The 104,625-nt window shown below is 37.2% G+C and overlaps 1 protein-coding gene and 1 long non-coding RNA gene across 4 annotated transcripts; one reads left to right on the top strand and one right to left on the bottom strand.

The window, feature by feature from the left end:
* Positions 1–15,217: 15,217 nt before the first annotated feature.
* LOC128143193 (uncharacterized) lies at positions 15,218–25,559 on the bottom strand. Of its 2 annotated transcripts, XR_008235675.1 has the most exons (3): positions 25,452–25,559; positions 17,221–17,302; positions 15,218–15,889 (listed from the first exon to the last, which is right to left on the bottom strand). It is a non-coding gene; the product is annotated as an uncharacterized LOC128143193 (long non-coding RNA). The 2 variants fall into 2 exon arrangements; XR_008235674.1 differs by lacking the exon at positions 25,452–25,559 and having other exon boundaries at positions 17,221–18,125.
* HGF (hepatocyte growth factor) lies at positions 25,474–85,965 on the top strand. Of its 2 annotated transcripts, none has more exons than XM_052790177.1 (18): positions 25,474–25,706; positions 37,365–37,530; positions 42,281–42,393; positions 42,994–43,108; positions 47,884–48,011; positions 49,685–49,805; positions 54,651–54,769; positions 64,613–64,787; positions 66,801–66,928; positions 68,411–68,513; positions 70,499–70,638; positions 72,718–72,756; positions 73,227–73,323; positions 76,051–76,125; positions 76,715–76,861; positions 77,554–77,660; positions 79,496–79,641; positions 81,845–85,965. In XM_052790177.1, the coding sequence occupies exons 1-18, from the start codon at positions 25,631–25,633 to the stop codon at positions 82,013–82,015; spliced, it is 2,166 nt and encodes a 721-aa protein (XP_052646137.1). In that variant the 5' UTR covers positions 25,474–25,630; the 3' UTR covers positions 82,016–85,965. The 2 variants fall into 2 exon arrangements, with proteins under 2 accessions (XP_052646137.1, XP_052646136.1); XM_052790176.1 differs by having other exon boundaries at positions 47,869–48,011.
* Positions 85,966–104,625: the final 18,660 nt, after the last annotated feature.

Here is a 104,625-nt window from a genome sequence, read left to right as displayed (position 1 = left end):
AAAATATTTTTAAAGCTCTGAAAACTTTAAACTGTAGTGTGTTTTCTCCTCCCTGTTCCCAACAATGCTGGAGTTGCTAATTTTACAGCACAAATGAGAAACTGATGACAATTTCTAGTAATGTAGGTTCCATTTATTTTGGCAGATGCCAATGGCAGCACTATAGGATAACACTTTCAACTGCTTTATCTGTAGCACTTTTTAGGTGCTTCAGTGTATACCTGTAAGATACACTATGTCTCTGCTCCAACTATAAGATATCTACCTTTTCCCGATCGCTTAGGTATGATCATCTCATGTTTGTATAAAACATATTTCTGTGCCTATAATTGACCACACTATGACAATAATTTATAGAATACTTTTACTTGTTGTCATCCTTAAAGACGACATCCTTACTGATGATTCAGACATGGAAAGTTTTGCAATATGAAAACTGAAACACAAACACTGCAAAGCAAGAATTGGGCATGATAGGGTTTATTAACATACAAAATATGGCTCTTTATTTTGTGTATGTATATGTTCCATCTACGTTGACTTATTTTCCATAAGAAGAAGATTAGATATGGAAAGGATTTATCTGATGACTCTCTGACCACTACCTTTAGGGACTAGAGCAGAACCAAGAACATTGTTGGTCCACATATGGAGGGTCCTTGCATGGAAGAAGGCCTTTAGGAAAATTACGGCTGTTCTTTGGAGGAGTAGGATAAGGATCACTCTTTTCTTTGAAAATTATGCTACTCATCTTCTGTTTAATGGTCAGAGATTTGAGGACAGATTTCCTTTTTCCCTGCAGGAGGTGGTGTCAGAGGTGCTCACATTACAGTTTTTTAATTTCACTTGGTGCATCAACATGAGAGTCTGGACAGTCAGAGGCCTTGTTTCCTACTTGGGTGATTTGTTCCCTGAGCCAAGCAGCCTACTTAGAGTACAGCTACCCTTTATGGGAAAGAAGCACAAGGAAAGAAAATTTGTGCTCCCTTATTTCAGTGGTTGGTTATTTTCAAATGTGTTGGTGAAGTTGTCTATGGCTGAAGGGTTTCATTTGTGGAGGTGCAGAAGACAGGTAATCTCTGATCATCATGCCCAACGCACAACACTGGATTCCATTTTAGACTGCGAGAATAATTTTAGAAAATTTGCCTTCAACAGCTGGCAAAGGTAAAATAACAAGAGTATGAAAAAGACTTTTTCCTTGCAGTGTGCCTAGAGGTCATGTTGTCATCTGAGCTCTCCAGAGTCTCAAATTTTTCTTTTATAAAGTACACTTACTGCCATTCAGTATCAATGTTAAATTTGAGTCATCCTGTTAAGCTAACTTTTTACTGGATTTTTAACCAACCAAAATTCTGCCAGACATTTCTCTAAATAAAGGACAGCACCGGGCTGGTGCATTTTAGCTGGATCTGCTTTTGGATACTGTAAGTTTGTTTCCAGGATTTTAAAAGTCTCTTAATAGATAGAGTGTATCCCTTCCTATCCACCTATCAATTCTGCATATATAACATGCTTAGAAAATGTGCTGCACTAGTCCACTTTACCTTTTGCCTGGCAATACTCCTGAAGCATCTGTTCTCAGATCAAGGGAACATTGAAAGGCCTTAAATCTGATCTCTCAGACAGCTGCGCTAATTTAACTAAAGGGGCTACAAGAGGGGATGGAGAGAAATCTATAAAATATTTGGCTGACATTTGAAAAAAGAGATAGGATGTTTTCTTGTTAACCTTTAGAACAGCCCATTACATAAATTGTGACAATGTTCTCAGATTAAATGAGACTGTATTCTGGCTTAGCTCTAGATTTATCACTCCAGCAAATGAATTCTACTGTAAAGTCTGGCAATATATCTTTTAAAGAATGCTGTTTATCTCACTGGGGAAGCAGAGTGCTGATAAATAAGGCGCACAGCCTTTTGGATGAAACATGGTAAAGATGGATTGGAAAGAGGATTCAATAGCATAGCTTTCCTTCTTCAGTGTAGGAATGTTCAATGGTATATATCTGATTAAAATTAGAGATTTCTCATAGCACTTCTGTTTTAACATGATAAACAAAAGTATGTAAGAAATGTTGCATTCTCATAACATTTGATTGTGTGAATTCTAGTTACATATGAAAAGCATTTGCGCAGAATTCAATTATGAACAGTTATTCAGTAGTAGCTTCAATTCCTAGTTATGTTTCCATTCACTCTGAATTAATAAATTCACCAATTTATGTCTACAAGAGAAGGCTGGGCACTGACATTTTAAATAATTTGATTTTAAGCTCTCCTAAAATTAAAACAACTTCAATGGATTTTTTTGATTTCTCAGAAAACTAAATCCTGCACTAATTTCTAAGCAGTGACAATTTCTTTGTATTTATTCAAACTCTGAGTAAGATGAGAAGCTGAAATATAGAGCTCTTACAGAAATCTAAAAAGCTTATGTGCATCTTTAGGAAAAGAGTAGAAAAAAGTTAAAAAAATTATTTTAGATTAACATATGAAAATACTATGTAACAGTATGAAATATTATCAGAGGCAGTCAGTTTATTAAAAACTGATTTCTGGAAATTAATTATTCAATTTCTGTAAAAAAATATTTTAAAAGATCAAGAAATTAGCTATTAAAAAGCCAAGGGTAATGAACACGAACCTTGATTCCAATAGGATGAATTTTTGAAACCTAGAAAAAAAACATTTTCAATGTTAGTTCCTAAACTGCACTGAGGAAGCTGTTGTGAGTTGCTTAAACTTTGAGAGGCAAGAGGTTACACACATTGTAGTGTTCAAAAAGAAAGACCCTGATTATTCAATGGGTAAAATATCAGAATTTTTATAAAGACTGTAAGTTTCAAACTGTAATTGTGTGATTCATGAAGGTAAAGCCTACTTGCCTGAATAAAGCAAAGGATGGCTCTTCCTTACAGGGTAAAATTTATTTTCAGTAGGGTTTGTGTTCTGGGGGAATTGAACATAGCTGACCAGAAAGCAGAAGTATATAATCCTACCAGTCCTCCACGCTAATTTTGTTGAAGGTTGCAGTGTTTCTTTATTTTATCTTTATTTACTAAAGAAAGTTTGTTGGGTGATGGTGACTAATAGCTGAACATCTGGAAGCAGTGACCTTTAAAAGCCTTTAGTCATTACTGTGCCCAATTAAACTCAATATCAACAGAAGTGCTTGCATTTTGACTGGACTAGTATAAATCACTTTGCGAATACATTGTGCAAACAGGGGGAAGTATTACCATCCTGGGCTCATTCCCCTCTAAATGACTTCAGCAGGATGGGTCAGGAGCTAAGAATTTGTTTTGTTTTTTGTTTCCAAAGTACAAACTTCAACAATTAAGAAAATTAATTAATGAAGTTAACTGGACTAAATAGCTCAAAAACTTCAATGGGGAACAAGACTGGAATTTATCTAAGTGAAACGTACAAAAATTATCTGGACTCGCATCTCATCCAGAGAGAAAAAAAACTTCTAAGCAAGCTATTTAAAGGCTTGACTGGATAAACAACCATCTCATAAAAAGGATATTAGAAGTAAACAGGGAGCCTATCTGGAATGGGAAAAGGACTGATCATTAAAGGAACCTACACTTTAGAGGTCAAAAAGTGCAAGCATAAAGTGACAATTTTGAAAAGTCAAGCTCGGTTTGCCTTTACAAAGGAAAATAAAAGAAATGAGAAAAAGGCTCTTCTAATACTGCCTAAAACTTGTAAGTCTGACTCCTGTTCAGGGAAGGGTAGAGATAAAAGACAATCTAATGTGGCACCAAACCCCGACATTTAACAGAGTAACTGCTGGAATGAGGAGATAGATAGAAGCACCACGTCTGCAATGGAAGTAAAGCCCGGATCCAAAGTCGGTCAGGGCACTGCGTGGGCCAGGGCCAGTCGTTCCCTGGGCCGGGGACTGGGGGTGTCAGGGTCTCCCCAGGGCAGCAGGGCCGGGGCCTGGCAGCCGGGGCCTGTCCCTCACAGCCAGGGCAGGGCAGGGCAGGGCAGCGTGGCAGCTGAGGCAGCCCCAGCCCCAGGCTTTGGGCACCTCCTCAGGGATGGTGACAGGCCAAGGCCGGGCAGGGACTTTGGCCTGCAGGTGGGGGTCAGGATCGAGGCCAATGAGGGGAACCAGGGTCAGACCCAGTCCGGAATGGCCAGGCAGGGTCGTGGGGACAGGGATGGGTCAAGGCCAGGCCGGGACATCGGCCAGTGGCGTGGGCCCAGCTCAGCAGGGCCCATGGCGGGGCAGGACGGGGCTGTGGTGGGGCTGGAGACGGCATCCTATGGCCTCTCTGGGGCAGGCACTGACGGCCCCGGGGTCTGGCATGGGGTCCTGGGCCACGGGCAGGGCCAGGCGAGCCCCAGGGGTGGGCAGGGACGTTAGGGTCCATGAGTGCACTCAGGGCCCTGGCGGAGTTTCCGAAGTCTGGTTTTCCTGAGCTTCTTTAAAATCAATGGAAAAAAAGCCTCTATAAACAGCAATTCAAACTCCCTAAGCTCTAAATTGGTGTCTGAAAATTCCTGTCTCTCCATTGACGAGTAGGAGGTCTTTGGGCAGTGCCTACATTTGTGTGTTGTGAAGTTACATGCTGAATTTGGGAGGGCCGGTAAGCATTCATCAAGTTGAAGATTGTCTTTTATAGCTAGAAGCTATACAATTCAGAATTTGTATTTAAAAGAAGAAAAATGAGATCTTGGGTGGCTGAGGAACAATTGTTTAACCTTTGTAATATGGAACACCTGGAGGAAAGAGTAATTGAAGATTTCACAATAAACAGAAAATGACATAATACACAATGAGTTTATCAAAATTAATCATGCCGTGCCAATAGGAACCTTTTGATATCACTGTTTTCTAGACAGTGCATATATCCAAAAAGCATTTTGTATTATGTCACATAGAAAACTATTCATTTTACTACAATAAAATAAATTAAGAATTTGTGAAGGCGAGATAACAATAGATTGTGATGAAAGTAATTATCAGGGTAAAGACAGTGCAATTCTTTGGAGCTAATGTTGTTTAGTATTTCTAATTAGTGGCTACAGAATAAAAAGTAGACATGTTTCTGTAGAGCTTGTTAATTGTAGCATGTTAGGAGGTTTTGGGTGTATTTAGACTGGTTGTCACATTATACTACATAGCTACCAAAAGTCCCAGTTCTTGAATTGTTTGCACTGATGACCTACCTGGAACATATCGCAGTTCCCTTCTGGTCCAGATGTCTGAGTATCTTTCTTCTGTAAATTGAAGCTTGGCAGAGGGGAGGCTGCTGTGTGCCTGGATCTTGCCCTGAGGTAGGGTTAGGAGAACTCTTAACATTAAGCAGGTTAAATAAAAACATTGTCATTGTAAGAATGATGGCTTAGAGGACTGAAGTGCTAGGAATAAAATGAAATTCAACAGTACAATGTGCCCAGACTGACATGTGGATATTATAACAGAGAATTATCCTGTAGTTCATCAGTCATAAATGCAGAAGCAAAGGAAGATCAGGTACCTAATTTAGGCTCTGTGAATACTGCTTAAAAGAACTCAGTCCATTTGTCCTGGTAAAAGACAGAGAGATATTACTGTTCTCTGGTAATGCATCTCTATTAATAGCAGGAAGGCAGAAAAGTATTTTAAGATAAGCTGCATTTTAAGCACAAAAAAATTGGCCAGGAACACCCTTAGCATGAAAACAAAACACTAACAATATAAAGATTTCTAAGCATCAGAACAATACAATTTCGGAAAGTCTTTCCAATTGGACAATCATAAGGTGAAGATTTATTTATTTATCAATCTATTTCTTTATATATTTTTAATACTATCATTTTTTCATCATTCTTATATTAAAAGATATTCAGATGTGACTTCCTAAGAACTTTAAGAGCACAGAGTTTCCGTAAGTTCCTATAGTGATGAGGTTCATAGAGAGATGCCCTTCCTTCAACCACTTTTTCTCTACATTGAAATGGGTCCCCTCAGGATATGCCAAAGGAACCCTCTTATTTCTTCATTGTGCAGGTCACTTCTCTGAAGAGAATTATGTCCTTTGCATTGTCATTCCTTACTATGCTTTTGATATGAAAAGATCATGTAAAGGTAGATTATCTGAAGATGAAAACTAGATTGTTTCAGTCTTTAGGGAGAAGAAGAAACCCATAGCAGATATATATAGGTAGATTGTTTAGTATTTATGCATGATAAATCCTGGTGAATCTCATATGATTCTTTTAATCTACTTGCAGTATTTAGTAGTATTAATGGAAGTGAAAATAATCATGCATTCAGTCTGCTGTCTTTGGAAGCAGTTAACAGGGTGAAAGAATTCAGATGGAAAATGCCTAAAAAGATTAAATTACTAAAGAAGAGAGCAGGAATTAAAAATGTGCAAACTGGCAAAATAAAAAGTGATTTGGAGTCATTGACTTCAAGTTGGAAACTTCATAAGGGAGAATTATTATTTAAAAGGATACAAAGGCTTTACAATAAAAAGTCCTGTTATTCAAAATTGAAGCCTGACTTTCTTACAAGCCCAACAGTGAGGCAACGTGTAGCCGAGTAGCTAGATATCTGATTAGTCCTAATACTGATAATGTAAATCTGAGCCACATTTTGCATTTCAGTCTTAGTTTCTGCCCCCTGTTCTTCTGAGAAAAATGTATTAAACCTACCCATGGTAAGTGTTCTGTCCTATCATGAGCTAACACAGCTTTTCTGTGCCATGTGTTAATGACTGGCATTTATATCTCATTTCTTCTCTTCTTCCCTCCCCCTTCTCTTTACAGTATTGGCAGGTGACAGTGAATGGTTATAGCAGACTCACAGGTTGTGTCTAAACTGATCTGTAGGCATGAATGCAATGTAAGTCAAAATCTCAATTCCTGGTAATTCAGATTAGGGAGCAGGGCTGGACAGTTGCTCTGATCTGATCCAGTTTCCTGGGTGTTATTGTCTGCAAACCAGGAGCTGAGGGAAGAAGGGAATATGATTTGTACCTGTCATGAAATGAATGCTAATTGAACTGAAGCAAGCAAGTGCTTCATTATTTGGGCAGCACCTAGTTTTGTGAATTGTCTGAGAGTCTTATTTTCCCTGTGAGTTTTCCCCTCCGTTTCATTAAAAAATACACAAAGAACATTGTGTTTATTTCTGATTTCTAAAATATTTGTATGATTTGTATTTGAAAAGTAAGAAAACTTTTTAAGAGTAATTTTTAATGTCTTTTTTAAAAATACTGTAATGTGTTTATTGTGTAACATGCAATACACCAAACTTTTGCTACCATTTCTCATAATGAAAATTTAATGTTTACAGAGAAACTCAACTCTAGATCCAGATACCTAAATTTAGTTGTCTGTGTATGAGCTAGATGTGTAAAATCCCATTACCACCACTGGAGGTCTGCTTTCACATCGCTCAAATGCAGACGCTAAATTTGGTTAGCTGACTAGGTTCTTTTGACCCTGTTGACTGTACTATCAGAGGACTTGATTCAACTGCATACACATAGATGACTAGTGCAATCTGAGATGCTGTGGAGTGTCCAAGACTGTTGCACAGGATTAGAAGATATCACAAGAGGTTTACGGGAGATCCATACTCTAATATATCAGCAGTGGGAGGTCAGGTATCTTACCCTGGGTAATCTCAACAAATGTTGATATCTACCTGTATTTAGAAACATTATGTAATTTGTCCCCTACATCTGCAGAGATTTTAATGGATTTAGTCTCATGTAGATACTTGCAAGTAGACACAAAAATTCATGTGTCTAAATGTCTTGTCTAAATCTGGATTGGAATCCCACTCCGCCCAGCTGGATAGCAGCTTTGCCAAAAAAGACCTGAGGGTCCTGCTGGACACCTAGATGAACATGAGCCAGCAATGGGCCCTTGTGGCAAAAAAGGCAAAAGGTATCCTGGGCTGCGTTAGGAATAGTGTTACCAGCAGGTTAAGGAGGTGATCCTTCCCCTCTGCTCAGCACTGGTGAGTCCACATCTGGAGTACTTTGTCCAGTTCTGGGTTCCTCAATACAAGAGAGACATGGAGGTACTGGAGAGAGTCCAACAAAGGGCCACAAAGATGATTAAAGGACTGGAGCATCCCTCATATAAGGAAAGGCTGAGAGAGTTGGGACTGTTTAGCCTGGAGAAGGGAAGGCTCAGGGGAGATCTTATCAATCTATATAAATATGAAGAAGAAGAAGACAGAGCCAGGCTCTTTTCAGTGCTGCCCAGTGACAGGAAAAGAAGCAATAGACACAAACTGAAGCACAGGAGGTTCTGTCAGAACTTAAGGAAACACTTTTTAACTGTCAGTGTCACTGAGCACTGGCACAGGTTGCCCAGAGAAGTTGTGGAGTCTCCATCCTTGGAGATATTCAAAAGCCATCTGAACATAGTCCTGGGCAACATGGTCTAGGTGGCCCTGCTTAAGCAGGTGTGTTGGACCAGATGACCTCCAGAGGTCCCTTTCAACCTCAACCATTCTGTGTGATTCTGTGATTCTGTAAAAATGACAATTTTCAGTCTCATAACCTCTTTGGCATAGTTTCTTCCTTTACAGACTAGTAACCAGAAGAACTAACTAAAAATTTTTGAGGCCCAAATAATGTTTATAAAAGAGACTGAAAAAATACATGAACTCACAATGTTATATGTTGTGTATTTAAAATTAATGATTTGGGGTTTTTTTCAATATTCTTGAGAATATGGGTTTCAGAACTCCTTAATGCAGGTGACTAATTTTACTTTTTATTTAAGAACATTAATTGAGACTTTTAACAATAAGTACCTTCTAGAATTTACATTGAATAGACTATAAGTAAGCCAATCAAATCCCCCCTCCCCGCAAAAAATCCCAAACCAAACCCCACCTTAAACATTTTCAAACCATATGGCTTCCATTCACAATCAAGTACTATTTAAATAATAAATATTTCACAATTTTACCTGATGTATTTCACTTCTAAAGAAAACAATTCTCAGGGAAATCTCTGAAGCAGAGGATAAGAAGATAGGGATTACTTTTCTGAAAACAAGACAAGTCCTGAATTTCAAAGTTAAGCTTTCTGGATTTCTTCAAGAACTACATTCCACCTCAAGTAGCTAAATTTAGGGACTTTGATGGAGGAGATAAATGATCTAGTGCCACAATTTAAGCGACCATAGGAACATATATATAAAAAAATCCCTTAATCACTGGTGAGTGGTTCCAATCAAGAAGAAAAGACTGAGAGAAACAAAAATGTAATTAAGAAAGTAGTAATAAAAAAAGACATGGAACAACATCGTCTCGCAACGGACAAAAATTACAAGCACTTACAGAGTGTCAGATTTCCTTTTAAATTTAAGCCTTCATAAAATGTTAATGTATGTTAGGTTAAAAATTAGTCTTCAGATTTAAATCTGATTGAAGAATGAAAGATAAAGGAATAATTTCAAGCACTTAATTCATGAAGTTAGACCTGTAAGCAAAACTAAATAGGCATCTAACTTGACTTTTAAATATGCTTTACAAATATGTACATTAAAATTAAATATAATTAATTTTATCCCCTTACCTTGTCTTTCTTATAAAAAGTACCAGAAAGAAAACGTACTGGAATGCTTACTAATCTAACTATGTAAGTACCCATATAGCAGCCATTTTCTTGGACTTTGCCTTGCTCAAACTAGAACTGGTAAGTATTCTTCTCCACTGCCTTCCAATGGACCATCTAGCCTCATTCTTCTTCCTTTTTTCTCCCTCCTTTAGTTTTCATGGTCTTATTCCAGAGACAATTTGGCAGTAAATATCTTATTTCTTTCTCACCCAGTCTGTGACTTCCCCACTTCAGATGCTCCCAGCACACTTGTGGAAATAAAAGAAAGAATGTGCCATTATTGAATTTTATAATGAACTCTGTAAGTGATCTTAAGTTGATGGAAAAAATTGTGCATCAAACTAATATATAAGACAAAATATGAGAAGGACATACAAATCAGACCGGTTTCTGTTTTCAAATGATGTTGCTTCATATGCTACAGTGAAGTGACCATATTTATACCCTCCTGAGAACCAGTTTCCATGTGAATCCTATCTCTGCAAAGGGTATGTCTCTATATAAGTTTATATAAGTTACATAAGTAAGGCATAACATAAATCTGTGTTGTGGAGGACACTCAAAAGCAGAGTCCTGAGACAAGACCTGCAGCCCGTTGGCTTGGAGTCATGATTTCAGATATGGCTAGAAGGTGTCTCAGTGTAGAACTCAAAGCCTCCTGCCTCAGGAAGCCCCACAATTTAACATGCTGCTGGACATGTCCAGATAGACCATCTATGAGGCAGCTTTGTGGATGGTAAGACATATGACATGCCTTTCCCATGGAAAGGAAGTGCTCTTTAAGAAATTTGTGAACATCACTATAGACTCAGAAAGCAATTTAGGGTTTCAAACGAAAGAAAAAGCCACAGGCAGTGAAACAGCATGGACCTCACCTCACTCTAAGTTGTTAAAGGTGGGATTTTTAATAATCCTTGCAACTGTTCATAATAAAATCAATTGGCAGGTTTTCCCCTAGATACGTTGAGGCAGAAGCAGGTTAGCACTGAGTGGCTGTGATAACATCATAGAACAAAAATGAATCTCTCTGGAATGGCCCTCTGTACAAACCCTGGATTATCACACATTCCTGATAATATCTGTGGTAATTTGCTATGACTACGAGGAAGTGTGTTCCCATTTACCGCATGTTTCAGCAACAGCGACTACTCAGACACTGTATTTTGTGTATTTGTCATCTCCTGCCTTGTAGGCTACTCTCAAAGAAAGAAACAGCACGTCATAAGAGACTATGCATTATCAGTGGTGAAAATAGCAAATAAAAACTGCAAGGTGCTATGATGTATTTACCTTTGACTGCAAGACACTGTTTGGATTTAACAAATTAGCTTCTCAGAAATTTGCTCATCTGAACAGCAGCTGTTTGCCATATGGATCAAAACTGCATTTGGCAAATGGAATAATTTCCTCATGCCCATCTGATTTTCATGTACAGTCCTATATTTGAATGTTTAAGGGAGTAGTTTGCTAGTATGCTGAGGGTCGTTCAGCTGAGAAGTGTTTATTTTGAATCCCAGTTTTCTTTTGCTTTTTTTTTCTTTTTCCCAGAAGGTTTTTCTTCTGAAGAAAACTTAAAACAAAACAAAACAAAAACCCCTAAACCCAAAACTTAAATAAAGTAATCTGAGGGAAACGAAAGGCAATGGAAAAGTGAGGGAGAAATATTTTTTAATCCTAACAAAATAAGCCAGCTAAAATATTTTGGGTGAAATTCTGGCTCCAAGGAAATAAGAGACACTGTATTTCCTATATCTTCTAAATATTTGATTACTATCAATAAAATCAATAATTTAATTGAAGAATAAATGATGATGATGACTGCCAGTTATAATATTAGTGCAAGAAACATTAATAGTTGTAATACTTAAAAATGTTGACAAGGAAGCTCCCAATTTACCTAATTATGGTTTAAGTCTATTAAACAGGATTATGCAAATATAAAGAAGAAATACCCTTTCTCTGTATGGGTTATAATCCTATGAGGACATAATTTTTTTTTGGTTACTGATTTCTAACACTGCTCATGCAAAGCTGTCACAGCAGATTTCATGCTTTAATGAATGAATGGAGCATCACAACACCTTCTGGATATTATGGGTAAGAATTGTTGCAACCAGTAACTAAAGCAAGTGAGATTAAGAAATTTGTTCATGGACATAATGCATATCCAGATTTACATATTATGTTCACATGTTCCCATATGGATTCCTACACTAACACCACAAATCACAGAACATCAGAGAGATAATAAATACACAAAAGTTAGGTAAAGTATAATTGCAGATTCATTTATAACTTCAGTGTGCTGTCCACATGACCAGAATGCTGGTTTCATTGACCTCTTGAGGTCTTGACTCATGACTTCTCTAATCAGAACCGTAGCATAGGAAATTACTTTTTATTATCAAAAGAAAGTTGGTTTGGGGTTGTTTTTTTTTTTTCTTTTCTAGGTTTTTCCTGTATTTGATGAAATGTCAAAATCTGATATTTTGGGGAATATTAAAAATTTATTGAATTGCAGCAATTAAAATGGTTCATTCTAATTTAATTCTATTCTATTTTATAGTTCTTTCTGTTACACATTAATTCTGATTTTAGTTTAAAATATCTAGAAACGTCTTCAAACTGGAAAATGTAATTTTAAATTCTGATATCTGTCAAAAAGTTCAGATTGTTTTGTAATTTCAGAGCTCCTTAAAAATAGAATAAAGAAACTTGTAGAATGTACCTTTTCTTCAGTTTTGGTTTTCATTGCATTCTGATATTGAAATATCTGACCTGCAAATTCCCAGTCAGTTTTAATTAATGTTCAGGATTCTGTAAGTAAATACTTTGGTGTAACTTCTATATACACTATGTATATTAGCAATACAGATAATTTCTTTATTGGTCATGTTCTGAATGTTAATGCATTCAACATAACATTCTCAATTAATCATATAAATATTTAAAATCTCCTAATAGATTCTATCATTCTCTTTTTGGAGCTCCATTCACCTCTCTTGTCATCAGTTGTGATAAATTCAACAAAGAATGTAAAAGACAAGTACTGTAAGTTTTTTTAAAACTAGGAAACTAGTACCCTAAAAGGAATCTATAACCCAGCGCTGGATGCCTGAGCTACTTAGACAAATTTTAAAAGTTGCATCATATTCCAAATTGCAGATATTCCCTTAGCTACCTTTGATCATGTTGGTACATTCACATAACAGAGTAGGACAATTCAGAGGTACTGCCTTTGGTTCCTGAACATATATATGCATGCTAACATGGCGCTAAGCCTAACAAACTTAACTTAATCTCAGAAAGTGTAATTAGCTCAAATCCAACACAGGAATGCTATGCCTCTCCTCTTTCTAGAAACTGATAGGTGCAGTCTTGGAGATATCTTTGCATATGTCAATAAAATTATATTGAACCTGGATGCTAAACCAAGAAGCAAACTGGAAAAGCTTAAGTATTAATCCATGTTTTCTCCAGAGTTAAATTCTTGATTCATGGTTTCTTTTTAGGGTCAGGGAATTAGAACCCTTAGGTGAAACAATAGATGTTTAAAACAAATATTGAAATACTGCAGCTAAGGTCCTTCTTTTCTTTTGCTGTGGTGTTCATGGAAGAACACTCAGGAAATGTGAGTTTACAGTTCATTGTCCCCCAAAATTGTTACTGACAATTTAAGACTTAAGAAATCTTAATTTCAGCTTGATGAGTTGCAGGCTGGACTCAAGCCCAAGCGCTATACTGAACCATTGTGTTATCTGTCTTTCAAACCAAAATCTGAAGTCCGTGGTAAATTTTCTACAAATTCCTGAGGATTCTGTATTACATCATAAACTTATGAACATGGCAGCTTCATGTGAGTCCACTGGTTTCAGGATGGTTTTCTAATTCATTAGAACACTTCTGGTGCACTAGAACAACATAATTTCTGCCCTTTACTTACTTTTTGCCTCATTGGATGCATTTCCTTAATTCTTAGCATTTTTTGCTGTTCTCCTCATCTGTTAATTTCATTATCTTCTTGCAGTCTAAAACAATGAACAAATTTCAGCTGAAAGGCGTTATGTTGAAGACACTCAGAAAGGTAGGCATCTAACTGAGAAGAAGTAAATACTTCCAGGATACTTTGAGGGCAAACTAAAAGTTGCCCTGAAAGTTTATTCTATCCAGTCAGATTAATTGTGCCCCAAAATGCCTATTTATTTCTAATAATACTACAATGAAAACTAAGTGATTACCTCAGACATAATTGCCCAAAACATAGATATCTAGCATTAGATGAAATGAATACTACCCAAAATTAATAGCTAGGTAGAAGTGAGTGGCCCACGTAAACATTTTCCATTTAGTGTGGAGTCATTATATATTTTATTAAGTTTGTTTGTGACCAGTCAATATGTGTAGACCATGTTACATGGCAAAATGGAGTGTGTGCTTCTCGGAGTTCACCACTGAACCCACTGCCTCCAGCCCAGCTGGTTGCTGTGGGATGTGGCAGGTAGCTGAAGACAGCACAGGGACAAACAGGTCTATTCTCAGGAGGGGGCATGTGGACCCAGGAAGCTGGGATTCCTTTGATAAGGCTGGAGGACTACAAGACAGAAATATGTAGGAAATATGGGGTATAACATGGCAGAAATATAGTGTGGCTCAAGCAGAAATATATGTTTTCCCATCTATTTATGATACAATTGTAGGTGTCAATGATTTGCCTCCCTTCTTGTAATATTTTTACAGACTTCCTGGGCTCTAGAATGTATCTGAAAGCTTTCTTAAGTTCCTTATTTTCACTTTTGGTTCCACAGTGTGTACATAAAAATGCCTTTTAAAATGGATTTGTGGGTAGGCAACCTTCCATTCCAAACACAGATGGTACATCTGCATTTATTATTTAGACATGCTAAGTGGAACACTTTTTTACAACCTATTGTAACTATACTTTGTTCTCACTGACTTATTAAATTTAGATATGATACAGTGACTCTTTTACTTAAAGTAGAACTTTTGTGCTCTATTACCTAGTTAAAAAAAATGAATAAACAAACTACTTTATACCTTCACTGCAGTTGCTGTTCCACAGCCTTCTCGTCTGCACAGATTTTACCTACAGAGAAGGTTGTGTCATTGCCTTGTTCATCAAGTATGTGATCAGTCTTGGCTTAAACAGTGTGATGCACTGCTGAAAAATGCTTTTCCTTCCTGTTGCAGTTATGGCATGTTTGACTGAATACTCATTTCACCATGGTTGCTCCTTCACTGGAATTTTTGCTGGCCAGATGACCTATGATTCTCAGTCTGAATGTGTATTTTTCTGTCCTGACATCCTCTTCTTTGAATTACATCACAAAAGGTAGATATTCATTCAGACTTGATTTTAAAAGGCTGAGATTTGTATTTAATCAATTTTCTTCTGTTTGGCTCAGAATAAAATTAAATGGGTTCTCCATTTCACTCTGTGAGTTTTTGATCAATAGTTTGTAAGTTATTTTGGAGTCAAAGTCCTTTGACGTACCTTCTCCATTTTCATAAAAATACTCCCGTATGACTAGACCCAAGGAAGTTCTTTTGAATACATGTCTACAAACATGAGTAGTCCTGTAGATATAAATGGGAAATAGCCAAGGATTTAAATGTGTGAGCATGTTTTATTACCTTTTTAAATGTGTCACACAGAAAAACAACTAGTTTATATTATTGATGATGAAGAATGAAGTTTAGGGCAAACCTAAACTCACTTGTGTTATACATTTTCTAAAACATAGTGGAATGAACATTCATGAGAATTAGGATGTCAAGTAGACTTTTACATGTTTTTCTGAATCAAAGCTTCTATATAAAAGACAGAATGGCTATAAGCAAAATTTAGAAATCTTTGGAGTTACAACAATTTATACAACAATTACTGCTTTTTGGCCTGCAGGATGTTACAGAGCTTGTACAATATCATAGGCTAGGGGGCATATTCCTGATGTGTCCCTCTGTAATGCCTGCTCCCAAGTGTAACACCTTCAGATGTGATCTCTGTGATCTGTATAAAAGCTGGTCTCCGTTGTTAACCTTCACCTTTTTTAACTTCCTTGTAACAGGTGTGCCTTGGAAATAAAGATTTAATAGGCTGCTGTTTATTGTGCCAATGCTTTGCCTGTACTAGATGGATACACTGATGTAAGTGATAGAACATTTCAAGCTGTTATTCCTTTACGTCCTTAAAAATTTTCTTTGAAAATCTATTGCACTTTGAAGAAGTATTTTCTCTGGTTCTGTTGTAACTTCATATTTCAGCAGTCATTCTGGTGTCTGCAAAGTCAGGAAAGAAGACAATTAACAAAATGGTTAGCATATCTTATTATGCCACCTAAAATGCCTGCTAGCTGGAGTTGTAGTTGCTAAATTTTGCCCCCAATTGCTAAATTTTTCATAATACTTAGTAAACTTTTCTACTTTGTTTTGTAGGCCAAAACCTAATTCATAGATCTTAGTCCGTATAACTGTATTTTTAAATTGACAATATACAGGAAGACTTCTGTAATTATGTGGGGTTTTAATAAAACTTTTAGAAGAGAGAAAGAGAAAAAGAAGGAAGGAAAAAAAAGCAGAAAAACAGACAGTAAGTTAAAGGGAGGGGCTGATAGAGAGAGAGAGAAAAGGAGAAAACGAGAGAAAAAACAGAAATAGAGAAAAAAGAGGAAGAGGAAGGGAGAGAAAGAGAACAAGAGAAAAAGAGAGAGAATGAGAAAAAGAAAGTGAAAGAAAGGGAAAGAAAGAGAAAAAGAAAGAAAGAAAAAGAAAGAAAAGGAAAAAGTTTAAAATCCATATGCACTGTCAGCTACTGGCAATGAGGCATATAAGTGGTTTACCAGAGTAATTAGTGCTCAAAGTTTTTTTTAAATGTTATATACAACACTCAAAATTTTGGTTAATTATGTCTCCCATTAAAAATTGGAAGATTATTTCCAGATACAGAGTCAGCTTTCTACACCAGTCCTTTCAATGGGAGTATATCAGACATCCTTGTCATAAAATACAGATTAATTGTAAATAGTGTGCTTGCTATTTTAATCTTGGGAAACAAATACCAGATCTTTTTTTTTTTCCTGGAGAAACTATAAGAAAAGTAGTTTAAATGTTGTTCATCTCAAGCTGAGTGACATAGCCCTCTGTTTCCTGTGGGTGCTCAATGCACATTCTCAGTGGTTTATTTGAAGTGCTTCCATAACTGAAGGACATGTGCATAAAATAATCTCAGGCAAAAATAAAGACAGTTTGTTGCCATTGCTCTTTAGTATATGAATTGAAACCACATTGGTTTATCTACTGGGAATAAATGAAGAAATCATTGGAATGGTAAAAAAATAGCTAATCAGATATGTGGCATGTAAATCTACATATATTCATAACTGATGGGTTTATTTTCTTATTAAAAATTATTTGTTCAAGTGTTTACATGAAAATCAAGTAAAAAACAGAGACATTCCTGGGTTTTGTTTTGCTTTGTTTTGTTTTTCTTAAGGAAAAGTAATAAAATTGTAACACTGAACATTTATTGTTCCATAGTATATAAAAAAGCTATTATTTTTTCAGGTTTTTATATGTAAAACATTTTGTACTAGAAGTAAAAAGCAACTTACAAAACAGTATATTTGAAAATTCCTTATCCAGCTGATTTATTTCATTTTTTAGTTTAGCTGTTTACATCGGAACCTTGGTAGGCTACATGAAGAGAGAAAAAAGTAATAAATCACTCTGAAGATAATTAATTTCATAGCACCAAAAATTGGATGACCATCAAATGTTGGCATGTTGGAAAACATTCTAAGGAAGTCTTGCTGCAAACTTGTTCTGTTTTTAATACTTTTCCCTAGACAACCTTCATTGATTACTGTCAGATACAATTTCTTGTCTAGGTGGACTTGTCCTTCAACCCAATCTGTAGATTCTTAAATTAAAAAACAGTGTTACTGATCTGGGGAGTTAAATATACAATGAGTATTAATCTGTATATCGCTATTTTAAGAAAACCTTCAGAAAAACTCGCAGTAATAATATAAAGTCAAAAATAATGTGTTTCAGTTTAGGATAGACCACAACTGCTATTCAGCAGAAAAAAAATACTGTTCCATAAAGTTTTTTCTATGCCACTATTGTAAATGCATTTGTTGCTTTATGTCTAGTCATATCAATCTGATTTTATTAAGAAGATAATTTTATTTAATAATCTGATAAAAACTATTGAAATAGGCCATCATACCAGCTTGCTTAGCAGTAGTGTTCCAAATTCAAAAACTTATTCTTTGATAAGTTTCATTTTGGATGTGAAGAATGGGATCAAAACTTTGGGAAAGTTGAGCAAAGCTGATGCACGTGAACAAGCAGACAGCTTTAGAATTGTAACTTCAGCCCATAGATATCTAAATTCTGCTTCAAACTTGTTTTTGCTGCAGAAGTTGGTAGCAAAATCCTCAGCAGAAGAATACGCTGAAGCAGGAATATACTCTGTCACTCTAATATGCAGTGAGGCCTAATCATCCATGCTCAAATTTCACCTATAAGAAAAAAGGTTGGCAACAATTAATCTCTATGAAAAGTGAGGATTGGGTACTTCATAAAAATAGACATCATAGTGTTGCGGTATGGAATACTAAAAATAGCATAGAGAAAAAGTGTATATATTTTATTGGCAGAGCAAATGTAGGGCAATCACACTGTTATCAGTGTCATTTCAGTATCAGCATTGTAATACCTGTGGTAAGATCTTTAAGGGAGAAAACTGTACTGAAAAAGGTTTCTCTTTAGTATATAAAGAAATGGAAACAACAGAGAAATTTAACAGTTTGCCCTAGTCTTCCTTTGAGAGTTCCTGTCCTGATTCTGCAGCCACATGTCCCTTTTCCCTACTTGACTATTTTCCAGTAGCTGCATTACAAAGCTCATATCCCAAACAAGGAGACTTTGATTCAAATAAAGTACCCAAAGCTTGTTCTTGAAAAGAAGTCAAGCTGAGATTCCTCTTCTGATAACATCTTTTCTGATGTCTTGGCAAGCTTTCTGTCTCTGGAGTTACAAACCTTAAACCAGGAAAGATCAGTGCTTTATGGCCATGAACTGTGAGTTCTTTTTTGTTGTTTGTTTTTTCTCTGAGCTGCTATTAATACATCTTCATGTCTGAGAGATTGCTAGGAAACTGATTAATCCCCATTTAGGTTTCTTTCTAAAAATCTTTAACAGCACCCTAGGTAGAAATTCTCCTCTTTGATATGAAATCCTAGAGAATTTACTCTTGACAAGCAAGTTCTGGAAGTCTTCATCCTCTGGAATTCAAAGGGCTAATGCTTTTGTCTCTGGATTTTCGAATTGCTGAAGTTATTCCATAATGTATAATTCACAGTCAAAGACCAGCATAATTTTATTCTTTGTTACTCTAACCATATTGAAAATACATTTTAAAATGTCTACCAGTCTGAGACATATTAGTATTTTTATAGCAATACCTCATTTTTTTAAACCTCTGTACATTAATTTTTTGTAGCTGGTCTTTCAGTATCAGTTTTGCTGGGGTCTTCTCAGTGTATCTCTCAATGATGTTTCTTTTACAGAAGTATCATATTAGAAGATAAGGACCCTTTTCTGTCTGCCAACCATTTTACCTCTTCTAGAGGTAAAATGTATACTACAGAGAACCTGTTTTAAACTTTTCCCAACTTAAAAGCATGCATTTAAGTTAAATAAAACAATACATGGGCTTGCATTAACATCTCTGCATTGTTTTTGTCAAAATTTTCCTGGAAATCCTTTTTGTTTGTTTATTTGTTTGTTTGGATTTTTTTTTGTACACTAAATTTTTTTTAAATTATAAGTAAAAATTATGTCCTGATTTGAAATCCTTCAAAGGTTTATTTTATTTTTAAAAGAAGAGCAATTAGTGAAAATAAAAAATGCTCTAGGAAATCAAAAAATTGTTGTCCGCTTTGGGATTTAACACATAAAAAGATCTTAGAAAAAACTGCCCTAATTTTTATGGTTTAGCCAGCTAAATGAAAAAATATTCAGCCAGGTATGTTCAGTGGTTTCACTTAAGTGCACTCTTGCTTTTCACTGACTTAAAAAATGCAGAGGGAAATGTCAATTATCTGCACATATAAAAGTTTCAGAGTAAGCATTACTGTATTGTCAAAATCACACATATACACACCTTAGCTCAGGCACTAAAACCATTAAACTGCTTTAAAAAGCAGGTGATTTTAATATCAATGTGATTTGGAGATTTCCTTAGTGGTTGAATATTTTGGGCTGATATTTTCAAGCTTTTCAACAATAAAAAAGATGAAATGCACTTAAAAATATATATACAAATGTAGATTTCCCTGATCATGATTAAGCTTTGTAGTTTACCTAAATATGCTAAGGAATGAAGGCTCTCTGAATCAAAAAAGAACAGCTGGAAAAAGGGAGATCTGAAGACTGGGTGATAACCACACATGAATTGGGCCAAATCTTTGATTTTCAGACTACTTTGTCCTAGAGAATCTATCTTCTAATAAGCATGAAAAACCACTTCTTTATTTGATAGAAGTGTAACACTTATGGAGAAGCACAAATGGATGCGTATTTGAATGGTTAAATAATATAGAGAGTAACTACCCTTAGAGAAGTAACTCAGTAACTATGGCATGTAAATTAAGGGCTTCTGGGGCTGTTGCTTCATATCAAATGTATTCAGCTTCTGTTTGTTTTTCCAATGGCCAGTACCACAACTTGATTTTAGTAGACTAAGGTCAAAGAGAGGTTAATTTTTTCTTACACTCTTGCACAAAAAAATATCTATTGTAAGGGTTTTGCAGATCAGATTAGGCCCTGAGTAATACAAAGTACATTAGAATTCACTTAACAGTACTCCCAGTGACATTTATCCTTTCTAGACTTTCTTGGTGCTGCAGAGACTAATAGAAGAGGAAACAGACAAAATTAAACAAAAAGCTTAACATCCTCGTCAATATAGCTAAACTCTGAGCATTTGCAAGGAACAATTCTTCTGAGTAGAGTGAAGGATTTTTTTGCGTTCCTAAAAGTCTATAGCCACAATGCAGCACATTTCCAAAAAGTTCAAATGGATATTATTGGGAATTTTTATGAAAATAATAATTTTGCATGCACATTTGTTTGCAAAATTTATCTCCTTGTAGATAAAGCTTTTAGGTGTGGAAATACCTAATTTTGATCTGGTCAAATTTGACATTTCCTACTAATAGCTATGTGCTGTATATAGATTCTTGCATTTTTCTTTTAGTATTTTTTCCCAAAATATTGGGAACAGTAATTTCCAAACTGATCCTGAAGGGCTGTATTATCGTCATCTGCCGTTGGGCACCATGCCATAAATGGCTTAAATGGCTTTCATATTAGAACTTAAAAATTAAGCCCTAACTATTCTTAGTTAGCATATAACATATATGTAAAAAGCAGTTGCAATATGTCTTGCACAGGACAACCGTAAAGGATTTATGTTATTAACTGACTGCAGGGATGAATGCTGGATTACCTGACTAGGGTTTAGGACCCAGACCCGAGCATCTGGGAGTCTGGGTGTGGGGAGAGTTGTGAATTTTGTATATTTGAATATTATGAATATTATATATGTGAATTATAATGGATGGAACAAAGCACAACCAAGTCACTTTGGAGCTCATGTTCCTTTTTAACCTCAGCAACTTCAAACCCATACTTTTCATTCCCCAGGAGCATACATCTGTGTGTAAAATGATAATCTAGACTGTTTTGTATTTTGCACACGCCCTGCATTATTTTGCATGTTTGTGCCATGAAAGTGCTCAGTCAAGGTGTGAAGCTGCTTGCACAAGTCTGTTTTAGGGTAGAGGAAAGTGCAACTGTATAGTTTCAAGCCAAATCATACCATACCTTGTGCCTACAAAGCCAGGTAATAGCCCCTAACTAATTTTTATTCATAAGTTCTGATATGGGCTGAAGAAATAAGAAGCTTTTTAAAGCTAGATAGTTTACTTTATTAAATACACATGGAACTTTACCTGCGAATGCCATGTTTGCAGAGGTGACCTCCTCAGGATTGTAAGTTAGTGCCTACGTTGCAGAGGGAGGTGCGGCTCTTGTCTTCATCCTTGGGTTTCCCTGGTGGCTAATCAACAAGAAGTCTCATCTGAGGTGCCACGCCCTCCTGCTTCACTGCATGGAGCTCTAAACACTTGACTGGTGTGGTGAATTTGCCCTCTGGACTAGCAGTTCAGATCTGCAGCATTTAGTATGATGACATGCAAAATCCTTTTGGCTGAATCTAAAATAGTGGACTGGGGAGTTTCTGAGCTGCTGCTTTCAACTACACATTAATCCCTGTGCTTGGATCTTGTTATCCCCTTCTTCTCCCTCTTCCTTTCAGCCTTCCCACCCTATTTGCCTCTTTCTGTCTGTGTGAAGAAGGCTTGGGGGTTAGGCTGGAAGGTGCCGTGTGTCCAGCTGGGGCTCTGCCTGAGGTGCCTCAGCGAGTATTGACACCTGGCATGTGCTGTAGCTCTGCTTAAACTTTGCCTTTCCCAGCAGTGTCAAATCTCGCAGTCATACCTCAGACTTTTCCCTTCCTAGTCTCAAGCTCAGTTCATAAAAAAAGACAATAAAAATTTATCCTGCTTGAAATGTGAAGCACAATTGCTTGGTTTAAACTTCTCAGGCAGCCTGTGACTTTTTTATCAATCAACTCAGAGTTGAACAATGATCACTACATGCACTTGTTATTTTATTGGGCTTATTATCCAATAGGACCTTAACAGTGATACCTATACGAGATAAATCAAGAAGTAAAAAGCTTTATTTCAAACACAAGAGGGGATTCATATGACAGATGCTGGTTCATTGAGAAAAGCTTTCTTTAAAGCTAATTGTGACTTGGTATTACTCTGTGTGTGTGTGTGTGTGTGTGTGAAGATTCCTGCCAAAACTGTGAATATCTAGCATTTCTGAATAGCAAGTTACATCTGAAAAACAGATCCAGCTGTGGTTATGGTCAGAAAAGGGAATATAAAAATAGCAGTTTCTATGTATTTGGTCATGTCTGCTTACTTTTCCAACCAAAATAAAGTTTTTCAAACTTTTTTTTTTTTCATGTAGGCAGTCCAGAGCAAATACATCTTTGGTAAAGTGTGCAGTTACTCTTTTCTTTTTAGATATCTTCTACAGAAATATGCTACTTTCCTAATGCAGAGCTACACTGATTTGAAAGTCAGGTTATCAGGGAAAGTTTGCAAAGCTGCCAAAAAAAATAGAAGGAAAAAAAAAAAAGAAAACCCAAAATCCCCACTCTCAGCTAAGCCCCCAAAACAGAAAAAGAGGAAGAGATTTATAGGTCAGAAAACATGCCTCAAAAGGTCAGAAAACATAACAGAATATTCTTGTATAAAACCTACAACTTTTGATTATCATATTTAGATCTTTAGTTTCTCTATGTGCAGACTGAAACTTAACACAGAATTCTTTTTTGCAAACTTAAGCATGAAATGCAACTTTTGCAGCCTTCCTTCATACTGAAATTCATTTCAAGGTAAAATTTGATTGAACTGAACTAAAATATTATGCTTCAGTTGTAAAATACATGGGGCAAGAAGACACAGAAAAAGGATCATACTACATTTCGCAGTATATGATGCGGGACCAAAGAGCATTTTCATTTCCCAGATCCAGATGCAAACCTTTGTCTTGACTGCCTACAAATAGAGCATCTGAATATAGCACCTATAGGATCTCTCCTTTTCTAATCTCCCTTCTGTCTCTGGCCTTCCACTCTGTGTGCCCTAGTTTCCATTGAGGGGAGACATATCAGGCTGATGTAAAAGGCAGAGGTGTCCTGTAGCAGGTCTCCAAAATCGGACAAATGGAGAACCAGGACTAGCGAGTTGCACTTGCCCAGCATAATATATGCAGCCAAAGAAGCTTATGCCGATGACTTGAGCTCTCAAGCAGAACTGCAGATACATCATGAATAATACACAGGACTATGTATTAATAATAGGAATCCATATAGCAAAGTATTTTCTCCATTAGGGAGCACCCTTGTCCTCAAGAGACACAGCAGAAATCTTCCTAAAATTCAGGAGAAATCTGACTACAGGCCAAATACTCCCCTCAGGGAAGACAGTGGCAAAAAAATCTACTTGACTTTAATGGCGCGTGATTTTGTGCTTTATGCAAAAAAAGGTCACTCATCACATGCATGGAAAACAAGTCAAATACATCTGGTTAACAGAATGTAGCTATTTTGGGCTCAGCATGGTGCTATGATTATTTTTGTTGCTTATTGTTTATATTTATGTCTATCTTTAAGCACAGGGAGAAAACCAGAAAACAAAACCTAAGTGAGATATTCATGTTCTATCAGTTGCAGTGGACAAGGATTTTGCACAAGGTCATTGGACAGTGGAATGCATTTTCTCTGTTCTCAGGTTATGCATCTCTAAGGAACTCCTGTAAATTAGCTTTTATTCTTGGGAAAAAAATAAAGACGGGAAAAAAATAAAGACAGAAAAAAACCCAACCTAGAAATAATTTTCATTCTGCAGATTTCAGAAAGTTTTTTTTTCTCACATAAATGTGTTTTCCCTGTAATGCCAAATGTTCAAAATATTTTCTTCACAGGCTCGCTCTCTCTCAAATCCTTTCTGTACCCCTTCTTTCACTTACCCAGGCAGTAATTCCCGAATGGAAATTTTATGTTTTGCCACTGGGCATAAATAGGGTGAAAAAAAAAAAAGTTTTGGGAATATAGGAAAAAATTGAATAAAAGTTAACAATGAACATTTGTGGCTTGGGAAACAACCTGTTTTTAAGAAAAGCTGTTTCACTCAAAGGTGTTTATCAGCAGTATGGATAGTAAGTCTGGGCGAAGGAGCCTGGGCTGGAGAAGGAGACATGTTTTCTGACTCACGTGTCATGGGGCCACATGCAGATCTCTGGTTTATTTGTGGAAGATGGAGGGAAACGGTTTCCTGTGTTGCCACACACTTGTGCTATAGGCAGTAGGTGAGCGCATGGGAGAAAGGAACAGTTTAAATTACAGCAGAATTTTTCCTGAAGTGTTTATTTTTGAAGACTCGCGTGTCATGAAGGCCGGTCTCTTGACTTTAAACAAAAACCAATGCCATCGCTTCCATGAGGTTAAAAGGAAGCGCAACAGAAGAATTACAACCACTTTGCCTGCGACAGAAGGAAGGTCAGGCCTCACTTTGGACTGAGGCTTCTCTCCACAGAGCAACGCCAGGCAGCTGATATTTGACCTTTAGATTCCCCAGAGTTGCCACAGTTTTGGGGAAATGTCATTTGTCAGATGGCCAAAGAGGGTGATGGAAAGGCCAGGCTGGAGGCCAGGGGCAGCCACGGGCAGGTCGGAGGAAAGGTGTTTTCTTCCTGGGAAGTTGGCCTTGCTTTGTCCCTGGCCATGGGGTGGGGGAGTCCTGCTGAAATGGCGCTGGATGAGGCTGCTGCCTGGGGATGGGGCCGAGGGGTAGGTGGAGAAGGGAGGAGGTTGTGAGGGGAAATGCCTGCAGGGAGGGAGAGGTTTGTTCGGGCTGCAGGTGTGAGGGCAGAGGGGACGGTGGGGCCAGGAGGGGCTTGGTGGGGAGGCTCCGGGGGGGCTGCGCAGCAGCAGACACCAGCCCCGGGGCAAGAGCCCAGACCGCTGGCTCCCCCTGAGCCCCTAAGGGATGGAGGGAGGGAGGGAGGGAGGGATGGATGAGGCGGTGGGAGCCCTCTCCCTGGGCTGGCTGCGGGGCGGGAGGGGAGGCAGCTCCTGGGGAGGGGAGGAGGAGAGGAGGCAAAGAGGGGATGTTGTTAAACAGTTTCTTACCGTAAGAGGGAGTTGGGACCCAGATCTTTCCAGTTAATCACACAACAAACTTAGATCATCGCAATAAAAAGCAGCTCGGCTCACTCTGCCTCCTCGAGTGACCGGCCGCGCACAGGGTCCTTCCGAGGAGCCAGCTCCTCTTCTCCTCCCCGCCAGCCGCCGGGGGGGCCGCCGGCACCATGTGGGCCACCCAACTCCTGCCAGCCTTGCTGCTCCATCAGCTGCTGCTGCTTCCCATCACCAGCCCAGTGGCAGGTTAGTTTTTCTATCACTTCTCTAGTGACCCCCCCCCGCCGCCCTCCACCTCACAGCCGCACCATTTTCCCTCTCCTTCGCTCCGCCGTGGCGAGGCCGGGTGCTCGGGGCTGTGCACCGGGCTCACACCCCCCCCCACCCCCCGCCTCCCCACACGCAGGTGGGGCGGGCGGGAAGACCCCGCCACCTCCAGCGCCCGTCGGCTCCTACCTGCTCGGCGGGGCAGGCGCCTCGCCCCGCGGCCGGGCGGGGGCTGAGGTGTGCCGGTGCCCGCCCAGCGCCTGCCCGCGCCCGGGGAGGGCTGCGGAGCGGAGCGGAGCGGGTGCGGGTCGGGCGGGGTCGGGTCGGGTCGGGTCGGGACAAGGCGCGCTCTGTCCGCGGCGGGGGGACAGCGGCACGTTTTGGCGGTTGGCGGAGAGGTGGCTGCGTGCCGCCGCCGCCGCCTCCCCGGGTGAAGGGGAACTCGGGGCTCGCTCGGGACGGGGAGCCCTGGAGAGACTGAGGGAGGGAGAAGGAACGCTCGGCGTTGCCCGCGGGTCTTCCCGGCCCTTATCAGGACATGAACGCGTATCCTTAATTTCCAAGCGGCGGAATGAACGTTCAGTAACAGAAGTTGACGAGGGATACCCAAACGCAGGACAGTACGTTGCTGAAAGGGAATGTCCGTGCTGAAGTTCAGCAGCATGAACATCCTATTTCCAGACTGAAATACTTGTAATTTCATTAGACGTTCCCGATGAAATCCGGGAGGGGGGGGGGGGGGGGGGAAGGAACAAACAATAAGCAATCAAGTGCTGGAAGCTCTTTAGCTGAATTTCTTTCCTGAAGTGTCCCCCTTGGACTGGATATCTGAAGAGCTAACTCTGTGTTTCTGTTGGCCCTCTGGGGATACGTTTTAGGAAAAAAAAAAAGTTTGCAAAGGTTTCTACAAACCTTTCCTTCCTTCCTTCCTTCCGGCAACATTGTTAGGGTCAGACCTTTGCACAGACAGAAACAAAAGACAGCCACAATTCGGAGAAAAGATCTGCCAGGAGCGGGCTGAGTGAGGGCAGGCACATGCAGCGTCTGGGTCCTGGGGCAAGGTCTGAGGGCATCAGGCAACGTGTATGGCAAGTGATGTTGATGGTTTCCAAGACATAACTACAGTTGCTAGTTAAAAAAATAAACGTTTTGAAATAGGATTTCAAAGTGGAATATTTTGTGATCTGAGTGGGCAAGTCAAAAAAAGACTGGCAGCATCGCATGCAGTAAAACCTGTCGTTTTTCCCCTACAGCAAGAATGTGGTTCTGTAGGATGCTGAACATCTCACCAGAGCTTCTGTGCTCAGTCTGCTCAATGATGATTTTGTTTTCGTGAGCATTCTTAGCAGGTGACACAGAGATACAGACACTGTGCTACTACTACACTTTCACTTTTCTGAACTTCTTTTCCATGTACATTGCAATTTCCATTTTATGGGCACGTGACCTCTCTGAAAAGTGATGACTAGAACCGGTTAGGAATTTTCTGAGGATTTTTTTTTTTAACTGAAAAATGCTGACCCTTCAAAACTTTTCACAAAAATAATTTCTTTTAAACAGAAACTTACTTTGGTTGGTTCCCCCAAATCAAATGAAAGATAAATTTGCAGCAGGAGACATTTCTAATAGCTTGTGGTACCTGCTGTTGAGAAACCCTCACCTATGACAGAAACTCATCAACTGATGGGCTAGTTTGAAAAAAAAGTGGAATAAACCCCCCCCGCCCCCTTTAATCCATGGACCGAAGATACAGAAACTGGTCTATAGCCAAGTTCATAAGAAGCTAGGTCATGCCTACTCTCTTGATAGTCAGGGTGCTTTTCTTGAATGAGAGAAAGTCCTTGCTCTCCCTGACAGTAGGCTCTTAGCTCTGATCTGTAGTTTACCAAGCTCAATGTATATTTAATCTATCTAATGTTCCAACAGGAGAGGTTGAAAGACAGCCTCAGTACTGCCAGTATCATTAGGCTGACAAATAGGGTTGTGCCCTAACCAAGGGGCTCTCCAGTTTAGAAGTGGATGGTTCATCTTGATGCGGAGGAAAATTAGATTTCCAAAACTTCAGAATTTTTCACAGAGTAGAACTTGTTTTCTGGCCAACTTTCATAGTGACAGTTTCTTGGCAACCCTCCCTTTCTTAACTTTCTTCCCCCACCCGCCTTAATATTAATCAATCCTATTGTTTGCCTTATGGGCAAGAAAGAAGACTCTTACCACACACCGCCATTGTGCTTACCTTGCTTTTTAAAAATATATGATCTTCAACAAAAGTGTCTGGATTTTTACAATGTAGGCAAGGGGAAGTTGTGCCATTCCTTTCTGAAAATATATTGATTGCTTTCTAAACTTACATGGTATCTTTGTATGGGATGTTGAATTCTTTTTATTGGGAGGTTTTTAAGAAAGATTAATATTTGCCTACAAATTTGTTCTTTTTATATATGAAAAACAAGCTAAGTGATGAAAATAGAATTTAAAAATAGGAAAAAAAAGAAGTCTTTTGCTAATGCATGTCCATACTTTTTCTATTACTGTTCTGTCAAAGCTGATTTGAAATGTACCTAATGATGAGTGTTATTTCTTCTGTTAATGGATCTTTTAGGTTTGGAATCCCATGCCCTAAGTCCTGTGCGAAGACAATGTCCTGTGTTACCAGGGTTGCTGACTAATACATTTGGGTTATATTAATGGGTAAAGAAAAAGGAGGGTGAAGAAAACACAGAGAAATTTTAATGTCAGCAAGCTGTCCATGCTATCAGTTTGAGTTTCTTTTTAATATATAAAAGATAAGACAGTGATTGGTGAAAGATAAATGTGCAAGTTTCCTATAGACTACTTGCCTAGTCATTATCAATATCCTGTAAGTCTCTGTCACTTGCACAAAGAAATTAATCTGTAGCTAATAACTTTATCAGGGAGTTTTCTTCCTTGTTCAGATATTCTCATTATTCAGTATTCTTAAACAGTATCTCTTTAATAATGTTAATCTAGTGAAACTAAAAATTACTTTTTAATCAAAGTAAAAAGTAGATTGGTATATTGCAAAAGACTGAATGTTAAAGATATATTTAAATTAAAGATATATTTTTCTGTGAAAAGACTGTCAGCCAAGTGTGTTTATTCAAATTTCTCAGCACTTTCTGTAGTTTGCATGATCCAAAGCAGTTGCTAATGAAGATGTGGGAGTTGCACTTAGTTCCTATAAATAACTATTGCTTAAAAAAAAAAAATAAAAATCCCATAGCCATAATCGATATATGAATGTTGTATATTCCTGTGGTCTGCATAGCTAAGTATATTTAAAAAATTTAATGTGATTTATACTTCCCCATCCCAGCTGTAGATAATCATTATACTATATACTGTCAACAAAGTGAAATGATACTTTGCCAGTTGGAAGACTGTATTCCTTCTGTTTAATGGAATCCTTTTGGTGCTCAGTGCCAGGGGCTGCTTGTTTTGCTCTCACATGTAATACAGCACTTACCCTGCTTAACAGATTTTCTGTTTCTATTAATGCCATTTTCATAAGCAACATAGTAGGAGAATATAGAGTTGAAAGACACGAGATTAAAATGTTGCATAAAACTCTGGAATATTGTGCACTGAAGTCAAGGAAAGGAAAGCCTCTTATTGGAGGAGCTCATCTGTCATTATTGTAATACTTCAACTGAGGCCAGCGTTGGAAGGGAAATGTGCAGTCTCCCTCGGAGAGTGTAATATCTTCCCTTTGGATCTTTATGCTGAACATTAGTTTGCCACTTAAGCATTTCGAACTTTTCCAAGGAGATCTGAAAGCAGGATTACTGGGCCTCTTGATGGGTAAAAGCTTGATGTGGAGAGGAGGGGGTTGCCCTGAACATTTTGCAATTACTCGTACTGGATGAGTATTGGCATTTCACTTTCTGCCCATCAGCGTTGAAGTGGGGTTGAAGGGCAGAGGCTGGAAGGCAGCCTGGAGGTGAGAAAGTATTGATCATAGAGGTGAGAAAGGGTTGATCTCCACACTTACTTGGGAAGCATGAACTGGGGGAGAATTGGCACGATGTGAGCAACATTTGTACCTTGCAGTGGGGAAGTATGGCAACTACAAACAACTGTGAAGGGGTGAGGACATCCTCGCCGTTACCCCATCATTTTTCTGTAGGTTTTTTTGGCAGTGTCCTTAGAGAATAGTAGAGCTGTTCCTGAACGTGGTTAGTACCTACATGTAAAGCAGCGCTGTGGCGAAGCAGAGCTGGGAACATGATCCAGATTAGTCAGATCTGTTAGCAAAATCTAGCTGCAGGAGTTTTCAATGGCTTGTGGGCCTCCACCCATGTGCTGTCTGATGAGCCCAGCCACGCCTGGCAGTCCTCGGTGCTGCTGGGCCAGCTGGGGACTGGCGGCTCCCGCCGTCTCCCCTCAGCTCCAGCTCTTCCTACAACTCCCAGCCTTGGCCAGCAGCACTACAGTTATGTATACAACATGCAGCAAGGCTCTCATCACTCTTCACAAGGGCTCTTTCCCTGCCCTCAGCAGTCGGTCACTCTGTTTTTTTCTTTTTTTTTGCCCAAATCCCTGCCCTGCCTGCTCGTGCTTTTCTCTTCACCCCCCACTCCATGCCCGGACATCCTCAGCGGTGGCTGAGACCCCGTCGCGAAAGGAGTGCACGACGTACTGGGTGCCTTGGAGGAGATACCAAAGACTTGTTAAGATTGTGGAATGCAATGCAAAATGGTGGGGATTTAATTCTTGTGCAAAATGCGTAAGAAGACAAATCTTACAAGGGAAAATCCTCTCAGTAATTTAGCCAGAGGTTAGATACAGCAAGTCAGAGTACAAACTGCAGAACATTTGTTTCTGCCAATGGGTCCCAGCATCCTGCTGAGCAGATAACCTTTTCTTGGAAGAAAAAGAGCTGTCCTTTTGCATCTACCATCCAATTTTAGAATATACTATCAGTTGTTAGCATTATCTTTAGCTTCTTGAGCTTTCGCGCTGACTATAGGAGAGGCTTACAAAGGCAGGACTTGGCATAAACATGAAGTTGGGTCCCAAGTAACATGGCAATCTTTGCTAATAAGGGGTATGCGTGCATGGGGGTGTGTGTGTGAGTGCTAATATGCAACGTAAAGCCAAAAAGAAATATCTTTTTGCATTTCCTGAATCTGCTCAACAACTAGAATGAAAGCCAATGTAAAAATAAGGAAAAAATTATCTCTATATTATATATCTATATTTCAAACTACTTTCTAAAAATTGTAGATTTTTTTCTATTATGGCTCTTTTGCCTAGAAAATTAATTTCAGAAATTAAAATAATCACATCATCCTCCAGACACCTTTCTGAGAAATTGCTTAATTGTGACAAGGTAGAGATGCCTCCTTGGACAGCTGGTTTTATTTTGGTGACTTTCCATCTATACAGCTGACTGCAGTTTTTATGGGTATGGTTGGTAAACTTTCACGCCAAATTATTGTCTTACATAAATAACCACATTAAACTTAATCTGGCGTCTAAGTCTATTCAATCTACAAAGTTCTTTTCTTGGGCACATTTCAGAATTGTTTCAGTTTCTCATTATGTTGGTCTTTCTTTCTTTCTTCCTTTCTTTTTTTTTTTTTTTTTCCAAATGAGAAGTCATTTGGAAAAGGTGTTCACTTTTTTGCATTCTAGCCAGGAATTTGGACATTTCTGATACTGAAACAGGCATAAGGAGAAGTCAAAGTAAATGAAAGTAAGTTAAAAGTAAGTTAAAAGTGCTGAGTATTAATCCTTTTTATCAAAGTGACTCTGTTAGGACTTGCTTTAAGAGAGAAAATTGCCTTGAATGTATTTGTTTAAAAAGTGCTTCCTAACTATTCTCATAGATAACAATACTTTGATGACCCTATTAATGATTTTACTATCAACATTCACCTTTAACATCTTTTCTTTTATTACTGTGACCATACTGTTAACTTAAGCATGTTGTGTCTGAAACCATTTAGTAACATCTACTTTCACCATCTGGTCAAGTTTTGTTTTGTTTTGTTTTGTCTTAATGAAGCCAGCATATTTATGCCGTCACACTGGGGCCTGCACCAATGTGCAATTTACCCTTGATGTTTTAGATCCTTTAAAAAGCATTGTCTTGGAAATACATTATTGAATTTATTTAAAAGTATCCCTTGAACCATGTTTTATACACAAGTTAAACACCTCACTGCATTTACATACTGTTTTTCAACCCAAGTATGCCAAGAACTGTTGCTTTATTTCAAACCCTACTCATTGATTTTTCTTCTTACACAAGCTTTGCCAAATGCAATTTTATGCATATAATGAAACATACTTTATTTTTTATTTTCATATTAAATTGTCACTATTTATACTGAGATAAGCATTCAGCTTTGATATCTCTTCTGAAAAGTGTTGTCTGACGCTGTGATAATCCATGGTTTTGCAGATTTTTGGTTTGTACATTTTATTGAGATCTAACATTTGCTTGTTTCTTTTTTTTTTCCATTCAGATACATACTTATGAATACATTTGCTTGGGTGTTACTATGCAATTTTTGTCGAGTATGGTGTTCCCTGATAAAATGTTTGAATGTTTGTTGTGTTGAACTGTGCTTTCCTACATTTATTTCAGATGTATTTAGGGTTGGGTTTTTCTTTCTTTTTTTTTTTTTTCTTGAAGGCCTTTCATATGATGGTAGATTTCTGATTCCCCCCTGCCCCCCAGTTTTATATCACATGAAATTCAGCTTTCATATTTTATTTTTTTTCTAGCTCATTGAGGAAATCTAGTTTACTTTGGCTTGCAGTGATGATTGTTTGCAAAATTAATAGCTAATCTCATTTTGACATTCTGACCTGGTTATCAATTATAACACAAATAATTCAATCTCTAATTAGTCCATCTGTTAACTGCTCAAGGTCAAGTGACTTCATTTCATTACAAACATGATGCTAAATATTAAACAGAGATCTAAAATGCCAATTGATACTAAAGAAAGGGACTATGTCTTCTATATTTCTGAAGTAATTGTGCCACTTTATATGACCATTTTTCTTCACTGGAATATATTTTGAATCTTCAGCTTCTCTGAGCTTCCTACACAGTGTGTGGACAACTTCCCTCTTTTTAATTTTTCTCCCCAGTGCCATCTTATTTTCATTGCTCCATTTGGAAGGACTGCAGTTGATTCCTGCAGTTCTCTGACAACATCTGCCAGCCTAAGGAATTTAGGTGTCTTAATTTTCTTTATTTTTTTTTTCCCCAAAAGATTTAGTTTATCTGCAACATCTGACAAACATAATAAACAACAGTGTTGTTATATGACTGTCCACATTTTTTTCAAAACTGAAAAATTATAAAAAGACTTTTTTCCATCCATGGTATAAAGACCTGTATCCAACTTACTTACATCAGTAATTATGAGAATAGAAAAAAAAAATTTTCTTCACTCCACACAGGTGAAAGTTTAACACAACAAAGTAAGTAACTAATTAGTAAAATGTGATGTTCTGCAAGTGTAAACAAACAGAATAAGGAAATAAAACTCCATACCAAACCATCAAGATTTCATTAAGAATCTCGATTTAAACATAAACCTTTAATTTAAATCTATTTATCTTCTAATTCGGAAAATTTGGTGTTGAGTTTTGATGTGTTTGTTTCTGTATAATAAAATGGGATGCAAAATTAGAAAGAAACAAAAGGAATGAGGCCTCTCATTCTCACAAGACTTCACAATGTGTTTCTTTAAGAAAGCACTATTGCATAGACTAGAGTGAAACTTGGAAGCCCTGGAAGCTGACATGTTGAATGCATCATAACTCCTGTTTAACAAAAGCTTTGTAGAGTCTATGACAAGTCCATAAAAGTAGAAATTTTTCCAGGGGAGAAGCCAGTATGCTCCAGTTGTACTCTGTGAGACTATAACTCAGAAGCCTAAATATACACCTATATTAGAAAAAGTTGGGCTGGCAGAGGAAAGAGAAAGGGATTACCAATGAGGTAGATAAAGTCAGATAAAAATTGTAAAATTTTGCAGTAGACAATACAAGTAGTGTTTTGATCTCATTATAATGGACAAAGGTGATCTTAAGGCCTGTTGACATCCTGTATGCTATTTTGATTACCACAACAATGGTATCATATTGGTTATATTAGCTTTTTACTACTAAACAGATAATGCAAAACCAAATCCTTTTTATGGTCAGAGTAAGACCTGAGAGTCTGAAACTTGACTTGCTTAGGTATTTGAACTCTAAATGGCCTGAAATTAGATTTATATTGAATTTCTTGACTCTCATATAACTCAGTATCAGACCTATTGTTTTCTACAAGGTGTGAATTTTTAATTGAGATATAGAACATAATCAGGTAGTTTCAGTTCTTGTAGCTCCCAGGTAAATGTCTTTCACTGTGAGGATCCTTTTTTTCTTCAGTAAATATTTAAAGCATTTTATGAAAATGGAAGAGCTCCGGCAGGGAGACTGTAGAAATTCCAAATTTGACTTTGAAGTACTTGTCCAATGCTGGATCCTACTAGAGCGAATGTGGTAGTTCCCATTTCCTTGGGCACTGGCTAAGCTCTTCTTTTTTCTGTTCAGCCAGAGTTGCTATCATGTTAAGAAATAGAAACAGGCACCACCCACACCTTTTGGGGGAATTTTTTAAGTCAACTGAAGAAATATTTTCAGTTAGCGGTTGTTTCTGTTGAAGAAAATGTTGATTCATATTTGACTGGATTCTTTTGTGTTTGAATCAGCTGCTATTATTTTCAAATTTAAGTGGAATATCAGACTTCCTTAGTAATATGTTATTCAACTACAAGAAACATCAGAGGAAATGGCACACAAAATAACCAAAAGTCCTGATTAATCAAAGTTTAGGAAACTGAAATGAATGGCAATCACATATCAGGAACATTAGTTATAGCGTATTGCATGATAACCTTTAATGTAGAACATTTCTAGGGCACTATTTGATTTAAGATTTTAATAATATAAGCACCTAATTTGAAGTAAAAAGGCTCAAATATTTTTATTTATTTTGTTGTTAGATTTGTAAAAGTAATGTCTTGTGTTATTCTGATGGTTCTAAAGTCATACCACAGATGCATTTGGCCCTTTGCCTTTTGGATTAAAGGCAAGTTGTAGAGTGTTGTTGTTTGAAAGCTAAAGTAAATCAGGCTGTTATGAATTGCTAAATGCAAGATCAAACCCATAATCCTCTTTGGACAACTGCTAGGAAAAGAAGAAAAAAAAAGCAGAACTGTGAACCATGTTTTTCAGGCAGAACAGAATTTCTTGATTTTTTAAATCGTATTCTTGCATGCTAGATGGTGAGTTTAAGAAGCTGTTATCATTGGGAATTAAGATAATGACACTTATCAGTAGATGGGAAATGTTAGCATGAGGCACTGAAAGAAAATACTTTGATATTTCTGTACAGATTCTTCCCTCCATTTGACATAAAACTCTTGGCTAAGACAACATAAAACTAACAAGTATGTCTTGTAAGATAATAGATTGAGAAATTTACCACAAAAGCTTTATAGAAGACTTGTTTTTCTGTGGTTGTCTTAAAGAGCAGATACAATCCTTTTTGCAGCACTTTGGTTCTGTCACAGGTACAGCAAAAAATAAAGCAGCTTCAGTGTAGACACAATGGTTTCCAGTAAAAGGGTGCTGATACTTAAGGCAAGAGTGTCCTCACAGCATTTCCCTAAATATAATGATTCATTTTGGGTACATGTGCACTGCACAAATACAAGGCTGAAAATGCTTAAGACAGCTGATATGAGTCACTAACACAGCACCAAAACTATTAACATATGATCTTTTCATCAAAAGCTTCTTCATATAATAATAACATGGATTCAGAGGTAAACAAATTCTTTTTTTCTGAAAACATTTGTAGTCGGAATTAAAATTGTGAGCTATTAGGTGCAGAGGAATAGCATAGTTCACCTTCAGCAGTTCAAAAAGGAGAGTAGGGTGGGGTGAAGATTATTTTCTAGGTACATTGCAGCAGAGATATTCTACTCCTTTGATTTTCTTTTTTTTTTTAAAGGCTGAAGCTTGATGAAATCTAATTTGAATGTCTTTGGTGTATTTTTAGGTGTCTTAGGGAAAACTCACCACCAAGAGGTGTGATTTAGCTGAATCCACTGAAAATGTGAGCTCACTTAATGATCAGGATGGAAGTTCTGCAAAGGGAACACCCTTAAGCCCTCTTTGGCTTTACAACATGTGGAGTTGTCAGTAACTCCTTCAGAGCCTCAGCTGTTGCACTTTAGAGAATTATTCTGAGCTTCTGCACAGAGTGCACCCAGCAAAAGTTAACTGACCTAAGGGCACTCTGCACTTGCATGAGGAATTATCTATTCTGGATAACAGAGCACTAGGCTGAGGTTTCATGTATTTGAAAGACTCCAGCAAAATTTAATTAATTGATCCTGAGCATTCGTGTTCTATCATTGTTGCAGATTCTTTAGAGAAAAATTAAAGGACAGCTGTGAAAACAGTTATATGGAAAGAAGTTATGAAAAATACTATTATCTACTTTGTAAATTAAGGAGGGATTCATTCACCTAACCTTACCTGGATTTGCCATCTAATCCAAAAAGATCATCTGGGATCACTGAGTGAAAAAGGAGAAATAGATCCAAAGGACAATTTGTCCTCCCTATGTTACTCATCTGTCAGAATAGGGAGAATCACTCTCCAGAGGTACTCATCTGCCTTCAATGACAATGGAGCAGCCTACATTGGCAGACTGGTTTCTATGGAAAAAAAATAAAAATATACATACATATTGGGAAAATTGGGGGGGGTTCTTGCAAAAATCAAAGACTTTTTCTCTTGCACTTCAGCCAAACATCTCTAGCCAATCTTCCCTGCTCAGTTTTATACTCTTTCCTCTGGGCCTTTCATCAGAGACATTTTTTTCAGAAATCTTTACAGCAGTGCAGACTATTTCCATGCTATGGCCTCTGCCTCCCCTCATCTTCTTTTCTGTAGGCTAACAACTTTAATTCAGTCGCGCCTAAACTGGACACAACACTCACATTGAGTCTTCACTGGAGCAGAGGGAGGACAAATGATTATTTTGTGTCACTTCCAGGCACAATTTCCATTCGCAATTTGTGATAAGAAGTTTGCTGGTTTAGGAACAGTTTATCACATTCAGATCATGATTCTCTATAACATTTATATCCTTTTCCTTCTGATTATAACTACATTCTGTCCATCCAAAATAGACCTTTGTTCATCTTTTTCACTTGAGGTTTTAATGAAAATATTTATAAAATCTCAGATTATTATTTTCAGGCATATTTTGGGTGTTTCTGAAAAAAATTTACAAAGGGTGAAAAACTTCCCTCTTCTCCTTTTCTAGCACTAGGCAAGTCTTTATTTGAAATTAATTTTATTATAATTCCTACCTTTCCCTTTTTTAAGAATGGAGATTGCCATCTAAAATAATCAATTCTTCTCAAGTATCTGCTTGTACCATATTTTGTGAATTTCTCTATGCTTTAGGTACCAGTGTTCCTATATTCCTGATAACTGTTATTCATATCTAATGCCATATTTAATCTCAGCACTCCTCTTTTTTTCTTTCTTTTTTTCTCTTTTTCTTCTTTGCTTCTTTCTTAGAGGGTAAAGGAAAAAGGAGAAATCCTCTCCATGACTTCAAAAAAACAGGAGAGTTGATGCTCATTAAAGTAAACAAAACACTGGAAGTAAAAACCAAGCTGTTAAATACCACTGAGCAATGTGCCAAGAGATGCAGCAGGAACAAAGGCCTTTCATTCACTTGCAAGTAAGTTATGTATCTCTATTATTTTTATAGTTTTCTTCCAAATGGAACCTATATAACGCCCTTTGGCCAAAGGTCTCTCTGTCATTTTTGTCAGTGGTACCTTTTACTGAGGACAACCTAAAGACTGTGCATTTTGATTTCCATGATCTTGTTCTACCTGTCCAGACAGTGTCAGTCTTTTCTGAAGTTTTATCTGAGTTGTTCTGTCTTCTTAGCTTGTCCAGTCTGTAACCTTTTCCATAACATAGCTGAAAAAATGTACTCATGTTAAGATGTGGATGACTTGTGCTGCACTGTAGTGTTTGGTGAACATTTCTGAGATTTTTATGTCTCTTATAAAATGGTTATTGTCACACATCACAGCTGCAGTATTTCAGCACCACTTCAGACCATATTCTGTCTTCATTCTTTGCACATTACTCCTGCTGAAATCAATGGGAACGTCACACATGGAGCACAGATACATGCACTGCTGAAGTTCACTGGCAAGTACTACGAATCTGATACAATGGAATCAAACCTTCTGGGCTGCACAATCATTACAAGTATATGATAACTATTGTTCAGCATCTGCTGTCTCTTAGAAACACATCATGCAGCTGATTGCTTGTCTGCCTTGTACAGATTCTCCACTATTTTTTGGAACAAATCACTGTTATTTTTCCCATGTATTGGACTTAAATTATCCCCCTGGCCTCTCTTAGTCTAGACCATTAGCAATAAATGAAAGGACATGAATGCAGGAGAATCTTGGAGAGAATGGATGAATTCTGTACTGGTGAGTACTGGGCTAAATATGAGCCTGATCCTGAAACATAAAAAAGTTTTGACAATTGCTACAAATGGAAGCTAGATCAAATGTGATAACAAAAACTCTTCCTTGGCAGAAAAGGTCCTCGACTGTAATTTAATCCTTCTTTAAGCCTTTAATTCCAGTGTTGCAAGATCTATTTTGTATTGTTTTGTACTTTGACTATTTATATATGTAAACAATGAGCAGAGTTTCCTTATTTCTGTTAGAAAATATTTTCCAGGCACTAATATTTTTCACATGGTACAAGCCACTCCTTTTCCTATTGGCAGAGCTTCCACTGATGTCATTGCCAAGTGGATCAGGTTGTGTTCAATACTGCAAGAGATCCTTGAGTTCTGATGGTCAGCAGCAAGGAGTATTATAAAATTAGGTTTCACAGTATAAAAAATTTCTGAATGATGCCAAGCAAACAACAATTCTGTATTCCAACATCTGCTTAGGAAAGTTGTCTCAAGCTAGATGTAGCTGCTCTGGACGGTATGTTTTGTGTTCTGAAAATAAAAAGTAAGTTAATATATTTGTTGATTCTATTTTACATGAATAATAATCTAGAATCTCTCTGAATTTTTAAAACTTTCTCATTTGTGAAGAAATTTTTTCTATTGGGATGCTGTCCGATGGATTCATTAAGGGACAAATTCTCCCTGCTGTAATCAGTCAATAAAGCAACACAGAGGTGCCATGAGGGACTTTGAGAACACAGCTTGGAAGAGTCCTATTCACAGATAGCAGAAATGCAATTAGTCATGTAGTTATTTTGCACTGAAGATGAAAAAGAATTACAAATCTGACTACTCAAGCTCTGAATTTCCAGTTTTCCGCGACACATGCTTAGCAAGGAAGGCTAGCAGCAGAGGGGTAAGTGATTAGGTCCTGCCTGTGCTACCACTATGCAGCAGAAAAGAGGGATTTTCTGTATCTGGGAACATTCTTGTGGTTTCCCATTTTGCCCCAGATGAGTCCTATTGTAGTGTGCATAGTTCTTTGATGCTACTGTAAACACATATTTTACATGTGTTCCCTTTTAAAGGAACCAGTGATTACTAACATTTCCCTTTTATTCCTAGAATCCCCAGTCTTTAACTTCATACCAGCATATGCTTACTACAAGGTGAAATTTGTTGCCAACTTAAATTAAAACCAATTAGTTTACTGGTTGCTGTGGGAACCTTCTGAAACAAGAAAAGAAGTAACACAAAATGGCATTTTAAATACTTGAAATACAAGACTTGGATTTTCCTTCATTTATTGATGTTTTCATGGCTTGATTCTGATGCTTCATACCCACGCAGCAGTTCTCCATCACTTGGGTCACAGCACTGATGTTTTATTTTCTGAATGCAAACTCAATTTGTTTAAGCATAAAGATTGAATAAAATAGAAATACTTTGTAACATAATTGTGACAACATCACTGGTAGCCGCAACACCTGTGTCTGTGCCCTGTGAGGTACACAAGCAGGAAGAGGGTTGGGTTTCTTTTCTGCCAGAAAGTGGCAAAGTAGCAGATCCCAGGCACTACAGACTTACAAAGGATCAGCCACTCGTTTTCTGGGGGAAAAAAGAAATATTAAGACAACTTTTGATTTATTTATAAGTTTCTGTATCATTTGCAAGTAAATTTTGAGTGTGATATTTGGTAATCATTAATCCTTGCTGTTTTTAACTCCGACACCTTTTTGTTGGAGCTAATGTATGTCACTTCTCAGAATGGACATTTCCTGTTTTCCCTTGCTATCGTGCTTGCACAGATCTTGATCATTTCCACTGGAGTTACAAGATCCTTATCTAGACTTGTTTCTTCTTCATAACACTCTTCCTAAAATTGCCTCTCAAAGTACCCCTTAGATTCATTTACTTACCTTGTCTTTTTGACTTCATAACTCTCTGTGCATCTTCTTCTGCCTTTCCTATCAGCTTTATTAACCTGCTGCTAAGCTGTTCTTATTCCTTTGTTTTACCACCATTTGCAGTCCATTACTCCCACTGTTTTCCTTCAGTCATCCTTGCAGCTTTTCCCACTACATTTCTTAATATCGATAATATAGTTACTATTTTAATGGCTATGCAGATGACTTTTGCAGGCATGTCACTTCCTTACGTACAAAGCTGGGCCTGTCTCATCCTTTGTTATCTGCTTAATTTCTGGAGTGTCTTTGTATTTACATGGAAAGGGATTCCAGTACAGACCACAGGATTTCAGTATCTGATCAGAAAATCTACTGACTACCTCAGTACAAATAGCAACAACAAAAATTGTTGTGATCAGCAGTATCAGTAGAAGAAAGTCCAAAAATTTGCTTAAATATGTTGACTTTGGAAATGTAAAAACCCTCCAGATTTGTGTCCAAGAAAAGATTGTTAGAAACTTTCATGTGCAGAAGTGGCTGAAGCCAAACTGGAAAGAAACCAAAAGGCAACTGAAAGGCAAAAACTGAAAGAAATGTTTGTAAACAGTGCATGCTGCATTCCCACTTTAGGAGGGAGGAGGGGAAAGGAGAATGTAATTGGAAAGGCAGGAAAGGTCAAGGATATTTTTGTGAAGATGGAGTTAGAGGCACTTGGATACGCTCATATTTGAGAACCAGCCAGGAGAGAACAGAAGGCTGAACAAGGGCGGAAGGATGAAGGTTAGCAGGTTGGAAACATTTGGAGTCAACAGAGTAGAGAGAGCAGTTGGATGAAAAATCTGTTTGGTGATGGAAACGATAATGAAGAGGATGTTTGAAAGAGAGAAGAGTGGGGAGGTTGGATAGGATCTTGTAATATTTTTAACTGAAGCCAGTGAGATCTCACACAGAAAAACTTGTATGGTGAATTAAATGAAGATCAAAGAGCTTTGAGTTGAGGGATGCAGTGCTCAGGAATATGGCACAGCCAAAGTACGGATGTAGTGTAGGAAATCTGTGTGTGCTTTGGATATTATCAAGTAGTGTTAAAATGCCTTCTCAGGTCAGAATTAAATATCTCAGAAGGTTTGGGATGACTAACAGAAATGTAGACTTTGTGGTGGGCTAGAGACAATAGTATCATGTCAGTGATTTGTTATTTGGTTCTAACGAGAAATTAAGGGAAAAAAGAATTTTCAGAGGGTTTTTTTGTTGTCTTTCTTTTTTTCTCTTTTTTTTTTTTTTTTTCTTATTGGAATAACTGTTCCCCCCACCCAGGCAGTCAACTGTGTTTTTAAAATTCTTTGAAATATTTTACCTATGCTTAAGGAAATTCCTTTCAAAATTAAGTTAGGAGAAAAAGATTTGCACGTTTCATTTAAAATATTGAAAGAAAGCATTTTTACTCTTCTGATTTCTGTTTGCCGTTCTTGCCCCCTTCAAATCCACTCAATTCAGCACACATTGTAGTCTGTCCTTGAAAGCAATTAAAAATAAGAGAAAAAAAAGAAAACAAAAGCAAAACAAGGACAAGCTGTAGGTACACTATCACAGTTTAGATTATTCATAAAAACAAAAATAATCTTGGTTATAAACAGCTCTGTTGTTCTAGGCAAGAGACTTCTTGTGCTTGAATTTTCCTCAAGCTGTCAGTGTGAGATACCTATTTCAAAGGCATATTGTAAGCACAGCAAAGAAGATGTTTTAGAGTCTTCTTTTTTTTTCCCCAGAAAGCAGCATAACTGGGTACATAAATGTTGTCTCAGTCACATTTATCTTACTTCTGAAATAAAGATCTTCAATGACAGGGGAACTCTTAGATTAGTGTGAACAACCAAGCTGGTATTTAATGTAATGGCCACATCAATTTAATTTCTTTGTTTCTTTGTTCTTGTCAGCACAGTTGTGGGTTTAAATAGTAATTTCGACCGTTTCTCTGACTTTCCCAGTAAAAATAAATCTGATGTCATTGCATGCTCCTTGGCAGGCCATGTGTCATTATTGTAAACCACATAGAGATTTTTTTCTCATCCAGATTTTCTTTGCAGGGCCTTTGCTTATGACAGAGTTACAAAACGGTGCCATTGGTTATCCTTCAACAGCTTGACAAATGGTGTGAGAAAGAAGCAAGACCATGCGTTTGATCTGTATGAAAAGAAGGGTAACTGATTTATTTACTGATTTTGTTTTTCCAGCTATGGAGGGGGAAAAAAAGCTGAGGTCAGTCAGTGACTTCTTGGCTGTAGGAGCATCCTAGGCATGGGATGGTTTTATGCATTCTGAAAGCTTCATCCTAAAGTTTTATTTACAAATATCCTGGGTTTGCTGTCATGCAAGTTCACCTACACACTTGCTCTTGCTCAGTTTTTCAACATACATATTTGCCTACCATCACATGTACTAGTCTGAGTTGCTACTTCAGTTTACTACTAAAAAGCTCAGTTGTATGAGTTACTGTTATTGACTTAATATTGATTTTATTTACCTCACTAATGAGTGGGGGACTTGAGCCCTCAGACATGGACTTTTGTTCAATCAGACACTTTGGAAACATTTTCAGTAGCTTTCATTGGGAAGTCAGTGACCAATATTTTGAAAAAAAAAGAGACAAGAATATATGTGGACAATGAAATAGTATTTTGAATAATTAAGTATTTAAAGCCTATCAAAAATACATTATTTTTAAGTGAAAACTGATGATGAGCTCAAATTTTAAATACATTAACCGAACCTCTAATTTTCTTCTCTTTTCTTTCAATAGACTATGTCAGGAATTGTATCATTGGAAAAGGAGCAGACTACAAAGGAACAATATCTGTTACCAAAAGTGGTATCCAGTGTCAAGCCTGGAATTCAATGATCCCCCATGAGCACAGGTAAGAGTTCAGGAGCAGAGACAATGGGAATAGTGCCCAGACAGCTTCCATAAAGCATGGTTTGACTTATTAGCAGACAAAGAATTTATGAGAAAACTGACCTTAGACAACAAAATCTCTTAGGTGTATTCTTGCCTTCCCCCAAGAGATGCTGTTCTCCAGATCCCAGAAAATCCTTACCTTCTCAGGCTTTCTCCAAAGAGGTCTCTCCTAATGCCAGCCTGTGTGTCTGGATCCCTTCCTTTCCTGTGTCAGTTTTTTGCAGCTGTCTATATCCTTTTGATCTTTTAGCTACTGGCAGAAACAAAACATCTGCGTAACTTCAGCCTGGGGTCTGGAAGTTTATCACTGTTTTCTAATTGACTCCCAGGAAACGGGTAATTCTAAAAAATAGATTATTAGGAAGCAAGGTATATTAGAAGTATTAGCCCACTTATTTGATCAGTAAATAATTGTTGTTACTGTATTTTGCATAGTTACTATTAATTCTCTATTTTTTGTAGAATATGTTAAACTCTATAAAGCACTTAGACCAGGCAACAAATACATGGAAAGGACTGAACAGATTATTGACATCCTTTCCTTCAGATCATACAAGCAATAACTAAAGACTGATGCAGCACATATGGGACTTAACTTTTGAGTTTAAGACCTGATATAGCGAGGAACAGAGGCCATATCTACACCTTGAGAGTAGACTTAGTTCAGCTATTTTGGCTAAAGAAAAAGAGGAGGAAACCAAAAACTGGTGCCAGTAAGAGTAATGGTAAAACCAGATTCAACCACAACAAATGTTGCTGGAAACTAGCAAAAGGACTATGAAGTACTGATCTACTATTTGACCAATTCTCTTTGAACCTTTTTGTACTGGCTTTAGCCATTTAGATAATAAACCCTTAAGAGCCAAAAACAAAGTGTCCTCTCACCCATAAGCTATCTACATTTCTGCCTTTTGCTGTGGACTGCCAGCATCAGCACTTTGTTTAGGAGGAGATTGCTAGTGAGGAACTGGGCTGTGCACTGCTCAGTCCTGTCCTGACCAAATCTATCCAGCGTGCAAGAGGATATCTTGGAACAACATTAAAAGGCAAAGGATACTTGGGTTCTTTCCTCTTATGATGTGTTACAAAGCTGAGCCTCAGGCTTGGACTCGGCTGCTTATAATATAGATGGTAGTGTGTCTGATTTTCAGTGCGAGACCAAAGCTGTCCTTAATTGTGAACATATGAAAAAAACCATCAGCTCCCACAGCAATGACCTCTTGAGACTCAACACCTTGAAGTATACAATCTTCATCTTTTAGAAGTGAAAGTTTTCTCAATAATTACAGCCTAAGCAAGAACAAGCATTATTCTATATAATATTCATATGACTTTATATAATTAAAGAAAGAAAAGTGTCTGGATAGTATATATTATCACTAAATTGCATTTTAATATACAGCATACACAGTTTTATCTACTACATTTAGACAGCCACTCTTCTATGATGAATTTTATGAGAATGACTTTTCTCCTGCCTTGTGCAATAAGTTTAATTTTTAAAAGGTCACTGGATAAATGAGGTGGCTGCATGCTAATTTTGTTTTTCAACATCAGAAAATATGATTTCATCATCAGAGACATGAGGGAGATGGGAAGAAGCAGACAGTAGTGGTGTGTTTGGAACTTATTAGTATGAAAGGCTTAGATTTTTAGGTCAGTTTTTCTCAACATCTGATTATCACAAAGTGCCACTGGAAAATAAATCCCTTTTCTCATATTCAAGGGAGAAATGTACTTTACAGATTTTTCATTATCTTTCTAGAAAGAATTGAAATAACTTCAGACTTTAAATTTGTGCTTGGATTTAACAAACTATATTTTTATTTATTTGTATTCCAGTAGAACCTGGAGATTCCCAGCTGAAATCAGAGTTCCATTATTTTCATCTCCATCCTAGTACAGATTACAAGACTATCTTTTTTTTATTTTTTTCTCTTAAGATTTTTTTATCTAAATGGATAAAGCCAATGCAAAAAGGGTTCAAAGAGAAATGGTCAAAGAGTAGACCAGTACTTCACAGGTTTTTTGCTAGTTTCCATGACTTTTGCTGTGGTCGGATATGTTTTTATCATTACTTCTACTGGCTTTAGTTTTTTGGCTTTTTTCTTTTTTTTTTTCCTTACCTAATATAGTTGAACTAAATCGGCAAACAGTTTTAGAAGTGGCTCTATCTTCCATTTCTGGGTGGGTCTTTACTGCATCTCATCTTTTCCTCCCTCAAGAATGTTGCTTCAGTACCCGTTGAAGCCATTTGTATTTCTGACCCATCTTGAGTTTCTAATGCTATTCTTTTAGACTTTTTTTTTTTTAATGTTCTGATAGCATATCTGATGTAATTTGAAATGCCTTTTCCCTATGTTTTCTAATGTCCATAATTTCTGAGCAGAAAGATTTTCCAGCAGGAAAATTAAATAAAATATTATAATATGCACTGACATACTACATTAACACATACACAGGTAGCAACGTCCCATCAGAAAAGTTTGTCCCGGGCTAACTTTAACTAAAAAAATTTGAGAGATTTATATTTCAAAACTACAGAGGAGAAACAGAAGCAACAATTTTATAGGCAGCAGTAATAACATAAAAATTATTCTCTTCACCAAAAATAAGAAAAGCGCTTTTAAGTAATGCTTCCACATTGCATTGACTAGAACCACAATGCTATTAACAGAGGTATTTTCCACTTCAGTTAGTTCAAAGATTTAATTAAAGGGAATAAAACATGATTTAAATGTCACGTCAGAATTTTCTTTTTGTTTCTTCCTCTTTCCCTCTCTCTCTCTTTTTTCTAATTTTTAATTTATTCATTTGTAACTTAGAATTTGCCAAGGACAGCAGGAACCATACATTTCTTTTCTGCTTTTGTATATAAATTAAATCAATGCAGCTGTATAAAGACTGTCCCAACTGCTTAGTTTAGTTTCCTAAGCTTCAAGTGTCTACTGTCTTCTAAAAGAAGTTAGATGAAATTTTATTCCTTTTTTTTTCCTCTAGCATATAGATATGTTTGATTTCCCTTGGTGATTAAAAAAGCCCACACCAAAACAAAACAACAACAATAAATACCAGAAAAAAACAACCAACCAACCAACCAAACACCCAAAATAGTGTTAGGCATTTTCAGAATAAAAGGTGCACTTTACTTGTGATATTTCCACCAGAATTCAAATTTACTGAAGAAAAAAAAACTGGAACAAGTCTTAGAAAGCTCAAAAATTAAAAAAGTTATTAAGTTGAATTACGAGTTTTGGGTGATCCCCTATGTATTTTGCCCAACCTTTCAATTAACACCAACAAAAAAAAGTATCTTCATGGAATTGAGCATAAGTTTGAATTTCATGTGTCTTTTAACCACAGAGATTTAGGTGCTGTTTAAGCATCACTGCAATGAAACTGGCAGTGAAGTGCCACAGGGTTTGTGTGCAATGTGCAGCCTGAGTGTGGTCATGAGCTCTTGCAGTGGCATTGAACAGAACCAGCTCTGGGGTGGGCTCCTTACTATGGGGTTAGCTATTCCCTATTTGTGGGGAAAAATAACTAGTATTACCTTTATGTATAAATATATATACATATATATATATATGTGTCTACATATATCTCTATATGTCAGTGTGTAAATGGGGTTTTCTCTAGAGGTAAGCGCATAATTTTACAGACAGCTAAGAACACAAACCCTTGACCCTGGAGAGTTTATATTTGATGGACTGAGCATAAGCAGCATTTTCATACTAAAAATGTGTGCTAGGCAAAAAATATAGTATTAGCTCACATTTCTATAAAATCACTAAAGAAAAACAAAGTGCTTAGCATTGGCCTGAGAACCCCTAATCTAAGAGAAAAATCTTAAGGGGCATTGTTATTTAATAGCCCCTTACAGCAAAAGCAGAAAATATAATGAAAGAGAGAGCACAGTTTAAGTCAGCTAGGTTGCTGTTAAATGACCTAATTTGTACGATAACAATGATGAGTCGGTCTATAAGCAGCAGACCCTAAGGTGACAACAGCGGGGCTTGGGCAGAACACGAAGCAAGACAGCTAAAGCAGGATCTGGGGAAATTTCTGATGCTGAAATGCAAAGCAGCCCATGGTTTCAGGCAGTGAAAGCCTCTCAGCGCGGTGTGTCACACTGTTCGGTCACGCTCACACGCTCCTGATGCTCAGTTCTAGCTGCTGCCTGACCAGGGATGGGAAGAGGTTTCTCTGCTTGTGGGCTTTATGTAGTAGGTGCACATTACGCCCAGCTGGGCCTGCTATATGTGCACAACACGCAAGGGAAAGGTGGGTCTGACATGACTATGGACCCAATGAATTTTTCCCCTATGCACCCAATATATTTTTCCCCCTGGTCCAAGGGCCTTCCACTGTTGTGTGAGTAGTTAGGAGCTCCTGAAGGAGAGCGCAGTGAGGGCTGGCAGGGAGTGTGCTTCTGGCTCTGCGGCAGATAGTTGGCTCCGGACGCCCGAGGGATGGGAGTAAAACTCGCTAGAGCAAGCTACGCGCTAGACAAATTGTCCCAGATTTAGGCCGTTGATTGAGTAATCCTTACTGAAGATGTGTATTTGTGTATGGACAGATATTTGGGTGTGTGCATTTGTTTAAGCAGGGTGGAGGGAGAAGGAAGCAGAAATGTTTCTAAATGTCTGTAAAAAATAATATGATTAACACCGAAGTTTGCATGCTCTTATACTGTAATGATTGTCATTTTAAAACTAGCTTTTTGCCTTCGAGCTATCGGGGTAAAGACCTGCGGGAAAACTACTGTCGAAACCCCCGAGGGGAAGAGGGAGGGCCGTGGTGTTTCACCACCAGCCCAGAGACCCGCCATGAAGTCTGCAACATCCCCCTCTGTTCACAAGGTAAGCCAGCACGGCTCGCGTGGAAAGTTGCCTTTTCTCTGCTGACAGAGAATAGTTTTGCTTCCAATAGTTTCAGTGACTCTTGCTCATGGCCTTTGGAGAAAGACTAGGTGATTTCTCAGCAACAATAACTCACGTAGCAAGAAAAGCACTTATTACAGAAAGAGATCTTGTTATGTTCCTGTACTCTGGAAGACTTGAACAAGCTTTCAGGCTCAGCAGCTTTTTTTCAGGTCATGGAGGAGCTGGAACAATGAAGTTTTGCTGATTGCACAAATGTGACCCTTTTTTCACTTGTCTAGTCCATAATGAATCCATTAACAATTTCAGTATTACTATGTGATAAAATCAACTAGTGCCATTCCATGGTAAAATCAAATTTTCTTCTTCTTTTTGATGAAAATATAGATACTGAATTACAGGATGAAAGCTCAATCTAAGCATGCATTTTGTTTTTCAAATGAATACTATAAATAAGTAAAACTTTTTATAAATCCAATCCCATTCAACTTTCAAGTTACAGAATTTGAAAGACACTTCATGTGCACCATTTCATTTGTTAAGTTCTGTTAACCTCCAAACTAAGCTCTTATATCTTGCTAATCAGCCAATTCAGTTCCAGTCAATCAACCCATTTAAATTCTCAAGATTGGATGCCTTTAATTTTCCTGCTAATGTGTCATGTGCAATAGCTATGCAGTGGTGGCGGAAGAAAAGGGAGAGGGAGGGAGGGAGGAAGAGAGTGATATACAAGGAGCTTGAAAATCTATTAAAAGCTAACATTTACAGATCAATTTAAGTGAGCTTCAAATGGGATAAAACCTGGAGCTCACTGCAGGATGAAGACTTTGGTAGCAGATGTTTTAACCGAAGAGTGAGATCTGTAATTGCATAAATTAATATTTACTAAGTGATCCTTCGTTACAATTACTCTAATTAGGGGCACTTGAGAAATGTGTCTATAGTTAATTATGGTGAATTTATTTTATATTTTAAGTCTAATCATGCTAAATTATTAAGCATATTTTGTTCAACAGTGATTTCAAATCCCTCTGGTAGCTTTTGTCCACCCTCCATCCACCCCCCACTTTCCCAAACCAGGGCTGAAAATGTATCATAGTTTAAGCTGCCAAAAAGAATTAGTATCGAAAAGAAACAGTATCATATGTAGCTGAAAGTGCTGGGAATTTAAAGAGACAGACTGTACTGCATGAAATTGCGATTCAGCCATTATTCTGGACTTAAGTAGGGCTGTTATTACACTATGACTTAGAGTGATTTAGAATTACGAATGTTACTTAATTAGAAAATATCACCTCTGAAAAATACTCCTTCATTAGATGTGTGTCTCTCTCTGTTACTAACCATAAGTAAGGTTAAAAATCTGCCAGGGACATGAATGCCTCTAGCAGCTCACACCTACCTGCCTCAAAACCATAAGTGTCCTATAAAGTGATACCAAATTTAAGCATCTGGATTAGATTCAAGAAAGAGATGCAGTTCTATTCCAAAGGATATTTCCCATACCAACCTAACTAAAAGACACCGCTTTTTTATACCTCTCTAGGTTGGTTTCAATTTATAACAGCAGGGATATGATTTAATTTAAATTTTTTTGTGTGTGCTATAAGACATCAACATAATAAATGACTAGTACATATTTTTTTTCCTAGTTGAATGCATGACCTGCAATGGAGAGAGTTACAGAGGGCCAATGGATCACACCGAGTCGGGCAAGGAGTGTCAGCGTTGGGATCTTCAGAGACCACACAAGCACAAATTTCGTCCAGAGAGGTAACCTCTCCTCCCCGCAAGCAAATCCATGTGGTTATAATGTGAAAACTACACACGTTCTGGAACCAGTTGGGCAAAATCAACATTAGCTGAACTGAAATTTATGGAGTTCACCAGTTTTAGTTGCTTGGGCTTCTGGTCCATTGTGTGTGCCGGCTGGCTCCTGTCACGATGGAGATGCAGGATGGGGACTAGAGGCCAGTTTGTGCAGTTGTGGCTACATCCCATGGCTGTGAAGTGCAGTGATGTACATGCACTGCATTAATTGCTCAAAATTTCCTCCTAGCTTCATTGACAGTAAAAAATTAACCTCTGAATATTTCTGTATACATTGTGATGCAGTTTCAGTCAGCTTAGAATACCTTAAAGTAATCACAAAGTAAATAATGATTAAAAGTCATAAATTTTTGTAAGAGTTCTTAACACAGTTAGTGAATACAAGCTTGCAACATTGTGAAGTCAGAGTAGGCTCCTTTTTTGAAATATTGACCAGCTTTAAAGCTGTAGATGGTCTTCTGTTGTAATCAGGTTTAAGTATCCAATTTGTTTGATAAAAATACTTGCCCGCTACAAGTTTTTTTGCGGCCTGGTAAAGGGGTTCATCGTTCTGTTTAGCATTTTATGCACATGGATTTATATTTTAGACTTTTCTCTTTTTTTAATTTAGGCATAGACACATAATGCCAAAAGATGAGTCAGAAATAACAAGACGAAGTGCATCCCCATTAGGGTTTGTCTTAGAAGGTAAAATTCACCCGACCGCAAAGGGTCATCTATAATACACACTTTTGGAAGGATTTTGTGTGGGGGTTTAGGCCACACAGGAGGGCCTTTGTGTTTCTCTTAAACTTGACTAAAGTTTCAATTTAGTTTTACTCTGGATTTTGGATTAACTCCATTTATAAAGTGGATTGAATAAACTTAAACTGCCAGAGGAAGACTGCAATAATCAACAAACTCAGAATGATTGAGACCTTCCACTGAAAATATCTTTATATATGTTGAAGTGTTGAACTAAACAAAGCATCATTTTTATACTCAGAAATATGGGTACTGGTAGTAGATTTTAGAAAGCCTGATTATTTATCAAAACATTAAGGATCTGCAGTTTTGGAGTTTATGTGATATAACCTCTTTTTCCTCTTGGCTCAGATGATCTACTTCATGAGTAATAGCAGGCTATTCCGAAGTCCTGCTACAATAAATATTTTGTATTAGCAGACTGGGACTGAAGATAATCTGTTTCTGAGTTTTGCCATGCACTTGCTGTGCATTCTAGAATAAGTCACAGAAAGAATTTTGTTCCTTGGGAGTGAAACATTCATAGAACTTCTGGGAACAAACAATAATACTTTTACTGTCAGGAGGAAATTTCCTTTTTCCGTTAATTTTGGATTGTTTGCAAAATGACTTTTCAGACTAACTGCAATCTCATGAATGATCGCCTTCCTCCTTGTAAGATTTCCTTCAGAAAATGTCTTCTTGAGAGTTTTGAGACTGTAATAAAAATGCTTTTTTTAGCAAAAAGCAACCCATCCGGGTTGAACTCATCTGTATGGGCTTTCAGAAGAGTAACTGGGGTCTAGTACATTTCTAATACACTAATGTTAATTAACATCACGGAATGGTCAGTAAAGGTAGTGACAATTATACTTTGATTATACTAGCTTTTAAAAATGTTGTGGGCTTTGGTTTGTTTGGTGTTTTTTTTAATAGTCATTTAAGTTGAAAATAAAAGCGGAGGTCTGGAACAAATGATCCATTAAAATACAGCAATCTCTAGAGAGGCTTATAGTATATCATCTAGGGGTAATGTGAATAACCTGGAAACCAGGAAGGACTAGCTGGACAGATTTAAACTTATTTTCATTTATGGATCCATCAGTTGCAATGATGAAGAAAGAGAGGTAAAACTAGTAATCTTTTCAAATGCTCCTGTCTACCTGCTATTGACAATGCTTTCAGTTCAGGGTGAGTACATCTCACTTTTCCTTTTTTGTGACCTCAGTGAATTGTTCCACACTTATTCCCTTCAGAGGTCAGTTACTGAAGAGAATTGATAATACCTGTTTACTTAGATGTGATTGAAGCTAGCAGTAGGATTTCCCCCAAACAGCTCCTGCATGGCCCATTTTTAGCTATTAGTGGAGGCAGAACTGTATTCTGAAACCCCAGTTCTCTCGTGTACTGTTCATGGGCAGGATTATGCCTCAGTATGGAAGGAAGACTGTTGAGAATAATGACTTAGGCATAGAGTAGCATAGAGAAGCAACAGTTTTCTCCTCTTCTGCTCAGATTTTCTGGTCAAAATCAAATATGCTGTGAAAATAGGTACTTACTGCATGGAGGAAAGTGGGGTTGAAGTGTAGTATAAGAGTTGAATAACTGCAGGTATCCTTTTATTAAAATACTCTGGTTTATATCTCTTGTATGAAAATTTACTTTATATAAAATCAAGTTTCCAGTCTTGCATGTCTTTAAAAATAAAAAGAAGAGGAAAAGAAATATTGGTGAAGAGTTTTAGACACTAAGTTTCAGTTTAGTTCCAGCAGAGCTAGACATCAGCATCTGTCTCTTTAAAGAGAATAAATGTTATCTTTGTCTAACACTTTTTCCCCCCTAGCAACTGAGAAAAAGTCTTGATTTTAACACCAGATGTGTATCTTAATGCTTCATTTCAGTTTCAGCAGGGAAGTACAGCTACTGCAGTTTCAAGGGGAAAAAAAAAAGACATATGTAGGGTTCTGAAAGATCTTGGAAACCTCAGGCTCTTTGCTGGGTCTAAGCAAGAGGTCTGTGCCTGAGTGTACTGGGGAAGGAGGAGTGTGCAGAGCAGAGAGATAGGTTCTCAGGGAATCCTCCACAGTCTCACTGTTGAATCGTGTGGAACAGTTTGAAGTTCTGTTGTTTATCTTATCCCTAATATTTGTGTCTTAAAAGTGTTAGTTGGCCTTTTCCATAGGAACTGAGGAACTGTTGCTTGCTGGATGTGAAGGAAAGCAGAAGCATGCCTGAATATTGTGGGAAGAATCAGTGACTGGGAAAGCTGTTGTTGCTCTAGAAAAGGGCACATAGATATAGCAGGTGGAAAGATACAGTTTGTGAATATCCATCCCACAAAGACACTCAAAGCTTGATTCTGGAAGAACTGTTACACCTCTGCTTAAGTTTTAGTTAGTAAATAACACATTTGTTGACATACTGTGGGAACATGTCATATAATATTAGGAAGGACAGAGCATTCAGTGCTATGAGAGACACTTGCCTTCTAGAGAGTGGATTCTTTACACCCCCAGTTGTTTTGAATGTTTTTTGGGAGCTATGACTGTAGATACCTTGTCATTCCTGGCCTCACCTTGGTTCCTGGGTAGTGCCATGGACCCTCCATTGCTATATGACATGGAGCATGTGCTGCCAACATCAAAGCTCATTACTGCACCTACTGGGTGACCAAAGCCTTCTCGTTTTCTACTATACTATTAGCCCATTAACTGTTTTCTTGCGAAATCCTTGGACACAATTTGTTTCTTTACAGTTAGTCTTCTACCTCGCAGAAAACAGGGTATTGCTACTAGGTCTGAAACTACTACATTCTTGACTGCCCTTGAATTCTTAGTTTTGTGAGGTTTCTTCTTGGTGGTTTTAGTGTTGGGGTTTTTTTTTTTGCTTGGTTTGGTGGTGGTGGTGGTGGTGAGGGTTTTTTTGTTGTTTGTTTGGGTTTGGGTTGGGTTTTTTTTGGTTGTTTGGGTTTTTTTATTATTCTAGTTATAAGCTGTCCCTGTCCCTTGTATAGATGAAGGAACCTGATTTTTCCCAAGGAATGGGAGATCAAGTTGCAAATGCATAAGTCAAAATTAGGATGATTGTTTGACAGAAAAAGCATCCTAGAAAAAACACAGTTGTAAATCATATTTTCCTCTGCTTGTGTGTAACACATCTGCTTGCAGTTGTAAACGGGTTCAGGTTCCCAGGTAGTTAAGTTTATTGTTCTCTTACATATTTTTCATGTTTCCCTCAGGGGCAAATTTACTTTTTGTTTCCTTTACAAATATGTTTCAATAAAAGTGGAAAACCACGATAATTTATATTCACTGGAGAAAAAAAAAAGTATGCATTTATCTCCTTCTCTTTAAGTTTATAGATGTTAATATAGCACATTTATGCAAAAAGAACCTCCTTATCTTGAATATCTGCCTGATTGTTCAAAGATGGCAGTAGGAACATGGGAACAATCAAATAGCACAATAGTTTCAAATCTTAATGAGATAAAGTCAGACGGAAGTTAATTCCTTATTTTTCTCCTTTTTTTCCCCAATGCTTGAAATGAGGGCATGACCTAGAATGAGCTCTATTACAAAAATGGAGCTATCATTAGTAACATAGCTATTCAAAATAGCTTCCAGTTTGAACCCAGGGCTGTTGCACTGAAGAACCTGTTTTCTTAATGAGTCCAGCATGTCAGGCAGTGTTTGTATAATCCACACTTAATTGGGCTGTTTTAAAAAAATGAGTGGCTTTAGAGTCTGGTCATCAGTTGACAGACACAAGAGCAAGAGTTTAGCAATTAGCAGAGTTAGCCCATCCGGTATCCTGTGCATTAGCACAGCAGGGAAGCCCCTCAGTGGAGGTCTGATTCTGCTGCATATTTGGAAAGAGATTTTATGTTATTAACTTTCTAATAATGTTAAAAGAGTATCTGCATCCATCTCACAGGATCAGATCCAAGGTTAATGGTAACTGGTTCTTGTTTGCCTCTGCCAAAGACTGTCCTTTAAGTACCTTGTACGAGCCTGTGCAGTGTTGCCAGGAAGACTTCGCTGACACGTTTCTCGTTGTGGTTTGCAGATATCCTGACAAGGGCTTTGATGATAATTATTGCCGCAATCCTGATGGCAAGCTGAGACCATGGTGCTACACTCTTGACCCTAACACCCCCTGGGAGTTCTGTGCAATTAAAACGTGTGGTGAGTTCAAGCAAAATTTATTGCTTCCTTTTCCTTTCCAAAATCTGGACACAGATAGCTCAAGCAATATAGGACCACAGCTAGTTCATTCATTGCACTTCACTGACTTCTAAAACATGGCTTTCAGAGAGGATCTCCTATAAAGACATTGTATATAATCTGGACAGGAAATAAAAGAGTTGCATGTTACTTAGCACTGGAATATGTGTATATCTTACGTACAGGAAATTGCATTAAAAGGTAGGAAAATCGAGAACTAAAAAAGTGAGGCAACATCATCATGAAGAACTCATGTACAGTATTAGTTTGGCCATGCTGGGCATCTGCATTACAGTTTGGGAGCAGGTGCATGCACACCTTCCCTACTCAGTGCTCTCTCTGTCAACAACCGTTCATTGCTTTGTTTTCTTCTTGTGCATTGTGCGGTTCTAAGCCTCAGCTCCTGCACACTATTTAGCCTTGTGCTGAAGACAGAATTATTAATTTCCTCATGAGTTTCTCTGTGATATTCAGCACTCCAGTATCAAAGCACTCCATGGGCAATTAATTTCTTTTCATCCGTCAACTACAAGATGGTCGCTTTTGTTATTCTCACTTTACAGACAGGGAATTGAATCAAAGTAACATTAAGGTATAGAAGTATTGGATGCCCACTTTGAGATGCTCTAGTTCAGAATTTTTAGAGCATTCTGTGGTGTGTTCTATCTTCAAAGCCCAGATCCTCCTAACTTTGGTGGTAGCCCTGACAGCTCTGTTCTACTGATCATTAGATATCTTAAATGAGCAGTACGGGGACAATGAGAAGGTAAAATTATTGGACATCCCTTGAAAACTTGGGTAAAGTAATTTTTCTAGACTTTCATGGTAATATTGGGGCTGAGGCAGATGGTAGAATTAAGTTTTGCTGGGACATGCTTTAATCAGGAAACCGATATTTACATCCCTGAAATTCCTTGCCTCATTCACAGCTTGTGGGACCTACAGGTGGTAGTCTCCTCTCTTATCTCCCATACTTCTCATTGCCAGATTTGGGGTCCAATTTTTTGCCCTTAGTAAACTGGCAACATGTGAAATAATCAATGTACAAACATGATCTTAAAGGCAGTCTTGTCATACCTAGGCAGATTATTTTTATTCTCTTTACTCAAAATACTTTGTTTATAACATCTTGGGAATAAAGGCAATTTCTGAAATGAGGCATGACTTTAACTGAATCCATACTGTAGAAGCCTGTCAACTTCATGTGCCCCAGCCCTGTGGCAGAGCCCCCAGGAATACAGGCAGAAAAACGAAAACAGTATTTTTGGATTTTCAGTGAAGTAGAGGGAAAGGGAAGCTTCTAAAACTGCTCAGTGAAACTCAATGTCATGTTAGCTCATGAGAAAGTCCATTTCTCTTAGATCTGCAGTTTTGGAAACTACAATTTCCTTTGTTGTCCTGCTTCAATTTTGACCAAAATTAAGTGTTAAAAACAAAATATCCTCGAAACCAGACACTCTGCTTTTCATCTAGCTCTAAGTGTCATTTCAGTAGGCTTATGTCATTGTAAAATTCATTTGGCTGTCTTGGGAGGAGGATAGAAGAAGAGAATAGATACTATTAAAAAGAACAATAAGACTTACCTGAAACTGGATTTATGTAAGAGTCCAAAAAAGGGGGGGTGGGGAAGAAAAATAATAATAAGCATAAAAAGAGTGATTTTTAATGACTGTTTAATTTTCAGGGTTCTCTGTATTTTGTTGTTGTTGTTATATAAATGAAGATAAACCGTTACTGGGGTATCTAAAATCCATATAAAATAGAGACAGTGGTGGATCTTAAGAAAAGTCTGTTTCCATAATGTAATCCTGTATTTTTCCTATAATGTTATTATATATATAAATACTGGGGGTGGGGGTAGGGGGTGTGTGGAGAGAGAAGATGGAATGGCTCTGGCATGAACCTTTATGTGTGAGCAGTTGCTGCCTAAAGGGGGAAGCATGGGATTCTCTGTCTTCACTTGGAATTCTTACCAAACCAAATTATGCCACGTTTTCTGCTTCCACCACCAATAGTTTGGAATTTTATGTCCTTGCTTGTTCTTGGCTTAGGCCAGTGTAATGTCTTGGGGTGTCAGTCACATCTTACCAATTAGTCAATTGTTTGAAATCCAAAGGTTGAGTAAGAATACTCTCAATGTACTTCCTGATGGAGAGTAATTGAACTTATTCTGCACTATCATATGTCATTGTAAATCCAGTATAAACTAGTTAAAATTAGCAAAATTATTCCACTGTAAAAAAAGTGAGGTTAATTTGCTACTTTGGGCAATGTCTGTAATCAAGTTCTCCAAAGAGAGAAGAAACTTAACAGGACTACTGCTTGTTTTGTGTCAGGCACCCATTAAGTCACACCCATGTTGAAAGTCTTGCCTGTGAACTACAGTACTAATTCATGTAACTGTATCTAGAGTTACTGATAATCTTTGATAACAGGGAAAGTTCAGTCTTTCCCCGTTGTGAACACAGTCTTGCTTAGCTCTATAACTGAATCATCTTTCCAATTTTTTAGTTAATTCATTAAATTAGGGGTTGTTGTTGTTTTGGATTTTTGGTTTGTGTTTTTTGGTTTGTTTGGGTTTTGATTTTGTTGTTTTTTTTTTTTTTAACTAAACTGTGCTTCCTACATTTCTCTAATTATTAGATAATACATGAATAATATGTAGCATACTAGATTTGTTCTTTTCCCCTGGTAGAAGTGTTTTTATTATGAAAAAAATATATTCCTAAGTTACAGCTGACTGTTTCACAAATGCAACTTTTATAAACCTTTATCCTTTGGCATTTCCTGAGCTGATGTGTCAGTGTTCTGAGGATTCACATCTGGCTTCATTGGTCACGTAAGCTTACAGTCCATGCAACTTTCAGTATCTACAGTCTGGCTTAAGCTTTATAAAATACTTGGGTGGGAGATCTCCTGCAAACTACTGTAATGTCACCTTTGTCTACCCAAGTCACAATTAGAGTCCTGAAGAAAAGGTAATCATTAAAATGAAATAAAAAAACCTCAAAACAAAACAAAATCCATAATGTAGTGATTTTAATGTTGTGATGAAAGCCTTTTGTCTCATTTATAGGCAAAAGTTGACTGAATTAACTAGAAATACTTTCATCTTCAGTTAGTATATTAAGATCAGTGGAAATTTCACATGCAAAACTGTATTTTCACTGCAGAAAACTGTAGATCTTTGGAAATTACTGAAGCAATCTATATGAGGAAGAATACAGAAGTAGTGATCTTGAAAGTGTTTAATCTGGCAGACGTTTTCAAGGGTATTTAACACAGGCATATGGCATTGTCCTTTACATAAGATGCGGTGCTGCTCAGTGCTTTCCTTCATAACCTAGTAAGGGAATTTATTGCTGATGTTACTGTTATATCACCAGCTCGGTGACCAACATACCAACACAAAATATCAAAGCCCTGTTTTCAGTTCTCACTCTTTCTTGAGGCACATAGAAAAGCTGTTTTCCCACTTCCTAGCAGGGAGCCCAAAACACTAAGTCATTCTGGGTTTCAGTGGCTGCGCTATTGTCTGAAGCTGTGGCTGTGTGCAATCTCAGTACACTACACAGAGAACATCATGAGTTATATGTCTTTATAGCTTTGTGGTTTGGATTCTCACACAGGTTTTTAATTCCTATGCTGAGGACCGTTTATATATTTTACAAGAAATACTAATTAGAAAAAATGCTTTGCAAATCCAAGTCCTTGGACCATATACAAAAACGTAGGTGTCCTCTCTTTGGGGGAGTGACCACAAGGCAGCATGCTGCTTGTGGCTTTTGCTACATGTCATGAGTACTAGTATGCTCTATAGCCAAAATGCTGACAACAGCTCATATACAAAATTTGCGGCAAAAAAGTCAGTGGAAGGAAGCATTCAGAAAATAAATATGTTTTTAAGACTGAAGAGACAGGAAGGCATTGTAACTTTATTTCCAAGCACAGAAGGCAGCATAAAACATTGTGGCTTACAGCCAGGGCTGTGAGAAAGAGATGACAGGAGCAATTAGGGATTAGAGATGGCTCAAGCTGCAAAAATTGGATCTGGATTAAGACTTCAGGGACCCCAGGATTGGTTTGAAGTTGCTCACATATGTGTCTGTGGTTTTGGCTTGAGACAATTTTTAGTTAGAAGAGAGGATAAAAGGACAACTATAACAGCAATAAAGAAGTGTAGGATGAAATGAAGAAATGGAAGCAGTGACAACAAATATGAAAAAAGAAAATGACTGTTACTTTGGCATGAATGAGGACATGGACTGCAGGGAAGACAGGAGTGGGGAGCTAATACTGCTTATAAAAAAAAAAAAAAGCATGGGTGTGCTTCTGTGGATGAGCTACAGGGCTATGAGAGAGGTGCTGAGGCCCAGAAATGAACCTACATATGTCAGTCATTCAAGAGCTGCAGAGCTATATGGAATTATTATGGTAAGGGCAGTGTTTGGTTGCCGTCTACCTGATTTCCAACCAACCCAGCTGATTTTACCATGGATTTAGCCTTTGCTGTCAGTACTCATAGGCAGTAGGTGACTGGAGCCCCAAAAGCCCTGAGAGAATTCAATAAAGGTCTGGGTTTGATGGGAAAGAGCAAGTAATAAAACAGCAAAATTGAGAACCTAGGTGTAAAATGAACCATTGCAGCATGCCTACAACTTTTGAGAAGGCACAGTGTCACCAATATTAGATTACTCATTCTTTAGAAGCAGAGATTTCAACTGCCCGTTTGAATGTGAAGCTCTGATAAAAGAGTTACTTGTTGAATCAGCATGTAAACAAATAAATGTCCCACTCAGTTTAAGCTTAATATTTATGTAAATAAAGATGTTTATAGAAAGGAGGCAGTGAAGAGACTGATGTGTAGTAGTTGATAAAGTGTTACCTTCCAGCTTGTTTCATGTGGAGGCATAGCAGAGGTCCAGCATTCATTGTGAATGCAACAACTTAATCTACATTTCCTCAAAAAGGATCCTTCTCAGATGCTTTTCATAATCTCTGTGACAGTTTTGGAAGTGAGATTTAAGAGCTCTAAACCTGCAGAAATCCAGATTTTTTTTTTAAATGGATTTAAACTAAAAATTGTTTGGGTTTAAAGCCTAATTGTAGATACTGGAACAACCTGGAAAGATCTCTCTGTGCTCAAGGACAAATGAACTGTAGGTGTGCAGGTTTTAGGTGACAATGAGTTCTTCAGTACTGTGATTCTTAAGCTTAAGACTAATTTATTTCTTCACTTTCTCATATGTTTTTACTGAAAAAAACCCCAAAACACTAGAAATCAGTGTTGGGGTTTTTTTCCATGTTTCATGTACTGTGAGATAGTACCTTGAAGGAAACACGTCGAAAGAAAAGAACTGCCACTATCATACTGCCCAGAGCTATAGATCATATTGCTTGAGGTAGGGATGCCTGGAGGCAGTGTAACTGAGCATGAACAGCTTCTCACCATAATGTCACTCAAGTTTCTTACTGACATTTGCAGAATTGTGTGGATCGTGTTTTTGAGGACTTTGCTGTGTTTAGAACACTTTTGTTACTGGATTAGGCACCTCTTGTCTTTTAAAATTTACTTTTTAAAATCTACTTTTAAAAATCTTTTGTTACAAATCAGGGCACATTTTCCTTTTGTTGACTGGCACACTAGGAAAGACATTGCAACAATATAAGCAAAAGTAGGAATTTTCCTGATGAAGTAATTTAGGACTCTGCTTCTTTTCCAACTATGTCTTTTTCCAAAAATACATAGATAGTATTACCATGAAAAACCATGAATACTCCAGCAAAATTCCTACCTTCTTTTAAGTCAGTAGGAGTTTCACCATTGACCTAAAATTTGTGCAGGATTTTCTTCTGGGTCATTGGGATTAAAGACAGAAATAGTACTCTAACTGGTTACTTCAGCTGTAGAATGACTCAAGGCCCCTGCTGATTCCCTCATGCTGGCATTACTGTGAGAACCAGAACTAAGACGACTATCTGTGGCTTTACACATGAAACTCTGGATAATGTTTCGTCTCTTTACTTAAGCATCTATGAATGCATGATCTGGCCCTTATTAATGAAGTTATGTATTTTGAGGTATCAAAATATGGAGGGTTTTATGGAAAAAAGGAAACCTTTGCATTATTGCATTTTGGCTAGGGACTTCAGAGTGAATAGGTGAAGATGGAAATACTACTAACAGGAAATCCTCAAGTAGCTGTCTGAATTACATGGTTAATTTGAGTCATCCAGAATACAAAGAAAAATTACAACAAAGTTCAAAAGTAACAAAATGCTGCTAGACAATTACCAAATTCTTCTGTTCACAATGAAGTTTCATACAGGAATAAGAAGTGACATTTAATTAACAAATCATAAATAGTAGTCTTGCATAAGATGATATTTTGTGTGATCTTCCTTTAGCAGTACTTTTTATCTCAGTTCAGAGCTATAAAAGCTGAACTGGAACAACAACAACAACAACAACAGAGTACTTCTAATATGAAATTAAAGTACCTGCCTGCATAGTGAGGATTGCTTATTAAACTTAAATTCATCTTCTAACTTAATTCTTAATGTCTTTCTCATTGGAAGAAGCCCTTGGAGTTGCAGGTCTTAATTTATATTTTACAGGAATTGCTAGGGTAAGAATGGGGATTCAGCCTTAGTGATTTTTAGCTTGAACTTGTTTCCGCCTTGTAAGAGAACTGACGAGTGTGGTCTCAGGACTTTTTCACCAATGCTCTGCACATCTGACGTTCATGCTTGGAGTTATTAAGCTTTAGATAATTGGTTATGTGGGTAACAAGAGTAATTAGCCTCAAGACCAAGACCAGTACTGAATGGAGATGACTAAGTTGTAGGCTTGGACAACCTGGACTGTTCTTAAAGTTTGGCAACTGCCTTATAGTCTACAGAGCACCTCTGTAATGCCTGGTGAGGCAGGCACTGCTCCTCAAGCTTTTGCATGTCCCTCTGTGCATCCAGGCAACCTTTCATTACCATGAACAGGGAACTGTTCCCATCATGCCTGTTTGTGGAAATCACCAGCTGAATGAAGGATTTCTTGAGCCTTTTTTGATATTTTTTGAGCTTTCTGTGAGACTCAAGAACTCAAGAGCCAGAAAAGGAGGGAGGTTGTTTCTGAGGGCACAAGCCCTCAGAATTTTGGAATTAAATGTCAGAAATATTTTGGAGTCTCAATTTTCATGTTTGAAAATTAGGTATTAGTAGGAAATGCAGGTGGTATAGCAAGAGTTTGGGGAGGGTTTTGTGGACCTTTTGGAATGATAGAATTACTTTATTAATCCAAATAAAAAGATTTTATTGATCCTCTTCATGACTAGAATTCTTATTGAGAGCTGCCACAAAGTAGTAGTAGTAGATAATCCATCACACATTGCAGATTTTGAAATATTTTCTCTCTTAGCCATTATACTGTTAGTCTTTCCAGTAGTAGCTTGGCTGTGCAAGTATTCATGACAATGTGAAAGTTAAGTTTGTCTAGTTCCTTTAAATAGGATAATTTGACATGGACAAATTGTTGTAAAATCTGATCTACAGATAGAACTCACAGTCCAGACACATAGTATAAGGTTTAGCAATGAGCTATGTATCTGTAGATGTATAAGAAAGAATGGTCTACAAAATGACTCTATGGACTTGCTTAAATCAATTGATGCATTATTTATTTCATTTCAGGCACGTGATTTTAACACACACACACACACACACACACACACACACACACACACACAATTATACATAAGCACCAACCTAATCACTTTTTCCCTAGTATGAGTACAGAGTAGATGTACTATACAGTTCATTACAGTTGAAATAGTAACTTTTGCGTATAAATAAGGTCTTTGTAACAGCTTGTATTAGGCTGAAATTTTATGCATTATTACTATTATTTAAGAAGAATTTTTGCTAGTTATATAGTTGTAATTTATTAATTTACTTAGGAAATATTATGCAGCCAGGATGCTATACGTATAATGAAATTTATCATGGTAGGTAACTATTTTTTTTCCTAATTATACACCACATCGCTTTCATTTTTAATAAAAGATTTGCATATATTTTTTGAAAAGACTAATATGTATTTGAATGTGGCACAGCAATGTTTAGTCTAATCAGCTTAGCTATTTTAGAATATAATTCCAATTTGTTTTCATGTGTTAGCTATGATGGAAAACCGAAATATGCAGCTATGTATTTCTATTAGATGTATGAATTTCTTTTTTGGTTGTCCAATTATTTAAAAAGTGAGTAATAATGATTAAAAATGTAGTTACTAGCTGCAAGCCTGTTTTATGAATCCACTAGAAAGGGTGCATTTGTCAGCCTGCAGAAGCCTGCTTGTGATACTTTCAGTGCCATGTCCTTTTGGCTTTGGAATGAGCTTGGAACTCACAATCCCATTGAAACAGGACAACCTTTGCAGACAAAGTGCCTTAGGAAGGAAGGACAGGGAATTAATTTGACTGTGAAACACTGATGTAAATACATCAACCAGATGAAGAGAAAAAGGGAAATTTTCTCTAGCATGGAGAAATGTATAATTCAACTGCACAACTTGATGTTATCATCTGACAGGGAAGTGATCTTTAACATAGAAGATTAGACAGCAAATCAGCCAAACCCATCTGTTATGACATTTGGTTTCCTTAAGATCCATATTCTCTGCAAGTTCATAGAACTGGCTCAAGTTACCAGGAATGAACTATTATGAGTAACACACTAATATTGTTCTAATCACTGGACCATTTGAAGAAAACTAATTTTAAAACTTTATTAACTTATATACTTATTGCTGGCAACTAATCCTTTTATGGTAATTAATAAAATTCGTCTTGTGAACAATAGCAATTACCAACAGATGGGCAGTTACTTACAAAAATGTTATGTTGGGAGTTTTTTGGGACATTGTAGAATTGTTGCTCTTACTGTAATGTATTTAGTTTTGTACTACTTTGTATATATCTGATGCAATATCTGTGCCATTAATTTGCAATTATGAAAATTGCATAAGAAATAAAAAGAGACTTTCAAGCTATGTGAATGAGTCATTTCAAAAACCACTGTTTTTCTGAATTTAGTTCAAGACAGCCCACACCAGGGTGAATGCAGGGTATATCAACATCTGTAAAAGATCTTGAGTCTGATGAATTTGTTAGTCTTTAAAACATTTGTCTCTCTGTAGAGAATAGTGATCTTTGATTTCCAAAAACTGGGCTTTTTTTTTTTTTCCTCTAACTATATGAGGCATAAAAAAAAGAAACTTCAAGGAGGATTTAGCACATTACTTTATAATAGGATTTTTTTTTTTTTTATGTGCATCTTTTTTCCTGTGACTTGATATTCTGGGAATTCTTTGGAGAAAACCAATTGGGTTTTAATCCTGCAAACGTATATCAACGTGTTTAACAGTGTGCACATGGGTGGTCACTCAGTTTTGCAAAGTTAAGCAAATGAGAAAATATTTGCTGAACTGGAAAGAGTAACCAAGAATATCTCCTGACCTTCAATGATATAGCATAGGCCAGGTGTCTCACTAAACAAAAGCTCTTAAATGTTTCAGAATCTTTGCCTGCAAGTGGATAAACTAGCATAAGGTCTAACATCTATTTTGATTTCATGGATGTTGTGAATGTGAAGAGGAGAAAATTATTCTGTGAAAGACATCAGATTGGCAGTTTCACAAAAGAACTCCAGTTACAATGATTTGAACTTCAATACGGAGTTCAAAACTGACATCCTGAAGCAGGCTCAGTCTTAAGAAAATGAAACAGCACTTCTTCTCTGGGTCTGCAGATGAAAACGTCATGAACAACACGGAGGCAGTGGCTGAGACATCAACATGCATTCAGGGACAGGGTGAGGGTTACCGTGGCACGGTCAACACCATATGGAGTGGAATACAGTGCCAGCGGTGGGACTCCCAGTTTCCTCACCAGCACAACATCACTCCTGAGAACTTCAAGTGCAAGTGAGTAGAGACACATGGGTATTACTGCAGTGGGAAAAGAGCTTAGTTTTCAAATGTTTAGAAATTCATGCCACCAAAGTACACCATAGGATCCCTGTCCCTGCTCTGCGATCTGATGCATTCACTCTACTTGCTGATGCTGAAAACCATTTGAACATGGGAAAATCAGTTCTTCAGATCTCCAAATATTAGTTCTAGATGAACTTGTGTGAAACTGTAGGGTTTTTAATGAACTTTTTCTTCAAGCGTGTATTCTCCAATTTAATTGATTGTGAAGTGTATGGATGTTTTCCAGACTGGGACCTGAATCCCAATAGTGCTGGTACATTACTATTGCTTTTCTTTCATGGAGGTAAGTACTTGTTCACAGTGTGGTATTCTGACTTTAAATTAATATGTCCTAAATGTTACCTAAGTGTAATCTCCTTGGTAATACTTGACATTTATAATATTTGACAACACTTCTTTTATTTTCCATCTCTCTAATCCTTTTTCTGTCACATTACTAAATGTACTTGCATGAATAGGACTGCTTTTACCTGAAGGACCACTGGTCATCTAACCTTTTTGTTCACTTCATAAACTCCCAGGATGTGAATAACCTACTTGGTTTAAGCAGTTACCTTAATCATGCTCTTTCAGTCCTTTTTTCACTGAGCATAGAGGAAACGTAGCTGACCAGCATGGACCCAAAGCCCAGTTTGTACTAAATGTCTCTACTGATGGCTGAATGTCAGTCTGGGCTTGTGCTTGAATTTAATAGTGTGGATCTTTCAAAGTAAAGAAAAGATTCCAGTCTGAGTTTGGATTATCTCTCTAACAATAGCTTGTTTGAGCAGAACAGTTAGGTTTGTTGTCTTAATCCCTTCACTACTATTGTACACTTTATTGATCAAATACAATGTATTGGAACACATCTACTGAAAATGTAACAATCATCGTTGCAATGGAAAATAGGACTGATCCTGAGCCGCCTCTGTCAATCTCAGGACCACCTTGAAATTACCTGGAAGATAGTGCTTGAGCCTGATCCCACAGGTTTTTGTCACACAAACCACCACTTAAACCAATTTGCGCTGCACCTATGTAACACTGCTGCAGCATCAGGCCCTTGTGCAGTTTTAACAATGTTCCTAGCAGTGTAGAGGGGCTAACAATATTAGGACTGCTTATTAGCTGGTGCTTGAGGGAGTAGTGGCTATTAGGCCAATAGCTTGAGTAAAAGCAACAGAACTGCTTGTTTAAAACTCACATGAGTAAGAATTACAGTATTAGGCCCATTCTTTCCATAGTCTATTATCAGTAAGTACTGCAGACAGAAAAATACAGTGAAATATGGAGATGCACAGAACATGGCAACAACTGTCAGGAGATGGGAAAATAAAATTTTTTATTAAGAGTTTTGGGCTTTTTTTAATTCAAGAGGTTTGACTATTTCATGCAAGCTGTGAGAGACATTTAAAGATGTTCCCTTGTGACTAACTTTTACTTTAAAGGTAACAGCTGTATAGAATTTCACATACTTTTTTTTATATTCCAAGATTGAGTTTCTTAAATGAATCACTGACAGTCTACAGGACTCTGTTCTCTAAACTCAGCAGAACCATTCAAAATACAGGGAATTTTAAACACTTTGGTATTGTTTATATTTAAAAGCACTTGTAATGGATTGCAGGTGTATCCAATGTCAGCTTGCATGCAAATTTTGTTGGAGAATCTTGAATAAAAATAAGTTATATTGAAAATATTGTTAATCTTCAAATGAAATGTTATATCCAGTCAAAACATAGGTCCACTGAAAATGAGTTCCCATAACCATATTCTTATTACAATTACTATATTTTTCTGGACACTGTATTCTTATTGGCTCCTCATCTCCTTGCACTTGACACTGATCAGTAACATACAGACCTTAAGGAGCATATATTATTGCTAATTCATAATAAAAAGCAATAGAATGCATCAGTGCTTTTAGGTTATCCCTGCTGTGACCTAACATATTTATTTTTATAGGGATTTGAGGGAGAACTACTGCCGAAATCCAGATGGATCTGAATCACCCTGGTGTTTTACCACTGACCCAAACATCCGTATTGGTTATTGCTCCCAGATTCCCAAGTGCGATGTATCAAATGAACAAGGTAACAGAGGGAAGGGCGATAATGTGATTTTAAGTGAATACTGTACTGTTCCAAACAGCAGATAGGCAGGCTTGAAAACTGGAGAAGTTGGTCTCAGTACATCTGTATTACACCTGTGTAGTTCCGTTTTGGCTTTATTTGCATACTTGGGATTCACCATGGTGTAAATGAGATTCATTTCTCAGTTCATGTTTCGATTCCAGCAGGGAAAGCTGCAGCAAAGATTTGCTATTGGATATGATTTTTAGACAAGGTGAATTTGTGTGCCATTTTATATTAGATGGAGATCTGTTCCACTGTCTTACCTTCATTAGTTTGAAAGGCCTTTTTCCAGAGCTGAGGTGATTTCCTTGGTTCACAGTCTTTTTATAATTGCATATGAGGCCACCAAAAGGCCACCATTTTTTAAGCTTATTTTTTCCACATAGCCCCTTGTCTAAAAGGAGTTGAGCTGAAAAAAACACATGAGACTTCCCATATAGCCTCTTAGCTTCAAGCTGTTACCTCTGCCTGTAAAGTCTACTCTGAGTAGTAGGCAAATGTTGTTCCCATGAGGTCTTGGTATTACTCTAAGGAGTATTACTGCATCGTGAGAACCGATGTCAATCATAGCATAAACTGAGGCTAAGATCTCAGACCTACGACCCTACATCAGGCTGCATTAAGATCTCCATCTTTAAATTTTAGCCATTTTTTCTCTTAAAAATTAAGAGTTGCAGTTGCAAGAGTTGTCAGAAAAAGGATTAAACTTTGACTTTCATTCTGTGTTTTTTGTGAAGTATCAATTATCAAAAAGTAAAAATACTGATGAATATGAAATGAAATGCTTTATAAAAAAAGTCTTTATAGTAGTGATCATTTTAAACAATCCTCTTGAAAAGTCTCAAAAAGGCTTGTGATAAAAGCTTATGAATTAAACATGACTTCTGCTGGCGTGAACAAGCAAGTTTTTGAATTGCATTCAAATTAAAGTCACGTTGCATCTTTGATTTTGCCAAAGTAGCACTTAAGTCTAGAATTATATACTCTTGTCAGTATCCAGAATCCACACAAAGGTAAATTGTTTCAAATAGGCTAAGAGTGCCTGTTTTTTGAGGAGGGAGGATTAAGGGGACATTTTTTGCTTTGTTTTGTATAACACAGCTCCTGACAACTTTTAGAATATTCTGTTTGACCCTTCTAAATTAACCATAAACTATTTATGAAAGAAATTTTCCCAGTTTATCTAAGTAAGACAAAATTTAAAATGCTACTGTGTTGAGAATGAAAACCTCAAGCAGGAGATTGTGTATCTAAATTTGAAAACTTTCTCCCATTTTCTTTCTGATTTGATTTATACAGTTGTCTGATTTATATTGTATAGTGTCTGCTCAATATAACACTTGTCTTTAATTATTTGGATTACTGATGAAAGGAAGAGTTTTCTTTTCAATGTTGCACAATCACCTTCCACTTCTTTCTGTCTCAACATTCTTTATTCAGATTGTTATCGTGGCAATGGCAAGAGTTACATGGGGAATCTATCCAAGACAAGATTTGGGCTAACTTGCTCCACATGGGACAAGAATATTGAAGACTTACGTAGGTGTGTACATAGGAAACAGAAAGAGATGGTTCAGTGACTCCTGAATAAATACTGCCTCCAGATGGCATCTCTTCTTCTTCTGCAGTGATTCTAAAATAGCCCCTTATGCCCTGGAGCTTTTAGTATCTTTTTTTTTTTCTTCTTTTTTTTCTTTCTTTCTTTTTTTTTTTTTCCCCTTGATGTTTAAATATATTACACAACATGTCTTTGTTCAGGCTAACCACTAATTGCAGGCTTTGGGATGTTTCTTAGTATTTACTTTACTGCCCTGGTTTACCCCGTCTTTGTCCTTGAAAGTTTTGTTCTATGAGAGGATAGCAGGAATAAACTAGGAAATGGTTATCTCATTAATCTGATCTCATAGCTCATGCTGCTTCAAGCAAGAGGTTGGACTTGAAACCACCTAAGGTCCCTTGCAGCCCGAAATTGAATCTTGAGTCCACAATCTAATGACACTGACATCAAATGGCATTAAAGCGATTTGAAATTTCTGTTGTTTAGCCTTACTTTGGCTTCATACTCTAGTAGTGGAAATGGCAAGTTACTTTAATTTATTTGTTAAAATAAAAATGAATCAGCAGTAAGTATAAAAGAAGCTGTGAGTTTCCAAGACTTTTTCAGTCATGCTAGGATCCTCAGTGTCATCTCTGCTGGTTCAGAACAGTAGATTAATAAATCTAAGAAGTGACAAAAGCAATGACTTCCAGGTACCGCACAAAGACAGAGATTCATCAGAAATTTTGCTGTGGATGAGATATTACACACATTAGTGGCCCAGATGGAAACGGTCTTCCCTTTGTTTTCCTTTACTTTCTGAAGTTGATGCGATTATGTCTGTATTACCTTTGGTACTTGTTGTTGAGTTAGTGCTCATGATCACTGCTGTCATAGTGCCCAACGCATTAGCTGTTGCCCTCTGGAATTTGGCTGTCCCCGATTCCTGCTTCTGACCTGATGGTCAGTCAGGTGAAGGTGTATAAGTCAGTAAGTCAGCCTTTGGGGAAGCTGTACTGCAGATGGAAGACTTCAGTGGCACTGTCTGGAATCACCAACTGGACTATGTTTTTCCCCACACAGGGTCAGAGACAGCATACATATTCCAGTGTGCTGTCCATGTAAGGGAGGCAGAGGTTTAAGATCATGACTTCTGAGAGCTCTGATAAGTCTTCAGTTAGCTGTGAATGAGACGGTTGGAACGTACTGGATGCTTGATGCAATTGCGTTCTTTTATAATCTTAGGAACAGATCAACCTTTCTTCTCTTACTCCCACAAATTTTCCATCTGTGAACTTCTTTGGGGAATTATGTGTCTCACTCCAGCAGTTACTCTGGTTATGGGTGTGCAAGAAGCAGCATGCATGGTTGGTTATGAACTAAAAGAGCAGTGCAGCTGTAACTTAGGAAGCCTGTATGCTTCTGTCTGACAAGCCAGAAATATTTTCACCCCAAAATTTCACCTTTAAAGTGCCTTCTGTAGGTTTGCAACTTAGGTGACGTATCACTGCAGTTTGTCTGAGACATTCATCCCTCTCTTTGCCTGCTGCTCAGTTTTCCTAACTTTCTTGTGTTTGTCTTTCCTTTGCCCAAGACTGAGCTTTCTTTGCAGATTCAGTGCTCCCTTGTGCTACCTGTTGTGCTCCAGGGAGGCCTGCAGATTTGCTGAGGGCAACACAGACGCTCTTTTAATCATTGTAATGACCCCTCCTGAGGGTATCCAAGGATTTTAGCTGGAGTGCGAGATCTAGAAACCTCCCAGCTGTCCAGTGGACACAGTGCTTAAAATACCAACCAGAGGAAACTTGGACCCAGATCCAGAGAATATTTGGGTCTCATCTTCCTTTTGATTTTAACCAGCACTAAAGCCTGACCTGTAGGCTTCTCAATCAGCTAATATTACAATGTGGAGCAAAGCAACATTTAACCTTTGAAAATTTGGGCTATAGTATAAAGCTTTTCAGCACTTTGAATTTTTTTTTTCCCTGTAGGCATATACAAATATTCAGAGAACCAGATGTTAGTAAACTGAAGAAAAACTATTGCCGCAATCCAGATGATGATTTTCATGGTCCCTGGTGTTACACAGATGATCCTCTCGTTCCCTGGGATTATTGCCCTATTTCTCGATGTGAGTACTTGGTATGCCTCAGGCACTGTCAACTGTGCAGTCCCAGTGAAGCCATGGTGTCACATGCGTATGCATACCTTTCTGTTGTCACTTGTGACAGCAGAAAATGTGTAATTCTATCAAGAATCAATTGTGCATGACTGAGAAGGAACGGACAGAAGCTGCTTGTGCACTATATGAACAAGAGGTCCTTTTCCTTGATCAGCTTGGAGATTTCAAGGCTTATTTATGCATCAGGCGCATAAAAGGGCTATTACAGATGGTCAAACATTTTCCAACAGATCTAGCTATTGAATGAGGGCTGGATGGAGACAAAGAATTGTCTAGTGGTCAGAATGCTGGCTGTGGCCTCAAGAAACCCAGGGACAGTTATCTTCTGTGCTACAAGCTTCATAGTGTCTTTCTGTGATCTGTATTTGTTTGTAAAGTTAGGATAACTCACTATATATATGCTGAAGTGTATATGTGCTATATAGATTAGTTTCTGCTTTTGGATGTTTATGGGATGATTTAACTCCTGGCAAGAATTAGGAACATCGCTCCCACAAAGTTGCATGTTAAAATCTAAATAGCTCAAATAAACAGAATTAAAAATCCTAGGGAATTCAGTAATAAACTGATGTTAAGTGGAAAAAGATAGATTTATGCTGAAAAATGTGCAATTCCCATTTATGTTCAAAATTTTTCTCTTCAATTCTTATTTCTAAATCACTGTGCCGTGTATCCTGGGAGAACATTTAAATGGTAAATCAGACTTTTGAATACATGTCTGTGATCTCTAGAGGTTAATGATAATGTTACATTAATTCCTAGCAGCAATCTGCTGAATTTCCTCATAGTTTGAACTGCAGCATTTCTAAGAGGTGAATTTGAAGTCTCAGGTGATATTTTGGCATCTATGTGAAGAGTAAACAAACTGTGCAAAAGGTTATTTGTGTCAATGTAGATAAAGAATAACAGCTGAAGAAATATAAATTTTATCCACTCACTCTGAGTTCATTATCTGGATCTATGAATTCCTAAAGAAATATTCACAGCAAACATTTGTAGGGTATACAGCAATGGTGAGTATTACGAATTCTGGAATCAAACTCTAGAGCTGGAATATGTCTGTTTTACAATTGTAACTCTTATGGACTAGTATTAAACTACTAGTAGCTCACTCGGGTACTGATAACCAGCTTAACCAGTACAGACAAAATGCTGGCAGTTCCCAAGTGTACTTACTTGATGCCTTTAACTGGTATCTTTAAACAGTACTCTCTCTATATATATTTATTTATATGTATACATACATACATACACATATACATATGCATACACATAGACATACACACATGCAAATTTAACTACGTGTATGTGTATACCTTTATATATATATATTTTCTTAACGATGGAAATCTAGTTGGATGATACTGTTTAAATTTTGCCTGTGCAAATTTTCAGTAGCTCTACATGTACCTCTAGCTCATAATGCTGGGTCACTCTGCAGACTTCACTGAAGGCAAAAATTTTGAACCAAGTTTAAGCAACCTTGTTGTAATTGTATTTTGACTTGGAATAGGTAGAAGAACCAAACAAGATTTTGGGGAACACGTTTTGATCAGGATAAGTTTCTGTGGATAGCAACAAAAAAGGACTTTGGAAGTTTTAAAGGTTTTTAAGGAAATTAGAAATTTTCATTAAATCTGAATTGGATTCAATCACATGACTTCTATAGTTCCTGAAGGCTTACAGAAAAGTAACAACTTCATTTTTCAGTATTTGCTTGTTCAAATGAAACATGTAAATTGAATATGATATATAGCCTGATGTATTCAGGATTCAGCCAAGAAGAAAAATGCTTGAAAATCCTGTTGCATAATGTTTAATTCTTATTTCTTTCTATTGGAATGAAATTTTGCCTTCTTGTTAATCCTTACCAAATTGTGCTTTTGCAGAGTATAAAGAATTCATTGAAGTTTAAAACTTTGTGAACTATTAAAATTAACAATATGCTGTTTGCTGTTTATTTTTACTCTATTCAATCTTTAGATGTGTTTTAATTTTGTATTATGGCTATCTTATGTGTCTGTCTAGGTGAAGGTGATACAACTCCTACTACAACCAGCTTGGATGGTAAGTAAGTTTGCAGATGTACTGTGCAGTGCATATATCGTATCCTCTAAAACTAGCTATTTCTTTCTGATTGGGAAAAAAGGGACAGGTCAGTTACAGATACAAAAAACCCATACAGGTTGGGAAAAATTGCTTTTACAAGAGGGAATAGCTTTATTATACTCCTTTATCTATTCTCACTGTCCTGTCTTACCAGTGGTGAGATATGGCAATAATTTTCAATGTTTGCTTTATAACTATGTAAATCTCTGAAAAACCTATTTAAATATATGTATTTTATATTCCCTATGAATATTTCTATAGACTGACCCAGCTTCACTGAAGTAGTTTTGATGCTCTAGAAATATACTTCATTAGCGCAGGAAAGTTAATCTGTAATAAATATTGACCTTCTTGTGGTCCTTATGTGCAACTGTACAGGTTTCCTACCGCTGTTTTTAGTAAAATGTGATCTCTGGACCTGCTTTCAGATACTGTCATTCCTTGTGCCTCAACAAAACATTTGAGAGTTGTTAATGGAATCCCAACACAAACTAACGAAGGATGGGTGGTTAGTTTGACATACAGGTAATTATCACTTTGATTAGAAAGACAATACGTCTACTAGGATATTTGTTTTGGAACTGTAGGAAATGTTGACCATAATAAGAATACTTCTAGATTGCAGTTAAATTCTGTAAAAGCAGAAAATCAGCATTCCTGGAACATCAGGTGATTCCATAGTATTCACTCCGTCAGTTAAATATTTTTATGGCCATTATCATTAACTTACGCACATGAGCTTGTAAAGCATTCATAGTGTTCTGCTCTTTCAATTAGGTACTGCAGACCTTTTCATAACATTGGCTTATGATCCGGCATAAAACTATTTATTTTAGAGACTGTTACAAAAAAATTGAGTTTCATATCAATATTTTCACTTTAACAGCAGTGCATTTAGTCATGAAGTGTTGGATTCAGGATTTATACCCGTGTCAAACTTAGTTTTCTGCTCATATCATTGCATACAATTAAAATGTATTCTATATTAAAAAAATAAGTAGGAGCTATAAGGAAATCCTTTTCATTCTGTAAAACAAGACCCTAACATGTACAGCTGGACATGTGTATTACATTATGGCAAATCTTTCTTTACTATTGTGTAAAAGCCAGAACACAGAACTACTGTTTCCTACGTTCATTACTCTGGTTCATAACTCATTAGCTGGAAGTGTGAATCATTAATGTATAAGAGGAAATATATCTCATTCATCAGCCCTGTATCTTCTATCATGAAAAAAAAGTTTAAAAAAAAGTCTTTTTTGTCTGCTGGTACAGACTGAAGTACAGCTCAATTCTGTTAGCTTATGATTCATCATGTCTTTTAAAACCATGTTGTAAAATAGGTCTTAAATGAAAAATTGGAGTAAAGGAAAAGATAAAAAGCCTGTTTTCTATATTGCTTCATTGCTAGAGAAATTCTGGGGGTCCTTCCCATCCTTGGTAATCTTTGTATCTTAGGAGATCAAATCAGAACTAAACCTTTCTGGAAATCTAGCGGATGATCCAGAAAGACATTTCTAGAGGAACATCACTCTATTCATAGACTAAATAACCAGATAGGTGGGCTGAATCACATTCTGGAAAAGTTTTATCTTTGCACTGTTTTTAAAGCAGCCTTGATGTTTGAGGAACTTTTAGACAGGTAAGGTGTATTACATCTGGATGCCTAAAAGTTAAATAGCTAATGTACAGGTAGTCAAACCTGGATTTTGTTCTATGAGACAAAATTCCATTAAGTAGATGAGTGCTTAAATGATTGCAGATTCTTTTATGAAAAAGGGATTCCTGGAACAGTCCAGCAGTAAAATATATTTTTAAGTATTACATGTGGGCATAACAATATAGTTTTATTTTGTACTGTTACCAAGGAAGCAAATAGAATGTTGTCTGAAACAAAATCTTAATGACCTCAGCACTTTCTGCAAAAAACTAACTGTACACCTCAAAATGTAATTGCCATGTCTGAATGGTAAAGGCTTAGTGATATTTAGAAACTTGTATTCATATCTGGCAACCAAGGCTCACCTCTAAATATTAAATTAATCAGTGACATATTTTCTAATATATCTGATACAGATTCTGTTATCAGGTATATTTAAGTATATTTGGATGAATTTAATCTATTTCATGGAATCAGCTCTGGATTTGCCCTGTGTTTAAATAAGAAGTTTAACCTTCCTATGTGTACTAGTCAATGTTCTAAAACAGATGATGCAATCTTGTAAATTCCTTTAGATAATTAGTGATGCAAACATAACACAGAAGAACAAGTTTATACTCCTGATTGTGACATTTTTATAATAAAACTAGGCAGAATCTATATTTTAAAAAGAATCCAGCCTTTTGGACTAGATATTTTGTTCCTCAACGAAAACACAATTAAAAAAAAAAAAAAAAGGAGGCAAGCATCTGTGTTATTCTGCTGTCTTTGAACTCCGTATAGAGTTTGGGCTCCTTCCAGCAGTTCTTTGCAAAGCTTTGAACATTTGTGTGATTTGAATTTGTAAATTGTGAGATTTTAAGCTTTTCCCAAATTGCTGACAATCCTGATTCACTTTCCAAAGAGCTGCAGAAAACAAATGTGATTTTGGAGGTACAAAGAAGGAAACTAATTAATCTGCATTCCACAGTCGTCTTTATTTTTGAAAGAATTGTCATGCTTAATTGCTTTAATTTTACTTGATATATTATGCTGCAGATTTTCTATAATCACATGTAGGATGTCATACATTGCAGATTGTTTCCAACTGAAGTATGTGGGGACAGAAATCTCATAGGGCTTGTAATCAAATAGGAACTCTCCACCTTGAGGTCAATGCTTTGAATAATACCTAAATGAATAATGACCAAATGTTGTTTACATCTGGTGGCAGTTTGGGGACTTGCTTGAATGTTTCAGTCCTGTTCCGATTACAAAGAATTAGCTTGCCTTTTTTTTTTTTTTTTTTTTTTAAATTAGGTCTCTTATTATAAATTCAGCTTTGAAACCGCTAAATGAACAGTAACTGAATTCCTCTTTCCTCCTTTTTTTTATACATTGGAGTAAATCTCTGCAAAGTCATGTTACTATAGGTGTTGAAACTGTAGAGCAAAGGGACAGAGACATATTTTCATGGGCTGTCAGTCAGCCACCTTTCACCAGCAAAAATATGTGGGGAGCAAATGTATTCTTTAAACTTTTTGACTATATAGAAACTAATAGTATTACTTTTTTTTTTACCTTCTTCTTCTTCTTTTTTTTTTTCCCCCCAGGAATAAGCATATCTGTGGAGGTACTTTGATAAAGGAAGAGTGGGTTCTAACAGCAAGGCAGTGTTTCCCTTCTCGGTACAGTAGTCTGTAGCTTTGCAATATTGAAATACATCTATTTTCGGGAATTTATCAGCACAACACTTCTTCAACTTAAATTCAGCAGTTTTCCCTCCTGTTTGGCTTTAACATTGTTTTTCTGGTATAAAAGTCCTGTGGGACCTTGGTATTTTCTGTTATTATTGTTGTTAATCTAAAAGAGCTCTGGCTATTTTACATAGAAGCATAAATATGTTTTCCAAGTGTAATGGTTGGACAATTGCCTCTTTATGAAAATAGTCTCATGCTTCTGCTTAACCGGACAGAATAAAATAGAGAACTTGGGCAAATCTCAAAAAGTTCAAAGGTTCATACTGCCCAAGGATCTAAATATTTGGATACTATTAGGAAACAAAAATTAGATTTTAGTATCCAGTTAAAGATAAAATTATGTAGTGGCTTCAGACCAAAACCTTACATCCTAGCATGTTGATTTTGGAATAGCAGTTGGCAGCATAAACCCATTTCTGGTGAAGAGGATTAAGATCTTCTAGCATAATCACATTAAGCAGAGTTTTTTGACTTATTATACACTCAGCAAAATCCTAACCAACTTTGCCTCATTTAGGTACAAAGATTTGAAAGACTACAAAGCCTGGCTTGGAGTCCATAATATGAAAGGAAAGGGAGAGGAGAAGCATAGACAAGTTCTGAATATCTCCCAGTTGGTATATGGCCCTATAGGGTCAGATTTGGTCTTACTGAAACTTAGCAGGTTAGTAGCTATTATTGCGAATTCCAGGATTTTTGACTGATGAATGAGATTCTTCCTAAATAAGATTTGCAAATTAGTTCTCTACTATCTCTGATAGCGGAGATGATGTCTCCATGGGGTAAACTTCCAATTGTAAGAAATTTTACTTGATATATGCAGAAATGCAGGTTCATCTACCTTACACAGAAAAGAGATGTCACTTCTGAAAAATCGTGCCTATGTTTTATTTCCTGATAACCAAGTTTAGGTTTGTTGGGAGGTTGTTTTTTTTTTTAAAAAAAACCCAACAACCATACAACCCACATTGACTAGTATATGGTTTTAATTTATAGAATAAGCACCAGATTGTAGCTGAGATACTTGTGTATATATGAGCTTTTAAACTTTCTCCATATTAGGAAAACTATATATTCAAATGAAATGCTATCATTACTTACTTTTAAGATGAGAACCCAAGTTAAATAGCATAAAAGTGGTGACAGCATTTCAAGAAATCTTTTGACATTTAACAGTTGTAGCACAAAAAATAGGTAGAAGAGTCCATCATATTCTTCAAAGATGGAAAAGAAAGGAAAAGAATTGGCACAGTTTTTAATTGCTGCAGTCTATAATAGATTTAACATCATTTTTAAGATACATTTTGGAATGATGAGTAAAATCCATTATATCTATTATTTGTTTTCTCTTTTCAGACCTGCCATATTGACAAATTTTGTAGAAATAATCCGATTGCCCATTTCTGGATGTACCATTCCAGAGAAGACCAGTTGCAGTGTTTATGGATGGGGATACACTGGATGTAAGAAACTATTTTTAAAAACTAAATGAATACGTTGAGAGCTTACTTCCTCTTGTCATTATAGGTGAGGCTGCTGGTATTGCCTGATGCCACAGTTGTCCAACAGTTTTTGTTATAAATGCAGTTTCAGTTTTTTTCTAATTTTGTAAATCTTTGAGCATTTTATCTAAGATCATTTAACATGAAATATTTTCTACTACTCCATCCTTTTTTTTTTTTCTTCAGTGACAGGCAAAGCGATTCAAACATTTCAAAGAATGAACTAGCAAAAAATATTGTGCTACATGTTTAAAAAATCTGGCAGAATTGTTTTGCAGAGTTCTAACCCTTTTTTGAAAAATTCTGACTCATCTACTTGAGCAGTCTCTTTCTGTATCCCAAAGCAGGCCACCCTGTGGAAAAACTAATACAGAATAATGTAATCAAAGACATAATTAACATACACAATGACAGTGAGCTAAGGATGCACAGGCAGCCCTAAGTCTGGCATTTCCTAACTTTTGAGTACTTGACTTTGCAACCTTACTAATGTTTATTAAACACAGTTTTTGTGTGAAGTAAATACAAATATGTGGGAGAACAGACATTTATTTAGTCTGGTAAATACTATATCTGACTAATTATGTGTTGATGATAAAGTTAATAGCTGCCAGTTGACAATAATTACTCCAATAATTACTGTGCTCAAATGTCATTTCGCCACAGACCCTGAGTAAGCAGCAGCAACATACTCACGCTGTCCTGGAAGCAGAGCAGAAACTAGACTGTAATTCTGAGGCTCTCTTCCTTGTAACCATTACTCTGCATTTCTTTGTGGGTGGCAAGTAATCTGTACCAGCCCTCTCCCAGATGACCGCTTTTGATGTTCCCAGCATGGCCATATTAGCCATCCTCTGGGGGGGAATGGCTGTCTGGGGGACAGGGAAGTTGGGCTGGAGCACGGTGCAGCATCACAGGAAAGCTTAGCTTAAGAGAACTGATAAGGACTCTGCAAGGCTGTGGAGTTATGTAATACAGTAAATACATGACATCTGCCATCCAAGGACTTTGTACTATATTTTATGCACTACTTATTGTAATCCTCACAGCATCCCGGTCAGGGAAGGAAGAAGTGTTACATCCATTTTTTCAAGAAAACAGGATAATAAGTCAGTGAAGGGCAAGCTTGGCCATTATCTTTTCATGGCTGTGCAGAGAACGAGCAGGTCCAGGCCCTTTATTTATCTTCGCAGCTTGTACAGACTTGTCTTTTGACATGTAGAACAAGAGTAAGCTCCCCAGGGCTTCCTGACCTTCACACTGATGAATGGAGATTGCACAAGGCTGTGGCTGTGCCCTTGCAGGCACAAAGTCATTCAGTGTAGCTGAGCCAGCACAGAATGAGAAAAACTCTGCTCCGCTACAGTATTTTTTAAGTAAGTCACACATCCTTCCCTAGGCCATGGCAGGCACTGTTAGACATTAACTTGTGTTTAAGGCAGGGAGCAAAGGCTCACTTTTTCTGATTTCTGTGATGTGACAGGGCAAGCTGGTGGTGAACTGTAGAGTAAACCCAGTTACCTAGCCCTTTCTTCTAATACAAAAAACTTCTCCAGATACTCTCAGAGAACTGAACAGACATGGACACCAAACAAATTTCTTGCAAATCTCATTTGTAGCAAATATAAGAAATCCAAAAGACAAATGCAGGATAACAGCGAGGATGGACAAAAATGTGAGTACTAGAGAGCAAGTACAATAACTGAAGTTACATGAGCAAGCTTATCCAGACTGTACCTTCAATTATTTTTTTCCCCTAAAATAGAATAAAGTTTTCATTCTCTTTTCAATCCTAGTAATTAACTATGATGGCCTTCTCCGGGTAGCAAACCTGCTTATTTTGGGAAATGAGAAATGCAACCAATATCTCAAAGGGAAGATCACTGTGAATGAGTCAGAAATCTGTGCTGTGGCTGAAACCATTGGTGCTGGGCCTTGTGAGGTAAGTATACATTTCCTAATACATTCTCAGGAGCCATCAGCCTGGCTACTTCTTTCCCAGAAATAATTGACTAGAGTTTTTCATAATTATTCTCTCTGCATTAAACCTGTACACAAAAAATTATTTTAATCTTTTGCATCGGAAAATGGTTTGTGTTTCTAGTGCTCTATTTTCTGCCAGAGTGCAGGAAGAGGTTCCCTTGCTTCAATTTCACCGTACCACCGCAGCAGAAAAGGATTTACATGAATGTTAAATATACTCATATGACTAAACACGTTGCTAGACTGAGACAAATTTGTGTTTTGTATAATAAGGACTGAAGTGGATTGTGTGCTAGCAACAGCAGTATATTATTTTGATTGAGTAGAAAACAAAAGCTGGAGCAAATTTAAATACTTAGTTAGATGAGGACTTGCAAGCAAAATACAAAGAAGTCACTGCTCAACAGAGTTGATAAAGTTATGAAGGAAGGAGAAAGATCCAAAAATGTACTGAAGTTCAGTATTAGTCAGAAGGCTGGAGCATTTGGTCTCCCTAATCAAGCCTGAGCAATGTATCAGTGAGGACAGGAGAACTACTTCAGTGAAAGTATAGTTTGATACAGTTATTTTGCTTGGAACTAGTTTTGATGATGGAGAAAAGATATCTGAGGAGAAATGCTGTAAATCATTTATTACAGGAAGATATCATTTTTTGTGTGGAAAATCTGCCTGATGAGATGATGTCTAGAAGAAGGGCAGTCATGAACATTATTATGCATTTAATATCTGGAGTCAAATAGATGATTTCCTAATACTGATGTTAACCAAGTAGTGAAATTTTCCCTGTGCAAAGGTACTACCAAACCATAGGGAAACAAGGTCTTCATCAGACTGAAGCCTCTTCCATTTATTATTAATATTCCACAGGATCATTTTGTTATTGTAAAGTATTTTCTTCAAAATCAAATATTTAATCATAAATGAGCTCTTAGACATGTCAAGGCTTACAAATGAAACATCTGCATGGAAGTCGGCTGGGGATCCTGCACTTTGTTTTTCCCTGCAAGAAGAAATGGACTGAATTAATATTAGCAATCAGTCTTAATCACTGCATGGTTTCCTGCTCCCTGAGTTCCCCTTTGAAGCTACTTCCCTCAGCAGAGAACAGGCAGAGAAACAAAATCAGATTGGCAGGTGAAACTCCACTCCTAAAAGTGTTTTATGAGCCACTCTGATGGTACTGACATAGTTCATTGTTCATGTGGGAACTAATCCGCAGTCAGTCAGAAAAAAAAAAAACGCAAACCAAATAAAGGTCAAGCAATGTTGTTTCTCTGGTGACCTGGAGAGAATACAATGCTAATTGTCAGCTTTTATTTTTTGAAACAATGTATCACTCTCCGATATGAACATTTACTGCCTTGTTTTGCAACTAGTTTGCTAGGTTGAGTATACGTTTTGCCTGAGTAAAAACTGCAGTTTCTATGTTCAAGTCCCAAATCTATGTGAAGATATCTAAATTACTGTTTCAATCTAATTTAAAATGCATGTATTTTAGTGCTAAATAAGACCGCGATCTGAGTTGACCATACTCCAAATTTTCACTGAATGCACGTACTGGTGCATAGATGTCTCATTCACTCAGCATAATGAAAAAGAGTATTTTAACAAGTTATGTCTCAAAATTATGTCTACAAAATATTACCTTTTATTACATTTGGGATCCCCCCCGCCTATTAGTACACATAGATTCTCATCCTAGGGCTTTGCAAGATGATTGACTGACAGAAGGGTATGAACATGGCTCTGTCAGTAGTCTTTGATGCAGTCTATTATCATAACAAAGATGTTTATCAATCAACTCACTTTCTGTTTATCTGGTTTATATGCACATAAACAAATATCATGCTTGCAGGTAGCTGAAAGAGGAGAGTAAGATCTGGTAGTCTGAAGTCACTAGAATCACATGTAAAGATGGATCACAGGGTTTAATTTCCATGGGAAGCCACCAAAGGTCAAAGGCCAACCTTGGCATTGGTTTTTATAAGTTCTGGTTTTGAAAAAGATATGGGAAACTGGTTTTTGTCCTATGGCAAGAGTAACTCTATTGCCTGTTTGTTGAGCTAAGTCATCCTAAAAAGAAGCAAGTCAATAGGAGACAGGTGGGAGCTGTGTCTTGAAGCATTTTGAGAAGTGACATTCATATGTTTATTTTTTCCTAGCGAGATTATGGTGGTCCCTTGGTTTGTGAACAAAACAGGCTGAAGATAGTAGTTGGTGTCATTGTTCCTGGCCGCGGATGCGCCATTCGAAATCGTCCTGGGATTTTTGTTCGGGTCTCGTATTACTCCCGGTGGATACACAAGATTATGATGACCTACAGAAAACCCTGAAAAACTCAACAACTTCCATTCAAAGAAAGATTTTGGACAGCATGGAATTAATGTATAATGTAAAGATCAACAATTTTTTAACTACTTGATAGTCAAGTTTGTTGATCTCCTTTTAATATTTATGGGTGTTTTTGGTGTTTTTGTCTATCAGTGTTGTTTTATAAATGTTGGAGTGACTTACAGTGTATGCAAGTATGGTGACATATCTCCTGAAGATACTTGAATGGGTAAACAATTTTGCAAAGATATTATTACTGGATGATAAATAGTTTTGTAGAAATAGATCATATGACCTCTTTTATGCTGCTCTTCAGATTATCTTAGAAGGAGAAACAAATTACAGTTTTATTTAACACATCTGATTCTTTCTATGAGCCATATATTTCTCTACACATATGACAAAAGACCTACTGAGAGATATATGCATCTGTCAAGGACAGCATATATGATCATATTTCTCATCCCCCCTTATAAGAGGTCAAAGATGTCAATATTTCATTAAAAAATAATTTCTTTAGAAATTAATATTTTCATTATTGATGGACTTTGACAAGCCTGCCATAAACAGAGTTCTCATAGAAGTCAGTATCACTTCCTTTTACACAGTCCTTATAGACTCTAGTTCTACACTTGGTTCCTTCAGTGTGTAAAAGTGGTTCACTAACAGATATCTCAAAAACACTTTTGGATGAGAGAAGAGACATAGAAGTCGATTGGTTAGCAAACTATCAATCATGTGTTTGAAGTTAGTACCAGAAATAACTGTGAATTTACCGTGCTAAAGAGTATTTCATACAGTTTGAAAAATGAGTCCTGATTAGCTACTGGCAGACTTTGGCTGTTAAAAGAAATTTCAATCAAATATGCCCAAATCTTTCTCAACAGACAAGTGTTAAATATTCAGTTGATTCTAGTTATTCATGAAAGTAACTCTGTATTTACTGGCACCTGGCTGAGAGACTTAATACTGGGAAAAGTAAGTTATACATTAATAGTCTTTCAGAGACTTAAGATCTTTAATAAAACCTTACCTAGATTTGGTCAAAATTATATTCTTTGTATAATTCCTTTCAGGGTAGTAAAGTTATTGCAGAGATTGATATGATCTTGTATGTAATATGGAAAACATCACCAATAGTTTAGTAGCTTGTGTTTCCTGCCTGTATGTAGAACCATCATTTTCCTTTATGTTGACAAGGAAAGGGAACAAATAATCAGCATCTATGAAAAGCGCTTGTTCTCTTTTAGGCATTTAGTTGTATGGCTGGAAGTATTATACAAATATGTTGTTATAGGTGGCACCAATTACCCTGTAGTTTCTGGAAAATTGATACAACGTATATCCAATTGTTAGTTTTACTACTGTACATGTAATTGCATAAGTAACTGCACTGTTACTTCACTTGTGACTATGTAATTGTAAATGTTTCCAGTAGCAAATTGTATGGTATGTGTATCATATCTAACTGCATAGCCGCTAAACTGACATCATGGTCTAGACATAAAAGGACATTTCATTAGGAAGACGCAGGGCTGAATTCTGCCCTGACAGAAAGTAACCACTTCAGGGGAGCTGTCTTGGGAGGCAGCCCTCACCTTGACTCACCAAATTATTTTCTTCAGCAGTGCACTTTGACTTCAGTGGGACTCAAATATGCTTGCATCTCCTGGTGAACTGGGATGAGTTTTAGCCCATGCTTAAGTGGCTTGGCTCGCTGAGATTTGTGTCAAGCACCCAGAAGATTCTACTGGCACATAGGAAGAAGTCTTTGAGCAAGCAGAGCTTCTGAAATTCCTCCTGATGTAAATAGTCTCTTTGGACAAGATGCGACTTCTCTGTACAGTGGATCTGAGGTTATGGATGCTACGCAGATAGTCTGTCTCGATCTATTCTGGCTGCCTCTGAAGGCTTTATGCTCCTTTTGGGCTCTCTCACTTACGAGGCCTAAAGAAGGCAGGATTTAGCCTGTTGTATTTACAGTTAATTATTGCCATGTATGTGAAGAGTGTATTCTTACTAAGTATATACTGACCATATCTTATTGAAAGGATTAACTTTTTAAGAGAGACTTTCAAAAAACTCCAAGTGAGTTTTGTTTTCAGTCACAAGTAGAATGTGGATAAAATATACAATTCCATGTTCACTCTTTGTATTCTAAGAATTGTTATGTGCTCACTGTATTATATTTGCAGGCATTTTGTTATGTCTATCTAAAAAAATCAAATCCTAAAATATTTTAGTTAAAAGCTTCTGCTGTGCAGAAGACTGTGATTTTTATATATATATATACACATATATATATATGATAAAAATACTGTTTTTTGTTAGACAATGTGTAAGGATTTTTACCTGTTTGTTCTGGGCAGCGCCTCAGTAAAATAAATTGTGCAGAGTTGATGCTCCAGAACTTAACATGTTTGTATGCACTTGCTTATCAGGTGCTCTTGCTCTCCCTATCTCAGTATGGAGGGCACATGAGACTCTGAAGAGCAAGGGAAGAGAAGAATAATGATATGTGGCAATGAATTTGTACTTCATTTATTCCTGTGAATATTTCTTGTTGGTACCAATGGTACCGTACCAGGCAACTGTTATAACTACAGGATTCTCTTAAGAAAGGACACTCTATGGATATTTTTTCACTGTTCTAATATTTTTCTCTCTGTAATAACAAGGGAACCTGATCTAGTGCCCATCTAAATTGCTGGAAAGCCTCTTACTAACTTCAGTGGGATCTGGACTTTACTTTGTAGATGTGATTTTATTCATATTAGAATTAAAGGGTACAGAACTTAAATTCTTATCTAAGGACATTCTTAAACTCCATTGAATTTCATCTTCATTCTCCTTGCTGTAACTAATCCTTAGTCTCTGAAAAGTGTAATAACTGGATATAAAATTTTTGAATTAAAACCTAAGAGCTGATTTTGTGCTACTGAAGTTAGTTTGACTTAATTACTGATTTTCTTTGGGCATTGGAACTGACTGATACTTCTTCCTTTAATTAATGAAAACATTTTTTCCTTAAAAAAGCTTTTTCGCTCTCTCTCTTTCTCTCATAAACCTCATGACCCTCAGAGAAACTGTAGCTCTCATTGGGAATGTACTGGTCTAGATTTTTGCTGCTACTGCTGAAATCTTCTTCTCTAGTTTAAGATTAAAATTCTCGGAGGCATTCTGCAAACCCTTGCTGCAGGTAATGCCAATGTACTTGACAGAGCTACTTGCTTGAGTTAGAGCTTTTCAGATGAGGGTCCAAATATATCTCCGAGGGTCAAAATCTACTCAGGCAAAATGTCCCTTGAAATCAGTGAATATGATTGCCAAAAGAGCAGGGGCTGAGAGTTGCTCAGTGCTTTTCCCTATGGCCATGCACTGAACTACATGCATCCTTGTACACTGCAAAGCACACAGATTCTCAACTCCACGGCAACTGCAACAGGAGGTGAGGCTTTATCGCCATCCTTCTGGAAGGCTGGTTTTAAACTAGTTGACCCCCCCTGGAACCTGTATGAAACCTATTGGATTTGTTTGTTTCCTTATCAATTATTTTCTTCCTCCCTCACGTGCACTGGTATATTATTGTTTTATGAATGTTGGGGCTGCTGGCAAGAACTAACATGGCTTTTCACCCTAAAATTTTACAGTGTTCCTTTTTAAACATACTCTTGGGCATTTATGTATGGTGTTTCCTTGCATGGGATCTAACTTCCACTAACTGTGGGATTCAGTGTATGATAAAAGTATTTTTTCATATTTAAGTGGGAAAAATAATGCTCCCATTAAATACAACTAGCTGAATGCCTAATGAAAAGGGAACACTCTGGTTATAACTTGTATTACAAATCTTCTGTAATTAACGACATCTTCATTAGTTAATAAAGTTGGTATTTTTGTAACCTTGTTTATTCTTATTATTCTTAATAAAGTATTTTATAAAAAACAACAACTTAATTAGCATTATATTTCTTATTTAAAGAAGAAAGTTTGGAACCCCATTGCTAGGCTCCCAATTCTAATTTCAGTGAGGGATTTTAGTGTGCAGAGTAAGGAGGGCTGGTACGTTAAAGATCTTCATTTGTCCAATAGAAGGATTGCGCATAAAATGAAAGATACAGCCAAATCCATGCTGTGATCCTGCTGAGTCTCCCCAAGAGCTTCCTGATGGAATTCTGCACTAAGAATGGCCAAAGCATATTATGGAGAGAGTATATTTGCAGTGAAAAGGATGTACTTAACCTAAACATGAATATTTACCAAGAGGTTTGTAGTTCCTTACAGTTTCAGTATGAGAGGTTTGGAATTTTAAGTATTTATTTCCTTTAATATGTACTTTACACTTCAGGAAAAGGCTCCCCTCACTGTATCACTTAGTACTACTGATGGTACGAAAGATGGTGCAAAGGAGACCAATAACGCACAAACCTAGGTGCTGCTGCTGCACTTACTCAATATCAAAACCAGCCAACAGCAATAGCTAGCAAAAAAGGAAACAAGCAACACCATTACTAGCCCCACCAGATTAGTGCCTCTCTCCTGCCGAGTACTGTCAAGTTCCTATAGCATCCTTGCATTCTGGTTCAGTAAGTTCAAATAAGGGACAGTAAGTTCATTACTTCTTTTTCATTATCCAGCTGAAATTTCAAAAAGTTCTAAGCATTTCTGGTTACACTGCAATTTTGATGATTTAAACATATATTTGCTAACAACTCCAGCTATATCAACAGTGAATCATTCTTCAAATAAATTCATGTGCACAGTGTTTGAAGTCTGATTCTGAATTTTCCATGGTAAACATCACTTTCTTTTTGTTTGTAGTCCAAAAAAGGGATTTTCTAATTGATTCATGAAATCAGTGGATTTTATCAGGAACTCCTGAAATCAATGGGAAGCTTGCCAATAACTTCAACCATGCAGGAATGCTTCCAAAGTTATAAAAATCTAGAAATAGTCCATATGTGAAAACTATATCTTGCTATAGTTTTACATTCAAAGTGTTAAGGATGTTCAGGTGACCTGTATACCTCCTGGAAGCCATGAGAATTAACTGCTCGTACAAGAATTTGCACAACAAAGATCTATAAAGGGATATTGCCTTCATATTACATTCTGTCATGGCTTTATCTTTTGTAGTTGCAAGAACACTATAATCTGCAGATGATAAATGATGAAAACCCACATCGATGCTCAGTACTTGCTTTCTGCTCTTTGTTATTTAACAAGCCTCATGTAAACAGAGCAGACCATTTAGTAGAGTTCAGTTGTGTATCTACTCTGCCTTCAAAAGCACCGATGTCTGGACAGATATGTTCCAATAAAACCCACGTGCAATAAATAGGAAAGAAAACAGCTGGGAGAAAAAAGGCAAACCATAAAAAGGTTAATACCAAAGTAAGCCCTAAAATGAACAGATAATTATTTTTTTTTTCTTGCTGTCTCAGTTTTTATAACGTAGGATATACAGTGTGAAAAGCTGCAATAGAATAGTTTAATAGCCTTAGCTTTCGTAAAGCTGTTTCACTTTGGTTCAGAACACTTGGGAAGGTGCAATGACTTCTCCATATGGTCACAGAAGATATAGTGCAAGTTGTGCTTCTGTGTCTGAGGACCTGATCCTACTTGCATTGAAATCACTGTCAAAACTCCATCTAGGTCTAATGGGTAGGAGCTAAAGCCTCCTGCTGAACCTCTTGGACCTTTTCACGGGACTGTTTCAGATCCTGACTCAGTCAAGCACTCAGGGCAGACTGGTACTGAGTGGCAGAGGAGAAAAGCGTATGTTTTACTTCAAACCTGGGCGTCAGAGTTTCACTGCAGACTATCAACTTTGCTCAGTCAGAGCCTAATTGAATATAAGGATTGGTTGATTTTCTTACTATTCAAATATTTGTCACTAAAATACTACTACTACTACTACTTAAAAAACCGTGATGGATCCAGTTACTATTAATGTAGTTTTTATATAGATAATAATAAATTCCTTAGGGAATTCCTTAGGCAAAACCTCTCCACTAGAGCAAAAAACTGTACCACCTCAGAGCCCAAGAGATGTTGGCGTTTGCTTGCGATATCTCAAGTTGTGTCTAAGCTAGTGTTGTCCTCAATTAGGGTATATTTGATATATTCTACTAGGAGAAAAAATATACACAGGAGAGTGCATTTCATAGCAATTTATTAAAAATAAGGCAGGAAATATAGCATTAGATGCACTCATTAGATTAGACGAGGCTAGCGTAAAACACAAACATGGATATAGTCCTTCTCTCCACTTGAAAGAGATTCTACCTTGAGTAATACGCGAGTTTATAGTATTTAATTCAGTTCAGATTATACTAACTGAAAATTTTCCAGATGGTTTTCTTTCCTTGAGGATTAATGTCAGCATGATACACAGACTGAGCAAATATGCATTTACATCAACATTGTTATTACAAACCATGTCAACAATAATCTCATGTCTTGGGTGTAAATATGCCATCTGCTGTTCAGCCTTGTGTTCGACAGTACTGTAACTTCACATAGCAGTTACAAAACTGCCATCACATAGTTTCTTCCTTCTTTTTTATTTTTTATTTTTTATTTTTTTTTTAAATTAAATGGAAGCTCAGAAAATTTGCTGTTCCCAACAGTGTAAGTTGTGGAAGCTTTGCATTAAACATTCACTTGAGAGCCTCTGTTTTTCATTGCTGTGCATCCTCAGGAGACAGCTGAGTTCCAATTACTGCCTGATCCTATAATTCTTTGAAGTCTATGTTTCTGTTGGGAAATCCCCACATAGCCTTAACTTTTCCTGTTGAACACATTGAGAATATGTCTCTAAGAATACCTGTAGGAGGTGAAAACTCGTTGCAGTCCTGAAATATTCAGATACCAGCCTTCAACTATCCACACTGATGTTCCTAGCTTGCCATCAAGTACATTAACATAGAGAAAGGAATATGCTAGTGGGCGAGATGGCTTCTACACATCCCACATCAGCGAGGCTTGGCTGTCCCTGGGGAGGTGCTCCACAGCCCTCTACCAAACCGTCCATACGCAGCCAGAGGACTGATGCAAATGAGCACTAAAGCACACAAATTACACATGGACATACAAACTAATGCACACCACATCCACACAAATGCACACAGATGCCTTCAAAATGGTATCTAGCTAATTCAGAACTTCTTGGTCTATACAGATACTTCAGAAAAAGGGTTATAACCTGGGATTTTCCCTGTCCCCCAGAGCTGTGCTAACTGAAGTGCCTTAGTATAGGAACAGGACAAACTGAGAAGAAAGGTCTTCCTACCAGGAGCACTTACCTCACTTTGCCTAATAACCAAGAATGACAAGGGGAAGCTTAGTGGTGACAGCCAGGAGTATGAATTTTTCACATCCTGGATTTGCACATTTGTGATGGTAACCTTCTGCAGTGTAAGCCTGAATTGCGAGAAAAAGTCTTATGTGCCTCACGTCCTTTGCCCATGCTCCGGACTAGCTGGATCCAAACCAACCCAATCAGTTCTGCAGTGACTGTGTTTACATATGTCTTTGTGTGTGTGCATATTCATGTGTACACATGTATCTGTTCTTCCTAAAGCAATGTAGAAGCTCTGGCATTGGTGTTTATTGTCCTGGAAGCAGACAAGTAGACCTGATTAGTGTTCAGCCAGCTGTGTGCTGGTTTGGACCCATCAGTATAACTATAATCTACATGCGAAGGCCCCAAAACTTAGGAATTAAAAAGCTCAGCCTTGGCTCTTAAGATGCTCAACCCTCCAGGGAATCAGTATTAACCTTTTGCATCTACACTGCTAGTTGAAATGGTGCATGCGCCTTTGGAGACCCTTCTGGATGCTTTTTTTCCTTTTATTCCACTTTAACTTTGTTAGGTATCACCAGAAGCTGGACTTAATGTTAAAACTGTCTTAAAAGCAAATATTTTTCCTGTAGAAACCTGCTTCCTTACTGGAGCTCCTTCTGGGCTCTTATCTTAGTTAATTTGGTTAAGAGTCTCTTCTAAAGTTCTGTATGGGTTTTCCAGGCTGACTTCTCACTATATTTTAGCAGAGAGGCCTGGCTGTATTTGTAAGCATGGTGTTCTTTAATCCCCTCCGATGCCACTTAGTGTTAACAACTTTTTAGTTCATATAACTCCCTAACACTAAACCCTGAGCATTAATTCCTTTAACTTTCTACTGAAGTTTTTTATTTAGCCATACCTTCCTGCCTGGTTTATACACATGCTTGGTAAAAAAAAAAAAAAAAAAAAAAAAGGAGGAGGGGGGGAGGCTTTTCAGTTTTCTTCACCTGGCCTTTGTGTTAATGCTGCTAAATTTTCTTATCAGTACTTTTTCCCATTGTGACATGCAGATCTTACCAACTCAGTCTGCAGGAACATGTCAGTTTTATTGGTATGTTTGACAGAGACCAGGCTAGTTTCCAACTGAAATACATTTGTTTTCCCTCCAGTGTGCCTGCTTACCTCCCCAGGCTCCCACTCTGTGCGGGTTCCTCCAAAGAGGTATTTCCCTGCCTACTTGGGTATGGATTGTGCATTCGCTTTCAAAACTGGCAGCAGAGTTTCCTATCTTTCCCACTCCATGCTGGGGAGGATGGACTTTTCTTCCCATTTCCCTGACAAATTCTTCAGGAGCTTAAAATACTCCTTACCTTTAAAGCAATTTCTAACTAAATGTAGGAAGGAATCTGTGAAGCTGATGTGAGCTTGGGCAGCCAAAACTTACACAAGACACCTCACTTGAACATGAAACAAAAGGGTTGGATATGCTTCCCTTTTAATTATTTAAATATAGCCTTGGCATTCCCATATTCTTCTGAATGGTTATTATTTCAGACACTTAGGGAGAGTTTGTGAATTCCTTTCTCGGATCGGACATGGTGAGGCAGTGATGTTTGCACAGGCTGCAGCACAGTGTGATCCAAGGGACTCCTCAACACTGCTGACAGACAAGGACTCCAATTCTTTTTCTTCTCTACTGGGTTTTCTTGCTTATTTTCTTGTTTGTCTTGTTTGTTTGTTTGGTACTTTATTATTCTATTTTAATGCTGACAGGAAGAAAATAAACAGGGAAGAGTAGGGCTGGTGCAAGTGATGTGTTTGAACTGTCCGCTGGGTAAGATTTATGGTCTGCTAAGACAGCTTTTTGGAATGTTCTTCTCTTCACTCCTCTCTTGGCAGTTTTCTTGGCCTCCTTAGCTGTCTGAAGACGCTTCACTTTCTCTATTTGGAAAGTGCTTTCCTCATTATCTTCTCTGTAAGGGTGGAAGTGACGAAGTCACTTTTTGTCTCTCTTCCCCCCCACCCCCCCCACCCCACACTGCTATCTACGTCCCTCAGCGCAGATTCAGCAACAGTACTGAGCATTTCACTGCAGGACATTTTCCTTCTGCAAAATACAGAGCAAAGAGCTACTTGGGCATACACGTGTCAGAGAACAAAATATAGCAAATGCACTGAGTGGAGTGGCATTTCTACATTTGCCTTACTCTCTCCAGAGACCTTGCCTGTAAAGACAGAGCTCTGTGGTGTGTGAGACGGCAGAAAAAGAAAACTTACTCTAGAAAAGAGAAGAGTTGTCAGAAAAGACTGTTGCTTATACAGTAAGCTTTTGATTGCCTGTACATGAGTAGTGAATGGATGCCTGGCTTGAAAAAGAGAAGTTCTTTAAGGGCTACCCTCAGGGAATTTTAAGGGTGAAAAAGCAGAGGAATAATTTTAGGTCCCAGCCCATAGGAGTGGCCACTGAGGAACTTAGGAACCACACAGCTTCTGACCACAGCTCATAGCCCCTGTTGTTGTCAGGTCTTTTTCTTTGGAAGATCGACCAAACAGAAGAAATTCAACTTTGAGGGAGAAAATTCAGCAAGCTCTGCTGAAAACATTCGTCAGCGTGTGACTGACTTCCCTGAAATCAGCCCTTTGCACATGGAGCTGGTTTGGTTTGGTTTGTTTTTTCTGCCTGCTATGGGCAGATTGAAGAAGTGGCCTGAACCGGTTTTTGTCTGTATCTGAATTTAGTCAGTCTTTTGACTCCAGCTTAGAAGATGAAGATCAAGGGAAGAGAAGTTTTTTTAAAAAATGTTCTCTTTCAGGCCACATCCTTTCTATCGTTTTCCCAATTTCACACATTCATTAAAAGGGGAAATGTACTGCATACAGAAAACAAACCAAGCTCTCCAAGTGAGAACATATAGCAATTTCATTCAGAAACGCTCCTTTTAAGGCACAGAGTCTGTAAAAACCACACCAAGAGAATACTGTACTCTGCGGTCATTTGTTAGTAAAGCTGACAGGAAATCAAAACTGAAAGGATTCTTCTGTAACTGCCAACTTGCTGTAATGGAAGCCAGGGGAAATATATTTATCTGTTTACTTGACTAAGAAGAAAGAAACCAAAACATATTTTCCTCCAATAGTAGAGGGAGATTAGACTGTTACTAGTCACTTGTGTGATAGACTTCCCTCCAGGCCTTTCCTAATGTTTTGTCTTACATTCAAAACAAATAAAATATCAGCTTTTAGGAAAAGAAAATATTTCATAGAGTATAGAAAGTAAAAAGATCTTTAAGTACCTAACATTTCACCTTTACAGCCTTAAGGATATTGCCCAGTACTTCACTTTATTGAGAACTATCTTTTTGTAGATTATTTTTGCACAATAGACATCGCATGCCTGTTATCTGGCACAAAACTGCAGCTGCAAAGATGGACAGCCCATTTAGAGGTATGACTCACTAGGCTTGGTTTTCCCTCCAAAATTAATTCTTATTGTATTGAAATAAATAACATGAACTAGAATGGATCTGATTACAGGAGTTTCTGTCACCTTAGGACTTATTTAAATAGATGCTAGGTCAGTTGAATCACATAGGACAGAAGATACTACCGATGTGATACTGAATGTCATCGCTGTAGTTAGGATCTCTGTAAGAAACATTTACATGATGATGTGAAGAATAAAACCAACCTGAAATATTCCAAGGTCAGGCTCAGCAGTGGATTTTGTCTTTGCTGCACTGCTCTGACGATACAGAGCTGCCATAAATTTCTTCAACTGCTGTATTTACAGCAGTTTTGCACTGCCGTGTAGCAGTCAAAACCAGCTGGCAAATCTTGTCAAAGATATTTCATTTGATTAATTCTTCTGTCTGGGCAGATGCAGTGCAGTCTGTCAAACCAGGAAAATAAAAAAAATTAAGATGTATTTCCTAGAGACTGCTAGCTGGGCAAAGCTTTTTGTAGATGGAAGAGGGCAAGAATCAAAAGTGGATATTTTTCCTAACAGGATATCTTTGATATGAATCTTAACATAACTGTTTTTAGGGAAGTTGCATGAAAGAAAGCAGTCAGTTTATAGTGTGCAAGATAGCTGAACCACATAACTAACACATTAGGTTTTGGCCAATTTAAAAATTCCACAGCAAGAACCATCATATTTGTAGCAAGAGATGAATCTGTACATGTTATCATCATGCTGTGGTTTTTTTATGATTTTCAAATTCTGTCATGATTTTCAAAGTGCTGAGAAAGAATCTCATGCATAGACTTTCTGACATTATTCCTAAATATTGAATGTACCTATAGAAATTCAGCCAGAATAGGTAGACCGCCACTTTTGACATATTTAGCACTATAATACGAACATAAAATGATTATGCTGTAACAAACCACTTAGGTCCTCATTTGGGACCATAATTAAACATATGTTCGACTTCAAGCATAAACTTAAGTCCCATTGACAAGTGTCTTCCTTTGAAGATACAAATAATCCAGTGAATTTATAAAGCATTGTGACTTTAGCTGAATGTGGGTAAGGATTCTATTGGAGATGGGAATTGTTTATACAGTACCAAAGCCAGGAACACCATAAACATAAAAAAGACTTCCAAAACTGACATTAAAAATGTTAATGGCTCCTTTTCATTCCTCTTCCCTTTATAAAATAACAGCTTAAAATGACATTCAAAGGCTCAACAACTGCAACTATATGGAAGAGGACACATTTGAATTTACTTCTGCCTTAACCACAGTTTGTGTAACTCCTGTGAAAATAGATGTGGTGCCATGGTTTAGTCTTCAGAGTCTTATTAGATGCCTTATTATATGTCTTTGTGTCGTTGAAAGGTAAGGCAGAGAACATTTTAATATCGTTGCACTTTAATGGTATTCAGTCCAGTTACTTCAGAGTCTGTGGGGAGCACCTATAACTGGCCTGTGCTCTAGAGCTGAATTTAGAGTGTATATCTCTGCATCATCTATATTACTTGTCTAGACACATCTCTTAGGATTCAGAATTACAAATGACAGATTGTATACGAGGCCTGACATTTATTTGATAGAATATAGAGATATATTTATAACATGATGATAACTGTATCTGATACATGCTTCATCTAAGATCAGAATGAAGCCCAAAACATTCACATGTGGCAGGGTCAAAACCCCTTTATGATTACATTATAGAATAAAAGTATATGTGTATATGTGCAAAAGTCCCAGATCCTGGCTTTCCAAAATTTTTTTCTGTAAATTAAACTCTCATCCATCCTCAGAAGGAATTCTGAAGATTAAAAAGCCTTGAAAAATATGCTTGAAAAGTGTACTACAAATACCTAAGTCACATGAATTATTTGATCAAGCCAATTGAATTATAATCAAGAAATTAAGCTAAATCGTTTAGTGAAGCTCAATTCCATAGCTCTACAAACAAGGCAATGGCTTTGAGATTAGCATGGAAGATTTGTGGATTAAAAATAAATGTTGATGGGAAGTGAGGATTCACGTGGAAGAACTTGAGGACACCTCCTCCCTAGAGGAAGAGTTCTTAAGTAGTCCTTGCAATCAATGTATGTATCAATTCTTTATTATCATTAAGCTTTTTTTTTTTTTTTTAATCACAATACAGATCATGGAACTAGAATTTATTGGAGTTGTATTCAGTTCTTGTCTCTGCCTCTGTCTTGTCACGAGTCACTTTATCTTTGACTGTCTGTTGTCCTCTATATCTTTCCCCCATTCAGTAACTTAACTCTTCAAATTCCCTTTTTTCCTACTAAAAATCATTGATTTCTAATGGACAGACTTTGTTTCAAAATGGAAATCAAAGACTACTCATAAGAAAATATGGGAAAAAAATTGCTTATAGCTTCCTAAATAGAAGGTTTCATTTTAGAAATGCTCCCCTTTTAACAAATATCTTTAATCCTAATTTAGCCATAATTTCACCTAATTCTAATAAAAACACTTCCTTTTTGGGGTTTGAGTGTTAAGTTTAATGACACAACTTTATTCCAACTCTATTATGTTCAGTGCTTCAAAATGCTCTACAAAATGCTATTGCTTTCTCCTGAATCCTCATGATAACATAGAAAGGTAATGAGCAGATGTTGCCTTCATTTTACAACAGAATTCATAGGTGAATCTGTGCTTCTAAGGTTTGGAAGTTTTTAGTTATTTCTAGCTACTTACAGCAACAATTTTGAATAGAACATTAAAAACATGAGAAAACTGGTACAGTTTTTGAAGAAGACAGATGAGAACCCGAAGACCCCTAAATCTCTTTCATGTGTAAAAAACCAATAAACTCTGCATTTGTGTTTGTTTGTCTGTATTTCCCAAAGAAAATTTCACAAATTTGGGAATTATTGACTAGTTGTGAATTTTTTTGCATTTAACTGTAATGAACTGTATATCACAGTTCCTGATATAAACATATGAAGGAAAAAACCCCAACCAAACAAACCTACCTTTCCTCTAGCTCAGTGATTATCAGACATGAAGGTAATAATTTTAAGCATCTTTAAAAGAAAAGGAAATGTACTATCACTGTTTGTTGTTTTTTTTTTTTTCCTTTCTCTGTGAAAGTTATTACAACTCCACCTATTCAATCTTAATGTTAAAAAATATGATAGATATTTCAGGATCCTGCAGGCTTTTCATTTCACATCAGGCTACTTTTACACAATGATTTTCAGAATAATTTCCATATTGTTGAATTAATTAAACAAAATAGTTGCTGTATCCACCCCAAGATGAAATGCACACATTTTGTACAGCAGCTATGTAGAAAAGTTTAGTACATGAAGTAATATATCCAAGTTGAATTGAAAGCGTAAGGGAAATTCTAAAGAGGTAGAATGCAACTAACATTGAAAGTTGGCAAAGACTTTACACAGTTTAACACAAGCTGTTCCTCTCTAATATCATAGTGACAGTTTCATATAAATGACATTTCGTGAGTAATAAAATGACAAATACATCATTAAAATTAGAGACAGATTGCTAAATGGATTAGACTGCAAGTATCTTGGTTTTTTTCTTTCTTCTTCCACATGCATATTTCATCTTTCTGAAAAATTACATGCCAATGTTGTTCATATTGCCAGATCTTAAAATGAGTTTTAAAATTCATTCAGTTCTACCATGCAACAGCTCTTTGAGGGGAGGAAATTCAGCACTGACTTTTTTTAGTATCCTTGAACAAACCACCCCAAACTCTGTTCTGCAAGCTCTTAGATGTACGAAGTGCCAGGCACATGTAGGGCCTTGTACATGTATAAAGTAATTGCAGAAAAATAAAAGGGTCTTTCTTTTTAGATGATCTTTCAAAAAAAATCTTCTTTAAGGCTCAGGTTAGAGCATCAAACGCTGTTATAAAGCTTGGTCTCAGAATATGTAAACAACTAATACATTTGGGGGTTTAAAAAAGGAACCAGTCAAACTACATTCACGCAGACAAATAGTATATAAGTATACAAGAAAGAAAACCACATAAAATATAGACTTTTGTCATAAAAGAGGCTAAGAGACTGGCAAAACATATTTTAAAAAACCCTAATCACATAGCTATCTAGAAGGACTTCTAAAGAAATTATACATAAAGAGAAGTACACAAAGTTTTATAACAGGCTGTCAGAATTCTGTAGTATAAAAATACAATTTTCTTTTGGCTTTTGGGCTCATTAGGATTATTTACTGTAAGAAAAAATATTCATTATAGAATAATTTATGAGTAGTTTCCTTATTATTCTATTTAAATCCTCTAGGAGTCTACTGATTTTAGGGTATATTTTCATACATGATTGGATTGCAGACTTGAGTGACTTGTCAATTGTGGCTATAGTATGCCTATAGTATGTGCAATTACAATAAAAAAAGATGTTGTTCTGTTAACAGAGGAAAAAAGGAAGTTTGATTTCCTATAGATGTGTTTCCCTTAAATACCTTGCTATGCAGTAACAGCAAACCTGCCTCACCGAAAAATAGGCAGCAGTAATGCAAGTGGTGCAGGGCTCCGCGTGTGCTGAAACGTAATTGTTTTGTAGACTCTTACCCTTCCTTTAAAGTGAATGTCATCAGAGGATTCAAAAGTTGTTACAGAAGTGTGGACCAGCAGATACCTGAACAGTGGGAGGGTTGACCATGAGGCAGCAATGCACCATCCCAGCAAAGGAGGCCAACAGCCTCCCGTGCTGCAGGGCCACAAACCTGTTTAAGGTCTTGGAGCATCGGATGTATGAGGAGAAGCTGAGGGAGCTGCGACTGTTCAGCCTGGGTAAGATAGGAGTCAGGGGGGATCTTATCAGTGAGTATAAATACCTCATGGGAGGGTATAAAGAAGATGGAAGCAGACTCTTTTCAGTGGTATCCAGTGACAGGACAAGAGGCAATAGGCACAAACTGAAATACAGGAAATTACATTTGAAGATAAGAAAAAAAAACACACCACAGTTTTACTGTGAGGATGTTTGAACACTGGAACAGGTTGCCCAGAGATGTTGTGGAGTCTCCATCCCTGGATATATTCAAAAGTTACCTGGACAGGGTCCTCGGCAACCAGCTGTATGTGACCCTGCTTTGAGAGGGGGAACTGGACAAGATGACTTCCAATGGTCCGTTCCAACCTCAACCATTCTGTGATTCTGTGATCTGTTTCCTTAGGAAACCCATCTCAACACATATATATAAAATCTTCAAAATATCTGTGCAGCTGGTTCTTGTTCATTCATTCTCATGGAACAAGTAATTTTGCTTACTGGAGGCTACTCGCATATCCTGCAAAACCCACCATTTGTAGAATATACGGAGACAGCATTTGAACAGAAAAAAACTTGTCAGAAACATCTAGATTTGTTTGAAGTGCCCTACGTTTATCTGTCAGTGATATGTTAACCAAAATCCTCTTTTATGATAACACTAAAATAGCTTTTACTAGGGAAACTAATGGGCATCTTATCAGGCAACCTTCCTTACACTGTTCCAGTGGAAACAAGCAGGGACTCATTTTAGAATTATTGAGAACAAGAGAAAGGAACTAAACTTTTTTTTTTTTTTTTTTAAACTGATTCTCTTGCAAAGCCTTACTTTAGACTGTGGAATTTTTATATTCTGATGATAATGGCAGCCTGTAGGAGTAAACTTATCTCACTTTGTTTCTATCTTTGATGAATTTGCAAGCTATTAAAAAGGGAGTGAAGATTCCATCAAATTGACCATAAGGAAATATGTACATCTTATACAAACCAGGGCTATTTAGTTGCTCGGTAAATTCCACTTTTTGTTAATGGACTGTGGAAATGAACAATTGCCATACTTGGCCAAAGCATAGTGTTTGTAATAATTTTCAGGATTGCATAGGTCTTGGATCTAACTGTACAAAACTGTCTTTTGCCAAGGCACAAGTGAGAGAAACTGCACTGAAAAAAGTTACAGGGCCTGATCATGGAAGATACTGAATGACTCTGGTGAAGGACTAAGGGACTCTTGGCTTCAGCTAAAATAAAGAACTATGCAAGATAAGGACCTCACTCTGTAAAATAATCTTATGATTAGGCATGTGCTATTTTCTCCTCTTCTGAAATGAGTGTGTGCACATTAACACGTGTAAATGTCAGACTAGTGATCTGCTGTATTGAGCAGTCTCAGTATAAATCTGTCTAATGCATGCCTTGTCTTAGTAAAGATACAGATGCTTTCTGTGGTCCTATAAAAATGTGCATTTTAATGATGAATGAGAGAGTTTATAGTTCCAATTACTCTTGTCTCCTTTGAAGCAGGAAAACTGGCAACCGCTTATCTAGACTTTAGCAGGTTGAGATAAACCTTGATAGCAAAAAGTATCTGGATTGTTAGAGCTTTTAGCTACAGTAAACTACTTAAACTAAAAGCAGCTGTTAGTCAAAAAAGAACAATACCCATTGATGTGTAAGAAAGATGTTCTGTAGAGGCTGGGTTACTATTTAATGAGTTTTTTCTACAGATGAGGCTATTGTAAAAAATCTAAGTTACACACACAAGTGCTCACATGCACAAACATGCGCACACAGTGATATAAAACACATAGTGTTTGAAGAAATCTTTTTTGGCTAACACACAGTAGTTATTTGGGAGAAATGATCCATGGAGATCACTGTGTTCAGAAAACTATAGTTTAGTTCCAACAATATAGCAGTGAGATTATACTCATTATGAAAATGTTATTGTCGCTACAGATCTATTATTCCCATGTGATGTCTGGAACAGTAAAATTACCCTCACTGAGAAGCAGTATTCTGTCTGCTTCTTTTTTGTCCTTAAATATATTAAAAATACAAGGACAGTGTAGACTTCTATCATGTCTTCTGAATCATTACCGATGTTGTATTACATAAGACAATGATTCTGACTCCCCCTGGGTTTCATACTATGTTTCCGTCAAGTTTCTATAAAGTTTTTGGGTGTAAATTTAAGTCTGTGTTTTAGTTAATATGGCAAATAGGGGAAGATACTAATTCAATTTGTAATATATCTTCAGTGTGCTCACTTTGTTTACAAAACACTGTTCACTAGTTTTAAAATTCTGTGTGGACCTGCTTGGTCAAGGATGAAGCCTCCTGTATTTATGAAATGTCTCCCCCAGGTCTCTGAAAATGTCTATATCATGCACACTGTCTCTCTAGTTTCCCAAACCAGTCTCCTGGAAATACGAATAACCAAATCCACAAGACCAAAGGTTTAGCTGACAAACAGTGGCAACAGTCCACATGATTTCCAAGCGGTAAAAATTTACACCAGTTAAAATCCTCCCATCTGACTGCAAGACTCTCAGTTCTGCTTGATTTTCCTGTGGTTTCTGTGCAAAACCAACTTCTGTACTCAAATCTCAATCAACTTTGCTTGGACTGCAGCACATTCTCCCTTGAAAATCAGTTTGGACACATGAAACTTAGCCCCTGTTCGGGCTGTATTTCCTACAGCCTATCCTGATACTTGACTTTGCAATGACAAGGTAATGTCAGTAGTCTTTTCTGGGATTTCTGTATTAGTTCACTATCGGCTGCAAGACAGGAGTGGGGATCTAGTGGGAAAGATTAGGCTGGCAAAGGAGACGGTTGGGGTTATAAGGTAATCTCCCTGCAATTTATCCACACACATCTGTCAAAGGGTCACCATAACTACGCAGTAGTGAAGCAGCACATTTTTCCTTCTGATTCATATCTGTGAAGGCATCAATGCCGAGATGAAGTTTGAATCTCTGCATTAAACTCTGAAATTGAATCCTAAAGAAATAATTTCTTCTAACAGAAAGAGAGGAATTTGCAGCCCACTGAAAGCTGAGGCTTAGCCTTACCCTTTTCCTCATATTTTAGCATAAAATCAGACTTGCCTAGTTGGTTGCCAGACAAACTTTCCTATTTTCATATGCATATTGTTATTCTTGCCATGGCTTATGCTGGGACTTGGCAGGTTGATCCACAGTTGTGAACTTCCCTTCCAGACAAGGACCTTGAGTCTCATGTGAACCAAAGACTTGAGTTCGTTCTTTCAGGATTTCCTGTTTAATGCTATAATATGGTGGTGTCTAGTCTATTCAGTTTAGACAGTGGTTCATTTCCAGTTTGAAGTGCCTGGCCCCAGAGAGGGGAAGAAAGAATGTTTAAGCTTCTCTAATGTAGCTTACTGCATCCCTTGAACAGTTTTGAAAAGAAATAAGTGCTTCTGAGGTCTGCAGATGGAGTTTCAGGCTGCTAAAATCAAATGTCTGCTCTGGGGCCTGTATATGCAACTTAGGTACCACCAAAGAATAATCCAATCTAAGGTACTTGTCTATCATTTTGCATTGAGAATACAGTGAAATAACAGGAAATGTTCGTCTCCTCCATTCACTTGGGATGCACCCTACTAATTTTCTCTGTGCAGAAGTGAAAACCTCCAAATCTGCAAAATCAATAAGACTTCATACCTGCAGGACTCTAGGCTCTGCTCAGGATATAATCCAATAGCCCAGCAGAGTGTTTCCCTCCCTGAGGCCATGGTCTGTTGACCTGAATCACTATGCAGGCACTGACCTCGATGAGTCAATGAGCATATGAAAGTTACCTAAGCTACACGCAGGTATCTGTCCACTATCGAAGTTGGCTTCAATTATGACAACATAAAACTTTCAGGGTTTCTCCAGAACATTTAGACAGATTTCTAGTGTGGTTGCCCTTAAACTGGATTGCAGCAGAGCTTTAGCTGGCATTTAAAAGACTGCCATCCCATCAGAAGTACTTGTGATCAACCTGAGGTGAACTTTAAGGCTGTGAAGGGAAGAAGTTCACAAATACAAGATTAGGCTGTCCTGGAAAATAGAGCTTCTGGTTTGGATGTGGTATGCTCTAGAGATCTAAGTCCCAACTGGTACTGGATTTATGGCATAAGGATTTCATCTGCTTTTGTTTGTCCTGTATTTCCAGTACTAGATAGCATTATGGTGTTATGTGGGAGAGGGAACAGAACTGCTTCTTCTATCCTTCCTCATCAGAAACTTGCTGTTGGCTGAAACATCAATTCTTGTTAGTTAGGTGAGAATTATGAGTACAGGTGCATATCGAAACATATTATTGCACAAAATCGAGCTTTCTGGATTTTATACTTTCCATAACTCAACGAAATTATTTATTCCACCCTGTGCCACAGTTTTCCATTTGCCAATGAAGTAAGACATCCTTATATATCAAGATTGTTGAGAGAGTGAAACACAATTTTAAAAATATGGGTAAAAAGTATAAGTTGTAGAAAAAAAGAGAAAAGACAGACAAACTTGTTACTTTTAACATAAATATGGATTAAAATACTGTATTATAAAACTTTATTTTCAGTGTTTGTATTACTGATAATGCCAGATATTCTGATCCTGCCAGAGCCAATCAGATTTGATGAGAACGTTAACTTGGTTTGGAGCCAGGAAATAGGTGTAAACATCAGACCTCATTAGATTTTCCTGAACTGTATTGAAATTGAGGTTTGTTTCATGCCATGTATAATTAGACAGTTATTGTAATTATTCCAATTTATTTCACATCAAGACTTTTGCATTGCATCCTTTTAAGACAAGAACTGAAATCTCCTATGCCCCAAGGCACATCAAAACAAAATTTGTCATGTCCTATCCATCTAGAGGACAATCAACATTTGTATGTGTCCTCTGATAACAGCCAACTCCTGATGTCTCAAAGGATGACAGAATTTCAGCAGAACAGAGAATGCTTGTAGATGACATCTGTACGTGAGAAAGGAAGAATCTGTGTTTTCTAAAGGGTCATTTTAAACAAGGATAATTCATTCATTTCTAAACTACTTTTTAGACTGAGTCTATCTTGAAGTGTCTTTCAGATATGTCCTTATGAAAAATGATTCCACAGAACTAACTGACTGGATTGAATGATTTGAGCGTAAATTATTCAATTAAAGTTGAAAGCTTTTTCTATCTGCCATCCTCGCATGCAGAGCCTGCTTTCTAGAAGGATTTTTAACAGGTTTAAGCTGACTGAGTTTGTGTATTTCATTCAGTTGTACACAGCAGGGTACAGCATCTACAGACAGCATCAGAACTCTGAGGCCAGTGGATCAAAAAGAGTAATAAAAATAGAGTTTTCCTAACAAAATCAGACAAGCTGAGGGAAGGCATATGTGTTGAGAAAGGAGATGTCATTTTTTCATTTATGCTGCTTCCTACTGCAAATTCTTGTGTTTGCTGTTCATCTGGCTCTCTTTAGGGAATTCTAGACCAAAGTCTACTTCTTCCCAGGTTTTGACTATTGTGGTCTATCTACACCAGTCTTGAAGGTAATTTGTACCTAAGTCTCATAAGACCCTTTTCTACTTCAGTCATTCAAAACACTTAACCCTGCAGTTACTGGAGAAATTTTATATTTTGGGATCACCAATGTTATATTTCCTGTTGCCTTTGTCTGAGATATCTTGTAGGGTTTTTTTTTTCCAACAGCCTTTGTTGTTCTGACATTTGAAATCACATTCACGTCAGGTAGGATATTTCTTGAAAAAAAAAAAATTACTCCAGTTCTGCACTACCTGGATTGTAGTTTTATTATCAGGGCAAGTAAAGCCTCTGTAACTTACTGCAAGGAAATATATTTTTCCTGGAAATGCTAAAATGGGATATAAACAATCATCCAACTCTGAGTTTGTAAGAGCATACCATATGTCCTTCCTCAAGCCTGTACTGTCTGTTTACTACTTTTTACTTCATCTAGTACCAAAGCTTATTGTACAATAAATGTGCTATATGTCTTGCTGATACATTTGTTTCTTTTTGGGGAGAGGATCTTCAGTGATATGCTGGTCTTCACATAATCCATATTATCAAGATTACCCATAAAATACTATACATCATTTCAGACTATGAGGAACACAGCATTTTTGAGATAGGGATAAGAGAAAATAACCAAGTATAAAGCTAGTAATACCTCACCAGATTTACATGGTTATTTTGTATGGTCATTCAGTATGATAATGTGATAATAATTGGTCACTAGATAAACTGATCAACGCTCTTGGGGTTTTAAATGTTACATAAATGGAAGTATTGTTTCTGAGATTAATCTATGCAAGAGATGCTGAGATCACATTTTAGCTCTTAAAGTCTCAAAGACAGAGCTTTTAAGCTCATAAGTAAAGGCAGGGTCTGCTTCATGATCCATTGTTAATATAACTGTTCTGTTGATGTATCCTATGAAAGTACTCTAACAAAATGTTTGCTTTGGTTTGCAGATATGTTTTCTCAAGAAATATATTTCTTAAATTGTAGTAGTACTAACATGACCAGAAGGGGCAGAAGAAGAGATCTCAAAGCTATTTCTGCACTGCTCTGATTCTGAGAACACAGCTCCACTGAAAGTTAGACACCATGAACTAACTTCAGTCATTCCAGCAAAGATTGTCTAGCACAGAAGAGCAGATGCAACTGCAGCTAAACCTTGTTCACGCTTTTTATTGTCATAGAATAATTTGTAAAAGCAGATCAAAAGTGAATATACTACCAGTAGAAAGAGGAATATACATATCACCCAGTGTTACAAGGATTTTGGGTTGTACTTCAAACTATACCTGTCAGCTAGAGCATCCTGTCTCTTACCAGTATAGTAGGACACTTTTTAATTTACTCATAGGTACTGTGGGGTCACATGTGCTCTCCAGAATATTTTTCCCCTTGTGCTGACTCTGCTCCACCAAGTCAACAAAGAAAAATCTCCTTCCTGCCTTATCTTTGGGTCCTGCCATTTCCTTAACCTTCTCTTCCTGCAGTTTGATAATGAGGCACAACCTGCCTTCAGAGCACCT

This window comes from Harpia harpyja, chromosome 6, assembly GCF_026419915.1.
Source record: "Harpia harpyja isolate bHarHar1 chromosome 6, bHarHar1 primary haplotype, whole genome shotgun sequence".
Taxonomy (NCBI): domain Eukaryota; kingdom Metazoa; phylum Chordata; class Aves; order Accipitriformes; family Accipitridae; genus Harpia; species Harpia harpyja.
The sequence above is the reverse complement of the archived record's forward strand: the minus strand, read 5'-3'. Positions and strand labels throughout refer to the sequence as shown.

What these genes read in the sequence shown, in the direction of transcription:
- HGF (XM_052790176.1), top strand. Translation starts at nt 25,631, where the DNA reads ATGTGGGCCACCCAACTCCTGCCAGCCTTGCTGCTCCATCAGCTGCTG. An exon ending in TTATTGCCCTATTTCTCGAT is followed by an intron (nt 70,639 to 72,717) that starts GTGAGTACTTGG and finishes GTGTCTGTCTAG; the next exon opens with GTGAAGGTGATACAACTCCT. An exon ending in TTGGTGCTGGGCCTTGTGAG is followed by an intron (nt 79,642 to 81,844) that starts GTAAGTATACAT and finishes ATTTTTTCCTAG; the next exon opens with CGAGATTATGGTGGTCCCTT.